The sequence below is a fragment of the Mesoplodon mirus genome, assembly GCF_964341445.2.
Source record: "Mesoplodon mirus genome assembly, chromosome: 4".
Lineage (NCBI taxonomy): Eukaryota > Metazoa > Chordata > Mammalia > Artiodactyla > Ziphiidae > Mesoplodon > Mesoplodon mirus.
In genome coordinates this window covers 128695186-128839364 of record NC_138979.1, presented here as the reverse complement: position 1 = coordinate 128839364, position 144179 = coordinate 128695186, and the positions used below count along the sequence as shown (strand labels likewise).

General features: G+C 37.3%; 2 protein-coding genes across 3 annotated transcripts; one reads left to right on the top strand and one right to left on the bottom strand.

Annotated features, from left to right (window-relative positions):
- Nucleotides 1-4815: 4815 nt before the first annotated feature.
- On the bottom strand, nt 4816-24992 carry GEMIN2 (gem nuclear organelle associated protein 2). 2 transcript variants are annotated; one of them, XM_082620175.1, is made up of 10 exons: nt 24809-24992; nt 24310-24394; nt 22604-22693; nt 22275-22334; nt 19744-19857; nt 17801-17845; nt 16590-16658; nt 13189-13299; nt 11394-11452; nt 4816-5441 (listed from the first exon to the last, which is right to left on the bottom strand). In XM_082620175.1, the coding sequence occupies exons 1-10, from the start codon at nt 24967-24969 to the stop codon at nt 5402-5404; spliced, it is 834 nt and encodes a 277-aa protein (XP_082476301.1). In that variant the 5' UTR covers nt 24970-24992; the 3' UTR covers nt 4816-5401. The 2 variants fall into 2 exon arrangements, with proteins under 2 accessions (XP_082476301.1, XP_082476300.1); XM_082620174.1 differs by having other exon boundaries at nt 24800-24987.
- Nucleotides 24993-35977: 10985 nt separating this feature from the next.
- On the top strand, nt 35978-98878 carry SEC23A (SEC23 homolog A, COPII coat complex component). Its single transcript, XM_082617169.1, has 20 exons — nt 35978-36152; nt 41273-41514; nt 43289-43346; nt 43557-43643; nt 44891-45127; nt 48472-48551; nt 49328-49472; nt 55915-56073; nt 57175-57290; nt 61494-61617; nt 66201-66281; nt 67536-67625; nt 69280-69386; nt 73408-73561; nt 79822-79899; nt 82601-82762; nt 85450-85536; nt 87160-87315; nt 88994-89059; nt 97648-98878. Exons 2-20 carry the CDS (start codon nt 41294-41296, stop codon nt 97735-97737), a joined length of 2298 nt encoding a protein of 765 aa, XP_082473295.1. The 5' UTR covers nt 35978-36152; nt 41273-41293; the 3' UTR covers nt 97738-98878.
- Nucleotides 98879-144179: the final 45301 nt, after the last annotated feature.

Here is a 144179-nt window from a genome sequence, read left to right as displayed (position 1 = left end):
ACCCTTGTGCATTCTCAGTGGGAATGTAAAATGATATAGCCACTAGGGAAAAGAGTATAAAGATTCCACAAAAAATTAAAACTAGAACTATATGATCCAGCAATCCCACTTGAGAGTATACAAAAGAATTGAAATCAGGATCTTGAAGGGTTATTTGCACTCCCATGTCCACTGCAGCATTATTAACAACAGCCAAGAAGTGTAAACAACCTAACTGTCCATTGTATAAGGATTTGCACTATTTGGTTGTGCTCACTGATGGCACTTGATTTGTACTGGCATGCAAGGAAATACTGTGCAGCCAGTAAAAAGGATGAAATAGATCTACATGTATTTGCTTACATGGAATGATATTAACTGGTATTAAGAGAAAACAGTTTGTTACAGGATACTGCACATGCAATATATAAAGTATACATTATGGGGACTTCCCTGGTGGTTCAGTGGTTAAGACTCCGTGCTCCCAATGCAGGGGGCACGGGCTTGATCCCAGATCGGGGAACTAAGGTCCCACATGCTGCAGTGAGGCCAAAAAAATATATATATATAAAATATATATATAAGTATATATTATATATAAATACATATATAAATATATAAAATATATATTTATATACATTATGAATATAAATACGATTGTGAGCATATCAAAAAGACTTGAAAGTTACAAGTAAATTGTGCATTAGATTATTTTAAAGTAATCCCATAATAAAGATATTTTTATTTGGGTATCCTTTTGTACAACTTTCTATCTTAATTATAGTCATCAACAGCCCTAAGTGAATAATAAACTTGTGTTGAAGAGCAGATGTATGTTTCAAAAGTAAAAACTACACTGTACGAATGACAAACTATGAGGACAGCATTTATAAACTATTTAGTCAGTGGCCTATGCTAACCATAATGACATAGTTGAATCCCTTGTGTCTACCAGTCAAACCTCATTAAGGGAATTTAAGCCTGGAGATGTCATCAGAACCTGCCTTGGTCCATCTGGGCTGCTATAACAGAATACCACAGATTGGTCAGTTTATGAAACACAGAAATGTATTTCTCACAGTTCTGGAGGCTGGGAAGTCCAAGATCAAGGCGCCTGTAGATTTGTTGTCTGGTGAGGGCCTGCTTCTTGGTTCACAGACAGATGTCTTTTGACTGTGTCCTCACTTCGCAGAACGGAACTAGTTAACTCTCTGAGGTCTCTTCTACAAAGGCAGGAGGGCTCTGCCCTCATGACTGAATAATCACTTCCCAAAGGCTCTGCCTCCTAATACTATCACCTTGAGGTTTAGGACATGAACATATGCATTTTGGGGGGACACAAATATTCAGTCCACAGCAGAACCCAACATACAGTGCCTAAGGGAAACAAAATCCTAGAGCCAAGGTTACATGGTGAAGTGTTTTCCGAGTCCTACTAGAATATAGCTGTAGGATGGGAGTTCAACTCAGGCCTGGGTAAGCACCAAACTGATTACAGAAACTGGGATTGGCACAAATTTTGGGGTCAGCAAAGTTAAGAAAGAAACTGGATAGAACCTACTAAAGTTTTTCAAAGCGCTCTTTGAAAAATGAGTACTGTGATCAGATACATTTTATTCATCCTCTTTTGTCAACTTTATTTAATGCACATGAATGGCATGTTACAAGTTCTGAAAAATCAATAATCAGCTTAATTTTGTTTAATCTAGTATTTGATTAGAGTACCATTTTTTTCAAGAAACACTAAAGTTCACATAAATCAATATTCTAAGGCATATTATTTAGGAAACATTATTTTTAAAAATCTGGTGGGAATTTGGTAATATGTATAAGAAAATATAATCTTAAAATGGACACAGGTCAACTTGATCTTTCTCAATAATTTCTAACATGTTTTTATATCTTTGTCCCCAGGTGGCAAAACCGATAACCGGAACCACTTTTCATCTAATTTGGCCTCTAACTGGCTTATTCTGCTAAGAGACACAGATGAAATAATCTTATTTCATTTTAAAAAGGAGAAATGAATATAACTTTAATAAAAGTATTACTGCAGGTTAATAAATGCATAATGTCCTCCTGCCCAAAAGAAGTAATGAATCCTTTACGTGAAAACAAATACAGGTGCAATCTAATTTACTTGGTCCATGCTCGCGTGGACCTGATTAAACTACCATTTGGTAGCTATTATTTTCAAAATAACTACCTCTAAATTCTGTATTTAAAATGTGTAATTTCTCAATGAACTTAAAGATTTCTACCTGTGATAAGAGTTGGAAAAGATTTTCCTCTTCTATTTCTCATTAAAATCAGAAGATACTTTTAATTGTGAAAGGCTCGATAAACCCTAAAGCTACTGATATATTGGTAGTCTGCATATTTACGATTACATTAGTGGTTTATAATATCTTTTATTTGTTTCTACATTCCTGAAAAATATCCTTATGCCAAGTTGAGTTACTAGAAAAATAAGTTCTCAGTTAAATATTAGAGATCCTACAGCTTGCTGGAAAATACAGATGTAACTGCATTCAAATAATTTCTTATACCACTGGTCTTCTGTACATGCAAAATTGCCTTCTTTTTTATGTTTCTAGTCCCCAGGAATGTTAATTCTTCTGTGTGAGTAGTGAACATGCTCAGCCACTAGCTATGGAAGAGTTATACATAAGTTAAAACAATAAATTGACACTTTACCTTTATTAAATCAGTCCCTAGCCCCACACCCTAAAGATCAAATCGGCAAAGAATACGAGGCTACAACAAGGCTACTTGTGGTACTGGTTGGAAATCTAAACTCTTTATGGTAGACGCTGGCTGCCTACCCAATAGCCCCTCTCCCGTTTTCTAACAGAACCATCTTTGGTAGGAGTGCTCACCTAAAAAATTACATTTTCCAGCTTTCTTTATAAGAAGAAAATGTCGTAACTCTGGTAAATGAAATATAAGTTGAGGGTTTCTTGTAACACTTTTCTCCCCTGTTAGGACAACAAGAAGTGGTGGTACCTTTTTATCCTCCCTGGAATGTAGGTTCGAAGTAAGAGATAAAGCAACCAGATCATGACTAAAAAGATGAAAGCTATACACTAACATTGATGAAGGAGAAATCTGGATGCAGCCTAGGATATTTAAGGTATTGGACAGCTGCTGCACCAGCCCTGAATTTCTCAAACCAGAATCAGTTTATGAGAAACAAAAATAAATCCCTAATTTTTAATACCTCACTTAAGTCAAGTTTCAAATGCAATATTAACTGATAGACTCATGACTTGCAACCCAACTCCTGGGAACTTACGGTCAAAGTAAGGAAAGAGTTATGTACGTACAGGTATTCACGGTAGCATTTTCTATATTGAATTAACACTGAAAACAGATTAGATATCCAACAATGAGAGAATGTTTAAATTATGGTAAAATACAACTTAGACTACTAGGCTACCATTTAAAAATCAGCTTTTTGAGGACATAATAGTAGAAAAGATTCAAATATAAAATTACATCTGTTCCTTTCATAAATAGTGGAAAAACTATTGGTTGCCTGATCAACAGTTATTCCCAATCCCCTTTTCCTTTTCCATCTCCCATTAGAAAGACTGGAAAAGCTTACAGTTTCATTTCCCCACTTTTCTTGGGGCTAGAGGTAATAATTTTATACACTCATGGCCAACAGGTGAACATATCCACAGTGGATATGTACGAATGACTGTGGATATCTGGAGAAGGTTTTGCTTTTATGAGAACAGGAACAGATGTGGAAGGCTCTGCCTCCTTCCCCCCTTTTCCTGTCTTGAATACAGACACATTGCTCTGCACTGCAGTGGCCATCTTACCATGAGGGAAAAGCTAAAAGACTCTTAGAGAACTTAGTATCGTGGAGTCACTGAACCAACGCCAACTCCCCTAGACTTCTTGTTATGAGAGAAAAATAAATTCCTATTTGAAAAATCATTGCTACTTGGATCTTCTGTTGCTTAAAGTAGGAAACATTCCTACCTGATATAGAAATAGGTAAACTGGGACTCCCCTGGTGGTGCAGTGATTAGGAATCCACTTGTCAATGTAGGGGACACGGGTTCAATCCCTGAACCGGAAAGATCTCACATGCCACGGAGCAACTAAGCGCATGTGCCACAACTACTGAGCCTGTGCTCTAGAGCCTGCGGTCCACAACTACTGAAGCACGCGCACCCTACAGCCTGTGCGCTGCAACTACTGAGCCCACATGCTGCAACTACTAAGCCTGTGTACTGCAACTACTGAAGCCGTGCATCTAGAGCCCATGCTCCGCAACAAGAGAAGCCATTGCAACGAGAAGCCTGAGCACCGCAGCAAAGAGTAGCCCCCGCTCGCCGCAACTAGAGAAAGCCTGTGCACAACAATGGAAACCCAACACAGCCAAAAAAAAAAAAGAAAGGAATAGATAAATTGTAAGTGATATGAATAAAAGATGTGACAGGAAAATTAAAACAGTCGACCTTTTAGGGTACTACTGAAAATTACTTGTAAAGAAAAAGTTTTGTTTATACAAGAAAACATTTAGGGGCTTCCCTGGTGGTGCAGTGGTTAAGAATCCACCTGCCTATGCAGGGGACATAGGTTCAAGCCCTGGTCCAGGAAGATCCCACATACAGCGGAGCAACTAAGCCCATGCACCGCAACTACTTAGCCTGCACTCTAGAGCCCGCGAGCCACAACTACTGAAGCCTGCGCACCTAGAGCCTGTGCTCCACAACAAAAGAAGCCACTGCAATGAGAAGCCTGCGCACCGCAATGAAGAGTAGCCCCTGCGCGCCGCAACTAGAGAAAGCCCACGTGCAGCAATGAAGACCCAACGCAGCCAAAAAGAAACAAAAAATTTATTAAAAAAAAGCATTTAAAAATAAAAGTATAGAGCTTAAAGGGAAAATGTTAAGACTAATTTGTTGCTGACTATGAATATACATGCCATATAATCTAGATTACCTTAATTCTAATACTAAGGACATTTATCCATTGTCTTTTGTTATGTTAAATAGTCAAACAAAATTTAGTAACCAAAACACATTTTCAATAAAATTTTATATGTGTATATGTGAATAAACAATGAAACAGCACCAACGACCTCTGTACAATTTCGTCATACAGTTTCTGTGCAGGATGCTTCACCAATAAATCATTCAATTTGTTTTAAAAGCATGTGATTACAGAAAACTATTTAAACTGTTCAGCAAAAACTGGGTAACATCTTTCAAAGAAACCTCAGATACTCATACCAACACAATCTATCTTCTGAATATCAACTTGAGTTGCACAGGTTAAGATGAAGACGCTTCACATAGTGCTGAAGATGTGATGCAATCTGTACTTGAACTGGCATTGCACTTCCTCAGACTTAGGCTGTCTTCATTACAAATATCTTCTATCCCTGAGAAATCAGCTATTATCAGGATGGCTCATCAGCTAAGTCACGTTGGTCAAAATACCTGGTGAAAAAAAGAATTTACACAACAAAGGAAACAATAAGCAAAACAAAAAACCTATGGACTGGGAGAAAATATTTGCAAATGATACGACCAACAAGGGTTTAATTTCCAAAACATACAAACAGCTCATACAAGTCAATAACAAAAAAAAAACAACCCAATCAAAAAATGAGTAGAAAACCTATATAGACATTTCTCCAAAGAAGACATACAGATGGCCAAAAGACACATGAAAAGATGCTCAACATTGTTAATTATTAGAGAAATGCAAATCAAAACTAAATGTGGTATCACCTCACACCGATCAGAATAACCATCATCAAAAAGTCTACAAATAACAAATGCTGGAGAGGGTGTGGAGAAAAGGGAACCCTCCTTCATTGTTGGTGGGAATGTAAATTGGTGCAGCCACTATGGAAAACAGTATGGAGGTTTCTTAAAAAACTAAAAATAGAATTACCATATGATCTAGCAATCCTGCTCCTGGGCACATATCCAGAGAAAACTCTAATTTGAAAAGATACACATACCCCAGTGTTCATAGCAGCACTATTTACAATAACCAAGACATGGAAGCAACCTAAATGTCCATCAACAGATGAATGGATAAAGAAGATGTCGTGTACACACACACACACACACACACACAAATGGAATATTAGCCATAAAAAAGAATGAAATATTGCCATTTGCAGCAACATGGATGTACCTAGAGATCATCATACTAGGTGAAGTCAGACAGAGAAAGACAAATACCATATGATATCACATATATGTAGAATCTAAAAAATGATACAGGGCTTCCCTGGTGGCGAAGTGGTTAAGAATCCACCTGCCAATTCAGGGGACACGGGTTTGAGCTCTGGTCCGGGAAGACCCCACAAGCTGCAGAGCAACTAAGCCCATGCGCCACAGCTACTGAGCCTGTGCTCTAGAGCCCGTGAGCCACAACTACTGAAGCCCGCGCACCTAGAACCCATGCTCTGCAACAAGAGAAGCCACTGCAATGAGAAGCCTGCGCACTGCAACGAAGAGTAGTCCCCGCTCGCCACAACTAGAGAAAAGCCCGTGCACAGCAACAAAGACCCAACGCAGCCAAAAATAATAAATAAATAAATTAATTAATTAATTATAAAAATTTAAAAATGATACAAATGAACTTATTTACGAAACAGAAACAGACTCACAAATATAGAAAACAAACATAGCTACCAAAGGGGAAAGGCGGGGGAGAATAAACTAGTAGGAGTTTGGGATTAGCAGATACCAACTACTATATACAAAATAGATAAACAAGGTCCTACTGTATAGCACTGTGAATTATATTCAATATCCTGTAATAAACTATAGGGGAAAAAATCTGTAAAAGAATATATATATGGATAACTGAATCATGCTGTTGTACACCAGAAACTAACACAACATTGTAAATCAACTATACTCCAATTTAAAAAAATTTAATGTATACTTAAAAATATTAACTGCAGCACTACTTGTAATAGCAAAAGACCACAAACAACCCAAATATCCATCAATAAATGGACTGACTGAATGAACTATGATACATCTACACAGTGGAAGACTATGAGGCTTTTTATTAAAAAAAAAAAAATGAGGAAAATATCTGCACTGCTACCATGTGATTTCCAGGATCTATTAAGTGAAGAAACAAGGTACAGAATGGAATGCTTAGTATGTTATGTTTTGTAAGCATGTGCAGAAATGCAGATATATTTATATATATTTGCTTATATTTTTTAAAAGAACAGTGAATGGAAGGATAAATCAAAAATTAACAATAAAATGGATAACTACAAAAGGGAGAAAAGACGCTACAGAGGATAAAGGTGGATGCTAAAATGCTCCAAAATGTACCTTGAATTATAATTTTAACTTTGGAACAATGTAAATATTTTATGAAATTATAAAACAAGATTAAATAAAAACAGAAAATCACCAAATGAACCTTCTCCTATACTAGGTTGGTGGCATAACCACACAGAGGAGGATAATTTCAAGTGATCTTAAACATGATGTTCTGATATCCCTAGTGAGATATAGCAGTGACATAGAGAACTGCAAAGAATTTTTTAAATGTACAGAGTGAAGTCAGAAAAACAAATATCATATATTGATGCATATATGTGGAATCTGAAAAAACTGGTATAGATGATCTTATTTACAAAGCAGAAATAGAGACAGATGTAGAGAACAAATGTATGGATACCAAGGTGGGTAGTATGAATTGGGAGGTTGGGATTCATATATATACACTATTGATACTATGTATAAAATAGATAACTAATGAGAACCTACTGTATAGCACAGGGAACTCTACTCAGTGCTCTGTGGTGACCTAAATGGAAAGGAAATCCAAAAAAAGAGGGGATATGTATATATATATACATATAGCTGATTCACTTTGCTGTACAATAGAAACTAACACAACATTGTAAAGCAACCAAGAAAAAAAAGAATTCTTAAACTGATTTCAATAGTTTTATTATCAGTAATATTGTTAGTATTATTCTGAAACTATTATGTGAATATTACAGGATAAAGCCAAAAATTATGTTAATATTATTAGAAACCAGAATTTTGAGCACAGAAGAACAGAAATAAAACATTAAATAAAAATCAAGTAGTCTTAACTTAGAACTGAAATATTAATTTGAACTCATGATTTTATTTTTCTCTTTCTAAAAACTACATAACTTCCTAGCTCTGTTCAGTGAAAAGGTCTAAATGCAATGACCAAATGAATAACAACTAGCTTCCCTAATGTCCAAATTGTGGACTCTAGACACCATCTTCTACTTTAAAACAGGAACCAGCACTCCCAGGAGAAAAGAAAAGACTGATTCCAGATCTGGAGCCAAGTGTCCAAGATACACCTGAGTCATTCTGGCATACTAGAAAGGAAGAAAGCCGTAAAATAAAAAAGACCACTAAGGTTATATAACAAAAAGCATAGAAATTGATCTGAGGGGCTCCCACTGTCCAAAGATGGAACAATTTGAGCATCAAAAAGAATAATGACTGCAATATTCCTTTACCTGAATGCAATGGTCAACTTTATCACCACTAAAAGTGGGACAATTAGACATTATATGCTTCCTGATGTGACACAATAGCACACAGAGAGTCTTGTCAAACAAACAAACATACACATTACATATAATCAAGCCTCGAGACCTACCTACCAGTTTACAGAAAATATAGAGGATAGATGAACCATTAAATACCATCATGAAGTTAGCTGTCAAAACCAAAATGTGGGAAATTTTATAAGTCAAAGGACCCGGCTTCTTTAACAAGAAAATGGCAAGAAAAACCCAAGAGGTTGATGGGGATACTTAAGAGACATATTAGACAAATGTAATGAGTGCATTGCACTTGGATCCTGATTTGAACAATTAAAATGTAAAAAGACATTCTTGGGACAATTAGGGAACATGAAACATGGACTGGACATCAGACGATACTATGGAGTTATTCTTAAATTTATTAGTTATTCAATAAATTTGTGATACAAATACTACAGTCATGTGTTTTAAAAGCCCTTATCGGGCTTCCCTGGTGGCGCAGGGGTTGAGAGTACACCTGCCGATGCAGGGGACACGGGTTCGTGCCCCGGTCCGGGAGGATCTCACGTGCCGTGGAGCGGCTGGGCCCGTGAGCCATGGCCGCTGGGCCTGCGCATCCGGAGCCTGTGCTCCGCAACGGGAGAGGCCACAGCAGTGAATGGCCCGCGTACCGCAAGAAAAAAAAAAAAAAGCTCTTATCAGTTAGATACACTAAAACAGGAGAAATGACATGTCCAAGATTTGTTTAAAATACAATAACGAAACAGTTGAGGCTGGGTTATGGATTTATCTTGGGGGTTTATTCTACATTTTTATGGTTTAAACAACTCCATAATAAGAAGCTTAAAAAAATAATTACCATTGGTAAAACAATTAAGGCAGCTAACAGTTACTGGATCCTTTCTGAATGGGATCCCACTCATCTAACGAGGTATTTCTATGAATTAGCAGTTCTTGCCTTAAAGATACACAAACAAACAAAACCAACAATAAAAAACCCTCTTGGGTTTTCTGTCATAACAATGACAGATACTTACGTTGAAGCTGTTACTGCAAAGAGTCAAGGCCTACGTTATCTTTTTTCCAAGCTTGCTATAACCTTCTATAAGTTTTCCTAAGTGAAGTCTATAGAACTGTCCTAGAACTTTTCTGTCCTAGAACTTTTTTCCATTTTTACCTGACTTTCTGAGGAAAAAAAAAAAAAAAAAATCATGACCCAATACACTTGGACATTTCTTCTCTCATAATTGTATAATATTATAAAATATCAGTCAGATGATATATTTAAGTTTCTGGTTCCATTAAGTACTAGCTTACTGAACCATCAATTATCGATACTTAATCTTTATGAACTGGTGTCCACATCTGTAAAGGAAAAAAAACCTTGAGTTGTTTTAAGAATTAGAGATACAGTATATTTGCGCCTAGGGCAACACTGTATCCTCTCATTTAATCCTTACTACCAACAGATGAGGTAGGTATTAATTTTGTTTGTGATCAGCATAGTTAAGGGCTTAGTTCTGGAGTCTGGATCTTAGCTCTGCCATTTACTAGTTCTGTGATGGTAAGAAAGTAGTTTAACCTCCCTCTGCCATGGTTTCCTCATCTGTAAACTGATAATAGTACCTACCTTCTAAGGATTAAATGAGTTCCTATTTTGATGCACTAAGAAAAATGCCTGGCACAAATTGCCAAGTAAGTGTTATTTATCATCATTAGCATAATTACTGTAGATAAAGAAATTACATGCTGAATGTGTGTACACTCTAAAAAAGTGTCTTGTCTGGGGGAGGGAAAAATGAACACAGGATTACTTACCCTCCCAATATTAAAAATACTATAAAGCTTTGAAAAGTTATTGGCATTGGAATAAAAACACTGACAAATGAACAAAAATATCAAGTCCAGAAAGAGACCTAAAATAAATATGTGTGTGTGTATATATACACACACACAAGAATTTAGAATATGAAGACATTTTCAAATAAATTCCACGTGAAATTTTAATGTAAGAAATAAAATCAAATGTATACTAAATAAAAACATGCCCTGACTGAAAATGAACAAAGGACAGTAGCAATTAAAAAAAACTGCAATAAAACATATTCTACCCTTACTGATAATCATACAAAAGCAAATAAAAATAATTTGTATCTTTTTATTATCAGAATGGAAATATTTATATCAACTGAAAACGCCCAGTGCTGAATAGGAGATGGGCACTCTCATTGACACTTTAGTGGGAACACAGAGTGGTATGATCTTTCTGGAAGGCAAACTGGCAATAAATATATCGGTTTTAGAAGTACACGCAAGCCCTTGGGACTTCCCTGGTGGCAGAGTGGTTAAGAATCTGCCTGCCAATGCAGGGCACACGGGTTCGAGCTCTGGTCTTGGAGGATCCCACACGTGGTGGAGCAACTAGGCCCGTGTGCCACAATGACTGAGCCTGCGCTCTAGAGCCCGCAAGCGACAACTGAGCCTGTGTGCCACAACTACTGAAGCCCGTGCGCCTAGAGCCCATGCTCCACAACAAAGAGTAGCCCCCGCTTGCCGCAACTAGAGAAAGCCCTCGCGCAGCAATGAAGACCCAACACAGCCAAAAATAAATAAATAAATATAAATTTAAAAAAAAAATAGAAGAAGTACATGCAAGCCCTTTAACTTATTTCTAGGAATTTATCCTTTGGAAAATATAGAGCTGTATGTACAAGGATCTTCAATGCAGCATTATTTATAGAAAAAAACTAGAAATAAAGGGAATTGTGATAACACAATACTGTTTCCTTATACCTCAACTTCCTCATTGTAAAATGGAAACAATACTCTCTACCTATCATAAAGCAAGAAGCCAAGGATTACTTACCTGCTAACCAAGCAGATTAACAAATTCAAAGCAGGAACCCTCTCATCATCTTTGCTGTCCTAAAAAAAAAAAAAAAAAAAAAAGAAAAAAGAAAAAGTTTAAAATGTAGTCTGTTATCCCTTAATATTTTTGAAACAAGTTTCAAGATGGAAAACATGAGCATTTTATTAGATAGTAATAATCACAAGGAATAGAAAATGTCAAAGAAAAAGGAGAAACTGTAGAGTTAATGATTCCTTGGGAAACATCTAAGATCATCTTTTAAAGAAAGGTCCTGAATAGGTCCTGAAAAGAAATAAGAGTTGAGGGCTCTAAGGAGGATAACTTGGGAGAGATCTTCTTCCTGGTTCCAAGTAAAGGAGCAAAAAAACCCTGTGTCCTAACTGGGCACGAAGGGAAAAAAATTATATAAAAATACTTTAAAGAAAATATCCCAGATGAGAGTTCTCAATTACGATGGAAGTAGTTCCTGAACTATACATTTTATAAAGTTCACTTTAAATATCTGTTAAAATGACAGACCTAAGACACATGGAAGGTAGTCTTACAGAGTATGAAATTTATTTTTATACATTTCAAGGAATAGTCACAATAACTCACTGAGTAATGTTATAACAGACATGTCATACATTATTCAAACTTGGGATACACTTCAATGATGTCAGCATATTCAATTCCTTTATGTGCCAAGAACTTAACAATATAAATAAAACATATTTCCTGCTGATAGCACAGAAGAGGAAATATCCATATCAGCTTTAATTAAAGGAAAAATATGTTAAGTGTCATAAAAAAGATACAAAGCATACTGGAAAAACAGAGGATTGAAGAGATTCTTTTTAATTGTGAGGATTAGGGAAAGTATCACAGAAAGTGATAGGATATGAGCCAGACTGTGAAAAGTAAATGGTATATAGATGCAGATTAGAAGAGAGTGAAAAGGCACTTCTGGAGAGGGAATAAAGTCTAGGAACATAGCTTAGGGAATATTTAATGAGTAACAAGTACATTTTGCTCAGAGTACAGGCCATATAAGTTAGTTTGTGCCATATCATGGATATTTAATGAAAATATTTTGGAGTAGTCAATGAAGAACAAGTATACATTTTTGTGGAGGAGTAAAGAGGAATACAAAAAAATCAGAAGTGGACTTAGTCTGGCATCAAATTAATTTATATTGTAATGCTGCAGGTATGAGTTAGAGGAAGGGTCTGACTGGAGAAATTCAAAACAATTATTATGCCAGACTGTTAGCTGACCACTTTGGCTTCTTGACTCCCCTTATTATTTAGCAAATGAATCTCATTTTTAGCTGTGCACACTGCCACCCAACTAAAGTAAACATTTCCCATAGTTCTTTATGGCCATGTGACTAAATTCTGGCCAATGAGCTATTTTGGCCAGATGTGTTTGTAGAACCTCTAGGAAGGCTCTTTGGAGGGGATGACCTTCTTCTCTTCTTTCCAGCTTCCTATAGTGAAATAAAATGGCTGAAGCTCCAGCAGCCATCCTGGATTATGAGGTGAGCTTGAGGATGGAAGCCACATGTGGCAGAACTCAAAGGCCTGGGTCGCTGCCACCTTAGATCTAATCTGCCTACCTTCAGACTCCCTTTGTCTGAGAAAAGCACTTACATTTTATTTAAGCTACTGCTATTTTGGACTCTTCTATTATGTAACTAAATCTAATCCTGACTAATCAAATATTCCATGTTTTCCTGTTTCATTGAAATCATTCTTTACCATTACATAAATTGGTGAGCGCTTCTGATTTGAAATATTAAGTTTGAACTTACCACTGAAAGCCTCACTTCAGAGCACCTTCTTGCAAGCTGCCGAATCAGTGAATGAGCCTCCGGTAATAAAGGTTTTTCAAGACAAGCCAATAAAGCATAAAGCCATCTTCCCTATATAGAATTTAAAAAGTAATAAGTAAGCAAACTGCATCATAAGTTTAACTTATAATCACTGAACTGTACCTCAGAAAGGTCATATCAAATTATGTTTCCACCAGCAGTATATATGACTGAGTTTATTCTGAGCAACACATCACTTTAGGGGAAACCTGAAGAATATTAGAACAAAGTTTAAATAGCAATTTGTGTAACACACTAAGTTAGCTCCTCAAGCAACCCCAAATCAACAAGACTTTTTCTTAAACAAAAAGATTCACATCTGGGGGTGGGTGGGATAAATTGGAAGATTAGGATTGATATATATATATATATACTATTGATACTATGTATAAAACAGATAATGAGAACCTACTGTATAGCACAGGGAACTCTACTCAATGCTCTGTGGTGAAGTAATGGGAAGGAAATCCAAAAAACTAACACAATATTGTAAAGCAACTATACTCCAATAAAAATTAATAAAAAAAATAAAATAACATTAAAAAAAAGATTCACATCCAGGTTTCTTTTATAAAGAGTGAGCGGGACTCTCTCCTACATGAAAAAAGCTGGTATACATTTAAACTTGACTCAAACTTTCTGGGATAAATTTACAATATAAAGCTGGCATTCAGGTATTCAAATGGCCTCTACACTTAGAAGGTGCTTAAATCTCTACTGATTGTCTAAGATGTATCTATACTGAAAGATTCCTTTTCTCAAAGTCAGTGAGCACACTGTGACAATACTAAAAAATAAACTAAACAGCTGAAAACCTTCTTCAATAACATCACACTTAGTTGGCAAAATAAGGTGGTATTTCTCAAAAAATATTAGACAAGTAATCCCAAGAAATAATTAAAAGGTCCCTTTTTCTTTTTGCTAGTTTATGATAAGCAAACTTCCTGTGACACAAGTTTTTTTTTAAACATTGGTATTCTCAGTACTAGAGTTCTAATGGTATGGTTACTTAGAGGAATTGAACACTGGTTGATTTAAAAGACAGATTACTCAAAATAAAACTCAAAGGATTAATCACGTTAAAATTTAGTAAATCAGTTATCACTGGTTCAGAAACACTTTAATGGTTCCTCTGGCAAATATAGCCACACTTTTCGGCAATACATTTTCATTAAATTAACATGGAAAGCCAAAAATATCACCCTCTTGAGTGGGTAACCTTTAAAAGCTAAAAAAAAAAAAAAGTCCCAAAAATCTTACAATAGAGTTAAAAAAATAAAGACTAAAGGAAGAGAAGGAAAATACGTCAGATAAATAATACTGCTAAAAGGTCGCCGCTATCAGACAGGAAGAACTGATATAGAATTTAAAACTCAATATCTAGATTCCAATGAAAAAGTAGCCTAAGAATATGAACCAAGTTATCTAATGAAGATGTAGCTAATATATCAACCCATGGAAAAAGTTTTGCTTCACTGATAACGAAAGAAACATAAATTATATTTACTTTGAAGTACTACTATATATTTACTAAATTTGAAAAACCAAAACAAATTATAAAGTGATAGCTTGAACCATATGGAATTGTTGAAAATCAAAAGTTTCTAACCTACAAAAAGGGCAATTTCATATGGTTCAACTTAAAGTAGGGTTGTAGGGAAGAGAAATTTAAGAATCCATTGCTGATGTCATTATATACAGGTTCAATTCTTCTGTAAAGCAAGCAGGATGTAACAAAAGCTTACAAAACCTTGATCCAATAATTCTATTCTAGAAATATCCTGAGAAGTAATAAAAAAGAAAATCAGTATAAATGTTTATAATTTAGTCATGACTGTAAAATATAAGGAAGAATCCAAATGGTCAATAATGAGAATCAAAGTAAACCACAGACATTTAGACAACGGCAATTATGTGAATTACATTATCATATAGAAATATATATGTGAAATGTGAGCTAACAAACCAGAATATAAGGGCTTCCCTGGTGGCGCAGTGGTTGAGAGCCCGCCTGCCGATGCAGGGGACATGGGTTCGTGCCCCGGTCTGGGAGGATCCCGTGTGCCGCAGAGCGGCTGAGCCCGTGGGCCATGGCCGCTGGGCCTGCGCGTCCGGAGCCTGTGCTCCGCAACGGGAGAGGCCACAGCAGTGAGAGGCCCATGTACCGCAAAAAAAAACCCCAAAAAACCCCCCCAGAATATATACATTAATAACAACTATGTAAAAGATATTTCTGACCACTCAATCGAAAACAGTGATTTAAGCACGGATTTTTTTCCCCTTCAAAATTACATGTTATATGGTAGAGACTTAAAAGAATGAAAATATAAAAATAAAAAATGAAAATCCAGTGATAAAGAATATAATCATTACACTTATGGAAGAGACTTATCTAAGCCACCTGGCTGAATGGCAGGCTGGAAAACTTATACACTGTACTGTAATGTTGCTTTATCTGTCTCTCCCAGCAGACTATAAGCTTCCGGAGGGCAAAGATTTTATCACCTATTTTGACAGGAAGTTTTGGAGCCTCAGATACACTCTTTTGCAAATATCCTCAATTGTGAAAAATATTTTTTAAATTAAATCTAACTCCAAAGGATTATAAAATTTCTTATTAGGGGATTAAGTGGGTAATTCATTTATATAATGTCTACCAAATTTACCCAATTTTGAAGGTGAAAAGTAAGCTGTGAGTGTAAAGCAATAAAATAGAGGGGTAATACAGCACAGTTGTTGAGAGTATAGCCTGACTGCCAGGGCATGAGTCTCAGTTCTGCCAGTTATAATCTGTGTAACCTCAAGCAAGTTACTGAATTCCCATGTGCTCCAGTTTCCTCATCTGTAAAATGGAAATAACAGCTCATAGGTTATCAAAGGATTCAAGGAGTTATTATACATAAAATCCTTAGAACAATGCCTGGCACATATATTTGCCATTATTGGTATTTCTGATATTCTTTTGTGAACTGGATTTCAAAGCCATTTTAGAAAATGCATTTCAAAGTTCTTTAGGTCAGTGCTATTTGAAATGGGGTCTGCAGACTGGCCAGTCTGTTTGTTACTGATCTGTGACAAGATAAGCAGCTTCTCCCAGGATATAAATCAACATTTAGTTGACTTTTTTTCCCCAATGCAAGACTATCTCAATGAAGGAAGTAGTATGTTGATTTACATTCTAGTGTAATTTCCTTATTTTACTGCAAATAACCATTGCTTGCGTTACACATATAGTTGTATGTATATGTATAATACATATATATAAATAATGTAGAGCCATATCTTATATATAAGTATATAAATTTTGTCTGCATTATGAAAAGAAAAAGATACAGTACTACCAATTCTGGAGTAAAGTCTCTTTCTCCAAACCAATTTATCAGATATTCCAAGACACTAGTTACTGTTGCCTAAAAAAGGGGGGAAGAGATGAAAGAACAGTATTAGTAACACAACACTGACAAGTTCAACCTGAGTTTCATTAAGTTCAGTTAGAAAGCAACTCTTATGTTTAAAATGGCCTCTTCTTTAGGCTTCCAGAGAAACCTGTGACTCTAGTAATTTGATTAGATGGCACACTCAGTGAGAAGAGGCTTTGTAGACAAATATTCTTATATACTTTCAATTATCAATACCTTGGTTTAAATCCTAGGATTTAGTTTGTAACTACTAATTTAGTTCGGAACTACTTAAAAAAAATTCCACATACTCTTAAAAAAAACCTTTGCATAAATACCTTCAGCTTGTTTTCATTAAATCAGAGTACAAATCTAAAGATAAAGTTAGCTAGAGAAAGATCAGTTTTAAGCTATATAGATAGAATTATCAAACTGTTGAAAATATTCGTGGGCTTATTCAAATATAAATGGACACTTACAAAAATCACTCTCATCCAATTTAGTATAACTACTACAGCACCTTAATGTAAATGATCAAGTAAGTAAAACTGTCAGCCAGTATATGATTTACAACAGAGTATGACTGTTATCTTCCAAGAGTACCCAATGCTATGTGAATGCAAAACAATCAAAGTTTTTATTTGCTCCTTAAATGGATAACAGAGTTCCTAGTTCTGAAAGACTGAAGAACCAAAATCCATATTTCTCCCCTTTTGATCCAAGAAATTCAAATTTCATTCTTAATGAAGTGTGTAGGACATCTGGAACTAAAAATAGCAATCTAACCTTAGTATTTATTTCAAATCCCAGAATCTAAGACTTATAACTGAAATGTATACATGTGAATAGTTTAGCACCATGATCAAGAGCATGAGTTCTGAAATTAGATCAACCTGGGATTGAATTCTAGTGTTGCCATTAAAACTTGCTGAAAAACCACCTGCAAGTAACTTAATCTCCAATTTTGTTTCCTCCTCTAGTAAAAAATGGATATTAATAATAATTTCCCATATAGGGTTGTAGTGAGGATTAAATAAGAAATGTTAAAGAGTTTAGGACAGAGTCTTGCATACTGTAAATATTCAGTAAATGTATTCAAATACCTTAACAAACATTGCAAACAAAAGAATGCATAAATTCTTATTAGATTTTACCTGATTCATTCTGCTAACAATACTAAGCAAGGGAGGAAAACCAATCTGAAAGAAAAATGAGACTGAAATTTACTAAATGGTATTATGGAGGCAGGGGGTGCATTTTTTTCAAACTGGTGAATTTCTCAACACACTGTTTTTTAAAAACAAAAAACAGATAAAAGTAAATTCTTTCATTATCCATTACAATAAAACATTCCATGAACTATTATGTTGGTAATGCCCAAGAAAATAATGTCTTGAAATTTGAATATGTAAATTTAAAAATAATTATTTTAGTAATTAGGATGTTAAAGCATGAAATTGAAAAAAATGATACTAGGATATTAATATGTTGTACACACTTTTAAAATCTTTAGCTAAAGCTAACATTTTTAGGAATTAAGGGCACTTGAATGAGTTCTTTCAAACCTAATCTGCTTCAATTAAAAAGTCCTTTGGAGTTTAATGTTGGGAGCCTCGATTATGAAAACAGTACTGACTTGTGAGAAACTTAAGAGGACATGCATTAAACTCTTGTGTCCTTAAATGGTTCTTTCATGTGGTATATATTTCACTTGTATGTATTTTGAAATAACAAACTAAATAAATATATATTCATTCTTTGTCAAATTAAAACATTTTGAAATGTAACATACGTTAGGGATATTATACAAAAGAACGTATGTTGTATAAGAAATAGTGTTAAACTAGGCTCCCTCAGAGATCTGAATCTGTCTACACTCCCACCACCATGTGTAGGAGGGCCCGTTTTCCCAGCCCTTGTTAACACAGTGTGTCAAACTTTCTTTACCAGTATGTTATCTGAAAAATGCCAGCTCAGTGGAGTTACAAGCAATATTTTTATTATAAGTGAGTTTGGGCATCTTCTCATATAAGAATAATTTGTATTTCCTTCTTGTGAGATGTCTCTTTATATCCATTGCCTTTTTTTTTTTTAACTGGGGTCTTGGTCTTTTTTAGTGATTTTTGGAGGTTTTACATTTGCAGGATAAACTAATTTTAAATGGGAAAAACACAATGTAGCACCACGTAGAAAACAATAAATACTTATTCAACAGAACAACATAGTATGGGGAGTTACCAGTAATGCAGATGTGTGCAGTGGGTTCCATAAGAACATCTGCAAACTTGAGGGCAGGTGAATCCTGAAGGACAAGAAGCAGCTGGCCACATAATTTATGATTAAAATAAAGCCATGTGAAATTTAAATATACCCTCAGCATTTTACCTCCAGAATATGCAATTTACTAAGCATTTTTAAATACCTAGTTGTGTCATATGTTTTCCTTTGTTTCTCTGACTACTCATAACTCATTGTTTGACCCACATCTAATCATTAAAAAAAAAGAATCCTGGGCCTCCCTGGTGGCGCAGTGGTTGGGAGTCCGCCTGCCGATGCAGGGGATACGGGTTCGTGCCCCGGTCTGGGAGGATCCCATATGCCGCGGAGCGGCTGGGCCCATGAGCCGTGGCCGCTGGGCCTGCGCATCCGGGGCCTGTGCTCCGCAACGGGAGAGGCCACAACAGTGGGAGGCCCGCATACCGCAAAAAGAAAAAAAAAAAAAAAAAAGAATCCTAACTCACAAAATTATTAAACAGCTAAAACATACACTGTTTTAGAAACTAGGCTGCCAATTTTTAAGTCAAAAAGACAATAAACTAAGAGAAAATATTGGCAAATATTTTCTGTAGAGAGCCAGAAAGTAAGTATTTTAGGCTTTGTAGGGTACACACTCTCAGTCACATATTATTTATTTATTTATTTTTAACAACCTTTTAAAAACATAAAAACAATTATGTTTTTATGTTTAGCTCATGACTATACAAAAAAAAATCTGCAGACTGGATTTGCCCCAGGTTGTAGTTTGCTGAGTCTTTATACTAAATCATGAACCAAAATTATGATCTTTGTTTGTTTGTTTAGCCACATTATCACCTACTTGTACATAATCGATTCCAGGACTTTCACTTGCAGCTGGTCCAACAGCCCCTTCAGCACATAACCTCTCACCCAGACAAAATTTTTTCCAGCCTTCTTCATCTTCAGATTTTGGCTAAAAGAAAAAAAAAAAGAACTTATTTACTCCTATGTATTTTTTTTTTATACTGAGCAGTGAAAAAAGAAGTGAGGATTCCTCCATATTCTCACCACCTCAACACAAAGATATAGTGCCTGTTATGGAGTGAACTGTGTGCCCCCCAAATCTGTATGTTGAAGCCCTAACCTCCAGAATGGGATTATTAGGAGACTGAGCCTTTATAGCAGAGACTAAGTTAAAATGAGGTGGTTAGGGTGGGTCCGAAGCCAATCTGACCAGCGTCCCTGTAAGAAGAGGAAGTCTGGACACAGAGACATCAGGGATGGGCGTGCACACAGAAGACCACGTGAGGGCACAGCAAGGAGACGGCCATCTGCAAGCCAAAGAGAGAGGCCTTGAGAGAGACCCACTGACACCTTGATCTTAGACTTCTAGCCCACAAAGCAGTGAGAAAATAAATTACTGTTTGTTAAGCCACCCAGTCTGTGGTGTTTTGTTATGGCAGCCCTAGGAAACCAATACAGCACCCAAGTGGTCACACCATAGATGGGACATGTTTAGTTTGGATCATACTTTAATGTACACTGACAAGCAAGAATGTGTTCAAAGGAGGGTGATAAAGATGGAAATTGGTATGGAAAAAAAAATACACTAAGAATGCTTACAAGAATGAAGGATGTTCATGCCCTGGAAGGAGACATGATTACATACCCCACATACTGAAAGGGCTGTCCAATTAAAGGAGTAGATTTATTCTACATTGTCAGATGAAAAAAAGTAGGACCATTCAGTTCAATATGGCTACCTTAACAGAACAATTAAAAATTCTTTTTCTGAAAAAATTAATTAATTAATTTATTTAAGTACAGTTAATTTACAATATTGTATTAGTGTCAGGTGTACAGCAAAGTGATTCAGTTAACAGAACAACGGGTTTATTTGGGCACATCACCTTGCAAATTATTTTACATATATGTGCAGTTTTTCCCCCACCCCGAGGATAAACAGCTTTCATTAGATTCTCAGAATGAATATGAGACCCCTAAAACATAAAAACCCATTGTCCTGGAACAATTCATCTTTTCCCATTACTCCACTGGTCAGAGACTGTTTCTGCTTCAGGTAGCATTGAAAACCCTAATTATTAAATATAGTGGGTGCTTAATAAATGATTGGATCAATTGATCAATCAATGTTCATATTTACATAGTTGCTATCACCGCATGCTTTAAAAATTCATTTTATTATTTACATAATGTTTACATCTGCCATGATGAACATATGTTATTGCTATGTAATAGTCTACTGTTTTGATGGATGATCTTCATTTATTGAATCAATTATGTTCAGTCATTTCTTTCTTGACAAAATTATATTGTCATAATGTTACTAATGAGCTTCGTTTTGAATTAGTAAGTATGTACCCAAAAGTCCTTAGACTGAGCAAGAAAAAATATATCTACCTACCTACTGCCCTCTCTCTCTTCTTACTAGGAGGCCTCACAGCACAGTGAAAGGCTTTAGAGTCAGACAAAGTTCAGTCTGAATCTCAGTTATACCTTTTATGAGTTAAATGATCTTGGGCAAGTGATGTTAGTGCCTACCACACTTTTCCTAGAGCAGAGCTTCCAACTGGTATACAGAAGCATATAGAGAGGTTACACTGAATCTCTTAGCTTTCAGCTGGTAGTTTAGGCTATGGGAGCAGCCTCCTCCATTTATCCCAATGTGTCATCGCGTAAAAGATGTCAGGAAGCACTGCCTAGAAGAAGCTTCTAAAATCTGAAATCTATGAACCACCTGAAACTGTGAGCAAAATTGTATGCGTAGGTACATTTTTTCCCTCTGAAAATAAATACCTTTCATTTGATTCTCAGAAAAACTATAAGACTCCCTAAAAGGTTAAAAGGACTGTCCTGGAACAATGTGTCCACCTCTTTCCCAACACCCTTTTTTACCCAGTAGTCCACACATAGCATATTTACTAAAAAGATTAAAATTATATCTAGGATGATAAAGTAAGAAATACTACTTTCCAGTAAGCATGGCCAGCTTTACTGAAATGTCACTCACGGATACTGGCACCATTACCTCATGAGGCAAATCCAATAAGCCTTTATTCAATCTTTTTGTAAATACTGAAAATGTATTTAATTTCCTAAAAAGCAAATGTCTAGAAGAACCTTTAAAAACTTGTTAAGACCGATCCAAAGTGTCTCAAGATGTAGATTAAAACTGTCATAAAAATAACTTGCATTACTGACTCTATCCTTTTCAGGCTACTAAGATAATGGAACTGTTACTATTAATGATACATGGGAGAGAATGAAAATAATATGGATTAAACAAGTGAACCTTTAAGAACTGGAAGTAAATATGGACTATATTAAATAGTTATATACTGTACAATCTAAACAGAGAAACTTACATACCATGGTCACATTACTATCCAACTGCTGTGATTTCCAGTGACTTCTATGTCTGTTCACACTCTAAAGGAAGATAAGGTAGACAAATGATCTTCAGAGAATGGATAACTCAAAAGAAAGCAATTTCTGCACAACATTCTAACAATTCTAAAACTTGGAAAATATGTTCAACTGTATTATGTCTAATGATTATAATAATTTGGTAATTGATTCATGAATATTCTTATCTTTATACACTAGAAACCCCAGTTTTTCCAACTACAGTCTAAGAACAGAAATAAGTCTGAGGGAGGGAGGGGTTTAATTTGATTAAATGATTAAAGTACACCTACCTGCCGAACAGTTGAAAACTGTGCCACTTGCTGCTGTTGCCACTGAAGAGTGGGGGAATACCCTTCAGGAGCAGGCTGGCATCCTGAAAGCTAGAGATCAGTTCATAAATGTTAGAATCAATGTTAGTGTTATAACTAGAATCTCATACCTCTGCAAAGTAAAAGCAGAATCAAGATGAAAAGCGGATAATAAAGCAAATAAGACGATACAAGAAAGAGTATTTTTTGCAGATGTAAAAAAGGAGGCAACTCACTTTACTATTTACGTCTGAGTTTAAAACATTAGGAAGGGCCTCCCTGGTGGCGCAGTGGTTGAGAGTCCGCCTGCCGATGCAGGGGATACGGGTTCGTGCCCCAGTCTGGGAGGATCCCATATGCCGCGGAGCGGCTGGGCCCGTGAGCCATGGCCGCTGGGCCTGCGCATCCGGAGCCTGTGCTCCGCAACGGGGGAGGCCACAACAGTGAGAAGCCCGCATACCGCAAAAAAAAAAAAAAAAAAAAAAACATTAGGAAAAGACTCTTATATAGTCACTTTAGTAAGAGCAATCTGGAATGGTTTAGAGTTGGAGTTTCTAAGAAATCCACATGACGTGAGACTCGAAGATATAATCTAGTCCTACCTTTCTACTGAATATAATAGCAAAACAGTTTGAAACAAAGAGAGATATAAACCAAATAAAGAATTTTGGTATAAGCAGAATGTACTCAAATAACTTCAGATGCTTGACTTTATAAGGGCTACTTCTACTTTCCAAAACAGCACAAGAGGTCACAACTGATCACATAATGCCTTGAAATAAAACTTAATGTGGTCACTTTTTAAAAGCCAGGTATACAAGATATCATCTTCCATCAACTAAAAACTTCTGAAAAGGAATTATATGAAACATTATAGTGTCTGAATTTAAATCTCCTGATGATAAACATCAGATAAAGGAATTACTTAGAACATAAAAGAAAAAGGAATTATCACAATTTAAAAACTGCTGCTCTCCTTCCACCTTTGGTTAAATAGCACCTCCTAAAACAGACCTTCTGTGGCTACTCTATCTAAAGTAGTTCTCCCAGTTACTTATTGGTCATTATATGTTACTTTTTTTCACAACAATGGTCGCAGTATGTAATTAATTTGTTTTTTTTTTTACTGTCTTCCTCAGGAGAATGTAAACTCTACAAGGGTAGGGACATTTTCTGTCTCATCCTCTGTTGTATTCCTAGTGCCTGGCACAATATAGTTGTTTAGTAAAATATGTGTTGGATAAATAAATGAATGAAAAGGTTCACAGTGGGCAAGTAGGTAGAAAAGTGTGATATTTGGGTTTCTATTTTTAAAAAACAAAACTCAGTCAAATTCAAAACATGCAAACTACACTAAGATTAAACATCAGCCTGATAATAATTATGAACTGGAAAAAGGTACCTTAAAAATAAAGGATAGCATAAGTAACCTATTGAAAGGCTCCTTTAGGATTGGATCATGTTCCTGAAGTATTATGAGCAAATCTCCACGAATGCCAGGGTTACTGAAAGCCTCTCTGGAGGCAGTAAATGCCAGCTGTCCGTTTGGGGGGAAAAGTACAACTTAGGACGGAGTAGTCAAATCTTACCTACATCGTAACTGATACTGTCTGACACTATAGGAGAGCCTTGGTCTTTTAATTTGTGGGAGGGAAAAAAAAAATCCCCTGACGGGTAATAAAACTCACAGAAACATTCACACTTTGCTTCCTTTTCAACTTCTTTGGGTCAATTTGAGCTACCACAACATCTGGACATTGAGCTGCTTCGATCCTACAAATAAGAAATAAGTACAAAAAACGTGATTACTATTGTTCATGTGTAGTAAAACAAGCAATCCACTTCTACGGTTCATTATAAAATCAGAAAAAAAGTTCAGAATTGCAATCGAGGTACTAAACAATGTATTTCTGAAATTATGTTGACTGAAAGCAAGATTTCTTATGTGGAAGAAATCTAAGAGCACCTATATTGTCACAAGTAATCAGATTTAACAAAATTAAGTTCATAGAAACTCGCTCACGCAAAGATGTAATCAAGGAATTTTGTTCCGACAGTGGATGGGGGACGGGAACAGAGGTGGGGCTTTATCACACTTAAGGGTCGAGCGGGGCACTGGGCGCTATGCCCAGGGGCGGAAGGACAACCAGCCCACCCGCACAAGGTCAAATCACTCACTGGACCCGCCTTAGGTATTCTTGGGGAGTCCTCGGAGGTACGTTGGGATCAAAACTGTCTGTCAAGTCGCAGGGCTCCACTGGCAACAGCCGGGGCATCAACTCTTCCACTGCAGACTCCGCAGGTACCCACGCCATAGTTTTCAATCCGACCTGTCCCACCCAGCGCATGCGCCAGGTCTGGGTCACAGCGCAGGCGCACATGTTGTCACCTTTGGCGCTGAGTTGAGCAAGAGGCTGGGCTTAGGGAGCGTAACTGCGCATGAGCGAACCTGCTGATTGTCGTAAGGTTAAGGCTCCGGTGGGGTAATGAAGACTGCGAGGCTGGTTCCTAGTAAAAGTAGTTCGGAAGTTTTTCTGGGTATTACGCTCTATACTCTTCTAAGACTGAGGGTTATTAACTTTTATGCATCCCTAGTAGTGAGGGAACTTCAACTGTTTTTTAAATTAATGACCAGGTTACTGTGATTATCATTTATTCAGCTCTAAATTCTTAAACCGCTGATAGACGCATCACATGCATTTCCTCATTTAAGTTTTACAACCTTTTGACGTAAGTTGTATTATCCAGGTTTTGTAGGGAAGGAAATCGACCGAAAGAGGGGTTAAGTACTACAATCGTAACTTTCTCCGAAAAAGGAAAACCAATTCAAACCCAGATTTATCTGACGCCAAATGAATGTAAAATTAATTTCCCAGAGTAATTTCTTGTGCTTGGCTGAGCCAAAGATCACTTTATTTTTATCTGAAGTGAATATTACTACTAGAGTAGCCATCACTTTTTCAGAAATATCTCTTTCCTTAGTGCAAAGAATGAGGTTAATGCCAACACCTAGAAGTTATCATTATTTATCTTAGGGCCAATCTTGTGAGGGGGTACTTTATTTCCATTTTGCAGGTGAGGAAACAAGGCAGAAACGGATTAAGTTAACTTGTGCTGGGTCACAAATTGCACGAAACAGTCACAGTACTATATCTCAGTTTTTCTAAACAAGCTGTGAGTGAATACAATTGACTTGTTTTCTAAGGTTTGTTTGTTTTTAAGGCTTTTTTTTTTCTTTTCCTTAAAGCACTGTCTTTAGCTTGCAAGCAATCGATTTCAAAACCAGAATGTAACTTTCTAAATTGGAGACAAACTAAGGACAGTCCTTAGGTTAAGAGCGAAAGAACTAGAGCTTATGAACGGTAACTAAACAATTGGGAGACCTGGAAAGAAACTGCTTGGCTTCAAACTAGAAAATTATTTGATTAAAAATTTTACTGATTTTGGAAGAAACAAACGTATAAGAAATATGGAGAAATGCTCCTGTCACCAAACGTTTGGGAAATGATCAAGAACAAATTAGAAAAAAACAGTGTGTCATTTCTGGACTTTCCTACAAATATATATACAAATATATATATATATATATTTGAAACTATCTTTTTAGCAAGAAATATGGAGAAATACTGTCACCAAACGTTTTGGTAATGATTAAGAACAAATGGAACAAATTAGAAAAACTAAACTGTCATTTCTGGATTTTCGTACAAATACTCTTTTTTTTTTGAAACTAGCTTATTAGCAATTTATCCCCATTTTTCTGGAGAAAAGGACCTAGTAGACCAGCCACAAAGGAACAATTCTTAATACTGGACTCCATGTATAAGTGCGTGGCAGAACTACACAGGGATGAAGGGAACAAGGAGAGGAATAGCAGAATGGAACAAAGGTTGTCCTGGGAAATATTAAGAAATATTTTTCAAAAGAAAATGTGAGTTATAAAGTACATCAGTGATTCTGAAATGGTGCTAAAAATTTAAATACACAGGAATAAATTCATTCAAGAGAGAGGAAAGTAAAAATTTATAAGGGTTACTTTCTACTCATTAAAACTAATCTGACTTAAAAGAATTAAGGAATGAACATTGGGACACATTTTAAATATGCTTATAATTTGGAAATTGCACTGAGTATTTTTGAATGTTTCAGTGAGATATGGGACAGTTGAGAAGAAACTATATTTGGTTGATGAAGTTATTCTGAAAAAAACTTAATTTTTAGAAAGCTGAACTTCTAAAACTATAATAACCATTTCATTTAGCCTCTTTCTAGGAAGAACTATTCCTAAGATACCAAACTGCTTCTGGTGCCCCATTTTCAAAGATTTCCAGTCACTTCTTAGTTTACAGTGGAAAGACTTTTCTGTTTCAGTGTTTCTCACATTGGTGGTTGGCTGTAGGAGTAGTATGAAGGTTGTGAGAATAGAGCTCAATGGCTATTTATTGACGATGATGGCATCTGCTAAGTCAAAATTACAGAGCTCTATGCAAAATTTGTCCCTGTATTTTATATCCCTTTAAGCAGCTCAGTTATTTTCAAATGTTAGTGTATATAAGAATTATCTGGAAGAAATTATTTAAAATACAGACTCCTGTGTCCTATAACTCTCTTCCTCCAGTTTCTGAGTCTGCTTATTGGTTGTAGGACTCTGAAATTGAGATTTTTAAGAAGCATTCCAAGTGAGAAACATAGCTTAGCCTATCTGTTTAATCTTTTCCCTCCCTATTCTTTAAGATTTACTACCCTAGAAGTTCTCCTACGTTACCATACTTTGTCAGTTCTTTTCTCCTTGGCTACAGTCTAAAATTTCACTTGCCTCTTTATGCCGTTGAACTTTAATAAATTCAGTCATTCAATTAATGTTTATCAGTTTTCTATTATGTGTCAGGCACTGTGGTAAGCATTGGGCTTTATTAGGTGATCTGGGGACAGTGGAGCTTTGCTGTCAGGAAATGGGGATAATTCTGAGGAGTCCAGCTCCTGGTTAAAAACCTATGTGTGGGGGCTTCCCTGGTGGCGCAGTGGTTGAGAATCTGCCTGCCAATGCAGGGGACACGGGTTTGAGCCCTGGTCTGGGAGGATCCCACATGCCGCAGAGCAACTAGGCCCGTGAGCCACAACTACTGAGCCTGCACGTCTGGAGCCTGTGCTCCGCAGCAAGAGAGGCCGCGATAGTGAGAGGTCCGCGCACCGCGATGAAGAGTGGCCCCTGCTTGCCACAACTAGAGAAAGCCCTCGCACAGAAACGAAGACCCAACACAGCAAAAATAAATAAATAAGTTAATAAACTCCTACCCCCAACATCTTCTTAAAAAAAAAAAACCTATGTGTGTTTTTTTTTTAGGCCTGACTATACGCAATTACAAAGGCTTTACCTGGCAGGATTCACAGGGAAACCTGCCCTCTCCACACCAGACTTGAGGCTCCCATTCAATACATTGCAGTCTCTGAAGGGAATTGCAGTCAACAACCCAGCCCTCCCTAGCCAGCCATGCTCTAATGCACTGCTGCATTCCTAGCTCAGGTGTTTCCACTTGGAGGTCTGCTTCTTGGGAAACTTCACCTCTCTGGGTCAGTACCCAGTACTTTTCCACTCCTAGGGCTGCCCCCATCCCCACCCCCAGTTCCATAAATCTGCAGGAGTCTTTTGCTTGGGACCCCCTCAACAGTGAGATGACCCTGAACCAGTCATGCCATTCCATGGGGGTAACGGAACAGGGGGAGTCTGTGCTTTCACCAGGTTTAGACTCTTGCTTATACAATCACAGTAAGTGATTACAGGCTTCACTTTTGCATTGATTTTGGCTCATTGTTGCTTTGATTGGCTTCTCTGACACCTGGGAGCTCAGTTCTCTCTTCAGCTCGTTTGAACACTTGACAAATTCTGTGATTAGGTATTTTAATCACTCTTATCTAGAAAATAGAAGAAAGAAGGGAAGCTAATGGTGTAATTGGTAAAGAAGCAGCAGTCACTCATATTAGCCAGATTAGGGAGGTATTCGGTCATTTTGTGGTTTTGACAATCTTCTTGATTTTGTCAGACTTCAGAGACACGATTACAGAGTGGTCTTGTTTTTGTCATGATCCTTCAGGGTCCCTGAGTATTCTTGTCTGATGTTGGTGTGCTGTGATATGGTTTAGGTTCAACAAAAGAATAATGTGGCCTGGCTGTGAGTGCCTGGGCAGCTCCTAACAACAGCTGGGGCCCACTGATAGAGCCAGGCCAATTTCAGGCTCTCAGAGGCTGCTTTTTTCTTTCTTAGGGCTATATGGGGCCAAATGTTTTATATAGATTATCACATTCAATCCTCACAATGTATTGTTATTCTAAGTGGTAAGTATGATTGTTATCTTTATTTTCAGATGAAGAAACTGGCTCAGAAAATGTTACATACCATGCCCAGGTCATACAAGTAGGAAGTAAATGGAGCTGAGATTCTATCTTGGGTGGTCAGACTTATGAACCATTGCTCTAAAAATTACTATGCTCCACAAGATACAGCTCAGCACAAATGAGAGGCTTTATGGCCCACTGGTTGTAGATTAGAGAGAGGCAATTAAGTTAGACGCAAGGGGATCCTAGTCACACCCTCTGGGCATGAGCAGAGTCAGTCTCTTTATCTCTGTCTGAGAATGCTGTTCTTAGGCTTTGGAGTCCAGATCCAACAAAGCTCACTGATGCCAGAAAATTAAGGGGAAGTCTAGTTTAATTATGGAACACAAAACCCAAAACTTTACTCCTCTTTTAAAGTAAAAATACAAATCTAGCTCCTTCCTTTTAAAGTAGGAGTTCCGTTTTTTGCTACATGGTTTTAATAATTCTTATGTTCTTTACAAATCAAATAAACATTAGATAAAAAGAAAAGGAAAAAACCGTCTGTAGATAACCATGTTTTGTTTCTTTAGCTATAAATGGTTTAAGAGCAGATCATAGGATTTCATTTGTTTAGTTCAATTAAATGAACTCAGTAATAATTCTGGAGTTGGTCAGAGTGGCAGAATGAAATGGTATTGGAGTATAATACTGGTGGGGCACTCTGTGGAATAGAAGCAATTGCTGTTTGAACAAGAGCTAGAAATTTTTAAAAATTTATTTATTTTATTTATTTATTTTTGGCTGTGTTGGGTCTTCGTTGCTGCGTGCGGGCTTTCTCTAGTTGCCGCGAGTGGGGGCTACTCTTCATTGCAGTGCGCAGGCTTCTCACTGCGTTGGCTTCTCTTGTTGCGGAGCACGGGCTCTAGGCATGCAGACTTCAGTAGTTGTGGCGTGCAGGCACAGTAGTTATGGCTTGCGGGCTCTAGAGCACAGGCTCAGTAGTTGTGGCGCACGGGCTTCGTTGCTCTGCAGCATGTGGGATCTTCCCGGACCAGGGCTCGAACCTGTGTCCCCTGCATTGGCAAGTGGATTCTTAACCTCTGAGCCACCAGGAAAGTCCCTACATTATTTATTTTTGGCTGCGTTGGGTCTTCGTTGCTGCACGTGGGCTTTCTTTTGTTGCGGCTAGTGGGGACTGCTCTTCATTGTGGTTCATGGGCTTCTCATTGCGATGGCTTCTCTTGTTGTGGAGCACAGACTCTAGGCGCATGGGATTGGTAGTTGTGGCACATGGGATTGGTAGTTGTGGCACATGGGATTAGTTGCTCCACAGCATGTGGGATCTTCCCAGAGCAGGGCTTGAACCAGTGTCCCCTGCATTGGCAGGCGGATTCTTAACCACTACACCACCAGGGAAGTCCCTTCTGCCCATTTTTTGATTGGGTTTTTTTTTGTTTTGTTTTGTTTTGTTTGTTGTTGTTGAACTTATGTGTAATTTATTAGTCTTATTTACTATTATTATACCTGATATGATTGTAGTCATTGTGTGTGCAGACTACAACACCAGACAGATATCATATATATGGACTTGACACTTTGTCGATGCTGAGTATTACTCTTTGTAGTGAGTAGTCCAAAAATAGTTGGCTAGTGCCTTACAATGTCACTATCTGAACAAATGGAAGAGAATCCATCTTAGAAAAAACTGCAAATGCTTTATTTATTCCCTGGTGGTCTAGTGGTTAGGATTTGGCGCTTTCACTGTCATGGCGGGGGGGGGGTCAGTCCCTGGGTGGGGACAAAAACAAAAGCGAACAAAAAAACCCAAAACCAGAAACTGGATTAAGCCAAAAAGTAGAGGCAAAAGCTCCATCTGGTGTTGACCATATAAAATTCTAAGGAATTTGCATTATCATACTTCACCTGACTGTGTAATACTAGAATCTCCAGTTTAGAAACATCTGTGGATTGAAAAGTAGGAAGGAAAATACTGGCTGTTACACATTAACTAGTGATTAAGATGATTAATAACTGAAGAAAAAGTCATAGGTTGTTCAGAATACTTGCCCCCAGATAGTCCCTGAAAAAAGTCCCAAGGTCAAATATCTTTGGGAAATGTATGCAAATGCCACTCTTAAATATTCACAGTGAATATTAGCATATTAAAACTCTTGACAAGTCAAGAGTCCTATTTTACATAATTTAACTGGTATTTGACCACAGGACCTCTCCCTCTCTCTCTCTTTTTAATATTCTCTGGCATTTTCAAGAATACCAGTTTGAAGAAGTAATTATCTTAGGAGTATTTGCTTTAAAAAAAAAAGACTTTTTCGGCGGGGGGGAACTTACGTCAGATTTTATAGTTTTACCATCCAAATACATAAAAATGATGATGATAAAAACAATGTTCTGGCTTCCCTGGTGGCGCAGTGGTTGAGAGTCCGCCTGCCGATGCAGGGGACGTGGGTTCGTGCCCCAGTCCGGGAAGATCCCACATGCCGCGGAGCGGCTGGGCCCATGAGCCATGGCCACTGAGCCTGCGCATCCAGAGCCTGTGCTCCGCAACGGGAGAGGCCACAACAGTGAGAGGCCCGCGTACTGCAAAAAAAAAAAACCCAAAAACAAACCAATGTTTTATAATTGTTTAGGTTTTCATGCTCAATTCAAGAATACTTAGGGAACAATCATTTTGTGCCAGGACCTGCACAAGGTGGTGTAACTGAAAGCAAACAATTATAATCAGTTGCATGTTGGCAAATGTTTAACAATAATCCTTCAGGTTCACAGATTGATCTAAAATGCCTTGGTCCAGGGATGTCTATAATTAAGTTAGAAAGCCAGTAAAGGGACTTCCCTGGTGGTCCAACGGTTAAGACTCTGCGCTCCCAATGCAGGGGGCCCGGGTTCGATCCCTGGTCAAGGAACTAGATCCCACATGCTGCAACTAAAGATCCCACACAAGGCAACTAAGATCCCGTGTGCCTCAACTAAGATTGGGCACAGCCAAATAAATAAATAAGTAAATTAAAAAAAAGAAAGCCAATAAATACTGTTTTTGGAGGTTCTCCTTTTTTCCAATTCATAGTCTGACTCCTTTCTCAGGAGCTCAAGAAATTTTCCATTCTCTAAAATGGCCATACTACCTAAAGCAATCTACAGATTTAATGCAATACCTATCAAATTACCAATTACATTTTCCACAGAACTACAACAAATAATTCTAAAATTTATATGGAACTGTAAAAGACCAGCAATCCTGGTAAAAGAACAAAGCTTCAGGCATAACCCTCTCAGACTTCAGACAATACTACAAAGCTATAGTAATCAAAACAGTGTGGTATTAGCACAAAAACAAGACATGTGGATCAATGGAACAGAATAGAGAACCCAGAAATAAACCCACACATCTATGGTTAATTGATCTTTGACAAAGGAGGCAAGACTATACAATGGGGAAAAGACAGTCTCTTAAGCAAGTGGTGTTGGGAAGGCTGGACAGCAGCATGTAAATCAATGAAGTTAGAACACACCCTCACACCATACACAAAAATAAACTCAAAATGGCTTCAAGACTTAAATATAAGACAAGACACCATTAAAATCCTAGAAGAGAACATAGGCAAAACATTCTCTGACATAAATCTTACCATTTTTTTCTTAGGTCAGACTGACCTAATCAAAAGAATACATATACATATACATATATATGGTATATATTGTATATATTATATATATATGTGAATCACTTTGCTTGACAATAAACCAGAAACTAACATAACATTGTAAATCAACTATACTTCAATTTAAAAAAAAAAGAAAATTTCCATTCTCTCTCTATTCTTCCTCAGATGAAAACCTCTTAACTTTCAGTATACTTGAAAAACTAGTCTTCACCATTTACCATCTGGGTCCAATGGATCCTTTCTAATTTTTATATCTTTAAGTCATTTCATGGATAATTTATATACATTAGAGTAAAGGGATATTCAATAAAGCTGTTATAAAAAAAGAGTAAAGGGATAATGAAAAACAACTTTATTGGACATTTAAGTATCTAAACATAGAAAACCCTAGTTTTTATTCCACATTTTCCTGGTTTTGAAGATATATCCAAAATGGGCAATGTCCTCTAAATGCAACTACCTACACATTAGCCATGATGCTGAGTCTGGAGCATATTCATCTTGTAAATAGTGACTGCAGATGCCAAATACATCACTACTACATACTAGCTTATTGTTGCTTCTGGTTCATTTTGCAGTTGCATTATCAAAACACAAGACTTGAAGAATTTTTTGAAACCTTTAAAGGCTCATCATTTTGTTGAAGAGAGGACAGCCATCTTCTTTGCTACTTAGTTGCAAAACATTTGTATTTTTAGTTTTATAAAAGAGCAACTCAAAGAATTTTTAATTTCTAGATTATCTATTTCCTTCTTATTATCTTTGTATACACAACTGCCACTAGCATTTGTGCACTTAAAAATCATATCAAGTAAATGTATCCGTATAAACATCATAAAAGGTGAAAGAATACTATCATATGTGCTCTTAGAAAAATGAGATTATCCAGATGTTTGCTGCAAAATCTTGTGGAATGGAGTTATTCCTTTTGAATGAGAAAGTAGATGAGAATACCACATTTTCTTTTTGTCCTTAGAAATATATTGTTAACTAATTAATTCTTGAGTTTGAAAAATTCATTTAGGAGGTGGTCATCTAAAGATTCTTAGTTTAAGGTTATTAGGGTCTAGAGTGCTGTTCTCTATCTCTGCATTAATCTTCTGAATTCTGAATTCTCAACTATATTCAATGAGAGCTAAAGCATAGTACAAAGATCTAGAAAGATGATGCAGTACTTTGAGCATTGCAAAAAGAAAACTGAAGGATATTGCAGTAGTGATGACTTACTTCACTTTTCTATCATCTTAGGTAATTCTATCATTTTCCATTTTCTTATTATTTTAGTATATTTTGAAGCATGGTTTGGAACAATTAATGAGTAATGATGAAATAATTCCATGGATGATGAAGTAGGTGAATGTTGCAAGACATAGGAAAAATAAGATCAGTAAGATTCCATGATGTATCCTAGATTTACAAGAGTCCAAAGGACCCATATGACCACTGCAAATAGAGAAACTTTTATCCTATTTTTTTAAAATAAGTTTTCTCTTTGTTTTTTGGAAGACCTTTAAGAAAGAATAAAAGTCATGAAAAAAATCAATCCTTACAAATAGCACTCCCAAAAGAGGAAATCTCAGAAAACTAAAGTTTGGGTCTAATAGATCCTGATGATATGTACAAGGGTTAAATTCTTAAACTCATTCACCTTTAAGCACATAAAGACAGATATGAATGAATTTGTTACCCATCATAACATTTATTTCATTGTAACAGGAAACAAAAGCCTTTTGTTCAGCTGAAAACATAGGCATTATGACTTCTTAGACTTCATTGAGCTGGATGGCAAAGATCCCTTTCTGCGGACCATAAAATAATGAAATTACCGAAGGTGCTATACTTTGGTGTATTCCTCACTGAATTCCAGGATCCTGGTGGATCCTCGCATCTATGTCTATTTACCCTACTCATTCCTAGATCTTGTTTCTTTTTGCGAATGTCCTTATTCCACCTTTATATCATTGTCTACAGCTATTTACTTGCTGTACTTTCAGCCAAGAAACATTGTTAAGGTAGTATCCTGAGCCCACTTTATTTGCAGGCCTATACAGAATTTTGGCTTTTGATTCCCATTTCCTCTTCAGGATTGTATTAAAATTTGATAAGCAAACTAATACTCTTTTACCTTACAAAACAAGCTTAGAGGAAGTAAAATGTATGTTTGTTGCATATCTTATTTCTTGTGAATATAAGCTTGAAAGAACAAAAAATTGATCTTTTTCTCTATTCCATAAAATGCTTATAGGGCTAAGCTTTGCAGGATTTTAGGTGTTGTCCTATCTGGAAATAATTCCGTGAGCAACCCCTCACTGAAGGGTGGGGTTGCCTGAGACCACCAAGCTCGAATGCCTTTCCAGCCAGTTTCTGTCTGTCCCATTTTGCTCAGTTTTTTTCTTGGAAAGAGAAGCAGAAAACACATCAAGATTAATCAGCCAAAGATTGTAGTGTGTATGTATGTGTGTGTGCGCGCGTGTGTGTGTGTAGGGGGAGAGGTGGCAGAGGCAGTGTAGGAGGAAAGAGGTAAACTGACTAGGAATACATGAATAGTGTATAAATAGTATATAAATTCTTCCAGACCAGACGTTTGGCTGTTTTGCCTACATCGTATCACAGCATCGCTACTGTGCCTGGCACAAAGTAGATAGATGTTCAGTAAATGTTTGTTGCACTAAGTGAAAGAACGAACTTCTCACTTTGCTTTTTCAGGGGCGATGCAGCCTGTGTTTCTTGGAATCAACCCGGGCCCTAGAGGAGAGGATGTCCTAGAGCAGGGGTCCCCAAGCCCCCACCCTCACCTGTCTGCGGCCCGTTAGGAACCCGGCTGCACAGCAGGAGGTGAGCAGCGCGGAGTAATGGACGCTTAATCTGCCGCTCCCCATCGCTCACATTACCGCCTGAACCATTCCCCCTCCACCCCTTATCTTCCACAAAACCGGTCCCTGGTGCCAGAAAGTTTGGGGACCAATCTCCTAGAGGACACCTCCATTTCTCTCAGCAAGCTGAGGAGTCTGGCGACAGAAGGTCACACATCATGAGACCCACGGGGAGTGGGAGCCGCCATGGCTCCGGGGAGAGGGAACCGGAGCGCCATGGCGCACCCCACCCTCGCGCTCCAGTTCCACCAGGTCCCGCGCCCCTCCCCGCCCCTCCTGAGTACCCCTGTTAGGTTTGTCATTGTCACCCCGCCCCTCCAGCTCTGGTCCCCGCCTCTTCCCCTCCCTTTTCTCCTCCCTATCCCCTCCCCCCGCCCCGCCCTGGTCCCGCACCCTCCCCTTCAGTTCCCTGGCCCGGTCGCCACGCCCCCAGAACCGTCCCCTCCCCCTCACGCCCCCTCACGCCCCGCCCCTCCCCCCCTTGACGTGGCAGAAGCGGCACCAGCCATGTTAGTCCCGCAGAGTTCTGCGCCGAGGCCGGGGGCGGGGCGGCGCCGGCCCTGATTGCGGTGCCACGGCTGCTCTGGCTCGGCGGAGAGGGCGGATTTTGTAAGGCCGAGGCTGCGACAGTCGCGGATCTCGTACGTGGTGGCACTGTGGTAAGGATCCACTTCAGGGCTGCCTCCTCTCAGCTACCTTGGGGGTCCGCGGGCGCTCAGTGGGAAGCGGGGGAGGGGAGGCTGTGTGGCGGCGGGTCCGTGGGCAGGGGTCTCAAGGGTGGTGCCTGCTCTGCCGTCTTGGTGCCCCGGGGCAGGCGGGGTGCGCCGGGGCTGCGAGCCGGCCCGGCGGGGCTGCCTGGAACCCTGAACTTGTCACCCTCTCACCCACCACCCTCTGCTTAGTTCTCTCTGGGCCTGGGAACCTGGCCCCCTCACCCACCTGCCCTGTATCAGGTGCGAAAGATGGGAGTCGGGTGAAAAACAGCAGTTTGGGCATCTCCCCCAGCACCCCACCCTCCGCTCCCGGCCAATCTGCCTTCCCCACCCCACCCCATCACCACTTCTGGGTACTTTGACTTCTTGGTTCATTCCCTCCCTGAGCTGAAGAGCCCTAGACTTTGAACCGAGGTGACTTCGTCACCCGTAGTTCGGCCTTGGGAGTTAAAGGGGATAAGGAGAAAAGTGCCAGGTATAGCTAACACCTTGGGCCTTGATTACAAATAGACTTCAGTTATCAGATTAGACCAATTGTACCTACTTCATTCAGCCCTAAGTGTTTTCCCGTTTTGGTGGGAAGGGAAAAGTCATAGTTAAATCTGCATGTAATCACTGGATTGAGTAAGTTGAATTCGTGTTTTCACGTGAACTTCCTCAAGTTACACCTCTCAAAGTCGTGGATAACTAGCCAAGTTAACTTGGTTAGAAGAAGTTTTAGATTTAAATGTAGATTTAAATATAAATGCGTGTTAAGTCTTCCTTCTCTCCCTTCTCCAGTAGTCTAATGGACATCATTTTGGAAGTTCAGTCATTTTTAATAGGCTCAGAATTTTAGATTTAGAAGGGGTCTTGTAGTTTTCTAACCCAAACCCCTGATCTTACAGATGAGAAATTGAGGATCAGAGGGGTTAAACTATTTTTCCAATATAATAAATCTAGTCATGGGAAGTAGTTGAAGACACTTCATTGAAGATTTTAGGACAGAAAAGTGGGAGAGGCACATATAATTGTTAACAAATATATCTGATTGGAAGGAACTCAAATTTTACTTGCAATTTACAATGTTTTGCACTTAGTTATCTATAAATGGGCTAAAATCGGAATATTTAAAAACTTTTAATTATTATTGAATAGGTAAAGCCTTTTAAAATACTGTGGGCACATATCTGATGTTCTAGGTTAAAGTGACTTAATGCTTCTTTGCTTTTAGTTATACCATGAGAAAGTATTTAACTAAAGTAACTCCCAATGATTATAAGTTGTGCTGAAAAATGAGACATTTCTTTAGAATGGTCTTTTGTGTTTGTGCCACTTAAAAAAAATATAACGACTAGTATATTAAGTCTGCATCCTAATATAGTGTTTGAATCGTATTTATTTAGTTTTATGATTTTAGACAAACATAATTATCAGGGGAGAGAATGCTTATCAAATAATGTCATTTTATAAAAAGCTGGTTTATAAAAGGACTTTATTTCAAATATGCTATTGTTGAATCTGGGACCAAACCTGGCAAAATTTGTACTAGAATGAGTGATTTTAAGATTGAGTAATTTCTCCCTTGGAAAGGTGAGGGAAGTTGGGGGGGTGTTTTGCATGCCTATGTAATTGGACCAGTTAAGAAGCAGCAGGTGGGACTTTTGCAAACCACTGCTGGAAAGTGAGAAGGTAAGAAATAATTGTGATTTAGTGAACAAATATGATCTTAGAGCAGAGAGACTGAGAAGAAAAAGAGTGAGGAAGAGGAGGGGAATTGTACTCAAATATCACTCAGGTGATATTTAGTATGTCTCAATAAAAAGTAAGGATGTGGAGTTACAATCCAGGTTTGTTACCTGTTGTAGAAATTTAAATCTGGCTATTGCCTGTGTGTAGATGTCTCCATGCTAAGTTTCATAGAGCCTTTCTCTACTAGGCTCCCAGATTTTGAATTAAGCCCTAGAGTCCTAAGGAAGTGATTCTCAAGACCTCATTATACTCTTTTTGTTTTTTTTTAAAGAATGGATGCACTTATAAATTTATTTATTTTATTTATTTATTTTTGGCTGTGTTGGGTCTTCGTTGCTGCGTGGGCTTTCTCTAGTTGTGGCGAGCAGGGGCTGCTCTTCGTTGCGGTGCACAGGCTTCTTATTGCAGTGGCTTCGCTTGTTGCGGAGCACGGGCTCTAAGTGCATGGGCTTCAGTAGTTGCAGCACGCGGGCTCAGTCGTTGTGGCTCACGGGCACGGCCTGTGGGATCTTCCTGGACCAGGTCTTGAACCCATGTCCCCTGCATTGGCAGGAGGATTCTTAACCACTGCACCACCAGGGAAGTGCCAAGACCTCTTTATACTCTTAAGCATTATAAAGCGTATAATACTTAAGAGTATTATAGGATCCAGAAAAAAAAGAAAAACCTGGCTTAATAGAAGACAGGTAGATTTTTATATCTACTGCTTTGCAGTCTATTGTAATATGTTGTTTTGGTTGAATTGTGTGAAGGAAGTCTGGCTTCACATAGGTACGTAGTTGGAAAAAGGAGAGATACTATTAATAGCTTTTTTGTATTAGAAAATGTGCATATTCTTGGATACTATACCCAAACTCGACAGTTTTAATTAAGAAATCAAGGGTTAATTGCAGCGTGGAGTCTGAAACCTTAAAAATGAACTTTTTGTACTTATTGCGTTATAACCCATTGGTCTGTCCTACACTTTGAATAGATTATTTACCCATGCATGATTTTGTAACATCATGAAAAGATCATTTGGGAGCTCTTGCTTCACTGAATAATGTGTATCTTCCAAATGTTGGCATGTTTCATTATACAATATATAAAAAATCATATTATTATCACTACTGGTCTCATCAGCAAAATCTTTACATATTAGGAAATTGTGAAGCCCATGGTATTAGATACAAGTTTTAAAATTTTTTAATTTTTTAATTTAAATTTGAGAAAGCTCAGATTTTATCATTGGCAACAAATACTGTGAATGGTTTTGCAGGTGACAGGCTCACTTCATCCATTTTTAAGAAAATATATAACAAATACCTAAGTACTATATACTGTTCTTGGAGAATTGAGAAAATAGTCACTCAAAACATTTTTTGTGTTTTGTCGTTCAAATGAACAACCCTGATTGGTTGAGTATATTTTAATAGTCTTTTGATGCTTTTTGGTGATGCATTTTAGATGTATCTCAGATTATAGATGCAATTAAGTAATAAACAGAAAACTTCATTTGCTTTATGTTCTGTAGAAATAATGGGAGGGATTGCATACTCCTAGAATTTATACTCACATCTGTAGCATGGAAGCTGTTGCTAAAAACCATTTCTCTGCCAGAGGAGGTTGTTTCTCCTCTTACTGTTGCCTGTGTTAAAACTGAGGTTGGCATCTTCTAACTCCTCTCTGATTATCCCAGACCTTTATTTTATCATTATCTTTCAACAGCCACTTTTTCTTGAAAGCTCATATTATCTTTCTCAAAGCTGTCTTCTGTATTTAGCTTTAAGATAATCTTTTCTAGGGCCTCCCTGGTGGCGCAGTGGTTGAGAGTCCGCCTGCCGATGCAGGGGATACGGGTTCGTGCCCCGGTCTGGGAGGATCCCATATGCCGCGGAGCGGCTGGGCCCGTGAGCCATGGCCGCTGAGCCTGTGCGTCCGGAGCCTGTGCTCCGCAACGGGAGAGGCCACAGCAGTGAGAGGCCCGCGTACAGCAAAAAAAAAAAAAAAAAAAAAAAAAAAAAGATACTCTTTTCTAAACAAATCTAGATATCTTAGGATTTCTCTCTACCCTTTATCAATCTTTGAAAAATACATGATCGCTTTTGAATAGCATAAAATTCCTTAGCTGTCTCTGAAATTCTGATGGGAGGAAATACAGTGTTTAATTTTTATTTTATTATTTTTTAATTGAGATATAATTGACATATAACATTTCTTTTAGAGAAGGGAAATGTCTTAGCTGCTTAAGATACTTCAGATTTGTTAAGCTTCACTTTCTGTAATTTGTATTACTAAAATATATTTGGACATTTTTCTAAAATTAAAATTGTTATTATATCTAATAATACCTTTTCTTCCCTTACTTACATTTTAGAATCAGTTCCTCATCCCATTGTTGTTCTTAGCTACTTCAGCATCCATGTTGCCTCTGTTGGCACCCTACCTTCATAATTCTTCGGTTCTTGATGCCATTCATCTCTCCCACAAGTCTTTTAGCCAGCCACATGGTACTTGAAATTCTATCTTCTCAGACCTTTAAATTTTACAGTTTCCTTCCATCACTAACCACCGTTGCATTTTGAGAGCATTAGATAGATAGAACTGCTTCCCAGGTAGGAAAGCTGGCATTCTAGTCTGGAAGCTAAAGAATAACAAGATGGAGATGTCTCTTGATACTGGGCACTAACCAGAGTGGCATCTCCCTCTTCCAGTGGTAAAGTTAAATGATTATATTGAAATTATATATCTCAAATTAGAGTTGAAATGCTCTCAAGTTGGAATGTTAAAAGTATTCTGAATTAAGTTTCTGCAAGAGAAGTTAAATGATGCATGATAAAAAATTACCTGTCTAAAATAGAAGTACCTAGTTTTAGAAAAATATTTTTGTTTTGCACCTTTAAATATTCTCTTCTAGCAAGTTTAGTGGAAACTTACTACTTTCTGGGTAGAAAAGCATGTGAGTTTTAGAATTTAATGTTTTTGACAATCTACTTATTAGAATAATGTAACTCACAAGGCTGATACGGAAAACTTAGGATCTAGATTTTCCCCCATTTTTGCCTTAAATCAATAGGACATCTATTTTATTATTTATTATTTTTTGCCATAGTTTTTTTGGGAGTGAATAAAAAACGATAAAATACCTCTCATTGGGCCTAATAGGCATTGGGTTCTGTAGAGCCGTTCACTATTTTGTTATAATTGTGGTCATTGTTGTCTGCTAATTTTTTTTGAAATAAATATTTTCATTTGGTTATGATTTCTAATGGATTAATATTGCTGGAAGTGGTAAAAACATACTTATTTTGAATTTTCTTAAGAGGATTTAAAAATATCCTTTAATTTTGTTGCAGAAATAAGAATCAAGCTCTACAATGACAACCTATTTGGAGTTCATCCAACAAAATGAAGAACGAGATGGAGTCCGATTTAGTTGGAATGTTTGGCCATCAAGTCGACTGGAAGCTACAAGAATGGTCGTTCCAGTAGCAGCCTTATTTACACCACTGAAGGAGAGACCAGATTTGCCACCCATTCAATATGAACCTGTTCTGTGTAGTAGGACCACTTGCCGTGCAGTTTTGAATCCTTTATGGTAATTAAAGTATACGGAAAAAACTAATGTGTCACTATGATTAAAAAAAATGTAGTTTCTTTCTTGCTCATTTATATAAGAATATCTTTGTTTTTGTTTATAGTTATTTTTTCAAATTAAGGTAGTCAGATCCAAAGAGCTATAAAATTTTAGGATCATTCTAGTTATAGAGAGTTGATAAGAAACCAAATGCAAAGTTGTGACTGTGTAAACTGTTAGATTCTATCAGTATTCTCTAGATACTGATGTTGGCAATCAACCCATCTTGTGTCATTTGAAAAGTCATAATTGAGTGGTATGGTGTTTGAAAAATGTTATGATTTCTTGTTACATTAGCCAGACTCTCAAGAATTAACTTTTATTCCTCTTTCTGCTCCCTCTCTCTCCACTCAGTCCACTAGCAAATCTGGTCGATTCCATCTCCAGAACAATCAGGATTCTGTCTCTTACTCCCTCCTAGAACATGGTACTTCAAAATATACCATCTTTTTTCCTGGATGGTTTCATTATCCTCCTAACTGGTCTTCCTGTTTCTGTTCTTGCTTTTCAGCAGTCTCTTCTCCACTCAGAAGCTAGAGTTTTATAAATGGATATCAGATTATTAAAATTGTTCAATAGCTACTTATTACACTTGGAATGAAAAATCCATAGCCCTTATCAAAACCTATAAAGCCCTATATGATCTATCCTCTGTGTATTTCTGCCTTCATCTTGTATCATCCATTTTCTTTATTTTCATTTGCATTATACCTTACCCTCTCTCTTATCCTTGGATATACCTAACTTACTTCTACCACAGACTTTGTGCAATAGCTATATGTGCTGTCTGGATTGCTTTGCCCCCAGATTTTCCTGGGACTGGTTTCTTTTCATTCTGATTACATGTCAGTTTATTTTTTTATTTTTATTTTTTTTGGTTGCGTTTGGGTCTTCCTTGCTGTGCGCAGGCTTTCTCTAGTTGCGGCGAAAGGGCTTTTTGCTGTGGTGCGCAGGCTTCTCATTACTGTGGCTTCTCTTGTTGTGGCACGCGGGCCCTGGGGTGTGTGGGCTTTAGTAGTTGTGGTTCACGGGCTCTAGAGCACAGGCTTAGTAGCTGTGGTGCACGGGCTTAGTTGCTCCACAGCATGTGGGATCTTCCCGGACCAGGGATCAAACCTGTGACCTCTGCATTGGCAGGCGGGTTCTTAACCACTGCACCACCAGGGAAGTCCCTCATTTGTTTATTAATGAAGGCTTTCCTTTAAAGTAACCCTCCCAAATACATTCTCATGTCCTGCTTTGTTAGCTTTAATCTTTATTATCACTATCTAAAAGTATCTTCTGTGTTTATGCATTTACTTGTTTATTTACTTGTTTATTGTCTTTCTCTTCTACAATATAAACTCTAATAGCAGGGACCTTTGATCTTGTTTACTTCTTTATCATCAGCACCTAGAATAATGGCATTCAATAAATATATTTTTATTGAATAAATGCTTTCTAGGTCTGAGTTTAGAAGTTACTGAGCCATTTGGAGAAAAAAAATAGGATTATCTTACTTTTATTGTTGACATTTGCTATATATTAGAAGTTACAATATATTCATTTTGGTGAACTTGGATGTGTTAAAAGTATGAATTAAGTATTGGCAACACCTAAAAATACATGGCTTTTAAAGATTGCTTTGATATCAATTTGAATGTATTCATTTTCAGAAAGAAATTAATTTTATTGAAATTAGGATTATTGTACAATTTAACTGAACCATGCGCTATTGTATCTTTTCTTAAAACAGTCAAGTGGATTATCGAGCAAAACTCTGGGCTTGCAACTTTTGTTATCAAAGGAATCAGGTAAGAAAACCCCTGTTACAGATGTTAATGCTATAATACTGCTCTAAATATGCAGAAAGATGCATACTTAAAAATAATGATGAAATAACTTTATATATGATGAAACTATCTTTTTAAATAATTAAATGATCAGGAAATAATTATTTTCAGTTTAAAATTTCATTACTCACAAATAATTTGTTAAAAAAAATTTTGTTTTTCTACCTGCAGTTTCCACCTACTTACGCTGGTATATCTGAACTGAATCAACCTGCTGAACTTTTACCTCAGTTTTCTAGCATTGAATATGTAGTTCTGGTAAGAACATAAGAGTAACTCTTTAAGAAATTTAAAATATCTAGTAATTTATACCAAAATAACTGTTAAATTGAGCTGACTTAAAAGGCATCATTCTTCTTTTTTTTTTTTTTTAGAAGATGTTGCGGGTAGGAGTTTATTAATTAATTTATTTTTGCTGTGTTGGGTCTTCGTTTCTGTGCGAGGGCTTTCTCTAGTTGTGGCAAGCGGGGGCCACTCTTCGTCGCAGTGCGTGGGCCTCTCACTATCGCGGCCACTCTTGCGGAGCACAGGCTCCAGACGCGCAGGCTCAGTAGTTGTGGCTCACGGGCCTAGTTGCTTTGCGGCATGTGGGATCCTCCCAGACCAGGGCTCGAACCCGTGTCCCCTGCATTAGCAGGCAGATTCTCAATGACTGCGCCACCAGGGAAGCCCAAAAGGCATCATTCTTGATTCTCACATTGAATTGATTGAGAATTTCAAAGGTAACAACTGTCAAGGTCAGTTTGAGTAAGGTAATTTCTGTTGTAGTTATTTGAAAGGTGGCCAAGGTATTGGGTGGGGTGGGGTGGTTTGCTATACCGAATAGATCAATAAACAGTAAAGTATCAATTTTGCTTTGTTGTTGGAAGATCAATTACAAATACTTGGTCAGTATGATGCTAGAGGCTAATGATATATTCCCAAGTCTAATAATGAAATTACTCTTGCATTGGCCCTTGTTAGGAAAATCATTTTTCTTCCCTTTCTGAACAGCTTTACATAGTTATTTACATATTTAAGTATTAAGGTAATATTTTTTATGAATGTTGTAGAGAAACCAGATATGGTTCACTGAGCCAGTCAGTAATTTGTCCACTCTGGCTAGTTTCCAGTTCTCTTATAATCCAATTCAGGGTTAGATAATTATTTTATAAAAATCACCTAATTTTGCTTTTAAGCTTTATAGTTTCTATTTTCTTATTTTAAAAGAAATAAGTGCTTATTATAAGAAATGAAACCTCATGCAGTTAAGTAAAATTGAAAGTGAAAATCTCCTTCATGTAACTATAAATAATGTTTTTAAACTGAATTTTTCACTTGATGATGTCTTGTATATCTCTCTATGCATATATAACCTGTTTCATTTCTGAAATGGCTTTATTAGGATTCCATTACGTAAATGTATTGTAAATTATTTAATTAGTCCTCTATTAATTATCCTGTGTATTGTGCTGAAGTGTTAATACTTTTAAAACATTTTTTTTTATTGCAACATTTTTTAAAAGCGTGGTCCTCAGATGCCTTTGATATTCCTCTATGTGGTTGATACTTGCATGGAAGATGAAGACTTACAAGCCCTGAAAGAATCTATGCAGATGTCATTAAGTCTTTTACCACCTACGGCTTTGGTTGGCCTAATTACTTTTGGGAGAATGGTGCAGGTTCATGAACTTGGATGTGAGGGCATTTCAAAAAGCTATGTCTTCAGAGGAACAAAAGATCTGTCTGCCAAACAACTGCAGGTAAACAACAAGAATGGTAGTTTTAGCCTGTTTGTGCACATCACTCTATGTATGTCTATAAATGCCTTCTAGATACAAGTTTCTAGAAAATATTATGAATGACTAATATAATTGTATTATAACAAAGCCTTTAAATTTAGCGTTGGCCTCAGCGTTCTTTAATTTGCCTTAAATTGTTATTGTAGAGATTGAAGACCCTTCACTTTTGAAGTATCTTTAAAATTTAGAGTGAAACTGAAGCTATTTTACTAGAGATTTGAAGGGCTTATAGAAGAGTCATGCTGAAGACTGAGAGAAGGCAACCACAGAATTTTAGCTTTTGTTTCTTTACATCTCACTTAGGAACTAAACACTGTGTTTGGCAAGGGGACATATTTTAAGGCTTGAGAGTTAATAGGTGAACCATGAGTATATATATTTTTTCACACACTAGGATATTTTTATCTTTGGGGCAAATTGAAGCTTTGTCTTCCAAGGCAGGGAGTTATGTGTAACATACTAGGATCATCTTGGTGTATTTTTCAAAATCTTTTTCTGTCCAGAGATTTTGATAGATCATAAGAGAGTGAGTGAATATGTGCTTCAACTGGAAGATAGTTGAGAGGGTAGAGATTGTTCATGTAAGAGTTTTGAAAAACTTTCTAAGTGATTCTTTTTTAAAAATTAATTAATTAATTTTTGGCTGCATTGGGTCTTCGTTGCTGCGCGTGGACTTTCTCGAGTTGCGGCGAGTGGGGGCTACTCTTCCCTGCGGTGCGTGGGCTTCTCATTCAGTGGCTTCTCTTGTTGCCGAGCATGGCCTCTAGGTGCATGGGCTTCAGTAGTTGTGGCACGTGGGCTCAGTAGTTGTGGCTCACGGGCTCTAGAGTGCAGGCTCAGTAGTTGTGGCGCACGGGCTTAGCTGTTCCGAGGCATGTGGGATCATCCCGGACCAGGGATCGAACCCATGTTCCCTGCATTGGCAGGCGGATTCTTTTTTAATAAATTTATTTATTTATTTATGGCTGCGTTGGGTCTTCATTGCAGTGCACAGGCTTCTCATTGCGTTGGCTTCTCTTGTTGTGGAGCACGGGCTCTAGGCCTGCGGGCTCAGCAGTTGTGGCTCGTGGCTCTACAGCGCAGACTCAGTAGTTGTGGCGCACGGGTTTAGTTGCTCCATGGCATGTGGGATCTTCCCGGACCAGGACTCAAACCTGTGTCCCCTGCATTTCCAGGCGGATTCTTAACCACTGTGCCACCAGGGAAGTCCCTCTAAGTGATTCTTGTACAACCCCCAGTTGAGAAATTACCCTGATTGATAAGCCTGGTATAAAGTAGACAGATATGAAATCAGACTTTGGAGGCATCCAGGTAGCCCAAAATGAAAAAAAAAAAAAAGATTTTGAGGATGACTAATTTGAAGCTTAGTAGACTAGGATAGTGGTGCTGCAGTTAACCGAGACAGAAAATACTGGAGGAATATGCAGGTTTGGAGGGGGAGGATATATGAACAGTGAATATGATAGTGAATCATAGTAGTGATTAAGATTTGAGGAAGTGGGGAGAATTAGAGTCTGTGTTCTTTCAAGAGGTTTGTTGTTGAAGGTAGGGAAGGAGATAGTGTGAAAGTTTGAGAGAGAGAGGACAGAGTTAAAGAGGTTTACTTTAGGAGGGACACTTCAATGTGTTTATACACAAAAAGAAAGAGACCAAAGGCGGTGAGTGAAAGCAAGAGTGAGATAAGGAGAGTGAGGTTTCACAAAACATGACAGGGATTCCTTCAGGAGCATAAGAAGCAGAGTACCTTGAAGGGGAGGATCACTTGTTTCCATGAGACAAGAGAGAGTGAGCAAGTTTTAACCTCTGTGTACCTTAGTTTTTTCATGTGTAAAGGGAGATAATAATAGTATGTATCTTACAGGGCAGTCATGAAAATTAAATGGATTGTGCTTTTAGATGTTTGCTATTACTGTTATTTTTAAACTGTAAATTTATTTAAAGTAGTTTATTTCTAGTTCTGATTGTAGAATACATTTTACTTAAATTATGTAATATATATGTGATACATAAAACATCTGCCTTTTTGAAAGAATGAATGCATGCAAACTAAATTTTTTTCTTCATCATAATGTTTTTATCTTCCTTCTCTACCCATCTTGTTGAAGAGAGCCTGGTCTTTGTTCCCCAAATAGTTCTGGATTCAAATCTTAAACTCTTATAGTTGTGTGATCTTGGGCTGATCTCTTTGCTTGTTTTCTCCTCTTCTATGGAAAGGAGTAAACAATACCTATTTTACCAGATTATTTTATTTTAATACTAAATGAAATAATGTAAGTGAGGACACTCAGTGTAGTGTAAACTCTTTCAGGACTTTATAGCAAAATCTGGATTAATATCTTGCTTTGCTACTTACTAGTTTTGTAACCTTAGGCAAGTTACTTAGCCCTTCCGAGTGTCAGTTTTCATTTGCAAAGCAGGAATTTAAAAATCTACTTCATTATATTTTGTGAGGAAATAGTATATACAAAAAGTTTAGCACAGAATCTGGCACGTAAGTCCTCAGTAAAAAGTTGCTGTTCCTTCTAGCAGTGTAGGAAATACTGCAGGATTGGTTCAATATTTTTTTTTTTTTTTTGCAAATCTTTAGACTTTCTGATTTTCTGTTATATACTTTTATTCTATTACTTTATGACTAAGCATTTCTAGATTCAAGAAAATTTTAGTAAAATAACATTATTTTTATGTGTCTAGAGAGGAATTCTGCACACATCTAAAATTCAGAACAAAACTGGCAGTTTGGTTAGGCATTAAGTCAGAAAATTAAGAATAGATGTATAAGGTATGTGTACCTTATAAACCCCATTAATACAATTCCTTGTATCTCTCCTTTATATTTATTACAGTTGCAATTTTACACTTATTTAGCTAATGATTTAACTCTTGTCTGTTTCATCAGATATAAATTTCCATACGGTCAGGGACTATATATTTTTTTCAACATTAGATGCCTGGCACATTGAGATATAGTTGCTGAAAGGAATGAATGAAGACAAGTTAAGAAATATAGACATTCAAGTTACACAGTAACTTATTTTTACTTAATTAGAAATAAAGTATTTCTGAGCTAGTATCCCTCTTTTTTGCTCACATAACACCTTGTACTTTGCTGTCTTATGATGATCATTTCATTGTATTACTGTTTACCTGACAGTCTCCCCAACTAGAACTTTTGCTTTCTGAGGGAAGAGACTGTGTTCTTTATTTCTGTGTTCCTAATGCCTACAGAAGCACCTTGCATGTCATAAATATTTGATACATCTTTGTAGGAGTAATTAAATGGATATCACAAAAATAATCTCTTTTAGGAAATGCTGGGGCTCTCTAAAGTACCAGTTACTCAAGCAACACGTGGTCCTCAGGTACAGCAGCCACCTCCTTCCAACAGGTAATAAATACGGCAAAGAGAATTTTACAATTCATGTGGCTATTTTAAGCATCCTATATCATTAACTTGAATGTAGGGATTCAGTGATACTATATTGTTAAACATTTTTAGGAATATAAATATTGCTTTAGTATACTTTTTAAAGAGTTGAGGTAGAATCACATCGCTGAAAAGGTTGGTTTTTCATTATTACAATGTAAGGAGTTTCTTTAGTTTTGATATATTCTTGATTTTCTAAGTTCAGAAAAACTTAATTTTTGTGGTTGAGGGCAGCCAAGCAAAAATAGTGCCCGCACAAGCTTTTCATTTTGCCTCCTTAGCCTTGTAGTAGCTTTTTCCACTAAACTTACTAATCAGAGGTGGTCTTACTAAAACTGAGTTGATGTATCTTCTCATAATTAATTCAGTAACCTTAAAACTTACTAGATTGGTAAATGGAAGATGCAGTCTCAAAGTAATACTTGGTTTGAGTGTTTTATTTATAGTAGTTGTACTCAGTGTGGTTCCTCACCAGTGGGCAGCATCACCTGGGAACTTATTTGAAATGCAAATTTTTGGTCACCACCCCAGACTTACTGAAACAAAACTCTGGAACCAGCAATCTATGTTAAAACAAGCCCTCCCACCAATTTTGATGTACACAAAAGTTTGCGAACCATTCGTCTACCGTGTATTCAAATTATTTTTCTCTATTTTTAAGAAAGTGGACAATTTGTTTCTTAAACCCTCACCCACAAACATTTATAAATGGCTTTTTCTTTAATTTTGTTTTACAGGTTCTTACAGCCAGTACAGAAAATAGACATGAATCTCACAGATCTTCTGGGAGAACTGCAGCGAGACCCGTGGCCTGTACCACAGGGAAAGAGACCTTTGCGTTCCTCTGGGGTGGCACTTTCCATAGCTGTAGGACTACTTGAGGTAATGACAATAGCTTTCTTTTGGAATGTAAATGTGTATGTGTGTGTGTATGGAATGATATGTACAAGATAATGTTGGGTGGAAAAATCAGGTCATAGGACAGCACATATGTGATTATATTTAAAGTTTGAGCTGTGGTATATCCTTTTGTGTATAGAGAGGCTTCTGGAAGGATATTTACCCAATTGTTAATGGTGGGTTAAGGAGAGTTTTACTTTTAAGTAGAATTTGAAAATTTTACACTTGACGTATCTTAGCTTTGTAATTAGAAGAGTTTTTTTTTTAATGTTTTTTAAAATTTGAAATGTTATTAAATTTATAGAAAAGCTGCAAAGGACTTTTTTTCTTAACTATTTGAGATTAAGTTGCTGAAGTGATGTTACCAACCCCTTGAATACTTTAGTTGTATTTCCTATAAACCAGGATATTCTCCTACATAACCATAATACAACTTTCAAAGTCAGGTTTTGAAATATATGATACATACACTGATGTACTATACAATACATAACACTGATACATTACTACCATCTAATTCTCAAAACTCATTCAATTTTCGCTGGTTATCTCAATAATTTCTTTTACTGAAAGGATTTAATTCAGAGGCATGTATGTAGTGGTCATGTCCGTTTAGTCTCCTTTAGTCTGGTATAGGTCCTCAGCCTTTCCTTACTTTCATGACCTTGGCACTAGGCCAGTATATAGAATGTCTCTCAAATTAGGTTTGCCTTGATGTAGCCTCACAATTAGATTGAGGTCTTGCATCATTGGCAGGAATATCACAGAAGTAATGGTCTGTTCTTATTGTATCCCCTCAGGTGGCACATGATTTTCATTTGCCCATTATTGATGATTATGACTTTGATCACTCATTTGATCACTCAGGGTGTGTCTGCCAGGTTTCTCCACTGTAAAATTACTCTTATTTCCCCTCCTTTTGTAATTAATAAACATTAGATGATGAGGATCTTTGAAACCATGCAAATATCCTATTCCTCATCAAACTTTCAATTTATTCATTTATTAATATCACTGTGGATTCATGGTTTCCTATTTTTTACAGTGAGTTATCTGTTACTATCATTTTTTATTCTTTTTTTTTTTTTTTTTTGCGGTACGCGGGCCTCTCACTGTTGTGGCCTCTCCCGCTGCGGAGCACAGGCTCCAGATGCGCAGGCTCAGCGGCCATGGCTCATGGGCCCAGCCGCTCCGCGGCATGTGGGATCTTCCCGGACCAGGGCATGAACCCGTGTCCCCGGCATCAGCAGGTGGACTCCCAACCACTGCACCACCAGGGAAGGTTCATTTTTTATTCTTCTAACTTTCTACTTTGACATAATTCCAAACACATGGAAAAGTTACAAGAATGGTTCAAAGAATTCCTTTAAACCTTTCACCCAGATTCCTCAAATGTTAACATTTTATTACATTTGCTTTATCCTTCTCTCTCCAGATATTTATATAGATAGTGTGCTCTCTCTATAAATATAGATGTAGCTATATATAGCTATCTATTTATATGTTACACACATATAAATTTTAAAAAAACATTTGAAAGTCGTTACAAACATGATGTCCCTTTACTTCTGAGTTCTTTAGTGCACATTTCTTAATTATATAAGAACATTCCTTTGTATAACCGCAGTTCATTTAACAATCATGAAACTAACATTGATATAACACTGTTTTCTAATCTTTAAACTTTATTCAGATTTCACCAGTTATCCTAATAATACTGTGTATTGTATTCAGTTGTCATGTCTCTCTGGTGTCCTTTATTCTGGAACAGTTCCACAGTTTTTGTTTGTGTTTCATGACAATACTTTTTAGGAGTATAGGCTAGTTATTTTGTAGAAGGACTCTCAATTTGGGTTTATCTGATCTTTAATCATGAGTAGATTGAGCTTATGCACTTTTGGCAGGAATATTGCAAAACTGATTTGTGTTCTGCTTAGTGCAACATATCAGGAAGTTTTATTACTACTGTTGTTACTTAGCTTTGATCACTTGGATAAGGTGGTTTCTGCCAGGTTTCTTCACTGTACAGTTACATTTTTTTCACTGTAGAGTTAAGTATCTAATGGGGAGATACCTTGTATATTCATCAAACTTTTACCCAATAGTTTTAGCATCCATTCCTGATTCTTGCCTGGTCAATTATTATTGTGATGGGTGCTAAATAGTGACTTTCTAATTCCATAACTTCTACATTTATTAGTTGGCTTTCTACTTGAGGAAGAGCATTCTGTTCTTCCCCATTTATATATTTATATTGGTGTGGATTCTTATTTCATCCAATGGATTATATTCCTTTACTATCATTATTTATTTTGATACTCAAATTGTCCCAGATTTGCCCAGTGGGAGCCCCTTCAAGCTGGCTCCTGGGTCCTTATTATATGTCCTTATTATATGTCATCATTGTTTGAACATTTGCTTGCTTTCTAGTACAATAAGATGTTCAAGGCTCATCTTACACCTGCCCTGGACCTGATATGAGCCATTTTGAAGCCCTGGTTTCTTTTAGCTTTGGTTCTACCAGGCTGATCTAGATGCTTCATGTGCTCACTGTTACTGGAATGTCATTGTTTGTATGTCCTAGTGGATGGAGCTAAGAAATATATGTATGTGCATATGTATATGCATGTATATATGTTTCTATAAATGTATATATACACACATACCTATATAATTATGTATGTGTGCATATATACACATATATCTAAGTACCCCTGCATACATCTATGTCTGTCTCTATTAAAACCACAAACACTATATATTAAAAACCAAGAGTTCTTTCAGATATATCTAATTCCAATTCAGTACCACAGGGTTTATTCTATCCTTCCCATATTTGTAACTCCCTTCTCTGACCACAGGAAGCTGGTTCAGACTATTCAAAATATGTTTACTTATTTGCTCAATCCTAGAATACACATAGAATAGTTTTAGAATTTCTAGCTCGGACCTCTGAAAAAGAAGCCTAGGAGTTAGAGCTCAGTATTTTTTAACATTCTGAGGATATACAGGACAAAATATACTGTACTCAAAAGTGAATGGAGTTAGTTATCCACAACCTCCCTCCTGTTAGTGTGGTTATGTTTTTCATTTGCTGTACATTCTGTGCATTTCTTTTTTTAAAATCCCATTCTTGTTTTGCATGTGTATATATGTGTAGGGAAACATTAACATGATTCCAAATCAGAGTTGTACAAAAAGATATACTCAGAGTAGTCTCAGTCCCTTTGTTGGGTGAAACTTGTCTTCTAATAAGTTTCTTAAGAAGACTTAAGGGTACAGAATTTCCTAACCTGTCGAATGTTTAAACTGTTTTTCTGTGGCCTTTTTATACTTGAAGGATAGCTTGGTTGGATATAAAAAGCCTTGGTTCTCACTTTCTTTCCTATAGTTTTTGAAAATGATGCTTCGTTGTTTTCTTGCTTTGATGTTGTTTTCGAGAAGACTGATGCCAGCCTAATTCTCTTGCCCTTGTAAATTATTTGATCATTTGCTTGGAGTATTACTAGTATGTCTTGTGGGTTAATTTTCTCTAGTGCCTGGTGATCCTTTTCTATATGTGTATTCAAGTATTTTGTTTCTATAAAGTTTTCTTGTATTACAGTTTTAAGTGTTAGTTTTTTCATTGTTTTGTTTATCTTCTTTAAGAACTCCAATTATACATAAATTGGATCTTTGCTTGTTTTCTATTTCAACCACTTTATCTCTGATCTTTTATTCTTATTTATTTCGTTTTCATGCTCTTGATTATTTTCTAGCTGTTCTTTAGTGCCCCTTAATAAGTTTTCATTTGAATCTGGCAGTTGTTCTGTGCTGGCTGCTAGCTTCCTTCTTTCTTCCATGTACTTTTCCCCAAACTGCCCTTGCTTGTGTGAAGGCTTGCATGGGAGATAGCTCACTGGGACTTAGTGTTTTTTTTTTTTTTACTTATAAGTAACTTGAAGTTTGAATGCTTTTTGAGTTCTAGGTATGAAGGTGTGTGGTTTGTGTACTTTAATTTGTTCTTGTTCTTTACTGATGTTTCAGCTTTACATGACTGCTGTTACCTCAGCAGTATGATACCCAGTATGAAAACAGTATTTTTATTTGTTTATTAATCTAGTTTAAGAATGTTATAGAAGTAATAAGTATACCTGATAAAAACGTTCAAACAGGGCTTCCCTGGTGGCACAGTGGTTGAGAGTCTGCCTGCCGATGCAGGGGACACGGGTTCGTGCCCTGGTCTGGGAGGATCCCACATGCTGCGGAGCGGCTGGGCCCGTGAGCCACGGCCGCTGAGCCTGCGCATCCAGAGCCTGTGCTCCGCAGCGGGAGAGGCCAGAACAGTGAGAGGCCCGTGTACCACACAAAAAAAACAAAAAACAAAACAAAACAAAAAAACCATTCAAACAATATGCAAGGATGTATAAAAATGAAAAGTAAAAGGCAGTTTTCCTTGCTCTTGCCTAGATTTGTTAATCACAAATTTTTTAAATTAGCCTCAAAGTATATATCATTGACATTCTTTTCTGAAGCTATAATGTAGCTTGAAAATGCACTGTGTATTTTTGTTCAATAACTGCTTATAGAAATTAGAAATAAAAGCATTTCAAATATGATATATAAATATTGTTAATTGTGGAATAGAGTGGTTATACACATAGAGAAGGAGATGTAATTCTTTGTCATTGCAGTTTTGCTGCTTGCTGGGGAATCTTTCATGTATTAAAGTCATAGGATACCTTTAATTTTTTTTTCTAGATTCCCTGTTTCTTTTGGATTGTACTCAGTTCTTTTGTTTATTATAAATCTTCTGAGTTCTTGCATGTCTAAAAATGTTTTTTAATTTTTCCCTCTCACTTCATTTGTACTTTGGGTCCCTGTCTTCAATAGGATCTTTTTTTTTTTTTGCGGTACATGGGCCTCTCACTGTTGTGGCCTCTCCCATAGGGGAGCACAGGTTCCGGACGCGCAGGCTCAGCAGCCATGGCTCACGGGCCTGGCCGCTCCACGGCATGTGGGATCTTCCCAGACCGGGGCACGAACCCGTGTCCCCTGCATCGGCAGGCGGACTCTCAACCACTGCGCCACCAGGGAAGCCCTTCAATAGGATCTTTGAGCCATTCCTCGCTAGTATTCTAACAGATAGTTTATTGGATAATTTGATGTAGTCTCATTCTTAGTCCTTTTCAGGAAACTTATTTTTCCCACTGAACATTTTTAGAATGTTCTCTTTAATTTTAGAGTTCTGAAATTTCATTAGGCTGTGTTTAGGTTTGATTATTTTTCATTAATTACGTTTGGTTTTTGGTAGGTCCTTTCATTAAGACTCCTGTCATTCTTCAGCTTACTTTATTTTTTTCTTTTTTATTCTATATTCATTAGATTGATGTTGGACTTCTGTATTTCTTCATATCTTTATTTTTTTTCTCATATTTTCCTTCTTTGCTCCTATTTCTTAGAGGTTTCTTCAAGTTTATTTTCCATATCTCTAACTTGGTCTTCAGACATGCTTTTTAGCCCATTCCTTGAGGTATTTTTACTTTTGCCATGATTTTCATTCTAGAAACTCTTGAGAGTTGTCATATTTATTTTGATATTCATTGTAACATGTGTTCTGTTCTGTATCTTTCAGCCCCCAATTTCTATGCTAAGAACCTTCTCTGGGAAGATTGCCTCCTTTTCTCAGAGAGCTGTTCTTAGGAATTGCTAAAATCTGTTGTCATTAGCTGCTGTTTCTGGATCTGACTGCACTTCTTTGGCCCATTGCTGCTTTTTGTGTTTTTTCGACTCTAAATGTAGAGTTTTTAAGATATTCCCTTGGGAAGATCTGGCTTACTTTTGGTATATATATGTGTACATATATATTTTAAATTATACATAATATATATAGTTAAAATTCTTTTGTCAATTCAGTACAATCTGTTGTTAGGATTCCTCAAAATTTCTAGTCTGCTGATAGTACTCTTTCTTGTTTATTTTTTAAACAGTACCATTTATATCATTTCACTGGCATCTTGGGAAGAAGGGGGAGGTAGATTGAAGTACTCAATCCATCAGTTTGAATTAGAAATATAAGTTGTACATGTATTTTAAGCATAGAAAACAAAAATAACAACCAAACAGAAAAAGATACCCTCTTTTCTTCTTCTTTTCCTACTCTTCCCTATCTAGTACTAGTTAAGCAGGAGGAACATCCTTGCTTATAGGGATCAGGTTTATAGATTATTTTAAAATTAGGAAGGCATTGCTATTAGAATAGGATTTCAAAAGAAAGATATTCACACAAACATCTTGTTTTAAATTTTGTTTTAAACAGTTGATTATTCTTGGAAAATGTATGCTTCCCTGTTTTCTAGAAAGAATATATCAAAATTCACTATCATAAATGTATATCAATATGTTTTCCTTTAAACTCTTCTCATGAGTTACTTTTTCCTGATAGTGTACTTTTCCCAACACTGGTGCTCGTATCATGATGTTCATTGGTGGTCCAGCCACTCAGGGGCCTGGAATGGTGGTTGGAGACGAATTGAAGACACCCATAAGATCATGGCATGACATTGAAAAAGACAATGCCAAATATGTTAAAAAGGGAACTAAGGTAATTTTGGTTTTTAAGTCTTTTTGCCTTACTAAAAAAATTCATTTGATGGAAGAGGAAGAATATAATTACTTTATGATAAATCTGATATTGTGATGATCCTGCAACTGCTCCTCAGAATTAGAGAAATAGTCTTTTTCTTCCTTGATAATTTGTTATATTTTTTCTGGTTTTAAATATTTAAAAACTTAATAGGGGGCACCAATAGGTGTCTCTTTAAAAACTACTCCTGAGAGAAAACCTGTGTGTCTTTTTTAATATTCATGTTAAAGAATGTCTTTCCCATCAGGAAGAATTTCTTGAATTTTCCAATTTCTCATTTCCAGGAGGCTGCCCTTTAGATATGTATATTGTTCATAGCTTGAATAGTCCGTCATTTTCTCATAAGTTGTTCTCTGTTCATGTAACTTCAATTTTATCTGGGTTTGTGTCAGTACATTTTCACTACTGTTGACTCTTGATACCCTTGTATTGGTTCTGCTTGTTAATGTCCCATCCCTCTCCCCCTTTTTAAAAAAATTGTCTAGAGTTTACAATTTTAGTTTAGTTGTCCTGTATTATCTCATATTTCTTTTTGGTAGTCATTATTATATTTTTAGGGTGTAATTAATAACAGATAATTTTTGTCACTATTAATGGATGCTTTTTTCCTGTCACCTAACTTCCCTTTTGAATTTGGAGTATTTCTTAGAGCTTCAAAAAAAGTTTTATATTTGTTTATCTTAATGCTTTTGCTATTGTCTATTTTTCATGTTACTTGAGTATAGATTTATCCAGGAAAAAGAGTTCTGTGTTGTTCTTCCATCATGTGTATGTATGAAGAGCAACATGCCTTTCTTCAAGGTTAGCTCGAAATTTAGGAGTTCATTTAGAATGAATGGCGTTTAAAGAAAAGAATGTGAAAGTGTCAGACTCATTAGAAGTTATCGTATCATTTTATGAGACGTTATAGAAAATTAAATTAGAACAAATCACATTTAAATTATTATGGATTATTCTTTTAGTATTTCTTAGATCATTTTGATTTATTAATGGCAAAAGATTTATAGGATGATTAAGTTTGTACATTACTTTGATTTGATCTTAAAAAATCTGTTGTAGCATTTTGAAGCATTGGCTAATCGCGCTGCTACGACTGGTCATGTTATTGATATCTATGCATGTGCATTAGATCAGACAGGTCTCCTGGAGATGAAATGCTGTCCTAACCTTACTGGGTATGTATATACATTTTTACAAGTATGGCAGTTATAAACTAATAACGACACTTTACAAATATAAACCGATAATGGAAAAAAAAATAGTCATGATCCTGCCACTCCAGGGCAACAGCTATTAACAGTTTTTGATACTCCTTTCAGTAAAGCTTACTTTAAATTTTTTCTAAAATACAGTTAAAAAGGCACAAGTTCTGTTGGAAAAGATCATCTTCATACCCTTCAGTCATTGTTTTATATTATTATTTTGGTAGCTTTTTTGAGATATAACTCACATACTATAAAATTTACTCATTTAAAGCATGTAATTCAATGTTTTTTCTTTTTTTTTTTTTTAGTATATTCTACCCATCACCATAATTTTACTTTAGGACATTTACATTATCCCAGCAAGAAACTCTGTACCTATTAGCAGTCACTTCCCATTTCTCCTTCCTCCCCCTCCCCCTTTCAGCCTAGACAACCACTAAACTACTTTCTGTCCCTATATATTTGCCTGTTCTTGATATTAGGGGGAAACCATTTTATCCTTCACCATTAAGTATAATGTTAGCTGTGGATTTTTGTAGATGCCTTTATCAGGTTGAGTATCTTCCTATTCCTAGTTTGTTGGATTTTTCTTTTTTCTTTTCTTTTTTTTTTTTTTTTTTGCTGTACGCGGGCCTCTCACTGTTGTGGCCTCTCCCGTTGTGGAGCACAGGCTCCGGACACGCAGGCTCAGCGGCCATGGCTCACGGGCCCAGCTGCTCTGCGGCATGTGGGATCTTCCCAGACCGGGGCACGAACCCGTGTCCCCTGCATTGGCAGGCGGACTCAACCGCTGCGCCACCAGGGAAGCCCTGGATTTTTCTTTGAGTGAGATGGGAAGTCATTAGAGAGTTTTCAGGAGAGGGGTGATATGATCTGACTTAATGCTTTAAAAGGATCATTTGACTTTAGTTGTCTTTAGTACGTAGAGGGACACAGGAATATCAAGTGGTGGCATCACAGCTGGTGAGAAGTAGTTGGATTTGGGGTATATTTAGAAGACAGAGAATTTGCTAGGAGGTTGGATCTGGTGTTTGAGAAAACCAAATGAGTCTAGAAGGATTGAGTTGTCCTTTATTGAAATGGGTAAGACTGGGAGGAAGAACATTTGGGGAGAAGATTAGGAGTTCAGTTTTGAACATGTTTGGTTTAAGATAACAGTAGACATCCATGGGGAGAGGTTGAGTAGGCAGTTGGATATTAGAACCTACAATGCAGAAGATAGGTCTGAATTTATATCTAGAGATATAAATGGGGGAGTTGTCAGAATATTGCTGTGTTTTTTGTTTTTTGTTTTTTGGTTTTTTTTTGCTGTGTTGGGTTGCTGTGCACAGGCTTTCTCTAGTTGCAGCAAGTGGGGGCTACTCTTCATTGTGGTGCGCAGGCTTCTCTTTGCAGTGGCTTCTCTTGTTACAGAGCATGGGCCCTAGAGTACATGGGCTTCAGTAGTTGTGGCACACGGGCTTAGTTGCTCTGCGACATGTGGGATCTTCCCAGACCAGGGATTGAACCCGTGTCCCCTGCATTGGCAGGCGGATTCTTAAGCACTGCGCCTCCAGGGAAGTCCCTATTGTTGGTTTTTTAAAGCAATAAAAATGGATGAGATTGTAAGATTGTGTAATTTAACACTACGAAGGTCATTGGTGACTTTCCTAAGAGCACTGAAAGTTGACTTAGAGTGAATAAGAAAAGGAACAGGAAGAGGGGATCGGAAGCAGCTAACATAGACCAGAGCTCCTCAGACTTTCATTTCACATGTACAAGTCAGTTGGATATCTTGTTAAAATATAGATTCTGGATTTAGTATGCATAGGATGGGACTTGAAATTCTGCTTTTCAAACAAGACGCTTGGTGATGCTAATGTTGTGGGACCAAAGGCAACACTGAGTAGTAAAGGTATAGACAGCTATTTCATAGAGGTTTGCTGTAAAAGGGAGTGGATAAGTAGGGTATGGTATACGTTGCCATTAATTTAGGATGTTTTACTAGGTTTAGTGATAACATAGATCATTCTAGATGACATGTTTGCAAAAGTAGAAAATCTGAAAAAATCTACATGCAAACTATTAGAATTAGTATGTTAAGTTCTCAAGACTTCTAAATCAAGGTCAGTGTACAAAATTCAACTATATTTTTGTATAACAGTAACAAATACAGTAGACCCTGGAACACCATGGGTTTGAACTGCACAGGTCCACTTATATGTGGATTTTTATCAATATATACATACTATAGTACTACATGATCCTTGGTTGGTTGAATCCAAGGAAGTGGAACCATGGATACAGAGGGCTGACTATAAAGTTTTACACAGGGCTTCCCTGGTGGCGCAGTGGTTGAGAGTCTGCCTGCCAATGCAGGGGACACGGGTTCGTGCCCCGGTCCGGGAGGATCCCACATGCCGCGGAGCGGCTAGGCCCATGAGCCATGGCCGCTGGGCCTGCGCGTCTGGAGCCTGTGCTCCGCAATGGGAGAGGCCACAACAGTGAGAGGCCCGCGTACCGCAAAAAACAAACAAACAAAAAAAGTTTTACACAGATTTTTGACTGCACATAAGGGTCTGTGCCCTAAACTCCACATTGTTCAAGGGTCAACTATAAAGAGCAAACAAAATTTAACAGCATACTATCTATTATAACATCAGAGATAACATAAATTAGGACTTTAGCAGTATCAAAAATAAAATTTCCATTGATTAATTATACCACATCAGTTTTTTTCTTTTGCCTAATGTAATTTTTGATTGTTTTATTGTTGTTTTAAAAACTATTTAAAATATTTTTAAAATATGATGAGGAAATACATGTAAATGTTTGTACTCAGGTTGTATATGGATATATGTATCCGCCTTTTAATTTAAACAGTAGAAAGTTTTACATAGCTTCCCCTACTTTGCATTTTTTACTGATATCTTGGAAATGGGTTTATAGTAGTACAGTTGACCCTTGAACAATTTGAGGATTGGGGGAACTGACCCTTTGCATAGTGGAAAGTCTGAATATAATTTTTAGTTGGCCCTCCATATCTGTGGTTCCTCTATATTTGCAGTTCTGCATCCTCAGATTCAACCATCAGTGGATAGTGTAGTTCTGTAATATTTACTACTGAAAAAAATCCGCTCATAAGTGGACGCACGCAGTTCGAAACCTGTGGTTTTCAAGGATCAACTGTATATTACTCCATTGTGTGGTTGTGCCGTATTTTATTCAGCTAGTCTAATAGATGGTCATCTGGATTGTTTCCAATCTTTTATTATTATAAATAGTACTTCAGTGAATAGACTTGTGCCTATATTTTGCTTTTTGGTTTTTGTTTGCCCGATTATCTTTGGGATAGATTCCTAATAGTGGTGTGGCTGGATTACAGAGAAAATACATATGTAATTTTGTTAGATACTGTCAAGTTTCCTTGCATTGGATTTGCACCATTTTCCATTCCCATAAGCAATTATGATCATGCCCGTTTTTCCACAGCCTCATCAACAGAATATGTTGTCAGACTGATTTGCTGATTTATTAGGGTGGAAATGGCATCTCAGAATAGTTTTTGACAGTTAGTGTTTTTTAAAACTTAAAAAAATTTATAAAGGTACATGGTTACTGAAAAAAATTTATAAAAGTACATGGTTACTGAAAAAAATTTAACAGTACTTAAGTGCATAAAGTGAAAATACTCCCAAAATATGCCTGTATTCTCATTCACTGGGTATAACACTGTTAAGTTCAGTGTGACACACAGAGACAATATATGCATATACACGCACTACACATGGAGATATTTATTTTTAAGAATGAGAATGAATGCTGTGAACTGTCAGATGTCTTCACCAGTAGGGAGAACTGGGTAACTGGGATGGGAGAGACACATATATTACTATGTACCCTTTTGTACGTTTTGAATTTTGTAATGTATAGATGTATTACCTATTTAAAAAAGAATTTTTAAAAATTACTGAGGACAGATACAAGTGTTAGGGGCACTCAGGTACCCTCAGAATTGAGATTATCTGTGGCGTGGGGATATTTTCATATAATTGAGTTTTTAAAATTAATGTTACTATCACACATTTTGGGAAATATCTTTAAAATTTTGTTGGTAGTGTTGAAAAATAATTTACTTTTCTGGTTTTACACATGGACCCTTGTGTCACATTGTTTTTTGCTCTTTCCATGCAGAGGATACATGGTAATGGGTGACTCTTTCAACACTTCCTTATTCAAGCAAACTTTTCAAAGAGTTTTTACCAAAGATATGCATGGACAGTTTAAAATGGGCTTTGGTGGTACATTAGAAATAAAGGTAAGAACCAAAACTTGACATGTATGGTATGTTACCAAGAGAGAAATTTGTAGGCTTGATCATAATTTTAAAACATCATCAATCAAATTCAAGATATGCTTTAAAAATAGTGGTTATTTTGTATTGAAACCTGGAGTTAGAGATTTGTTACCAGAAAAATGTTCATCGTTAAATGTACAATGAAATTTTACTTGAGCATCCCTAAATAATTGTTAAAACAAGAGGAAATTATATAAGTAAAATTTCCTTTAACTCTATTTTTTGTTTATATAAGGTTTAACTTTTTAAGTATAGGCATACCTCATTTTATTGTGCTTCGCAGATACTGCATTTTTTTACAAATTGAAGGTTGTGGCAACCCTGTGTGGAGCAAGTCTGCTGGCACCATTTTTTCAACAGCATTTGCTCACTTCATGTCTCTGTGTCACATTTTGGTAATTCTCACAATATTTCTAACTTTTTCATTATTATTATATTTGTTATGGTGATCTGTGGTCCGTGATCTTTGATGTTACTATTGTAATTGTTTTGGGGCACCATGAACCGTGCCCATTTAAGACAGTGAACTTAATCAGTAAATGTGTGTGTTCTGATTGCTCCACCTGCTGGCCGTTTCCTGGTCTCTCTCTCTCCCTTTTCTCAGGCCCCTCTATTCCCTGAGACACAGCAATATTGAAATTAGGCCAATTAATAACCCTACAATGGTCTCTAAGTGTTCAAGTGAAAGGAAGAGTCCCACATCTCTGACTTTAAATCAAAAGCTTTGTGAGGAAGACATGTCAAAAACCAAGACAGGCCAAAGCTAAGTCTCTTGGTGCCAAACAGTTGGTCAAGTTGTGAATACAAAGGAGGAGATCTTAAAAGAAATTAAAAGTGCTACTCCAGTGAACACACAAAGGATAAGGAAAAAAAAACAGCCTGACTGCTGATATGGAGAAAGTTTTAGTGGTCTGGATAGAGGATCAAACCTGCTACGATGTTCCCTTAAGCCAAAGCCTAATCCAGAGCAAGGCCTCTGCTCCCTTCAATTCTAAGAAGGCTGAGAGAGGTGAGGAAGCTGCAGAAGAAAAGTTTGAAGCTAGCAGAGTTGGTTCATGTGGTTTGAGGAGAGAAGCCAGCTTTGTAACATAAAAGTACAAGGGGAAGCATCGAGTGCTGATGTAGTAGCTGCAGCAAGTTATGCAGAAGATCTAGCTAAGATAATGAAAGAAGGTGGTGGCTACATAAAACAACAGATTTTCAATGTAGATGAAACAACCTTCTACTGGAAGAAGATGCCATTGAGAACTTTCATAGCTAGAGAGAAGTCAGTGGTGGGCTTCAAAGGACAGTCTGACTCTCTCATGAGGGACTAATGCAGTCGGTGAGTTTAAGTTGACCTAATACTCATTTACCATTTCTCGAGATCCTTGGGCCATTAAGAATCTACTCTGCCTATGTTCTATAAATGGAACAACATAGCCTGGACGACAACATATCTGTTTACCACATGGTTTACTGAATATTTTAAACCCACTGTTGAGACCTACCACTCAAAAAAAAATAAGATTCTTTTCTAAATATTACTGCTCATTGACAATGCACCTGGTCACCTAAGAGCTCTGTTGGAGAGGGACAATGAGATTCAAGTTGTTTCTATGCCTGCTAACACAACATCCATTATGCAGTCCATGGATCAAGGAGTAATTTCAACTTTCAAGTCTTATTTTTTAAGAAATACATTTCATAAGGCTATAGCTACCATAGATAGTGATTCCTCTGATGAATCTTGGCAAAGTAGATTGAAAACCTTCTGGAAAGAATTCACCATTCAGATGCCATTAAGGACATTTGTGATTCATGGGAAGAGGTCAAAATATCAGTCTTAACAAGAGCTTGAAAGAAGTTGATTCCAACCCTCATGGATGAATGTGAGGGGTTCAAGACTTCAGTGGAAGAAGTAACTGCAGATGTAGTGGAAACAGCTAGAGAACTAGAATTGGAAGTAGAGCCTGAAGATGTGATTGAATTGCTGCAGTCTCATGATAAAACTTGAATGGAGAGGAGTTGCTTCTTATGGATGAGCAAAGAAAGTGGTTTCTTGAAATGGAATCTATTGATGAAGATGCTGTACAGATTGTTGAAATGACAACAAAGGATTTAAAATATTACATAAACTTAGTTGATAAAGCAGTGACAGGGTTTGAGAGGACTGACTCCAATTTTGAAAGAAGTTCAACTGTGGGTATATCAAACAGCATTGCATGCTACAGAGAAACTGTGAAAGGAAGAGTCATTTGGTGCAGCAAACTTCATTGTTGTCTTATTTTAAGAAATTGCCACATATATCCAGACAAAACTCTAATTCAAAAAGATACATGCACCCCTATGTTCATAGCAGTACTATTCATGATAGCCAAGACATGGAAACAATCCAAATGTCCATCGACAGATGAATGGATAAAGAAGATGTGGTACATATACACAATGGAATACTACTCAACTATAAGAAAGAAAGAAAGAATGCCCTTTGCAGCAACATGGATGCAACTAGAGATTATCATACTAAGTGAAGTAAGTAAGAAAGAGAAAGACAAATACCGTGTGATATCACTTATATGTGGAATCTAAAATATGACACAAAGGAACCTATCTACAAAACAGAAACAGACTCACTGACATAGAGAACAGACCTGTGGTTGCCAAGGGGCAGGGGGGCTGGGGGAGGAATGGAGTGGGAAGTTGGGGTTAGCAGATGTAAGCTATTATATATGGAATGGGTAAACAACAAGGTCCTACTGTATAGCACAGAGAGCTGTATTCAATATCCTATGATAAACCATAATGGAAAAGAATATGTAAAAAAGAATGTGTATATTTGTGTAACTGAATCACTTTGCTGTACAGAGAAATTAACACAACATTGTAAATCAACTATACTTCAAAAAACAGAAACAGAAAAAAGAAATTGCCACAGTCACCCCAACCTTCAGCAACCACCATCACCCTGATCAGTCAGCAGCCATCAACATCGAGGCGAGACCCTTCACCAGCAAAAAGATTATGACTCACTGAAGGCTCAGATGATAGTTAGCATTTCTTAGCAATAAAGCATTTTAAAATTAAGCTATGTATATTGTTTTTTAAGACATAATGCTATTGCACACTTAATAGACTACAGTGTAGTATAAACATAACTTTATGTAACGTAAAGTTATATAGCATAACTTTGTGGGAAATAAAAAATTGGTTTGATTCTCTTTATTCTCAATATTTGCTTTATTGTGGTGGTCTGGAACCAAAACCACAATATCTCCAAGGTATGCCTGTATGTTTTTTTTAGTGCTAAATTTGCTTATGTTAGTGCTAGATTCTTTAATTGCAGGAGTTGGTATCTAACTTAAGAGAAACATTTTCTGTTCTATTTGGATAATCAGTAATTGTTTTTGGTAAGTTGTTGATATTATTCAATTCTATCATTCATTTCAAATTTGGGATTCAAGAAACCCAAAGGCTTAGTGTTATTTATAAGTGTCTTACAAGCACATTGATTTTGAATTATTAAATATTTCTTGTTAATCTTATTTCATCGAATGCTTGCTATATGTCCAGCATTAAGCTAGGAAATTGTAGAGATCTCAGGGAATATCTAAGGCACAGGTATTCTTATAAAGAACTTATTCTTGATAGAAAGACAAGATTAACACATGTGATTGAATGAAACAATAGTAGATTATAAAAGAGCTGTAAAGGTTTAGGGAAGAAAAATGAATGTATGCAGGATACAATTTATCCTAGATGGTTTTACAGTGACTTAGAGTGGTTTTTGAAACATGGCAGAGTTTAACTTGGTTGAGGAGAATGATTTTAGTTGGGAGCCCAGTGTGAAGAGAGGCACAGAGGTGAGAATCAGCATGGTATGTTTGGGAAAACTGCCCAGTGAGAGTGGATGTTTTGTATTGGAATGTAAGTGAAATAGTTTTAATTGTGTGGTTTGGTTGTAGTTTGAAGATGCATGTGTAGGCAGAAGAAGCCCTTATAGGTTAATGAAGACCAGTGCTTGGGGTAAAATTTGTCTTGATAGTGGTATTCAGGATTTGTCAGGAAAAAGAATCTCATGTTAAGAAAACTTGAGTTGGGCTTCCAAATTTTTAGATAGAAGATAACATTAGCTTAAATTTTGGGGTTAGTGGAGATTGGAAAGAAACCAGTCTTGGTGACAGATTTTCAATGGGAGTTAAAATAGAAGATGGTACACCAAAGTGTACTAGAGTCATTCCTTGGTATTTGTAGGGGGACTGGTTCCAGGACACCTCCCCCACACCACCACTGCAGATGCTCAAGTCCTCTATAAAATGGTGTAATATTCTTATGTAACCTATACACATCCTCCCACATACTTTAAATCATCTCTAGATTACTTATAATACCTAATAAAATGTAAATGCTATGTAAATAGTTGCCTGTGCACGGCAAATTCTAGTTTTGCTTTTTGGAACTTTCTGAAAAACTTTTTTTCAAGTATTTTCAATCCGAGGTTGGTCGAACCTGCAGCTGTGGAACCTGCTGATATGGAGGGCTGACAGTATATTCTTATTTTGCAGACCTCAAGGGAAATAAAGATTTCAGGAGCTATTGGGCCCTGTGTGTCTCTCAATTCTAAAGGACCCTGTGTGTCTGAAAATGTAAGTCATCTTTATTCTAGAAAGAAAATACAGTTAATTCTCAGGACAGATCCAAGAGAGATCTGGGGTGGCAGTCTATAGCATTCCTTTCACAATTATTGTGTGGGCTGTTTTTCAGTAGAATGTGGCTCAGCTTCCATTGGTATACCTCTATTTGTTGTTGTTCTTTCCACATACCCCTTTTCCCATCCACCCCTAAATTAAAACTTTTGTACCGTCACCAGTCTTCTATTTTTTTTTTTTTTTTTTTTTTTCTTTTTGCGGTATGCGGGCCTCTCACTGTTGTGGCCTCCCCCGTTGCGGAGCACAGGCTCCGGATGCGCAGGCCCAGCGGCCATGGCTCACGGGCCCAGCCGCTCCGCGGCATATGGGATCCTCCCAGACCGGGGCACGAACCCGTATCCCCTGCATCGGCAGGCGGACTCTCAACCACTTGCGCCACCAGGGAGGCCCACCAGTCTTCTATTTTTATGCCTAAGTTATTCCTTGCCCAGCGTGCCTGAAAAAACAACAACAACTATGATTTGGAAATTTGGAGACTCATGAAAGTCAAAATTAATTCTGAAATCTTTTTCGTTAGTAGAATTTCCGTCAAAGTAGCCAGCAGATTTAAGCTTTTAAGCTTCAATTCCTTTCTTTTCTTTTATCACATCTAGTGGACATATAAGGCACTTTGAAATGGTAGAATCATGTAGCTGTGGAGAGGATGATGGGACAAATAACAAAGTGTGCAATCATCTTTACAATGACAGAGTTTAAAAATTAATTTTAAGCAGTTTGCATGGAAAAATTTATATCTAAGAAGTTTTCTTGGGAATTAGACTGCTTAAATTACACAGTTCTGATCCAGAGAACCTATATTCATATATGCGTATGTTATATGTTAAATCACTATCTCTTTACACAGATTAAATAGTTGGATAGAAGGATAATGTTAGTTGTAATTACTTCATTAAGTGGTCTATATTTTTAAAGTCTACAATATGAAGAACTTGTATCAATATTTTTGTAATTTACTTAGCAAGAATTTGAATTAATTATAATTTTATTTGTGTAAAAATTGCTTAAGTTTATTTCATGGTATATTTATATGAGCTTAAAAAAATCTTAAACCTCTGACATTTATTGAATTAGAAACCTGAAATAGATTTTTTCTTACTGGTATTTTTTTCCACTTTTTCACTTTAATATATATATATATAGTAATAAACTATATTCTCTGGTTTTCAAACATACTATGTTTTATTTTTACAGGAGATAGGAACAGGTGGCACTTGTCAATGGAAGATATGTGGACTCAGTCCCACTACAACCTTAGCCATATATTTTGAAGTTGTCAATCAGGTATGACTTTTTATATTTGAATATTGAAATGTATATTTGAAAAAATACTTAGTTTAGGCCATGAATATTTCCAGAGCTTATGACCCAAAGCTTATTCTGTTTTGGAGTTTTTGTTTGTCATTTTCAGTTTCTCAAGGCTACACTCCTTGGTGAGAGCACACACTATAATAGAGATGTCAGGGAAACCTGCAAATGCCCAACCTTGGGCAACCCAACTTTTAGTCTTAGTTTTCTTTTGTTTTTAATAAACAATTGAAGCATAAATAAAATCTTAAATTCTGTTCTAGTTATGCATTTTTGTAATTAGGTATCTAGTTCCTCATAGGTGTCTCAAGGTATATAATATTTGAGTACTCCTACGAGAAAGTTTAGTATATCAAAACTTATAGAAAAAGATTGGAAGGTAAAGATGCCAGTATTTGGAAAGATTTTTTTCTGCTGCTGCAGGAAAAAGTTATCATATTAAAGAATGATATAATGGATAAATTATTGACTTATATACCAATAGTTATTAGGCATAAAATGAACCACAAAGTATTAGTAGTCAGCCTTCCTAAGACAGGTGCAGGAATTTGTTTTTACAATTAAAATTTGTGAAAAAGATAGTGGCTCTTATTGACAAACAGTTACAACAACAAAGCAAGAATGCTGTCAAAGGGCATGAAGAAAGTTTCCCTATTGACCACCTCACTATTTCTTTCTGAGGATCATTATCATATATTACTATTGGTCTCTTCTCATTAATGGTTTTCTGTTAGTCATCTGTTCATCATGTGATTATCTTCCTCAAAGCTCTGTTTTCATCTTATATACCTAGGGGAGGAGAACTTAGCTCAATTTCTTTTTTTTTTTTAAATTGAATTGTAGTTTATTTACAATGTTGTGTTAGTTTCAGGTGTACAGCAAAGTGATTCAGTTATACATGTATATTTTTCTATTCTTTTTTCAGATTCTCTTCCCTTATAGGTTATTATAAAATATTGAGTATAGTTCCCTGTGCTATACAGTAGGTCCTTGTTGGTTATCTGTTTTATATATAGTAGTGTGTGCATGTTAATCCCAAAGTCCTAATTTTTCCCCTGCCCTTTCCCCTTTGGTAACCATAAGTTTGTTTTCTATGTCTGTGGGTCTATTTCCATTTTGTATATAAGTTCATTTGTATCATTGTTTTTTTAGATTCCACATATAAACCATATCATATGATATATGTCTTTTTCTGTCTGGCTTACTTCACTTAGTGTGATTATCTCTAGGTCCATCCATTGTTGCTGCAGAAGACATTATTTCATTATTTTTTATGTTAGCTCAATGTCTTTTTATCCAGTTACTATTAGGCAAAATTGCCTCACTTATGCCTTTTCATATCTGTTAATTTCTTTACACTTCTCCCTTCATTTTGTTTTTTCATGTTTCTCTGAATTGTATATTACTTGAAATTGATTTCCTAGCTTGACTCACTCCATAGTTTTTCTCCTCTCCCAAATCCATTTCTTCTTCACGTGGCAAATCACCACTGTTTTGTATGCACTGGAAATAAGCATCCTTCTGATAGATTTTAGAATGAATTTTGTTAGTGCTAGGATATGCAGTCCATGACTATATGACAACAATGTAATAGATCTTGCTTAGATTCTACTCTTTTATATTTATACAGCATAATGCTCCAATTCCTCAAGGAGGACGTGGTGCAATCCAGTTTGTGACTCAGTATCAGCATTCAAGTGGGCAGAGACGTATCCGAGTGACCACCATTGCTAGGAAGTAAGTTGTATTTGTTAGAGATTTGATTTACATATCAAAACTATTCTGGGTCGTGTTCCCAAACTGGCTTCCTATTTTGAGTGATGTTTTGGAATGAAGTTAGTCTGGAAAGGATTCTTAGATAAGGTGAGTCTAGAAGTGAGCAGGCTTTTGGTCTTTTTCTGTTTGTTTTGGACTTGATTGTCTGGGTAGGAAAAGTGCTGGTCAGTATAAACTTAACCTGATTTAGGCATAGCCTAGAAAATGGACACTGAAGGCATTGTAACTCTCATTTTATTGAACTGTATTTAAACTCTAGCTTCATTTCTGAAAACCATGAGACTATTCTGGTGAGTGACGGACATGGCCTAATGAAACAGTGTTGTGTTGGATGGTCTGTTACTTAGCAGAGGGTAGTATGTAGAGAGATTTATTGTCCTGCTGTAACTTTGCTTTGACTTAAAATCCTAGATGAATGTTAAGGGAATACATTATTCCTTTGAAGAAAAAGTGCCCCCTGAGCTTTCCTTTAGATCTGTTCATTTGCACATCTTGAACTTGGAAGTATTGATTCTTGGCGAACATGTCAATTTATTTATGGCCCCTCAGGACACACCCCCAACCCCATATGCACGTATAACTTAACTTGGAATTCAAAACATTTACTTAAGGAAACAACTGGACATACCAATTTGAGGGATATTTTATAAAGCCACTGGCTTAGACTCTTCAAAAATGTCTTAGAAGGCAAAGAAAGTGTTAGTAACCAGTTCAGATTAAAGGAGACTAAAGAGAATTACAACTAAAGCCAATATATGATCCTGGATAAAATCCTGTCAGGAAAATTTTTGCTATAGAGGACCTTATTGAGACAACTGGGGAAATTTGAATATGGTCTACATATAGGATAATAGTATTTTATCAATGTTTAATTTCATTAATTTAGTAATTAATTGGGTCTATATAAGAGATTTTTTTTGTTCTTAGGATACACACTGAAGAATTTAGGGGAAAGGGTGATGTATCTGTAACTTACTCTCAAAAAGTTTGGCAAAAGAAAAAGTGTGTGTGTGTGTGAAGGAAAAAAGAACGATAAAGCAGAATGTTACAGTGCTAAAAATTGATAAATCTAGGTGATGGATTTATAGGAGATTATTCTACTTATAGCTTTATGTTTGAAATATTCTTAAAATGAAAAGTTCTAAAAAGAGTTAAGTTAATCATTCAAGAGAAAGGGAACTTTTGTCATGAGAAATTTTTCATGGGTTTATATATTTTCAGTTTTTTACACAGAATTTATGAGGCTATTTGTAGAGAGATACTATGTGTGTTATGGTGCCATTTATATCATTTTGTCTCACCAAAGCACCCACTCTTTCAAATTAACTTATCCTGACCATTTTCAATAATCAAGGCTTATTTTTTTTCTTTATTTATTAGAAATATGACTTTAGGGGCCTAGGCAAGTGCATTTGTTAAGTGAATAAGCCATATGAAAATAAAGGACTCAAGTTCCTGAGATACAGTCAAAAGTTATCCTATATTTATAGAGAAAATAACTTCGATCTGGAAAGTTTGGTTTGAAACTAGTTGTAAGAATCACAGTGAAGGGGTACTGAAAATACAAAAGACAGATTTTACAATGTGAACAAACCCTTTAAACTTTAAGAGCAAAATTTTAAATTTATGGCTAAAGAACTTTTAAGTAGTAAATTTTTATGTGCTTACTTCCTAATTTATTTTCACTACTGAACCATTATATTGATATTTTCAGAAGAAAAATGTCACCTTTATGTTTCAGTTTGAAGCAAGCGAATACCATGGTCATACAAGTTGGGAAAATACCAATTTAAAACAATTTTGTTTTTGGGAATTCACTGGTGGTCCAGTGGTTAGGCCTCGGCACTTTCACTGCCATGGGCCCGGGTTCAATCCCTGGTCGGGGAACTAAGATCCCACAAGCCGTGCAGCGTGACCAAAGCAAACAAACAAAACCCAGCTTTGTTTTTAGCTCTATGATATTTTTTAATTAAAAAATTAAAAAATAGGGACTTCCCTGGTGGTCCAGTGATAAAGAATCTGCCTTCCAATGCAGGGGATGCAGGTTCGATCCCTGGTTAGGGAACTAAGGTTCCACATGCCACTGGGCAACTAAGCCCGCGTACCACAACTACTGAGCTCGTGCGCCTCAACTAGAGAGCCCGTGGGCTGCAAGCTGCAGAGCCCACGCACTCTGAAGCCTGCACGCCACACTAGAGAGAGAAAACCCACACGCCACAACTAGAGAGAAGCTCATGCACCGCAATGAACAGCCTGTGTGCGACAACAGAAGATGCTGCATGCCTCAACGAAGATTCCACGTGCTGCGTCTAAGACCCGATGCAGCCAAAAAAATTTTTAAAAAATAAAAAAATAACTAAACTAAACTATTAGTATAATCACTAAGTGTTCAAATTGCACTAAAAATAACTTTTGAAATTACCAGCTCTTGGGTCTTCCATGGTGGTCCAGTGGTTAAGAATCCACCTTCCAATGCAGGGGATGCGAGTTCAACCCCTGGTCGGGGAACCAAGATCCCACGTGCTGTGGGGCAACTAAGCCCATGCACCACGACTACTGAGCTCGCACACCTCAACTAGAGAGCCCGCATGTGCAAACTACAGAGTCTATGTGTTCTGGATCCTGTGTGCCACAACTAGAGAAGCCTGCATGCCGCAACGCAGACCCAGTGCAACCAAAAATATATATGTATATATATTGTGCTTTTCATGGTGTATCTTTTTAAAAAATAATTACCAGCTCTTATTCCTTTATTTATTCTCATTCTTTTATGCCTCTTGGTATTTCGTTAGACTGAGATAATTCATGGGTTTCAGTCATCTGGAAAATATTTTAAAATTTTTCGTCTATTTGAAAAAAATTAAAAATAGAGGAAGAAAGGAGAAGAATTTTGAACGTTGCTGCCGGGATTTTCTTGGGATCACGTCTTACATCTTTTTTTTTGTTTGCGGTACGCGGGCCTTTCACTGTTGTGGCCTCTCCCGTTGCGGGCACAGGCTCCGGATGCACAGGCTCAGCGGCCATGGCTCACGGGCCTAGCCGCTCTGCGGCATGTGGGACCTTCCTGGACCGGGGCATGAACCTGTGTCCCCTGCATCGGCAGGCAGACTCTCAACCACTGCGCCACCAGGGAAGCCCAATGTCTTTCATCTTTGAGTCATGTAAAAGGGGTTCAACTTTTCACGAAGTCTGTAACTATTGCCAGAATTGCTTAAAGTGAGGTACTTTAGAACTAAGATCAGCTGAAGTATTACAAAACTCTGTGAAATGTTAAACAAACAAACAAAAGTTATTGCTGGGTCTACCCAGGATCAGTTTGGATTAGATTTATAGAACATGTGAATTTAATAAATTACTGCTATTTTGTATGTAATTTCAAATTTATCCCTTAGACTAAAATTTTTGCTTATTAATTTTTGATTGGCTTTAGTGTGTTAATGTGGAGAGAAAAGAATACATAATAATTTTAATTATGTAATATTTATCACTAATAATTGAATTAAAGACCAATGAGAAAATATTCTGATACTTTATTCATTTTCCAGTTTAGTAAATGACAATTACTTAGTCTGGGAGAAAACTTTTTTTTTCTCTTTCCATATTTTTGCTTTTATAAAATTGAAGAAGTGAATTTTTAAAGTATCTATGTGCATACTTTAAAAGTATCTATGTGCATATGCACACACATTTTTACATGTAAAAATCTTAATGTTTTAAGGAATATGTTTGGAAATCGACCTTTACAGTTATTTTAGAGAATTTTATTAGGTTTGGATATATTTTTCTGAAAAACAGTGAGTACTATACTGAAACTACTACTAGTGATTTTTTTTAAAGCTAATTTTTCTAGGTAATATTGGAATTTTGAAATATTGAAGTAATTTTCTGTATCTTTTAAATTTAAATCTGTGTGACAGCCAACTATGATATCATGAATATAATAATTTAGCAGCACTTCTTGTTTTCTTCTTCTTGACTTTAGCTGGGCAGATGCTCAAACTCAAATCCAAAACATTGCTGCATCTTTTGACCAGGAGGCAGCTGCCATTCTTATGGCTCGGCTGGCAATATATAGAGCAGAAACAGAAGAAGGTCCAGATGTGCTTAGATGGCTAGACAGACAGCTCATTCGACTGGTAAGAAGTAAACATCATACTTTTCTAAATCTGTATGCATTTATTCGTAGTCAATTATTTTCTGATCATCTCTTTCAAGGTACTTGACAGTGTAACTGAAAGTCCGTATGAGGGACTCCTAATAAAGTTGCTGAGAAAGGCATAGTAATGAATAGCAGAGTTAATTTATCTCTTCCAGTAAATGAAAATGCCTTTTTTCCTTAAAATAAAAGAGTGACAATTATATAACCTATTATTGTTATTATTTTGGGGGGCTGATATGAAATTAATTCCCAATTTAATCCTAAATTACTATATCTGTTTTTACTGCTTTTTTGCATATTTTCCTTCATTGCTGTGGTTTAAATTTTCTATTTTCATTTTAATGGAAATTTTAAGAGAAATTAATTAGGATATAAAAGTTATACACATTAACATATAAAAATATAGGCAAGTCTTTTTTATCTGGATCTAGATTACCAAAGTGTATGTTAGTAAAGTTATTGATAATGATGATTTACTTGAGCTTTTAACATGTCAGGAGCCCATTACTTTCATTATGACCTAGAATGCTTAGTTCTGTTCTTTTTTTTTTTTAATATTTATTTATTTATTTATTTATTTGGTTGCACCAGGTATTAGTTGCGGCACGTGGGCTTCTTAGTTGTGGCATGCGAACTCTTAGTTGTGGCATGCATGTGGGATCTCATTCCCTGACCAGGGATTGAACCCAGGCCCCCTGCGTAGGGAGCTCAGAGTCTTATGCACTGTGCCACCAGGGAAGTCCCAAGTTCTGTTCTTAATGCTTCATTTTCACTCAGCAAATTCTGGTCTATAATTTCCTTAAAAGTACTTCTTCAGTTCAACCTTCAGCTCAAACAGCCTGTTGAGAACTCTCTCTGCTAAGCTATCAAATTTCTGTTTGTAATGGGAGGTTTTTGCGCCCTTTGTCTAGATTTTCACACAGTTTTTAAAACATTATCGAGGGAACTAGTCTTTAATAAAGTTAGCCATTTTTTGTAGCATCATCCAGAGCTTTTATTCTTTCATTTCTGAGGGTGTTTTTACACTAGCACCTCTTTGTGAATAAAGCAGTCTTATGACGACATCAGCCTGTCTTTTTTTAACAATAGTCATAAAACCTCTCTTGGAGTCAACCACTGATTGGACACCATCAGTACGAATGTCAACATAATTCCTCCAAGGTGGATTTTTGTTTCCATATAAGAAGATGAAAACATTAAATATATTTTGACCTTTGCTTGTTTAGGGCAGCAGAAGAGTTCTCTTGAATTTCACTATTATTTAGCAACTTGACATGACATTGGTGAAATCCGTTGACTCATCAACCTGAATAGAGAAGCTGTTATTTTTCAGCTAATTACACAAAACTCTTCAGCATCATGTAACATGTCACGAATGCATCCACTTGTTATATTGTTTTAAGATGGAACCTTTTCAATTTCTCAGACTTCATCTTGTCCTAGCATTTTACTTACTGTAATTTTACATGTCATTGTTAGCACTCATCAACTATATGACTTTTCCTTTTCTAGATAATAAATTTTGCTCTGAAGTATCTTGCTTCCTGAGCCTTTTCACTGATTGTGACTTTGTTTTAACAAACGCTTTATTGTTTTGAGAGTATAAAAGCTGTTTGAAGTAATCAGTACCTTTATTTGTCAAATGGTTGTGATTTGTAGTAAAGTACTTTTTCCATTTTGCTGGAGCTATTACTACATTTGTAGGTTATGACATGACACAAAATTGGATAGTACAACTTGGCTTATCAGCCCCACATAAAACCCACTGATAAGTAGCTTTCAGTGTGAAGATGGACTTTTTCTGTGTTCTGTTTTATGGGTTTAGTGAAATGACTCAGAAGATTGTAATTCTTCAGAATTCTCTGTAGGCTTCTGTCTAGAATCTTTCTCTTCTCACACCTCAGCTTCAAAAATTGCCATGTTGTTTGACATGCCTGTAAACAAATGCTAATAAAATATAACATAGACTGGTCTTGTAAATAACTGAATGAGACAGTTGCAAAAAGTACAAAATGATAAAAATCTCACAATATAATTCAATTCTAAGCTACATATCCTGCAGTTTGCACCATTTACAACAGCAGCAAGTTGAGGATAGAGGACAGGCAAGTCATGACATAATGAAAATTATACTCTGATCGTCTGTCACAGCAGTATAGCTTGTCTGTTCCCATGAGTCAGTTGGCAACTGTGTGTAAGAGGGGATTGGTGGAGGTAGTTTCCGAGGGAAAGGCTGACATCATCAGACTATTGCCATGCTTTCTTTGCAAAACAGCTTTCATCAATTATCCATGACCCGCCCTTGTCTTGTGTCAAAAACTGAGAATGGAGTTATCCAAATGAATATAGTCCTACTGCCACGTGAGACTAAAAGATCTGCAGTGCAACTGCTAACAGGATAACTTGGAAACTGCATCACTGTGGCTGGCATCATATGGTGTGCAAAGTTCAAATTTTAAAAAAATTACAGTTTCTTATAGAAACCCTAGTGGCTAATATATGGTAAAAGTGGTGGGAATATGGTTTTTACATTCTTTTCTTTAATTGGTTGAATCAAATTAGTGTACAATTGAAGTAAAGTTTCAGGTGATGACAGATGAACCTTAGTTATAGAAGCTATTCTAAGTAGCTAACATAGTGTAGCCTCATTTTTTAATTTTTTAAAATTTTATTTATTTTTGGCTGTGTTGGGTCTTCGTTGCTGTGCGCGGGCTTTCTCTAGTCGCGGAGAGCGGGGGCTACTCTTCATTGTGGGGTGCGATCTTCTCATTGTGGTGGCTTCTCTCATTGCGTAGCATGGGCTCTAGAGTGCGTGGGCTTCAGTAGTTGCAGCTCGTGGGCTCAGTAGTTGTGGCCTCGCGGGCTCTAGAGTGCAGGCTCAGTAGTTGTGGTGCACAGGCTTAGTTGTTCCATGGCATGTGGGAACTTCCCGGACCAGAGATCGACCCCATGTCCCCTGCATTGGCAGCCGGATTCCCAACCACTGCGCCACCAGGGAAGTCCCTAGCCTCATATTTTGTACTGATTCCCTATTGCTGAATTTTCAGCTATAACAATGATAGCAACACAAACAGAGAAAGGATTAATACCTCTTAGGTACTACACTTTTCTAATTTTTTTCCTAATGAAAAACCTGTGAAATTATGCTAACAAACTTCTTTGCCTCAATTTGGTATAGTGAATATAACTGTTTTCTTTTTTTCTTGATGACTAAGAGTCATTTTAATTAAAAATAAGCTAGTGGGAACCTGCAGTATAGCGCAGGGAGCTCAGCTCGATGCTCTGTGGTGACCTAGATGGGTGGGATGGCGGCAGCGTGGGCGGGAGATCTAAGAGGGAGGGGATATATGTATACATATAGCTGATTCACTTTGTTGTACAGCAGAAACTAACACAACATTGTAAAGCCACTATATCCCAATTAAAATAGATAAAATAGAAGAAAAAAACAAATAAACATCTTTTTAAAAACCATTTTGTAGCTAATGGGCATCATATGGCCAGATTGGTGCTGGTACCACATTTGCTTCTGACAGCTTTAATACAAGCTTTCATTCTCCTTGGTCAGAATCACTTAAGATATCGGTATCAACACATGATATATGCTGCTCCCATTCTCAGACTCTTGTTTGGGTCCATCTTGTGTCTGGCTTCATGGATCTGTTCCTTACCTTTTTGGCTCCTGACCTTTTCTACTGAATGACATCTTTGTATAACTTAAAATTACTATTTGATTTTTTTCATCTTTGACCTTTGGTTTACCCACTAACTACTCCCTTCAGCTGTGCTGCTAGCTACGATGGATAAACAATTCATCTCTCAGGAAATCATTTCTCAGGAAATTTCATTCCCAGGAAATCTCTCTTGTTTAAGACTCTTGGGGCTTTCCTTGCAAATTTTATCACAGCTAGGTTTTCTTCTTGCTATACCAGTGGGACCAGGCACTTCAGTTGTGCTGTTTTTAAGGAGGACCACTTTTGTCATTACCATTTTCTTATAGAGGTTATGCTTTGACCCTTAGGGCCCATTTATGTGGATGGCTTTATGCATAACTAATTGCTGAATTGAAGACATGACTAAACTTCTTGCAAGTGTTGTTATTTTCCTCAAGAAAATGGTATTACTGATGCTTTATCTGCCCAATCTTATTACTTCTAAATAACTCGAACCATGGATCTTTGATATACCTCCTTTATGCTTCAATCTTTTTTCTCATTTGTATTAGTGTTTTGGTTGGGTTGTAAGTAAGGACTACTCATGATTCCAGTAATTAATGCTGGGGCATTTGATAAGGGTTCAAAAAATTTTTAAGAAGTAACCCAAAGATTAGGAATTTATGTATGTTTATATTATACAAAATTTATATTGTTATCTTTGGTAGAGTATAGATGATATTTATCAAAAAATAGGTTAATATGTGTTTAACCTCTGGATGCAGAGGGTTTTAAACATGAAAGGTAAAATCAGGAGCCATTAAATAAAAATATTAAAAGATTTTATTGCATTAAAATGAGACAAAAGTCTGTGTGGTAAAAACACTATTAGCAGAATTTCATACCAACATTTGTTATATGTATGACAGAATGTGAAAATTTTCATATACAAGAGCTGTTACAAATCAGTAGTATTTGGGCAAAAGATGAGCAAAGGTGATGAGCAAGGAATTAGCAAAAGAAGGAATGCAAGTGACCAATAAACATATGAAAAAGTTACCAATCTTATTTATAATCAAATCAGATAATCCACAAAATCTTTTCAATGTGTTTGATATTCTAGATCTCAAGTGTATTTTATATTCTAGATCAGCACTGTCCAAGAGAACTTTCTACAGTGGTGGAAATGTTCTGTGTTCAGCACTGTCCGTTATGGAACTACTACTCACATGTGGCTCTTGAGCACTTGAAATATGGCTAGTGCAACTGAGGAACTGGATTTTAGTACAATTTAATTAATTTAAATTGCATCATGGCTTTCATACTGGTCAGTGAAGATTATTATCCAAATCTATAAGTTTCGTCAGTGAAGTGTTATTAGGGGGCTTTGAAGACAGAAACATTCTTATTCCCACATACCAAGATCTATTTTCTGAGGATTAGTGCTACTACTATAGCTTTTCTATCCTTTGGATAACTGTGGTTCTGAAATGATTTTTCCTGGAAGCCAAAAAATGTGATCAAACCAATTAGGCCTTTGTATGTGCTCTTTAAGGCACAGATAACTACATAAATTATTTAGTTGAACATTTTAGGCTGTAAAAGTCCTGTACTACTTGCAGCAGTGAATCTTTTGTTATTTTTTGCTTATTATTTTTGCCCTTGATCATATTCAAGTACCGATAAATGTTGCCAGGAAGTAGACCAGTTACATAAGTACTATAAAAACTTTTCAGGTCAGAGACTTTGCTCAAGAACGAGAGGAAGCTAACATTTATTGAGTGCTTAGTGTCAGTCATTGTGCTAAGCACTTTCTCATGTGGATTATCTCAGTTATTTAGGTGCCTTTTGTCACATTATCATTGAGGGTTTACTTCTCTGTTGCTAGAGTATGTGTCTCCTTGATTTCCTTCCCCTTTCTGCCTTTGCATTTCTTCTTTACCGGTTTACCTGTTGATCTTGATTTTCTTCAACAGTTCTTTCTTTTTGGTCTTGTTCCTAGTGTACCCAATTTTATACCATCAATTTGCCTTTGGAGCCACTATGGTATTTTGATAGTGCATCTTTCTGTCAGTAGACTATTGTCTTTTTTAAGTAGAGTCTTAGGGGGTCCCTGTTGAGCTCTTCTGGCCATCATCCAAGAGCTCTTTATTTGCTATCAGAGACACTTAGTTTAAAAAAATTCAAACATTTTAAGATGAGTTGTTTTGCATTGGAGCAATGTATTCTTTGTTTCCAAAATTCAAGTTTATGTCTTTGGTTGTAATCATTCTCTTGGTAAGTCTATAAGTAATATTCCAGTTTTATCCTATATCAAGTATATTACCTCCTAAAGAGTAATAACTTTAAAAATAGAGTATGCAGCTGATGGGACATATTTGCTCTGTTTAATTTGTGTCCCAAGCAATTTTGTGTGTTATCATACAGAACAGATTTAGAAATTCTTTTTTTAAACAGAATTGTTTATGATTGTTCATAGTTGCTGAATTAAAAATGACAAACATTCAAAAAAATAGAGTATGCATAGACAAAGTTTTAGCTCTGTGCCACGGAATATATTACTAACATGTTTTATTTTATTCAGTGTCAGAAATTTGGAGAGTATCACAAAGATGATCCAAGTTCCTTCAGATTTTCAGAAACTTTCTCCCTTTATCCACAGGTAAGTAGATAAAAGGTCCGTGTTCTTAGTGTTGACAGTAGCATTGGGTTTCACTTTTCCTGTTGTCTTTTATTACTCATTTTATAGGGTCATTCTTTTGGTTAGGTTTTAAGTTTTGAGATAGTTAAGAAATTAGTATTATGCTTGAATAGCTAGTGAAAAGTCTGTAGTATTTTTATGATGGCCTTGCAGATAGCATTTATTTGTGTTGAGTAGAAATTTACACTGGAACCCTACTGTGGAGTAGAATTAGGTATGAAGCAGATTAGCTTTCCATCTGATACAAGGAATCTAACTAATTACAGTAGTACCAAAAGGAAGTAATTTTACAAATCAGCTAGTCTTATAGCATGGTCTCATTGCCTGAGAACAACTTTATGGGGACATCCCAGATAAATAGAAAAGAAGCTAATTTGATTTATCTTACCGAACCTTTTCCACTTGGGTAGTGTAGTCTATCTGTTGTTTTGATAAATATTTTTAAAAGTCTAGGTTGTTTATATGATGAGTAATAGAGATAATATTTATTCAACTGAGTATATACTATGTGCAAGGAATTTAGGAGAATAAAGATGGCTGACATGGATCCCACTTTCAAGGAGCTTTCATTCTGAAGGGTGAGATATGAAATATACATAAACAACACAGAAAAGAAAGTGAGAAATACTATGAGAGATATATAATATTTAAAGGAAACTTTAAAGAATCCTTCCAAATGGATGATTTGATACATCTTTATAGAAGAGGTAGTGTTTTGTTTTAGCTCAGTCTGGAAGGATGATTAATATTGAGATGTGGAAATTCAAATTTTGGCTCATAAAAAATTTGTTTAAAGCTTCAACTTTATTAAGTTGAAGTATAAGAGCTATACTTATTTTTTGAAAATCTTTTAGTGATCTGTAACCTAGAAGCTCCATGTTTATAGGGGGAGACTTTCCTAAATCTCTGGTTGAGGTTTTGGGGAGCTAGGAACAGGCAGGGTCTATTTGTCTTAAGGGAGGCAACCCTTTGTGTTTTGGGAATTCTCAGGCCTCATCTTCATAGAGAAACTAATAGGAAAGGGAATTGAGGGCATTAGTCTAAGTATTTGACTAAATTCTCCACACTTTCCTTACTTTCTCTTCTCTCCCTCTCCAAGCCTTCTCTTTGGGCTTTTGGATCTTTCAAGAGATCTGGGCATCCCATCTTTTCCTCTCATTGAAAGTAGAGAGCTAGAGGACCCAGAAGTGCTTTTTTCTTTGGGTTTTCAAAGCCTTATGATCTTCTAAAAGGTGACATAAACTAAATCTAAGGGAGGTCTTCATTTATAAAATATTTACCCCCAGATTTACCAATTATACATTTTTGTAAGTAAACAAGAATGATTGAAGTGGTAGGGGATGAGAGAGCCTCTCAATGAATTATGGATCACCGAAAAAAGGAACAGGAGGGCTTCCCTGGTGGCGCAGTGGTTGAGAGTCTGCCTGCCTATGCAGGGGACACGGGTTTGTGCCCCAGTCCGAGAGGATCCCGCATGCCACGGAGCGGCTGGGCCCGTGAGCCATGGCCGCTGGGCCTGCGCATCTGGAGCCTGTGCTCCGCAATGGGAGAGGCCACAACAGTGAGAGGCCCCTGTACCGCAAAAAAAAAAAAAAAAAAAAAAAAAAAAAGTACAGGAATAAGAATTTCAATGAGTGACATGTGTTGGGAGAGAGCTGTGGAATGAGTCCCAGGCAGGGCAGCATGTAGGCACTTGAGACCTGAGGGCTGAAGGAAGTTGAGAGAAGTAACTAAAAGACAAATGGGAGTATTTTGGAGCTGATCCTATTGATTATATCAAAGACCCCTGGTGTCAAAGGACAGTGTAGCTGTCCTTCATTCAGGCCTAATTCACCCCCTTTTTGATCTCTTTCACATGAGGATACGTAGAAGGGGAGAAAATGAAAGAAGAAAGAAATTATGAAACAAAGTCTAGAGAATGTTTCTTAAGGATAAAGGAGACCTTAAACATTAAGAAATAAGTGGGGGGCTTCCCTGGTGGCGCAGTGGTTGAGAGTTCACCTGCCGATGCAGGGGACGCGGGTTCATGCCCCGCTCCAGGAAGATCCCATATGCTGTGGAGCGGCTAGGCCCATGAGCCATGGCCGCTGAGCCTACGCGTCTGGAGACTGTGCTCCGCAACGGGAGAGGCCACAACAGTGAGAGGCCCGCGTACCACAAAAAAAAAAAAAAAAAAAAAAAAAGAAAGAAGTGGATATATATAAGTCCTTTTTTTTTTTAAACCAGTGCAGTTTTGGGAATCTATCTGTTAATCTATTTTTATGTTTTCTTAGAGTCTTTTGGTGGTGGTAATGAATAGAAATAAAAAAGCTCAGGGATGTGGACAGAGAGATGAAGAATAAAAACAAAGGTTGCTGCTAATGCATCACCTAGCATCAGTCTCTAATAACTTAGATCTGAGCAAGGGGTTTTTGTCCCTATTCTTATTTTCCTTTTGAGTCACCTTTTTTGCTTTAATTTTTAAGTTGTTGTTGAATTATATTTTTAAGTAACTGATAAATATCATGAGTAAGATTCTTTCTGAGAAATACAATTTAGAATGTTCTTATTGTAAGGTGCTGTTTTATTGTGTTAATGGTTGTAATCAGATGCTTTTGTAGTTGTAAACTTCTGTTGTAATATTAAAATCAGTAAAAGCTATCTCACATGTTTTATCTTGTAGTTTATGTTTCATTTAAGAAGATCTCCTTTCTTGCAAGTTTTTAACAATAGTCCTGATGAGAGTTCATATTATCGTCACCATTTTATGCGTCAAGATTTGACCCAGTCTCTAATCATGATTCAGCCTATTCTGTATGCATATTCTTTTAGTGGACCACCAGAGGTAAGAGGGGCAGAAAAAGAAATTGGTTTTGTTACTGTGATGTGTGCTATTAAAAAAATAAAACAACTAGGTTTTTCTTGAAATATAGTTATTAAATATAAGAATTTAATTCACGTGTAGTTATCTTAAGTTATTCATATATTCACTTAAAAATATTTATGAGTGCTTACTATATGCTATATACAATGCTAGCCTGTATTAGGAAATCATTAAAAAATAAAACAACAATGAGGTAGAAGAGACTTTTTAAAGATCATTTTGTCTAGTCATTTAGTTGATTAAGTCCTATAGGGCTCATGATTATTCTTATGTCTTTAACAATGTCTAGAGGTAGTGATGATTCTAGAAACTGTATTCCAGAGTTTACTGTCTGACAATTAGGGCATTCTGTCTAAATAGAACTTCTTGTTTTAATACAGTCTCATTCTCCTATAGTCTTTTTGGAACATAAGATACAGTTGATTATAAAGATATACTTAAAAAGTGATAAAATCATCCATTTTGCCTTCTTAGCAAACTGTCACACTTATTTTAACCTATTATTAAAGAGTTTTTCCGTTCTAAGGTTCAGATTATCTATTTCACTACTTAAAAGTATGTAGTGACTATATTTGAAAATAATACTTTAGGAAGGGTTATCATAAAGAGAATATTTATAATATCTACTGATTAATGATCTCTAATGAGGCCTTTATTCACTGTTTTATAAAAAATAGTGGGTAAAATGTTGTATTTTTAAAAATTTTATTTATTTATTTTTTATTTATTTGTTTTTGGCTGCGTTGGGTCTTTGTTGCTGCACCCAGGCTTTCTCTAGTTGTGGCGAGCGGGGGCTACTCTTCATTGTGGTGCGCAGGCTTCTCATTGCCGTGGCTTCTCTTGTTGCGGAGCACGGGCTCTAGGCACCTGGGCTTCAATAGTTGTGGCACTCAGACTTAGTAGTTGTGGCTCAAGGGCTCTAGAGCACAGGCTCAGTAGTTGTGGCACATGGGTTTAGTTGTTCCCGTGGCATGTGGGATCTTCCCAGACCAGGGCTCGAGCCTGTGTCCCCTGCATTGGCAGGTGGATTCTTAACCACTGCGCCACCAAGGAAGTCTCCTAAAATGTTGTATTTTGTTACTATAATTTTTTTTTTTTTTTTTTTTTTTTTTTTTTTTTTTTTTTTTTTTTTTTTTTTTGCTGTACGCGGGCCTCCCACTGCTGTGGCCTCTCCCGCTGTGGAGCACAGGCTCCGGACACACAGGCTCCGCGGCCATGGCTCGCGGGCCCAGCCGCTCCGCGGCATGTGGGATCTTCCGGGATCGGGGCACGAACCCGTGTCCCCTGCATCGGCAGGCGGACTCTCAACCACTGCGCCACCAGGGAAGCCCATATTTTGTTAATATAATTTTTTAAGTAATTTGTCATAGTTTTTACTTTTCTAGAAAATGCATTTTTAATATGTTGGTCTATATTTGGTCTTGTAGTTCTTTGAATCAGGAAAAAAGTTTTAGAAGTAACTTTTTTTCTTATTATCATAGTAATGTATGTAAGTTGTAGACATCCGGAAAATATAGAAAACTGTTTAGAAGAAAATTGGAATCCCACTGCCTACTCCTATCAAATTTCAAACTCTCTGTTTAATCCATGAATCCCATTAGCTTCCTTTGTTAAGACTTTGCTTTTGAAGTTATCCTCCTTCTCTTCTGCATCATCCCTTTCTCTCATCAGGATCATTCTCATTAACATAGAAACCTTAATATTGCTCATTTTAAACAAAAAGCCCCTGGACTTCACATTTTCTCTAATTGCCACCACATTTCTCTGGTCCCCATCACAGCTAAATGCAGAAAGTTACTTGTCTATATGTTCCCACGTCACATTCTCTTCTCAACCTATATTAGTCAAAGTCTTGTCCCTAATTTTTTTATTTTTTATTTTTTTTATTTGGCCGCGCCGTGCAGCTTGTGGGATCTCAGTTTCCTGGCCAGGGATTGAACCCAGGCCACAGCAGTGAAAGTTCAGGATGCTAACCACTAGGCCACCAGGGAACTCCTCTTGTCCCCAAATTATACTGAAACAACTCTTATCAAGGTCACCAAAGCCTTCATCTTGCCGGAACTCTCAACAATATTTACCTTGAGGATTCTCCTTGAATACCTTTTACTCTAGGCTTCTCTGACACCTACAACACCTACTGGTTTTCCTCCTCCTCACTGCCTGTTCCTTCTCAGTCTCTCCCTGCTGGCTTCCCCCTTTCCGACCTCTAAGTGTTGGCCTGCTCCGGGCTCAATCTCTGACTTCTTCTCTAGCTTCCCTTTCTCTAAGTGGTGCAGTCTCACCATATAGCTTTAATTACCATCTTTATGCATGTGATACCCAAGTTGAGGCCACTTCCTTCTATTTCATATTCAGTACTATTTTTCCATCTCCAAATTTGTTCTTTCCCAAGCCTTTCCCCTCTCACTCAGTGGTGCCACCATCAGTTAGGACTCTTTCCTCTTGACTGGACTCTATTTTTCAATTGTTACTTCAGTTTAGAGATTCCTCAGAAAGTAAAATTGAAATATACTTTGAGAATTCATAATACCAAGACGTTTTATGTAATAAGGTAATAAATTAAAAAATTTAAAATATCCTAGAAAGATTGATTTTATGTTTTTAATTATTTTTTCCTGCTTCCTCTTTCATTGTTTTCTTCGTGTCAGCCGGTTCTTCTTGATAGCAGCAGCATTCTTGCAGATCGTATTCTCCTCATGGACACATTTTTCCAGATTTTGATTTATCATGGTGAGGTAAGAGTCCATAGCATTTAAAGCTAAGCACGTAGGTTCAGTAAAGTCTTTTCATTCATAGAAGCTTTCCCCCCTTTACTATATGACTAGTGTTTCCTCTATGATAAGCTTTATTTCCACTTTTATAAGATACGTGTAAAATGTGATTCTTCCTTCTACAAGTTTTTAGACTTAATTTGCAATTGACCCATCTGTGGTTATTTTGTCTGTTTGTCCACACATAATTGGAGAAATGGATTTTATACAAAGCATAGTTGTGAAAGTAAGAGTGTTAGTTAGCATATCATACTTTTGGGTTTTACCTGAAGACATTGAGAGGGGAAAAGTCAGCCTTTGTCAGTAGGAAGGCTTTCCTTTTCATTATTTCATGTAACCATTTAAAAAGTATTCCACATGAAGTATTTAAAAAAATATTTCACTTGATCTTAAAAACTCATTTAAAGCACAAATTAATTAAAATTTATAACTTCACTTAATTGGAATGGTAAATGAAAAGAGCAGAATATCTGAGTATCAGTTAAACTTTAATCTAGGTATTTAGCATAACTCTGTTCATTCCTGTATTTATTCATTCAGCCAGTATTTAAGTGCTTCCTCTGTATAAGAAAGCACTGAAATCTAGATTCTTTGAGAAATACAGATCTCTTTTTCTCACAAACCTACACTCAAGCTTATAGTCTAGTATTCTAGTAACTTCAGCAGATATATTTTTCTAGTGTTTTAATTGTAAATGATTTTAGATTTGTACTGTAATGGTGAAGACCTTATTCAAAATATTACTTTAAGTGATATTATCCAGGACTTTTAAAGACCTATTGATTATTATTTTTAATTGATACCAGTTACTAGTGCTGTTTACCTTTTAAGAATAATGCCTATGATATGACAGAGCTAGGTTTTTTGCTTATATCTTTTGTCTTTTTGTACTTTTGTTTCTTCAAATAGCTCATTAATGTGCTTAAATGAGAAATCAGAAATGCAGATGACTGTTCCTCTGTTAAATACGGAGATATAAAGCAATATAGAGTATACATTGATTGATTCAGTTAACTTAGAAATCAAGCCAGGTTTAAATTTGTGGATGATTTAATTACATGGTTTTTGGAGTCATTTTCCTTAATAAAAGAATTGATTCAATGTTCTTTTACAGGTATATTATTTTTATAATATTATTGCTATTATTATTAAAGTTTTTATGTTTATGTATTTTGGGAGAATGTAACTCCATTGGTACAGACTTCATAATAGTAGGTCATTAATTTTGAAGTCTCTAGGAAATCTTCTGTAGTAAAAATCCCTCTTATTTATCATAAACTTAGGTAGATAGCTTTTAGCTAACATTAATATGATAAGTATAGTGTTTTACAATTTTTCTGGCTGAATTATTATTTCTTTCTACTTTTAAAGGAGAAGAAATATCCTAATTTTGCATCTGTTTACTCAAGAATACTGAAATTAGTATTTGTAACTTAAAAAAATTTGTAACTTAAAAAAATAAATAGGATAATGTTCTATAATTTTCTTATTTTCTGAAGATTGCTTCATTTGAAAAAAAATCTTCTCTTAAAAGTTTTTGGTTAGGCAAGAAAAAAAGTCATAATTTTTTAACTGTTGTAAAATTAGACTATAGCTCAGTGGCGTAAGTCGGGATACCAGGACATGCCAGAATATGAAAATTTCCGCCACCTTCTGCAAGCCCCAGTGGATGATGCACAGGAGATCCTTCACTCCAGATTTCCAATGCCGAGATACATTGACACTGAACATGGGGGCAGTCAGGTAAGTACTGTTAATTTGTTTGCGTGTTTGTTTGTTGCTGGTTTTACGAGTTGATCCTACTTGCCTTCTGACGTTAATTTGAATAGACTGCTTCACCAGGCACATGAAAAAGGAAGGAGATGGGCAGATGGTTTCCAGGGAAAGGTATGCTTGCTTTTTGCTTTAGCTTTGAGAGCAGAGCAGTAAGATTATTGACTAGCTGTCTAAAGCTGGTGGTTTATCCCATCTTCTTCCTCCAGCCCAGCTCTAGTAAAGAGCCAGGATGGCATTATGGTGGTATGCAAGCTTTAGTTGAGCAAGAAGATAAGAACAACTTGGGAAATAATTTAGTGTACTTTTCTTAAATCTGTTTACTTACTGGTAAAGTCTATGAATATGAAGTTTGTGGCAACATAATGTTTTTCTGTTTTCCTCATTCTATAATTTCAATTTTCTAGGAAATATAATAGGAAAGCATTATGGCATTGTAAAAAGGTGTGTAATTTTTAGAATTATGAGGATTAAGTAAGATACATGTACACATAGCCCTTTTGGACCTTACAGAAGACTCAGTTAGGACCCCTTAACATACACTCTTAAAACACTTTTACTGCTCCCTTGTAATTCTTATTAGAGTTATATAAATTAATTATAGATTATTATAAGTTTGTTTCACTTGTTCCTTAAAAGCACAGATGTTGCTTTGTTTATTAATGTATCCCTAGTGCCTAGCACAGTATTACATAGTAGGTAATAAATATCAGTAACTATTATTCAGAAATGATAGCAATTATTATTAGGGTTTTACTATAATAGAAGCTACCCTGTATTGAGAATTTGCAAAGCTGATAGTTAGCACTTTACATACCTTCTCTCATTTGATTCTCATAGCAGTCCTATTGTTACCTCCATTTTACAGATAATAAAACTGAGACTTAGGATACTTGTGACCAAGGAAACATAGTAAATGGAGGAACTGGGATTTGAATCCAGATGTTCTGACTCTTGAGCCAGTGCTCTTGTGTTTCTACTTTTAGAGTAGAAAAAGATTTTATATGGTACTAAATTTCAAAAGACAGGACTGTCCTTCTTCTTCCAACATGTAATAATAATTTATGACTGGTTCTCTCATTGATGTTTCACCGCATGTAGTGCTGTCTTCCTCTTTTATTCTGGTTATTATTTAATGATGATAAGGCATAGTGGATAGATGGGTAAAATGTTGGGTAAGTGCTCTCATGGAATAGCCTACAGTTTTAAAAAGTTTGAGAGTCATTGTTTAAAGTAAAAGAACATGTATAGGTTTTCATGGTTTTTATTTTTATCATTTTTGGGGACTTCCAACCTCTGATGACGTTTCAGACCAGGTATTTGGTAAATGTCACAGTAACCTTGTCATAATTGTTGCAGACATAATCTTTATATGCTGAGTTTTGGACTCAACAATTTGTATTTGTTACTATGAATGTTATTATGTATGTATGATTTGGTGAGAAGAGGTTACATTTATTATTTATGTGTAACATATAGTGGCCTATTTCAAAATTTAGTTCATTTTTTTAAAGTTGCATTTTAATAAAGTTAATTTGACCAAAACATATTAAATAAAATTTAGTTTAGATGGTATAATACATTTGTTTAACCTATATTGACCAGATCTATTTTTGATGGATAATGTTATTTCTTCTTTGCTTTTAAGGCACGTTTCCTGCTTTCGAAAGTCAACCCTTCACAGACTCATAATAATATGTATGCCTGGGGACAGGTAAGTGTAAATAGCAGATGTTGGAAATTATTTCTTTGTGTTATTATAGTTTGTTATTTTAGTGAAAGCTACATTTTTTCCTATGTATTTGGTAATTTCTGTTGGAAAAGTAATAAAAAAATAGGAGTCAAAAATAGAATTAGCATTTGGTGGCACCACAGAAAATAAAAAAGTGATTATATCAAATAGATAGAACCCCTTCATATTTCAAGCTTAACACTTTACCCTTGAGACAAAAAGCAATAAAATGTATAATATGAGATAGGAGGTGATGATTCAAGGTTAATGCTAGGCTATGCACCATAAAAGGCCACAGTAAGCTGGGAGTGGTCAGGGATTGTGGTTGAGCGGGAGAGGCTGGAAACCTGGAAATCATTATTAATATATTTTAATTTGGTGGAAGTCCTACCTCTTGATACAATATATCAACATTTATCAAGTGTTCCAATCTTCATGACTCTATATTGGTACTTTAAGATCCACAGTGATCATCCCTGCCTTTGAAGAGCTTGTAGTCTAGTATTAGAAATAAAATACATACCTAAGTAGTTAAAGTACAAGGCAGAGTGGGCTATGTGCTTTTAGGAAGATTTATAGTATTACAGGGGGATAGATGAGGAGGAGTGGAAGAGGTCACATGGTGGCAGCAGGAGAGGGTGTCAGAATAGAGCTCAGAAAAAGAGACATTTCCTTTTAGAGTGGTTATTAATCCAGTAAGTAGAAATTGTATGAGGAAGGGAATCCTAGGTAGAAGACAGTATGGAGTAAGGTAAAGGGTACACGTAGGGATGAATAGTAGAACTATAAAGTGGCAATATATTGTGCAGCCAAATTGTGGAGGCTCTTGAATGCCAGGCTGAGGACTGAGGAGCTGAGTCTTTATTTGGTAAGTAATGGAATGTTATTGAAGATTTTTGGACAGAGGGGCAAATTTGAGTCTTAGATAATACAGTCAAATCTTAAGATTAATTGGGAGCAGTGTGTAGGTTGAAACTGTATCTATCGAAGTAATCCAAGTGAGAGAGAAAGAAGACGAGATGGTGAAAAAGAGTAGATTTGAGCGATATTTCAAAAGTAGACTCAGTGAGACTTGATTAGAAGTTGCAGGAAAGGAAAACTTACTCTAGGACAAGACAGCTGTATGCAAAATGTGAATTCTGACTGAATTCTGGATTAGAGAGAGTGAACAGCTTATAAAGAACATAATCGGGATGATTTGTGATATTTGAATGTGGACTATATGTCAGATACTAGTATAATATTATTAAATTTCTTGAGTGTGATAATGGTGTTGTGGTTATGTAGGAGATTGTCCTTGATCTTGAGAGATATATCCTGAAGTGTTTGGGGGTAAAATATCATGATGTCTTCAACTTGCAGAAATTATTTAACAAGAAGAAAAAGAAAAGGAAAAATACATATAAACATAAAGAAAATGTGGCAAATGTTAATCGGTGATTTTACGTTTAGAGTATGTGGGTGTTTGTTCATTGTACTTTTCTCTAGGTTTGAATTTCTGAAAAATAAATAGTTGAGGGAGAACAAGGTAATATGGGGTTTTGAGCCTGGGTAACTGAGGAGAACATGTGCCAGTAAGTGGGAGGGTGGAAAGAAAATGTTTGATTTTATTTATTTTTTATTTTTTGTTTTATTTTATTTTTTTGCCACATTGTTTGTGGGATCTTAGTTCCCTGACCAGGGATTGAATCCTGTCCCTTGGCAGTGAGAGCGCAGAGTCCTAACCACTGGACCACCAGGGAATTCCTGAAAATGTTTGGGTTTAGACTTTGAGTTTGAGATACCATCTAGATGCCCAAATTGAGCAGATTGTTGAGAATTTGGGTTTGGTGATCAGGGCAAGGATTCATAGACAAGTGATACTTAAAGTCATCACAGTGGATTCTTGTCCAAGGAAAGAATAGAGAGGCAAAGCAAGGATGAGATAAAACCTTGAGAAAGTACAAGTGGTAGGAATATTTTATAAATAATCAGAGAAGTGAAAGGAAAATTAGAAGAATACTACATCCTAAATGATGAGGGAGGACGTTATAGAAGGAAGAAGAAGGGAGTAGCAAATATTGAGGTGCTGCAGACACTTGATTTGATGACTAGGAGGTTATTTTTGGCCCTTGGTAAGCAGTTTTAATATAGTGGTTGAGTAGCAGATAGATTGTAAGGAATTAGTAGGTGGTAAAGAAGTGGAGGTCATAAGTGTAAATGATTCTTTGTGTATGTGTGTGTGTGTGTGTGTGTGTGTGTAAATGATTCTTTTGCAAATTTAGCCTGAGTGAAGAGTAGGATGATTGTATTAGAGTAAGGGCACAGAATTTATTTGTGGACCAAGTGTAAGGAGCTAATGTAGGGGAGACACAAAAGAACAGTGTATAGATGTTTAAGATGCTCAAAAGGAGACAGTGTGATCACACGCATTGTATGTTGGTTAAGCATTGGTAAGGAGGCAGGACATTTCTTTCTGCAAAAGCAAAGCATGAGAAGAAGGGTGAAGACAGAGAAAGATTTTGAGGTGGAGAGAAAACACACTGGATAAGCCTGTTTCTTTTCAGTAAAAGATTATTTGCTAAGAGAGAGAAATGCTGGGGTTAAGGACTAGAAAATAGAAAAGATTAAAAACAGATATAGGGAATATAAGAAAGCAACAGAAGATGAATAAAAGACTTTTACAGCATGGTGAGGGTCCATTTTATTTACTAACAGTTTCTTGAGCATGCTTCTGTAATGTTCTCTAGCCGTGCTTTGTAATTCAGACATTGCATTGGGGCTAATTTAGGACTGGAGATAAGAAAGGTGGACACAGCAAAGGGAGTAGAATAATTGAGAGTGATGTTAGATAAATGACTATGGGGTCCAGGCTGGTTAGAAGAGAAACGAAGCAGTAATTGGGATTAAGGCCCTTTTCCTTTGAATATAGAGGTGCCTCAAAAGTTTGCCTTGAATTCTGTATATTCACTGTTTCTCTGGGTGATTGTATCCACTCCTATGGCTTCATCTTTCATCTGAGGCTAACTTGTAAATCTCCATCTTTGGTTTGGCTTCACAGTGACCTATAGACTGGAATTTCTATAACTGCCTGCTGCACAGCACTAGAGTTTTCTGTAGACATTTCATAAGTAGCATGCCCCAACTTGAACTCTTTCACACTATCTTGTACTGACTGACTTTCCTATTTTTATAGAGGGCCCCACTGTTATCTCAATTCCCAAGGCTTGGAACTTTAGTCATTTACATCTTCTCTCTTCTGCCCCTAATTACTGACTTATTTTCCCTGTCCATTCCCTCCTTTCCTTGTCACTAATCGAAGTCAAGCCCTTGTTACTATTCACATAGACTGTTGGAATTACCTGCTCTTGGTGCTTCAACCTTTTCCTCCATTTTGGCACTGGCCAGAGTGGTCTCCCTAAAGCCATTCTAAGTCAAAGCACTGCCTAGATATCTTTAATAACCCCCTACTAAGTTACATAGAAGTTCTATATTGCTATTCAGGGTCCTTTATGGTATGCTTCAAATAGCTTTGTCCACTTGTAGCTACTCTTTAGTCTTTTTAGCCAAACTGGACTTCTTACTCCACTCTGAATACACTGAGCATGTGACTTGTCCCTATCACCACTTGTAACACATCATAGCCATTCCTCAAGGCTCAGTGCAAAGTTTACTGACTCCATGAAACCTTTTCTGTGATTGCATGACTGGATATTGTGTAATCCCCGCCCCCTTTTTTTCCATCTATTTCTGATGGCACTTATTTCTCCTGTTAGATTATAAATGACTTAAGGGTGATAACTGTGTCATTTTCATCTTTGACTTTCCACAGTACCTTAAACATAGCATATATTGACTATAATAGATCTGGACAGGAGAACAGAGAGATGCTTTAGGAGTTAAGAAGCTTTCGTGATATAGATAAATAAATTGAATTCACAGTCTAAAAGTCCTGAAAAGTGAGGAGTTTTTTATAGCAAAGAAAGGAACTTACTCTTGGAAGGCGTTCAAAGGTTACACATAGCACATGTGAGAAAAATTTGTGCCCATATAATACATATACGTATAGACTCTCAATATCACCCCTCACCCTCTTCCAGTTGCTGGGGGAACAAAAAGCCAAATAGTACTGTGATGTGGAAGTTTGGAGTACAGGATGTACCATGAATCAGCCTTTCCATTATACTTAACTCTAGTTAACTGAGTATTGGTTTTGGTTCTGGATCCCACAACTTAAGAAGAACTTACTTAAGAAAAGAAAATTACAAGAATATAGAAAAGTAGCACCATAAATAGAGTTAATGGAAATGGTGAATAATCAATATGAAGGGGAGGTTAAAGGATTGAAGAATACTTTAAAATAGTACTTGTCAGGGGTCACATATCACATGCCCCTAGGGACCAGGTGAACAAATGAGTGAAGCTGGCTGCATATAAGAAAACTTGACTCTCAGTGTCAAAAAGCAATACCTGGGGGCAGCGGGCTATGGCAGACTAGGGTTTGTGGGGAGGGTACACAAATCCTTTTCTAAAGAGGGTAGTGTTCCTCCCCTCCAGATGATTGTTGCCATACACATAATTCAATTAACAAAATGTTGTGAGCTCACATTATGAAGACCAAATAAAACCTATCTCTTTGTGGCTGAATTTCTGCATTAAAAAAGCATGGTTTAGTTCATGGAAATAATGGCTTGTTCCTTGTTTTGGGAGGTTTAAATTACAACATGGAGAGGTAGATGGAAGACATATAAAGTAAAGAACTTGTTGAGCTGTTAAACATGGAGAGGCATCATTCTGGGCTGGTAATTGAAAACTCTGCAGGTTACTAAACTTCCTATGCCTTCCCTTCCTTGTCTGTTATAGAGTTTGATGACACATACTTGATATGCCCAGTAATACTCAGTAAATATTTGTTATTAGTTTTCCTTGTTATCACTGGAAAAAAAGTCTCTCTAAAGATATTTAAGATAGGAAAGAAAACCTATTTTAAACTGAAGTTTAATTATTACTGCCTGGAAGTAGGGGCATTAGAGACATAAACAAGAGCTCTGACACTTAAGCCAGACCCTGAAAGACGGAGATTATTTCATTGGGTGAATATGATGGAGAAGGAAATCCCAGGCAAAGGAATAAACATGCATATTGTTTATCTGATTCACTCATTTGTTTATCCATCCACCCATTCATCTATTCAGCACTCAATTTTGAAAGCCATCACCTTTGGAGAAACTTAAGTGTACTTACTTGTTATTAAGTGAATTCTTTTTATTGATTTGATAAATAGTTGTTTAAATATTTACAGTCATTAAGTTAAATTATGTCCTTATACTATATGGTGGTTTTAATTACATTGTTGTCAGGTCTGTCTCTCCTTAGATTTTTTGTAAAGTGTTTTCCTCAAAGAGGCAGTTGAAGACAGTTTGGGTTTCTTCTCATTATTGCATTTTAGAAAATATAATCATCTTTTCCAGGAGTGCACTTTAAAAATTTTTGTAATTTTTTGGCCACTCCGCACCACACGTCATGTGGGGTCTTAGTTCCCCAAGCAGGGATCGAACCTGCTCCCCCTGCATTGGAAGTGCGAAGTCTTAACCATTGGACTGCCAGGGAAGGCCCCCAGAAATGCATTTGATTTAGCAAAATTTAGGAATTAGTTACAGCTACACCTTTGGGGGAAGCTGACATTTGGTACTATCTTTTATGAATAGATTCTTACAAAAACAAAACAAAAAAATTTCTATAGGATTTTACTTAGACCATTTCTTTTTTTCAGATTGGTTCCAAACTATTTGAAAAATCTTTCATTTGTATTAAACTTGTTCATGTGTCTAAAAACAATGAAATTTTGGTCTGACATATTTAAATCAGTGTTTCTCAGTCTTCATATTTTGTTAAATTTGAAAACATCCCTTTCCTGTAATGCTGTTTGAAATGTCAAAATTAAATAAATATGTTAATTAGAAGTAAGAAAGAAACCAAGAGCCCTAAGGTCTTTTTTGACCTATGATTTTTGTAAGATAAATTATGTTAATGTTTTTATAGATAATAATAGCTAATAAGCTGAATCTGTACTGTGTTTTAGTCATTATGCTAAGATTTTCATACACTTCTATTTGTTAAAACACTCCTGTGAGGTGAGTACTATTAATCCTATTTTTCAGAAGAGGAAATTGAGGCTTATATAGGTTAAGTTAACTTACCTCAAATCACACAGCTAAATTGTGACAGGGTCTGGATTTGAACCTAGGTCATTCTAACCCCAGAATCAGAATTTTTAACCATTAAGCTAAATTGATGATTGAAATTTAGGGAGTTAACATGGTAGCCAAGCATTTTACTAAAAATTATGGAATTTAATACCTTAGTTTTCTTTTTGTCAGAAATCAAGTACCCAGTGTAAGTATTATCCACGAATGGCCTGAAGAGGGCACCACTGCAACACTGCTTCTGTGACAGGGTGCTGGAGGTCTCTGTTGCTATAGTGCTTCATATACTAAATGATACAAACCTTGGAACTTTTTGCTTAATCCTGGATATATTTTATTTTATTTTATTTTATTTTATTTATTTTTTTTTTTTGCGGTATGCGGGCCTCTCACTGTTGTGGCCTCCCCCGTTGCGGAGCACAGGCTCCGGATGCGCAGGCCCAGCGGCCATGGCTCACGGGCCCAGCCGCTCCGCGGCATATGGGATCCTCCCAGACCGGGGCACGAACCCGTATCCCCTGCATCGGCAGGCGGACTCTCAACCACTGCGCCACCAGGGAGGCCCCTGGATATATTTTAAAGAGAAAAAGAGTGCAGTTGTAAAATTGAGGTCAATCAACTGCAAATTTTTGATAAGATTGAGTTGAGCATTAGTATTAATCACTTCAAATAAGATCACAGTATATGAATTAGAAAATGCATATATATTTTGTCTTGACCAGGAGAAATAGATCTGGGATTGGGTGAATTGAGGTGGAAAATGTGTAAAATGGAAAAAATTCAGGTATAATAATAATAATGTTATATGCCTACTGTGTGTGTCAGGTATTGTTCTATTTGCTTTACAAAGTTTAACTCATTTAATCATTACAACAACCATGTGAAATAGATTCTGTTATTATCTGTATTTTACAAATGAGGAAACTAAGACTCAGAGAGGTTAAGTAAGTGGCAGAGCCAGGATGTGAGCTCGGCAGTCAGGCTCCAAACTCTGAGCTCTTAATTCCTGTGCTGTTGTCTCCCTTCATTATCAAGTTTTTCAAGTTCTTATAAATTCACATATGAAAACACATAATAAAATTGATTTTCCATTATTCAGGAGAGGTTATGGCATATCTGTGGCTATGCCAGCCTAGAACCACAAGAGCTATAAAGTCAGAGCTCATATTTGCCACTAACTTGCTGATATCCTCTGAAAATTACTTAATTTCCTTGTTTTAGATATTTTATATATACTGGTAAATAAGAAACTGGATATCAGGTGAAAACTTTAAAAATCCAGATATAAAATATTCTAGAAAAAGTTTCTTGCTACAATAAAATTTCGTTATTAGTGGATTGGATTACTAAGGTAATCAACACAGTTTTTATTAAAATAGAAGTTAGGAATTTTCCCTAACCCTTGTTAATTACTTGGAACCCACAGAAATCAATTAAAATTAATTGAATGAAAATATATAAGTATAGTTTATTTAAAAATGATATAAATTCTCTTCCTTCCATCTGGTGGTTCTGCTAAAATGTGTGAGTGGAATTTTATTTTAGTAAACAGGCAGCAATAAGGGAGACATTTCTTAGTAATGATAAAAACACCAATACATTCAAGACAAATGAACACTTTACTACTTTAAAGATTAAGTTGGGTATGGAGCTATTGTAAGGCCAATTGGTAAACTGCGGTACAAATCTGACTCTGACCACATGGGGTTAGTGCAGACTCCAGAAGTTAAAGGACATGGTCCACGAGACTGCCCCCACTTCAGATGCCAGCCGAAAGTCGAATCCCAGGTTACCCACACTTCTGACCAACTGGCTACAAATCCGTGTGTGTGGGGTGGTGGTGAGAAAGGGAGGGTGCTGGGGTGGGCAGTGGGTGGGTAGAGTGGGTGGGGGGTGGGTTCCCATAACCCCTGTTTGATGTATTCCTCAAACAGGAAGCTCCGCTGGGCTTTGGTATCCAGTGGTTTTATTGTTTTTGCTTTTGTTTCTCTTAGGCATGATTGATTGAATATCTAGCCCTGCATCTCTTCCTCCCTGGAGGTCAGGCTCTCTTAAAGCCCAGGCATCTAATTACATGGTTGATCTTTCTGGTGACTGGTCCCTATCCTGAGTCATCTCATCTCATAGCATAAACTCAGGTGTGATCTGAGAGGCTCATGAATAACAGATACTACTATCAGGAAATCCTAAGGATGTAGTTTCCCTCTCAGGAGTCTGGGACAGGAATCTGGGACAAAGGCCAGCAGATTCTTTATTATACAACAGGGAGCATAGACATTATTCTGCTTAAAATGATTTCCTTGTCTATATTTTTACACATTTGCTTATACACTTTAAGGTATCTCCTATGTTTTAATCATAGAAAATATCTTTCTTTTCCTCTAGGAGTCTGGAGCACCTATTCTCACAGATGATGTTAGTTTACAAGTGTTTATGGATCACTTAAAGAAACTTGCTGTGTCAAGTGCTGCTTGATGTGCTAAACATATTAAGAACACTTAAGAAGATGAAATAATATTTCAATTTCTTTTTTTCCCCTTTTTTTCAGTTAATCTATGGAAACCAAGAGAGAGATCTCTCTAGACTCTTTTTGTATTAGTATGGTTTGAGACAACAAATGGAAAAATGTTCATGTTTGTAGATTAAGCTAGAATATAAGAGCAATAAGAACAAATTTGTTTTGCTTGCCACAGTATTATAACTGGTTTTAGAAATTTGAGGTCTTTATAACTTATGTTAAAAAGTAAAAATAGAGTCTGCCTTGTACTATAGAGATATAACTCATTTGTATGTTGCAGACAAATTCAAAGTGGCACTGAATATTCTTGACCTTTTGAAAACTTGTTTTTTAATTTTAACCAAAAAGTAAACAAAATCATCAACAGTAATGATAAATGTGAGAATTTTTGCCTATTCATTGAATATTTTTCTGTGATTTTCAGCACTTACGTATACACTATTTCTGTATTTACTCTGTTAATATTTTTATGATGATTTGTTTAGGAATTATTTGAACTTATATATGGTAATTTTCATGAAGATAATTTAATGTTTTTGGTCATTTGAAAAAATAGTTTAGAGATGAAAGTTTTTTTGGGTAACAATTCCACAGTTGACAACATATGTGAAATTCCCACAAAGTACTCAACTATGTGATTAAAAGTGATAATTTTTTTTATAAAGGGAGATAGAAAATAAACAGTTTGGCACAGTACATTTTAGAAAGGCTTTGCAGTAAAAGGACTTCTGTAACTTCTAAACCAAATTTGGTATTCACTGCATGGTTTTGTTGTTTCCCTTTGTTTTTCTGAGGTAAATTTTACATTATATCCTTCAGTATTTTAAACTATTTTGGGAGTTTACACACTACTTTTGGTTTTTGCTTCCATTTTGTGAACTTTATTAAGTTGTAGTTCTTATTGAAACAGTATTATCTAATATTCTGTTGAATTTTATCATGTGATGCTCAGTTCTATTTTGATTTATTCATTAGTATCATTCACTTTTACCTTTTAAAGTTTACTTGTAGCAAATGTTTACATTGCTAAAGCCAGATATGTTTGTCAATGAAATTTACATCAAGTACTGCAAATAAAAGGTGGTGCTATGACATGGGCCCAGAAGGACAGTGTCATGATTGTACTTGCATGAACACTATCATTTGATGGTAAAATAGAAATTAAAAAAAATTTGTTTATATGTTATATTCAGTTAGAGTAAATAAGTTGCTCTGTTCCATTTTATTTGAATTGAACTGTGCTAGGTCTAAATACCAATAAAATATACTTTTTCTCTGTTTTCCTGCTTATTTTGAAACCTAGTAAGCCTGAAAAGCCTAATGTAAAATTAAAGCATTTATAAAACCTGATATTAGTGGATTAAAAAGTTACTCATTTTAAAAAATAGAAGCTTTATTGAGGTTTAATTCACATATTACACAATTCACCCATTTGAAGTGTAAAGCTCAGTGGTTTTTAGAATATTCATGGAGTTGTGTAGCCATAACCATAATCAATTTTAGAGCATTTTCATCTCCCAAATAGTTATTTGTTTTTGCTATAAGGAACTGAGGAAAATCCCTGTGATGATGATACATGTTTAGCTTGCCTGGCCCCTTAACTTATATCCTTTAAGAATGCATTGTTTTTTCTTCTCTTGAGTGATGAGCTGCTACTTACTCCTAAACTCTCCTCTACTTCTAAATCAGTTACAGCCGAAGGTACTAAAGTATCTCTGTATTTAAGGGTTAAGGATGAACAAATATATCATCATACCCTTTTAGCTTACCATTTGAAAGAAGTCACCCTGGATAATTTTTGTGTATAATTTAGCTATTCCTAAATTGCTAGCTATTTAAATAGACTTGAAGGAAGAAAGTTTAACCCTTTTAACGAACTTAGAGTGGATAACGAATATTTGCTAAATCACTAGCAGCACTGAGAAGCTTTGGTGTGTCCAGAACTATTAGGGAATTCATTCTTCAACCTACTTACCCCTAGTGGCTTTATCTCTAAAAATGACTTTAGATCTCATCTATGCACACTTATATTTTGTTGTAACAGAATAAATTTATGCTTTTATTGGCTGATTCCAAAAATGATCTGATACTTTCTCTATCCAGTTCTCCACTTGATAAACTTCCCTCTCATATTCCCTAGCCCAGACTGCATCTAAGGAATGTGCTTGTTTTCCAGTCCAGACCAGAAACTAAGGAATCATTTTCAACTCTTACTCTCCTCAACATCTTTAGTAACCAAATTATACCAATTCTATCTCTGTAATATCTCCCTAATCTGTTTACTGTTCTCCATCTTACTGCTATTCTACCTTCATCATATCTCACCTGGTTTGTTGAAATAGCCTTCTAACCAGTCTGCTTTCCCCAGTCTCTTTTTCTCCATCTTTCTCTTCAATTCACTGAAACGTGGATATGATTATGTCATCCCCTCTGCCCTCATAATGAAATCCAAACACTTTGACCTGGTAACATTGTATACTACACATCAAATCCATAGCTCTCTCCTAGAAACAGTACAAAGGATGCAATTGGAAAGATAGTGCTGGAGAGTGGTCTCTAGTTCTACCTAAGCATTAGTCTTAGGTGTGATGTTTGGGGTCAATATAGTGACAAGAGCAAATGCATTCTTCATTGGCTGTTACAAACTAAATGCTGTGGCTTATTGCACTTGGCTTTTAAAAAGATGAACATATTTTTTCAGTTATTTTTCAAACAATACTGACAAATTAGGATTATTTGTTTTCTAATGTCTAGCTTTACATTTTATATCTTTCCTGTTTCCGATGTACATGCATACATCTTGTACTCTTTTTTTTTTTTTTTTTGCGGTACGCGGGCCTCTCACTGCCATGGCCTCTCCCGTTGCGGAGCACAGGCTCCGGACGTGCAGGCTCAGCGGCCATGGCTCACGGGCCCAGCCGCTCCCCGGCATGTGGGATCTTCCCGAACCGGGGCACGAACCCGTGTCCCCTGCATCGGCAGGCAGACTCTCAACCACTGCGCCACCAGGGAAGCCCCCACCTTGTACTCTTATGTGCTCAATTTGTATTCATCTTGAGCATTTTATCAAGTAATTCTAGAGATATTTCTGTTTCTTGTTTGCTTTTTAGTAGTTTACTTTATGAAATTAATAGTCTCCTTATGTTCATTCTATCTTCTTTGTTTAATATATTGAAACAAAAGCTGGTCTAAGTTTAATGTATTATCTGGTGACTATAATAATAGGTATGTAATACCAAGTATGTAATAGTGAAGTTACATTACTAAATCAGATTTTTTTCTCTCCCATCCCTATCTATGGCTTATACTGAAATAAAGCCCAATTATTTGATTGAAGATGTGATCCTGGAATATTAAGGATTTTTTTAGCTTAAGTAAACATAGAAAAAATATATAGTAATGCATCTAAAGCATTTGGAAGGTGGATAGAAATATTAACTTTAGGCTTTGTTAGATCAACATAAAATTAGCTATGTATTTTTAAAAGTTAAGGGTAACAAAGATAAAACCAGGATACATACTTTTTAAACCAGAATGTGTAACTTCCAAACAGTAGGGGAAAAGAAGGAATAAAAGTAATTTGATCAGTCAAGAGAAGGCAAGAAAGATTAAGAAGGCAGCATGACAGGGAGATCAGCTTGGTGCTTTGTGACCACCTAGAGGGGTGGGATAGGGAGAGTGGGAGGGAGGGAGATGCAAGAGAGAAGAGATATGGGGATATATGTATATGTATATGTATAGCTGATTCACTTTGTTACAAAGCAGAAACTAACACACCATTGTAAAGCAGTTATACTCTAATAAAGATGTTTTAAAAAAAAAGGCAGCATGGCAAATGGGAAAGCATGGTAAATAAGAAACACAAAAAGGAAGAAATAATGGATTAATATTTTTTAGTGAATTTTGTGAAAATGGAAAAATATACTTATTGGTCTTTTACTATAATAAACAATATTACATGTACTATTTTTGAACCTTCTGCAAATGTGTCTTAAAACTTTATAAAAATTGGTCTTTTCATGTACCCATGCTCTACAGAGTATAGCCAGGTTGGTCATTCTTTGTTCATAGTTGATTGAAGAACACTTTTTATTAATTTCAAAAGTTTTTTTTTTCATTTAAAGCAACAGATACACGAATAGGAAAACAAAGATAAGTTTGATAGAGATTCATAAAAATTCCATTTCACAATAAATTCCTAAATTCTTAAAACTTTTTTTAGGATTTATTTTAGTGGCTTTCAAAAAGCTTCTTGGTCTAAAAAAATTCCACTAAAATATATAAACCAGAAAATTCAAGATAAATTCCTATTACATTTGGTAAAACCCTCCAAAATTTTTCTTTTGCAAAAAGGAGAGCAAATGGCTCAGTGCTGGTGAACATTGACATTATTTGATCCATTGATTTAGAACAAATGTCCATTTATGGTGAAGATGATCAAGGCATTTGAACATTGCTCTTTTAGTTTCTTCTGACCATTTAAGACCAACATCTTTTTGTTGCTTTCCTGGCATTCTTTGAATTTGATTCTTCAGTGTAAATGCCTATCTTACATTTTGTCATTGCATAGCTAATAGTCTTCTCTACAATTGCTGTGTGCTGCTCTTCGAGGAATAACTTAAAAACTTTTAATGTTTTACTGTACATTGTTCAATTCTGTTTAGGCTGCAACCGTTTTGATTTCTGATCAACCTCATCTAAAACTTCACACCAAGAAAAATTTCTAAATTGTGCCACTAATGTACTGATTAATTTTCTTGGTTAGTACTTTAGTCACTGTTGTGGCCTCTCCCATTGCGGAGCACAGGCTCCGAATTCACAGGCTCAGCAGCCATGGCTCACGGGCCTAGCCGCTCCGCGGCATGTGGGATCTTCCCGGACCGGGGCACGAACCCACGTCCCCTGCATCGGCAGGCAGACTCTCAACCACTGTGCCGCCAGGGAAGCCCAGAACTTTAGTTTTAAAGCAATAATTTAAAAAGACAGTTTTAATTGTAAAGATACTAAAATTCAGTAAAAGTTTCCATATATACACTAAAATTTGCACTTACAAAAAAAATTACACCTCAGAGTTCACAGTGTTTCACTGTTTCAAAATTTAATCATAAAGAAAAGCTCCAAGTGGTCATATAGATTGGGAGAATTGTTTTTTCATCTTTGTAATTACTGTGCTGGTATTATTTGAACTTACTGTTTAAACACCAGGATATTTAGAAACATGGGTATTGAAGACAAAATCTTCCCAAGGGAGCTGTAATGATTTAAAAAATGATACTAACTTAACCTTCCAAATACAAGGGTGTCTGTGTATGTTGGGACTGGATTGTATGGGAGTTCTCTGAATCAAGTTCCATGTAGAACACAATGTTTATGAAAGGATAAGTAGTAACAATGTACTAATCAGAAGGTTACACACATATTATTAAAACTCAGCAGTAGCCATAGCAATTGTATAGATTGTAGGCCAATAACAATTGTTTCACATTGGAGTATTTTATCACTGACATTATTTGGAATTGCTGGCATATGGTGATAAAACTCAAACCTAGTGTTCTGTCCTTGTTACACTATTGTCCTCGGACACTAAACAATCAGGTTTGATTTACTCATAATTATATAAGAAATTTCAATGAAAATTACAACATATTTAGAATTGAACTATAAAAGTACTCTCTATCAAAACCTGTGGTATGGGAAGAAGGATTATATATCGAGGGATATATATTGTTTTAAATGCAACTGGAGAAGAAGGATTGAAAATAAATGAACTTTGTATTCAACTCAAGAAAATGAAAAGCAACAACAAATCTAAGGAAAGAAGGGCAAAGGAAATAATAATGATAAAATAAGAGTTTTAACGAGATAGAAAACAAACAAAATAAATGGAGGAGATGTTTCATAAAACCAAAAAGATAATAGCTTTTAAAGTCTTAAACCCATTTCTAAAGCTAAGAAGGAAATTGGGTATCAGTTTATCTTCTGAATAATCTTTTACTGGAAATCTTAAATGAATAATTATTCTTTTTTTTTGTCCAGGCCAATTAAGAAGCATCATTGTTTAGTTGTTTAATTATTTAGTTGTTTAATTAAAATTTATACTTTAATGAATTTCAGGGAAAACTTGATGTTAAAATCATACGTACTACTTATGAATGTAGAAGTAGTTATGAAGTTGAGAAATTATGGAATTTTGTATTTAAAAGAGTCCATTGAGGTCATTAAGTCCTATCTCCTTATCCAGTTCAAGAATTCCCTCACAGTATCCCTGATGGTTGATCATCTGACCTCTGTAGGACACTTGCAGTGACAAGTAAGACAAGAGAGCTGTAAATTGCTGAGTGCTACAAGTGACTTACACTTTTAGAGAAAAGATAGTGAATTGGGAGGGATTAATATGTGACATACCAAAATAAGCCTTGACCAGAATTTGATGGTGAACATTTAAATCTGTTTTACACAACACATTCTGAGGACTATAACCATTGACCCACAAAGCCATCTGCCACTCTGATACTGTTATTAAAAGACAGCGGGGCAGCCCATAATGCAGGAAGTGTGTGCCAGTTTAGAAATATGCTTTCCAAGCAGGACATCATGCACCCACTTTCCAACAGAGCACTACGTGTTTCCCAATTTCAGTAACCGGAGTACATATTTAGGTGAGAAAAGGGCATTAAGAGGCTGGTGGTGCGAATCTGTTTCCTAGGGGAAATGTGGCCTGATCTGCTGGGGAAAATTCTATTTTCTGATCTGTGTCAAGATCTTGCTTAGCTGCCTTAACAGGGTGAAGCAGCCACAGAATGATCCTATGTATACATTTAACCTGTTCTAAGGACTGCACCGTTTGTTTAAAAATAACTTAATCCTCAGAGGTTTAAAAATTAATCTTCATAAAATCCTTGTGAGATGCTGATAGGTCAAGTATTTTGCATGTTTGAAAACATTTGTGAAGAAAAATTTAACAGAGATGAGAGAATCATAGCGCAGTGCTTCTCAAACTTGACCAGGTATAGGAATCACCTGGTAATGATAAAAATGCAGATTCTGAAGTAGGTTTGAAATTGAGTCTGAGATTTTTGCATTTCTAACAAGCTCCCAGGTGACAGACACCATTGCTGCTTTCTGGACCACAATTTAAATAGCAAGTTCAGCTGGAAGCAACATTTTCACCATGGTTTGGAACTTCCATAAGAAGAAGTCCAGCAGTCAGTTGGAGATGTGCATTCTGGAATCGGGAGACTCAGGTTTGGGAACTGTAAGCATAAAACTGATAACTGAAGCTACGGGTTAGATGAGGTTGCTCTTATTTAATTTTTGATTAAGTGCTAACAAGGTAGGTAGAGAGCACAGAGTCAGACACAGTCCTCCTCCGTTGAGCACAGATTATTCCATCATGTATGGTCTCTTGAAATGTTTAATTCTAAAATTCTATTTTTAATGAGAACATTAAGCCAACTGATTTATCAAATGCATCTTTTTCAGCAAGGAAGTATTTCTATTAAAAAGGCTATCGGCACTTCCCTGGTGGCGCAGTGGTTAAGCATCCGCCTGCCAATGCAGGGGACACGGGTTTGAGCCCTGGTCCGGGAAGATCCCACATGCCGTGGAGCAATTAAGCCCGTGTGCCACAACTACCGAGCCCGTGCTCTAGAGCCCGCGAGCCACAACTCCTGAGCCCACGTGCCACAACTCCTGAAGCTCGCACTCCTACAGCCCATGCTCTGCAACAAGAGAAGCCACCGCAATGAGAAGCCCGCGCACTGCAACGAAGACAAAACACAGCCAAAAATAAATTACAAATAAATAAATTTATTAAAAAAGCTATCAAGTTACTGAAATATTAATGGGAGTACAATATCATATAACTGAAGAGAATGTTTTCATTGAATCCTGGGTTTTGATAATACCCAGAATGAGCTTCTGTGTTTTGATAGGGGTGTTGAGAAAATGAGATTCTGAGTAATAAACTGTGGAATGGCTTAGTTAATAATTGCCTTTAAGTATTTTAGGGAAGATGCGTCCCATTTTTTAGGACTGTGAAAGCCAAGGCATGTTATGAAATGTTCTTAATTAGGTATGTTTATTCGTTACTTAGATAACCATTATGGGTTAGATAGACATGGATATTCCTGAAGTTAGAAAAATAAATTTGACAGTCTGAGCAGTCTTTAGACCAACAGACTACTGTTCTGTGTTTGTTGTGTCTTCTCATCTTCTTATATATTTATTTACAGTAGGCCTTTTCAATTATGTTCACTTATTGAGTATCATACACATTTTGACATGGCTTGTTGTAAATGACTCTAATGATTAGTTTCCATTTGGAGTCTAAAGTCCAGCAGGGTTTCAGGGAGCTAACGTTTTATTATTATAGGTTCTCTGGCAAGAACATTCATGGGCCTGTTGTGCTTGCTCAGCCTTATGGGCGACAGCTGCATCTGCTTCTCCATCTGCACCTTTCAGTTTTAAGTCGATATCTTTAGCTGTCTGACTATCTAATGAAGGAAACTAACTGGATTGAAAAAAACTCCACCTTTCTGCAAGACCTTCCACAAAAAAATAGTTATGTGAAATGATGTGAGGATTTCTCATGATTCAATAGATCATGAAACTGTGATGGTTGAAAAGATATGATTAAACATGACCAGAGCTTACTTTTATTATTAAAAATATGAACACAAAATGTGTTTAATAATGATGTAGCTATGCTATATATTATATATAGCTCTGTTCCTGTCATAGATAAAACCCACTCATAAATGAAATCTAAAGTTGCCACTACAGGGCAAGAAAACCAAATCTTTAACATAGTATACTAGAGATGTCAATCATCGCGCCTGTTACACTCAGCAAGTCTCTGCTTGCAGCTCCTCTGCTGAGCTAAACAGCCAGCACCAGTCTCTTCCTTAAACAAAGGCATGGGATCAAGTTTCCTAAAGGCACCTAATCCGCAGACTGGCTGCTGAAATGACTTGGCATGAAAAAGTTTTCCCAGTAAGGATACTGGTAATTAATTAGACTATTTATATTTCCCTCCTCTAAAAGTTGAATAGGAAAACCCAGAGAGCAGCAGCCATTCTGTAATGAGAGAAAAAAATGCGAAGAAACAAGGAGTGGAAGAGGCATGTTGATGGTGGAACAAGAGGGTTAAGGTTCATGAGCTCCAGCTGGAGGAGGGTTCCTAGATGGCTTGGAATCTTGAAGCATGGCTATTTATGGAATCCTTTCACCCTTACTGCCAAATGTGCCCTTACATCAAATCCCCATTATTGAAGAAGAGTTAAACTTATTGGTGAAACAAAGATCACAGTGACCATGATGATATTACCTTTTCACCAGGCTATTGCTAAGAATAGGGATTCAGTATTCAGAAGACTAATCAGAGAAAGTGAGATACGTGACACATTTGGAGAGTCCTAGAAGATACACTGTTTTGTCTTACCTGTTCACTTGAAACAGATAAGTTTCACCTGGACTGGGTGTCTTTCTAACACTATCCAGGAGAATTCCTAACTTTCAGCTTTCTGAAGACAACAAAAAGCCTTAATATCAATGAGTAATGCGAGTTATACATAATTCACTTTACATCTTTGTAATTAGTGCATTGAATGAGTAGGGATCATGAGCCGTAATTATGTATTTTTATCTCTGTCCCTTTAAACGTGTTCAATGTGTGTAGTTTTCCACCTGTCAACTACTTGAGGAAGACCCTAGCAGGCTGATAATTTTTGGGTCACCTTTACCAAATAGATCCCTCTAAGTCATAGACATAGCCCCACTTAACAATAGCCATGTCCTGTGCTAGGTGGGATACATGCATCATCTCATTTAAATTTCTGAATGGTGGTCTGTCTTATGGCTCACGTTGTAATTTGCTGTGTTATCTTAGTCCAAGTCACTTGTTTCACATTCATCCACAAGAATAGTATAAATTATACATACATGGAGAATCGCATTGTCAGTCTCTGGCTCTTCTCTCAGAGATACTTCTTAATCAGCATGTCTTGGGAATAGTGCTGTTCTCCATATATGCTTTTCCCAGGACCTGGAGATTTTCTCCTGGGTCCCACCCATTCACCTCTTCCTCCACAGTATTTGCTCTGTGATATATAGTTCTTACTTTAGGACCTTTATTCTGAGTCACAGGATTTGCTTATAAACAGCTCAAAGTAAACCTGAAGAGACAAATCTTCATCAACGAATTCTAATGAAAGGCTACGTGTGCCTCTCAAATGCTAGACAAGGCCATCTCTGCTTTTCTTGTTAATGAAAATGGTGATCGGATGCAGCAGCTTTGTGCAGAATGTTGTGGTTGTGTTCTTCTCTGCCTGCTGGGTCCGTTCTGCTGGTGGGGATTCTTTGTGGGCTGTAGCCATGGGAAGGGTGTTTTGGTGATAAGAGTCCCTCCCTGCTAGGAGTCTGGGCTGAAAATGGACACTACTTTGCATAAATCTACGATGCCTGTGTAACATCGGTGTTTCTTGGCAGTTGTTGATAAAAAATATCTCAGAGATATTATAATTCAATCACTTCATATGCAATAGTATGTAGGTTACATAAGTGCTGATACACTAGAGAGACAAATGATTTATAGGGCAGTGCCTTGTGCTAAAAATATCAGTTGCTGATGATTCTAGAAAGTTAGAAATAGAACTAACCTACCAGTCAGATATCTGCAGGGAGGGAGGCATGAGGTATTTAATCCTTTACCCTCCCTGGAAAGAAAATTATAATTTCATTTCAAATAATCAATGAAAGATTCTCTATGGGTTAGGTGACTCATACATTAGAGTATATTTGTCCTTTATTTCTGACTCTGTGATTTAACAAAATTAATATTACAATACTATTTCTAGCCAAGTCTTCTTTACTATTATATTTTAGAAGAATGGAAAAACAAAACTTGTCAAGAGACGAAAATTATTCTGTGCTCTTTTTTTCTGTTTATAGATGTGTCATTACATTTCTCTGTATTATTTTCACTTTCGGCTTTTTTTAAGAATTGCTGAACTAGCTCTTGAATTGAGTGAATATTTTAATTCACTCTTTTTTTATATTATTAAGCCATAAATAAACAAAAGAGAGAGTGACTAAAGGAAGAAAATAACGATATAATAAAAATAACAAGGAAAGCATTTCAGAGAAACATGTTAGAAAATGTTGAAGAAATTTCATTCGAGGTGAAAATAGCTTGAAGGCACTAACACCTTTTCACCTCAGGGGGGCAGCAGCTATTACAAAACTGGAAAGAAGTCATTTTGGTATCTTTCTCCTCCACTTTAAATTCTGAATTTTTCTATTTTCTTGTGTGATTCTTTTATACCAATGCCCATGCCTTAGTGTTTGATTTTTGAAAGCTAATCCTTACTACTGTCTAAAATAGTTGGACCCCCAAAGTGAAAAAATAGTTTGTTGAAAGTGTACAAAATTGGAAAGTATGACTTTAGCTCCACATCATGCATGGAAAGCTTTCAAAATCTGAGTTCCCAGTAGAAAATTACAAATACATGAAATTTAAAATTTTCTCTGTAAATCAATTCTTTTAAAAGTAGCAATTGTGGACTCTATAGCACAATTAAGAGAGGCTGGGTAGGGATTTTGAGGTCACGTTTCATCCTAGAACCTCCAGATGTGACCACGTTTTTGACCTATAATTTCTTGCAGAATATTTAATATTTTAGTCATATTTCCTTTTGGTTACAATCTAAATATAGATTTAAAGTATGATGTTCTTTTTTTTTACATCTTTATTGGAGTATAATTGCTTTACAATGGTGTGTTAGTTTCTGCTTTATAACAAAGTGAATCAGTTATACATATACATATGTTCCCATACCTCCTCCCTCTTGCTGATGTTCTTTTTTTAAGCAAAAGCACAATAACCATAACCAGGGGAATTACACAAAGTTATATTTAGTGGTAGATTCTAAAATGTTAAAAATTCTCTCACTCTTCAGTTTCCTTGCTTGAGTGAATTACTTATCATATGAGTGGATATCTTCTGTGAAGATAAACAGCTTTGGTAAATGTGAGATATAGCAGGTGTTTCAGCTATTTTTAAGCATCAAGGTTTGAGTATTTGCTATTTCCAGTAGGGGTAATCCAACAGTGTTTAGATTCAGAGGTGTTTTCTTTTCTTTTCTTTTTTTTAGTATAATCAGATGTATTTTAATCTAGTAAATAGAGGAAAACAGATATAGTCCATATCTTTTAAGAAGAAGGATCCACCAGTGTTGGTATTAAGAACAAATGCAGAGGCCAGAGGGTGGCAGAGTGAGGTGTTTAGGGGCACGACTGCATGGGTTCAAGTCCCAGCTTTGCCGCTCCCCAGCTGAATCACTTTGGGCACGTTTTCTAACCTCTCTGGACCTGCTTCCTCAGCTGTAAGATGGGGACAATCATGGTACCTACCTTATAGGGTTGTGTGAGGATTAAATGATTAAGTGCCTGTAGTATGCTTAGAACATTGCCTGGAGCTAACTAAATGCCCCGTAAGTGTTGGCTGTCATCATTGTCATGGGAGGCCTTACTTCCTTCTCTCTAATTCTTCCTTGTCTATTAGGCACCCCACATTATTATCTGCCTTTTACAGATGAAGAAGTTAAGACTTAAAGACCTTATAAAAGCTTGTACAGCCGGTAAGTAGTAAAGTCCATGGATTATACTGTACCGATTGTATACAAATGCATCATAAACTGCAAATGAATAATATACTTAGTAGTAATTAATAACATGAATTGAGCACTCATTTTGTGCCAGGCACTGTTATATGTGCTAAGGATAACCTCTGAGATAAGCACTATTATTATTCCCATTTTGCCAATGAGGAAACCAAGGTGCAGAGTGGTCAAGTAACTCACTCAAGATCACATAGCTACTTAGTGGTAGACTTGAGATATAAGTCCAGGTAGTTTGATCCAGCCTACATGACCTATTTTTATTCTTTTCCCTGAGGGTGATTTAAATTCCTGTGGAGATTGTATGGGGTCCTGAGATCAGGGAAGGATGTTGGAGGAGGTCACTGAACGGCTGTGCCCACTGGTTGAGTGGAGAACTGGACCCGGGCAATTGGATGCTCCTCACCCCCACCCCCATCCTCAGAATGATGTTCTGCTTTCAAAGACACAGCCTTAAGAGGATAGTTATTGAGGGACTTCCCTGGTGGCGCAGTGGTTAAGAATCCACCTGCCAATGAAGGGGACAGGGGGTCGAGCCCTGGTCTGGGAAGATCCCACATGCCACAGAGCAACTAAGCCCATGTGCCACAACTACTGAGCCTGCGCTCTAGAGCCTGCAAGCCACAACTACTGAGCCTGCGTGCCACAACTACTGAAGCCTGTGTGCCACAACTACTGAAGCCCACGTGCCTAGAGCCCATGCTCTGCAACAAAAGAAGCCACTGCAATGAGAAGCCCGCACACCACAATGAAGAATAGTCCCCGCTTGCTGCAACTAGAGAAAGCCCGCGCGCAGCAACGAAGACCCAATGCTGTCAAAAATAAAATAAAATAAATAAAATAAATAAATTAAAAGAAAAGAGAATAGGTATTGATGAGACCATCTGAACTGAAAATGTGACAGAACAGAATTAAGGCCTCTATATAAACTTTTAAAGTTCTGGCAGGTGAGTGCAGAGATCTACTTATCTAATGGCCACCCAAGACGAGCCTTGTGTGTAAGTTCCCTTGATTATTAAAATTGTCACCCAGTAATTTGGAGTGGTCTGCCTCTTTCCTCAGTTTTTGCTCTCAGTGTATGGGGGTCAGTTGAACCAACATGGGCTCATTTGGTCATTAGTGGCTTCTGGCTGGAATGCTATTCTATTTGGTCTTCAATCATCAGCCTTTCCCTCACTGCCTGTTGCTCCTATAACTTGTGGGCTTTTTCTCTTGGTGATGCTTCAGGAGAGCCCAGCCACGAGCCCCTGCTGACAAACTCCCACAGTTGCTCACGTGGGTCCTGCTGACATTCCCAAACTCAGCCTGTCCACACTTTGGCCACTGGCTGTGGGCTTTCATCACTGCCCCATGCTGGGGTGACCTCTTGCTGGGTGTACTGATTTGTGATTTTCAAGTAACTTCTGCATCCTTTGTTAAAGGTTTTGAAAACTTTTGTTGCTCTCTCTAACTCCCTGCCTGTAGGTATACCTGAGTAGGGGTAAGGCACTGTTCTCATAAGCCTTCTCCACACTGACATCTACTTTATTATAATTGCCTGTTAGAACAGAACTCCAGGCAGGAACAAAGACTCATACTCCTATTGATTGGGGATTTACACTTACCTAAAATCTCTACTACTTATCTCCTCCACCACGCATTTTGATGTTGAGTTGAGGTAGACGGCCTTACACTCGTGTCCTAAATATCCCCCCTTTACTACTACCCACTTCCTACTTTCCTCTCCCTCTCTACCCAGACTCCTGATTTCTTTAGTTTTAATGGAGGTATAATCTATTTCCAGCACTATCATTACCACCAGCATTGTCACCATCACTGAGAATATATACCATATTCCCAGGCCCTGGTATTATATTAGGCATGTGTTGCAAAGAGACTGTTGGTACCTGCAAGAAAATCTAACTTTACAAGAGTTTAGGGGGGTCATTTCAATTGGGTAATATCTGCTTCTCCCAATTAATACACTGGGAAAATACAGTAGACGAAACTGGTGAGATAAACAAGGGTCATATCTTGAGGGGCCATGTAAGCCAGGTTAAAGAGTTTAGATTTTATCTTGAAGGCACTGAGGATCCCATGGCAGATTTTAAGCAGGACAATGTATGATCAGAGTGGAAAACAGGAAGGTTGGTAAGGCTGGATGGAATCAATAAATAGGGCAGCTGGGAAGTACCTGTGGACATCTAGGCAAGAGGGATGATGCTGGGAGGAGGGTAGTGGAAGTGACAGGACCTGGAGATTGGTTGCAGGAGGGAGAAGAGACAGGCTGTCTCTGCTTGGAGTTATCTCATTTTAGCTAGAAAATTCATACTTATTCTTTATTTTTTAACAACTTTATTGAGATATCTGTGACATATACAAATTGTATATATTTAAACTGTGCAACTTGATGTTTCGATATATGTATATATTGTGAAAATATCACCACAATCAAGCTAAGTAACTTACCCATCATCCCTACATAGTTATGATTTTGTGTGTGTATGTGTAGAGTAGTTTTAAATTAAGATATATCTTCTTAGCAACTTGCAGGTATACAATATAGTATTGTTGAAAATGTGAAATATACATGTATATGTGTACACACACTCACAGAGGAATATTATTCAGCCTTAAAAAGAAAGAAAATCCTGCCATTTGAAACCACATGGATGAACCTTGAGGGCATTATGCTAAGTGAAATATGCCAGAGAAAGACAAATACTGCATATGTGCTCTTTTAAAAAAATATAATTAATTAATTAATTATCTTTCTTTCTTTTATTTTTTGGCTGTGTTGGGTCTTAGTTGTGGCACACAGCATCTTTTGCTGCGGTGTATGGGCTTCTCTCTAATTGTGGTGTGCAGGTTTTCTCTCTCTAGTTGTGGCACGTAGGTTTCAGGGCACATGGGCTCTGTAGTTTGTGGCACTCGGGCTCTCTCGTTGTGGCGCATGAGCTCAGTAGCTGTGGTGCGTGGGCTTAGATGCCCCGCGGCATGTGGGATCTTAGTTCCCCGGCCAGGGATTGAACCAATGTCCCCTGCATTGGAAGGCGCATTCTTTACCACTGGACCACTGGAAATCCCTGCATGTTTGTTATTAAAGAGCTTACCAGTGAAGCCTTCCCTGACTTCCCATGGCTTGCTTCCATAGCTACCTGTACACATTTGATATGATAAATGTTTTTACTCTTTCTCACTAGAATGTGCTGACCCTAATGAGGGCAGTTATTTTTCCCCAAAGTTTTTGTATCCTCAGGGTTTATTCCATTGCTTGGTACATAAAAGTCTGTTAAATATTTGTTTAATGAATGAATGGATGAATAAACAAATGAATAGACCTATCAGAGTAGTAGGTGTTACTCTGTGGAAAGTTATGGCCAAGCCTTGGCACACAAATCCCCTGACTGGACATCAGTGGGAAACACCTGGATCCTGCAGAGCAGACAAGGGTATTGGCCCAGAACCGGCAGAGCAGGAATGTCAAGGCGTGCAATCTGAACATTAGGCACAGGCGGGGCAACCTGACTTCTTATGCAGCAAAACTCATGTCTGGATTTTAATGTATCTGGGTATAAAAAAATCAGGGATCCCTCCATTCTATACTTCTCTGAGCTGGTGGACTGAAATTCTAGTGTGCCACCATGAAAAGCAAGGGTAGTAAAAGGGAGCCACATCCACCTATCTGCATCTCAGATAGATATCCTTTGCACTATTTGCTGTGCAAAGCAGATCAAAGAGAAAGCAACTTGAACTACTTTGTCTCCAGTGTTGCCTGTCCTCCAAACCAAAGCAGCTCTCGGTGCATCTACCACACACGTGCAACACTTGTTATTGTTAGATTTTTATGATTTTTGCTAGACAAACTGGTGTGAAGCTGTATTCCATTGTTTGTTCCAGATTTTCCAAACTTTTAATCTTTTATTTAAAAAAAGTTATCATATCTGGATTCCTGATCCTCTACAAGTACTTTCTGTCTTTGCTTCCTGAGATTCAACAGAAATTTGTCCATTTTATTGGTTCTTTCAAAGAACCATCTTAGGGGTTATCATTCTAATAGTTTTCTGTTTTCCTATTCATTATTTTCTTCTTATTAATTCCTTTGTGCTTACCCTTGACTTGCTTTATTGCTTTTTTATAAGTGCTCAGCTCATTAAAAATCCTTTTTTTTATTTTAAAAAATATTTATTTATTTATTCGTTCATTTATTTTGGCTGTGCTGGGTCTCAGCCGCAGCATGCAGGATATTCAGTTCCGGCATATGGGATCTAGTTCCCCAACCAGGGATCGAACCCAGGCCCCCGCACTAGGAGCATGGAGTCTTACCCACTGGACCCAGGGAAGTCTCTCAGCTCACTTACTATGATGCTTTCTTACTTAATATTTAAAGTGTTTATGAATATTTTCCTCTGAGTACCTTGTTGGTGATACTATATTCTTTTATATGTAGTGTTCTCATTTTGGTTATTTCTAAATTGATCCTAATGATGGCTTTGATTTTTTTCTTTTACTTAGGAGGTTTTTAGGAGGTGGTGTTTGGTTTGTGGTATACATAATTTGATCTACATATCCAGTAAGTTGATCTTATTATGTATTTCTTGAAACATCATCCTTTTTTTTTTTTGGCCTACTTGATTTGCCAAGATGCAGATGGTGTCAAAGTTCCCTACTAGTATTGTGTTGCTGAAAATGTATCCTTGTATTTCTAAGGACATATTTCCTGTGTGTGTTTTCAATACAATCCTAGTTGGCATATAAAGATTTGACTGTTATACTAAGGACTGTATCACTTATTAATATAAAATGATCCTATTTGCTCTATGTGATGCTTTTGGCCTTAATAGTCCTCTTAATTTATTAGTATTTTCATCACTGCTTCTTTTTTGTTTGCCTGTTTTTCATACATTTTCCTTTCCTTTAACTTTTTTCTTTTTATGTCACTTGATGTTAGATGGGGCTCTTAAACACAGCAGTTTGGGACTCAGTCTGCAACCCTTTGGCTTCAATATGTTTGGTGTTACTTGTCATCTTGCTTCATGTTTTGTTTTCCCATTTTTGTGCGTTTCCATTGTTTTGAAATATGGATCTAATTTTCTTTGCTTTTATCTTCCTTTGGAGATAGTCACACACATATTTAAATTCTGCTAGTGGTACTTAGCTTTCAAAGTTTTTCAAAAGCATTCTTAAACTTACATTCCTCTAACCCCCAAAGAGTAAAACCATATTTTTGATTACCATTCAGAGCAGTTTAACCTACCCTCCGCCTTCTCATTGCTCATTGCCCCTTAACCACCAAGTTCTTCTTAATGAAATCTTGGTTTTATTTTTATTTATTTTAAAAAATATTTATTTATTTACTTGGCTGCACCAGGTCTTAGTTGCAGCACGCGGGATCTTCGCTGCGGCATGCAGGCTCTTAGTTGGGGCATGCTGGATCTAGCTCCCTGACCAGGGATCCAACCTGGGCCCCCTGCATTGGGAGTGCAGAGTCTTTAAGGGAAGACTTAAAGACTTCCCGTAAAGGGAAGTCCTGAAGTCTGGGTTTTAAAATTTAGATTATAAAAATTAAAAAAATACTGCATCTTTCAAGAATGTTTTGCTATTGCTTTAGTTTTTATTTTTAAACTGTTCCTAGATGATTAAACCTATCTTGGTTTCAGTCATTTTTGGAGCTCTGGAACATACCTATGTTATACTCCCTAATTTTTACCTCCTTCTAGGCTGCTTCTTTGGTCAATTGAAATTTGTTTTCAAATGTATATTTTTTAAAGGGTTTTAAAAATATGAGTGGGTATACTTTCTAAAATACCTGAATTTTATTGCTTTCACAAGTGTGAGACAAGTTGGCTGTATGATTGAGAAATGTTGCCTGCCATATCAGTAAACAAAGGATGCTGTGGCCATCAAGCCAGAGGCCACTGCAGCCACACCCAACTGTGCACCCCGAAGGGATTCAGGATGGAGAAAAGCAGGATACTGGCCCTAGACAGCTAAGGTGCCTATCAAAGGAATAATTTCAATGAGCCCAGACTCTTGCATCTTCCCATACAGAGAAAAGCACTAAATTAATTAACTTGAGAGGTCTGGTTTTCTTTAACTAACAGCAATCTTTCGATGTACCAACTACCTGGTTTCTGTTGCAAAGCTTGTATATACCCTGGCTCCTCTCTTACCTCTTCTAGAGCAGCCCCTCAGAGCTGAGATCCTGACTTCCAGGCTTAAGTACTCAGCAAGTCCACCGAATAAAACATAATTCTCAACTTTCAGGTTGTACTTTTTTTTTTTTCAGTCAACAGCTGTGTATAAAATTCTTGGGTCAAAGTAAGTTTCCCCTCAGCTGTAGCAGAGTGGGGACAGGTGCTGCTAAGAGCAGGCCCCAGATACCTCCACAGACTTGCACACTTGACGGTTGCTCCTCAGCGTGGCCTGGTCCTTGGACAGGCCTCACAGGTGGCCAGGAGGCTGGTGGCCACCTTTTTTTGCCTTTTCCCCGGCAAACACCTCCCCACTGGGCCTTGTCCTTGAAGCTCAGGCACTGAAGGTGAGGAGTGAGCAGAGAGGGTTTGCGGAGGGCTGGGCCCCTGATTAAGGGTCATCTGGCATGGGGGAGGGGCGACTGGAGACAGCGCGGCCCTGGTAGAGTCCCTGTGGCCGGGTAGGCAGCCGACTCCTTAATGTCCTCCGTGTGCTTCACAAAGATGCCGTGGACGACCTGTGTGTTGGTGACGGCCTGCAGCAGCGTCCTCTGCGGAAACTTGAGGCCGTACACCCAGCCGGGATCCGCCACTGGGCGTCCCCAGCGCCCCAGGCCGCAGCGCTGACCCCGGAACTCCTGCGGGCGGAAGCGGCCCTACGTGCGGAAGCGGCACTGCGTGCTGCGGCTACGCAGGTTATCCTGCCGCTGGCGCTTTGCGATGTAGTCCAGGCGCAGCTCCGTGTCGGCCTCAGTGCTGCGTCTCCGGGCCTGGCCTCCTGAGCCGCCCACAGGAAGTCCCCAAGTGCCACTGGTGCAGCAGGTGGGCCACGTGCGGCCCCTGTGGCTCGCGAGCCCCTCGGGCCTGTGCCTGGCCGGCGTGACGAAAACACGCAGCAGCGCCGGGGGCTCCAGGCCCGGCCCAAGTGGTGAGCATTTTGTACTAAATACGGGATGGTTTTGGTTGTGCATTATTTCATAACCTAGTTATATCACACAGAGATAAATGATATGCTTTGAAAGGTGTTTCACAAATGAGGGTTTAAAAAAATATATGGTTTAAAAAAACGTAAAGGGGTCATACGTTCTGAGCAAAATAACTAAAATAGCATAATATTTAAGGGTCATTGTCATTGGTTATTTTGTAATTTATTCTGTAGAAAGAGGGCAGAAAACCTAGGAATTACTAGTGTTTCTCAGCAGAGCATATGATTGCTACTCCCAGTTAGTACTGAGGTAAACTTGGCGTTCTTTTCTAGAGAACATTAAGTGTTTTTTTACCCCATCAAGTATGACTTTTATTTAAAGTTTTTATCAATTTTGGACTCTGTAGTAAATATTGAATACATCTGGTTTTGTAGTAGATGACTCATAGTTGTTTCAGGAAAATCTGTATTTTTAATTCTATTTGGTCTGAATAAATGAGTTTTTAATAAGTGCTTATGGTTAGAAATGGATTAAATGAACTCTGGAAAAAAGCAAACAAAGAAACCAACCCAAAAAACCCCTCAAAACAAACAAAAAATTAGTTTCCCCTTAAACCTTTTAAAAGATTTTTTTCCTGTCCTTTGGCCTTGAATGTTGCAGTACATTTTATTTTAATCCAGGGCAGGAAAAAATAGGGGGCATTATGGTATAGTGGTTCAGAGGACTCACTTTAGTACCTCACAGACAGGGGTTTCAGGCTTCTATTTGCCACTTACCTGCTTACCACTAACCAGTCATAAGATTTTGGGAAGGTTAAGCCTCAGTTTTCCCACCAGCATGAGGAAGGAACCCAATGATGGTATTTAACCTCACAGAGTCATTGTAAACATTCAGAGTTAATTTGTATACAGTATTTAGCCCAGTATCTGTTATGTTACTCAATTATTATTTATTTGATTTCCCCTTCTGTCTGTTGGGACTTTTTTCTGGAGATGTCAGTTGTCTGAATTTCAGTCTTTCCTTTTCTTTTTCCTTTGTGGTCATCATCTTACCTCTTATGTTTTCTTACAAGTTTATTCTCATTTTTTCTTTTATCAAACCTCCCTTTTCTCTCAGCCTAGATTTTAATTCTGCTAATGTGTTTCCAAAACGTTTTAAAGTCATGAAATATAATATACATACAGTAAAATGTATATATCCTAAATGTACACGTTGAGGAATTCTAAGAGAATAAACCATGTGTACCGATTAAGGTTAAGAAACAGAACATGGCAGCATCCCATAGGCTCCCCACATGCCTCATCCCACGGACAAACTCTTTGTTCCTTTTAAAGGTAACAGCCTTCTGACTTTGATGGTAATCACTGCCTCGTTTTTTTCTTTTTTAATCACTTGACAGCCTGAGTATGCATCCCTAAATATTGCAGTTTAGCTTTTAAACTTTATGTATAAGAAAACAGCCAACATGAATTTTTTTCTGGCTTCTCCACAAGTCACTGTATTTATGGCTCTTTTTTGTGTTGTGCTGAGTAGCTGTATGCTGCTCATTTTCATTTCTGTATGGTATCTCGTTGTGTACATCACCATACTACCCATCTAGAGGTGGACAGTTGGGTTGTCTATGGTTTTTGGCTACTAAAAAATGCTGCTATAAACATTCTTTAAAAAATTTTAAAAATACAAATTATACGTATTTAAGATATACAACATGATGATTTGATGTACATATACATAGTGAACTGATTACCACAGTCAAGCTAATTAACATATCTTCTCATATAATTTAATTTTTTTGTGATTAGAGCACCTGAAATCTATTCTTAGCAAATTTCCAGTATCCAATACAGTATTACTAATTGGAAATTTGTATGCTGGTGGACCCTGTGATATTTCTTAGGGTAAATATCCACTGGAGGGTTTGTTGGCTAATAGAGCATACATATAATCAAGTCTACTACATATTGTCAGAACATTCACCAAACAAGGCTGTGTGCTATAGTGCTTTTAATTTCTTTAAAAACATTCATTTTACCCTCTCATTTCACCCTGCTCCTTCCTTGTCCAGCTTCTCTTTGTTAGATCCTGTGTCTTTTTTAAAATATTTATTTATTTATTTATTTATGGCTGTGTTGGGTCTTTGTTGCTATGCGCGGGCTTTCTCTAGTTGTGGCGAGCGGGGGCTACTCTTCATTGCCGTGCGCGGGCTTCTCATTGCATTGGCTTCTCTTGTTGTGGAGCACAGGCTCTAGGCGTGCAGGCTTCAGTAGTTGTGGCTTGCCGGCTCGAGCAGGCTCAGTAGTTGTGGCACATGGGCTTAGTTACTCCGTCGCATGTGGGATCTTCCCGGACCAGGGCTAGAACCCATGTCCCCTGCATTGGCAGGCGGATTCTTAACCACTGCACCACCAGGGAAGTCCCCTGTGTCTTTTTATATTGTTTTTGAAGACTAATCAGAGTTTGGAAATTTTCTTCTGGAATATAAAAAGAGTTATTTTCAGATGTTAACTCTTTTTTTCTGGTCTCTGATTTGTTGTTTTCTTTTTCTCTATCCTGTATTTTTTCCCCGTAGACTCGTGTTGGTTTTTTCTTCTTTTGTTTCCTTGAACAAGGTGAGATGAATCCAGACTCCATATTTGTCATCAGACAGGGTGAGTAGACTTTTTCTTACCCGCCTCACCCATAACTTCCACAAACTGTATTGATGTGGTTCAAAGATGTTTTGGTATGATCTATTTTTCACAGGACATGTGAAGGGCGGGTTGATGCTTTGCACTTTCAGCCCAGTTTCCCATTTCTAAGTAGGCATTTGTTCAGCTGACATACTGTCTATCTCTGATGCTTGATTCTGTGATACGTGAACCAATATAATGCACAAAGGCTACAATCCCTAGTATTTAGTGTTCATAGCAAGGACACAGGTGTCACCAGTCCCTCCCTGCATCCCCTGCCACCTCTGTACACATACTTATTATGTGTGGATACTTTCCAGTATTTGTAGTCTCTGCCTGGATATAGAGATTTGGAGAAGTGAGGTAGGGAAGGGGAGTCTTGTGTGGTATTGTGTTTGACCCGTAGAAAAGCACCCAAGGAGCACAGAGAACAGCTGCCTTTGTCTCTGGTTGCTCAATTCTTTTGGATTCTGAGTCAGGGGACTGAAAGTGGGGGAATAGAAATATCTTTTATGAATTTTAAACCAAGGTAGAAACCCTGGTCTGGGGGTTAGTGGTTAGCAGGAGCCTGAGGGCACCCTCTGGGCAGCTGGTAATAATCTGTTGATCTGGGTGCTGATTACACAGATGAGTTTGGTTTGTGAAAATTCAATGAGCTACACACCTATGATGCATGAACTTTTCTATATCTATATTTTACTTAAATAAAAAGTTTTTTTTTAAAGGTTAAAAATAATTTTTGTTTGTGTATTTTTTTCCCTAAGTGGCTTCCTTTTCATGAGGCAAACCAGAGTATGTGGTGTGATGAACAACAAATAGATTTTTTGCAGTGTATTTTCAAATGCCTTGGGCTTTGTGTTGATTCCACTAAGATTGTGGCATGAGGTTATTGATCACTTAGTTGTGTGTGTGGTGGGTTTAGTCTTATATTTTCATGGATTATTTAGTGTGAACATAGGAGCATCTTTATGGGAGGATGTTAACCACATTCCACTTTGACCTGGAAATTATAACACATTACATTTAATTATCAAAGTAGAGAAACATGAGGGCAAGGTGTGTGTATATATATATATATACATATATACATTTTTTTTGTGTGTGTGGTATGCGGGCCTCTCACTGTTGTGGCCTCTCCCGTTGCGGAGCACAGGCTCCGGACGCGCAGGTTCAGCGGCCATGGCGCACGGGCCCAGCTGCTCTGCGGCATGTGGGATCTTCCTGGACCGGGGCACGAACCCGTGTCCCCTGCATTGGCAGGCGGACTCTCATCCACTGAGCCACCAGGGAAGCCCCTCTTTATTCATTTTTAATGTCACATTTGTTGCCATGGCAATTTTGTAGCAAAAGCAATAAAAAAATCAAGAATTTCACTCATTCATTAATTTATTCAGTCAACATATTTTTTCCAAGTACCTTTCCCCAGTTATCTGTTATTGTATAATAAGTCCCAGAACTTAGTGGCTTAAAACAATAAAACTTTATTTTCTAATAGTTCTGCAATATGGGCTCAGCTGGAGAGTTCTTCTGCTGATCTTGCTGATGGTCAGTCTGGTGGCTCATTCAACTTGTGGGTCAGGTCGTGGCTGGATTAAACTGGGACACTAGGTTGACGGGGCCTCTCTCCAGCAGAGTTGCCCAATTTCCCACGGGCTCCCATGGGCTCAAAAGCAGAAGTTCCAGGTCTTTTCAAGGCTTAGGCTGGGAACTGGCACAGTGTTATTGCCACTGCATTCTATGATTAAAGCTAGTCACACGGTGTACCCTAATTATGTGGAGGGAAGCACATGAGTGTGTTTATATCGGGAGTTTTGGGTCACTAGGAGCCTCTGATATAATAGACTATATGACAGTGACTACTGCTGTGGTAGATATTAACAAAGGGGTGGGGATATAAGGAAATGAAACTGATGTTGAAAGGTTACATTCTAGTTGGAGATATGGTGAATATACAGGTATTGTTAAATAACACTGAATTAAAGCTGTGATGCCTTATACATAGCATCTGGTGTCAGAATCCCTCTTTTCTTTTTGGAATCCTCCCTTCCCCCTTCTCAGTGCATGAATTTTGGGTAGAACTGATCTTAATCCGTGTTCCAGAGGTGAGCATGTAACTCAGAGCTGGGCCTCCTACTAACAGCCCTAGGACTTCTGCTATGACTTTGGGAAAGAGGGTCCTTTTCTTCTGGGATTTCCAACTGTTAGGATTATATAAGCCACCTTGTAGGGAGAGCTTGCTTTAGAGAGAAAATGCACGGAGGGAAAGCAGAGCCAAAGACTTGGAGAAAGAGGCAGAGAGTCCAAAGACACTGATTGAACTTCTGGACACAGCTAGCTGGGCCTTAATTCCTTTTATTTTCTGCCATGGGAACCAATGCAGTTAATTTATTAGATTTCTTGCCAATGAAAGAGAAGACAATGTGGGCTTGAGTGCCAAGATGAGTTTTATAAACAGAAAGAGGCAGGAAATCAGAGATCAAGATCAGAGGGACCTGATGCAACCGGGGAAGTTGCTCTTGAAGAGGTGGACTTCACTGGGCTGGGAAGAGGGGGGAAATAAGGGCAGAGGAGAAGTGTGTGGAAAGAAAAATTTCTGTTATTGAAATGCAAACAATAAAATGTGATAAAGAGTAGGTTAAAGCAAACTCACCAAGTCAAGTCTGGCAAAAGTGGAAGTTAAGTAGACTTCTTATCCCAAATCTTCATGCCTTCAAACAGTTCTTTTTCTTAGTAAAGGCAGAGCAAGTTTCTCTTAGAACAGTATTTGGAAAGAAAAATGAAATGCAAAGGGAGAGAGACAGTAGTTATTAACTGATTCTTCCAAACAGTAGTTTGGATGATAACAACAACAAAAATGCTTTGCATTCATTTGCATTGAACAGGGCACCTCTTCCATTTTTAGTCCAGTGAGTCTCACAGAGACAATAACATCAGATAAAATAAGGTCAGATCTGGCCTTTAGCATTTGAAAGCGGAATTTGACCTTTAAGTTTTAAAGGAAATGAGAAAGGGATTACATAATTAAAAATCTGTTTCTGTCTCTTAAAAGCAATTCAATTTAGGTCAGGAGCCAACAGTCTCCCTTTCCTTCTAATTGTTTTGTCTTGGCTCCTGATATCCTGTTCTTGTTTCTCCTGTGAATAGTTTGTTAGTGTTGGGCAGATGTCCCCACTGGGTGTACCATGTTAGTGGGGGAACAATAGAAGAAGTATTGTCATCCAAGAGAAGTTAATACTGGATCCAAAATAGAATGATAAACGAGAATATGTGCCTCTTACACACCTTTTAGTAGCAAATCCTCAGCTGATGTTTGTTTTCTATTTGACCTTTTTGATAAACCTGCTATTAGGGGGCATGGACGAAAATATTCAGTCCTGTTCAATTGCTAAGGTGCTGAGGCTGTCCCCTTCTATCCAGGCCATCTTACGTTTAACATTTAAAAAGAGATCAAGAGGGTGGGAGGGAGGGAGACGCAAGAGGGAAGGGATGTGGGAACAGATGTATATGTATGACTGATTCACTTTGTTATAAAGCAGAAACTAATAAAAAAAATAAAAATAAAAAGAGATCAAGTAGAAATATTTTTAAAAATCATGCAGATGTATATTTGAATATAATTAATATTAAAATCAAGACTAAACCACTAAACCAATCACTTAGTTATAATTCTGAGGATGCATGATAAAAAGATACGTCATTGAAAAGTACAAAAGACTAATTAAAATTTTAATTTTAGACTAGGTAATGAATTCACAAGTTTCAAACATCAAAAAATATAAAGAGGTTTATCTCTGTCCCCCTTCTACTCAGTGGCTATTCCTCACAGGTAAACGCTGTTAAAGGTTTCTTTTTTTTTTTTTTTTTTTTTTTGCTGTACGCGGGCCTCTCACTGTTGTGGCCTCTCCCGTTGCGGAGCACAGGCTCCGGACGCGCAGGCTCAGCGGCCACGGCTCACGGGCCCAGCCGCTCCGCGGCATATGGGATCCTCCCAGACCGGGGCACGAACCCGTATCCCCTGCATCGGCAGGCGGACTCTCAACCACTGCGCCACCAGGGAGGCCCAAAGGTTTCTTATTTAACCCTTCCAGATAATTTTTATGCACACAGAAGCCAATCTGATATATTTTCTTTATTTTCCTTTCTTTTGTGAACAATTGGCTGCATACTTTAATCATTTCCTGCATCTTCATTTTGCTTTTTCACTTTTTTTTTTTTTTTTTGCATTATGTGGGCTTCTCACTGCTGTGGCCTCTCCCGTTGCGGAGCACAGGCTCCGGACATGCAGGCCCAGCAGCCATGGCTCACGGGCCCAGCCGCTCCGCGGCATGTGGGATCTTCCCAGACCAGGGCACGAACCCGTGTCCCCTGCATCGGCAGGCGGACTCTCAACCACTGCGCCACCAGGGAAGCCCCTGCTTTTTCACTTAATAATACATGTTGGAGATGAGAAGACTGATGATTGTAAAAGAGCACTAGATGTGGACTCTGGAGATTTGTGTACCAAAGCCTATCACTATATCTGTAGCATAATGTTGCCTCCTTTTAGAAAGAGACATAGTAGAAAAAAGCAAATGCTGGGTAAATACTTGGATGATAATCTTCAGCCACAGCTACTCAGTTTTCTTTATGGCAGCCTTCTTTACTTTTTACACATGTAAGTCATATTTCTTGTAGAAAATAGGAAATAGAAATAAGCAAATGAAAGAAATCATTCATAATTTTTGCCTCTCAAAAATATCCATTTTCATCTTGGTGTTTATTGAGAATCTTTCCTTCTTCCCTCTGTCTCCTTGTAGTTTTCTCCCTCTTTCTCTGTGTACACATACACACTTATTCACAGATACATGCAAACATACATATTTTAAAAAGATCCCATTATACATATAGTTCTGCAACATGATTTTCTCACTTAATGAAAATAGGTGTATACAATAGCTTTATTATTGTTTTAATTCACTCTTTTTAAAAAAATGTTTTATTTTTGGCTGCGTTGGGTCTATTTTTGGTTGCAATGCACAGGCTTCTTATTGCAGTGGCTTCTCTTTTGGAGCATGGGCTCTAGGCACGTGGGCTTCAGTAGTTGTGGCACACAGGCTCAGTAGTTGTGACTTGTGGGCTCTAGAGTGCAGGCTCAGTGGTTGTGGCCCACGGGCTCCACGGCATGTGGGATCTTCCCGGACCAGGGCTCAAACCCATGTCCCCTGCATTGGCAGGCTGATTCTTAACCACTGCGCCACCAGGGAAGCCCTATACAATAGCTTTAAATCACAGCCAATTATTCTGCTGCATGGATAATCCATAAATTATTTTACCAATCTCCTGTGGTTGAACATTTCAGCAACTTCAAGTATTTACTGTCATAAACAACTTCACATTCTGCAACATTCTTAAGTGCTTAATGTCTTATTGACAGGAGATTTTCAGATACTTTGCCAAAAGACATTTATTTCCCCTTTATTCTGTTTTTTTCTCCCCTCTCCTCCCCTCCCTAGCTCCCCTGTGTCTTTCTTTTTTTAGAAACACTTTCATTAGTAATGTATTTCATTCTTTCCTGGTAAGATAAGGAGCCTGAATCAGGGTGGGCACCTGGCAGGGAGGCTAAGGGGAGGCTTAACAGCTGGTGGTGAAGAGGAAGAGAGGTTTCTGCCTCTGTAAACTCCCCATGGTCATTAAGGCAGCATACAGCCCTGCCTTTACACATGCCTCCCAAGCTGATGTATGTCATCCTTCTCTGATGATGCCTCTTTTCTCTTTCAGAGTTTGTCTTGACATAGTATTTTAATGAGAGCTCATTGTATAAAAATGCAGCCCATGTGGCCTAAATGTTTAGTGTCCCAAGTTGGTTATTTAGAAAGACAAGACTTATTTGGAGACATAAGTTCTGATATGTTTATTCGAAACAAGAAGCCTCACTATCTTATGGTACTGTTAGGCATTTCACCGGAGTAGAGTTTGTAGGCTGCAAGAGTTGGGAGTTAAGAGTAGCATGCTGGAAATTAAAATAAGGGCCACTTACCTGAGCCTGTTGGAGAAGAAAAATACATTTGAATAGGGTGAGAGCATCCATAATTGTATTATGTCTTAATTTGCATCTCATCTTCCAGGCAGGTCATGCTGGGTAGCAGAAACAATTAGCATTTCATAATGTAGTAATCCTGTATTCTAGAAAAGCAACCCATATGTGAAAGCCAAATTAATTCACAGAATGATGACACTGAACTCACCGGTGCCATCTTTGGTTCAGTCCATGCATGGCTTGTACTTTCTGAGGCAGAGGAAGCAGAGGAAATTTTGGAGATAAGGGCTTCTCTCCTTTGAGGAAGATACACGCTGTTGTAGTAATTTTCCTTCTGCTCTTTCAGTGTGGTGTTGTGTATTTGTGTGTGTTCTCATCTGAGCTTCTGGGCTCAATTCTCCATTCTTTCTCAATTAATTCACAGTTTCTGTGAGCACTACATCATAGAGGCATGAGCCTTTGTTACTGACAATGAGAGACTAGGGTGTGTTTATTTATCCCTTTGTGATAACTGACACATCTTCATCTGCCATATCACCTGGCCTTAAGGTTTGAAAATTGGGATGTTATTTTCAAGCTGTAGGTTGTTAAAGTAAATAACCTTTCTCCCTTCAAATGCAACTAATTCATGTCTTTCTTGGTAAGTGTTTCAAATTCCTCCATATTTCTTTTAAAAAAAAAGTACTAGGTATATGAGTAAGAATCATTGATACTCAAGACCCCATCTTTCTAACCATTTTAATGTAGCATAACATTTCCTAAACTGCATCTGAGCACAAGAATTTTCTGGAGTCTAATTTTAAAGGTTTTCAGGTCTTCTGGCTAGATAGCCTGTGTTTGCCCCTCTGGACCTGCTTTCAACTCTTCTCCGTTCTGCTCCACGTCCCAGCAATGTGACCTCTAGGAGCACTTCAGTGTGCTCCTCTGACTTTTGACTTCTGGTTTGTTTCAGCCTTGGCAGGAGGTTGGAGGGAAAGAAGTTGGGGTGTTCACCTCCCCAGCTCTTTCCCTGCAGGCCACAGTGTTATAAATCATGATGAAACAACCAAATGCCTACTTTAGATTAGGACCTACTCACCCCTAGTTCCCAAAGATAAAGAAAAATCAGAGCCTTTTTGTTGTTTCTTTTAATGTTTTTGTTGTTAATTACTATGGAGAGTGACAAAAGTAAATGACATTATGAAAGTTTAAGAAATCTTGTCCAGGTCTTATAATTATTGTCTCTGATCTATAGTTCCTGACTCCTTTTTTAAGTCATAACAAAGTCTTTGTGTTTACTTCATATTGAAAAAAATTATGAAGAATAATAATTCATTTCAAAGATGGCTTCTATATATTTAACCCCAGTAATGGTACCACTCAGAATGTATAGCCCTTGGCCCAGCCAACATGGAAAATATGAATGGACATACATGGCATGGTTGGAATATTCAGTCTGGTCTTTTAACCACTAGTTTGAGGCTCCATAAAATCGATTCAGTGGAGACAGATATTGATCATGAAGACAGCTAATGCAAAGAGATCAACTCTGCCCATTTTTCCTCATTTTCCCAGCAGCTGCTCAAGGTCAGGGAACATGTCTACTTCATTCTGTAGATCTTCATTAGGCCTAGGACAGGGCTGTCCACAAAGGGAGCCCTTCCAGGTACCCTTGAAAGAAGAGAAGATATTAAAGGATTCAGTGAGTTATTTTGACTAAAAGTAAACATGGCATCTTGAAATAGTGAATAGATAAACCTGACTGAGAAAAACATGCATGTGAGAAAGTGGGAGAGATGAGATTGCAGTTGTGGGTTGGGAACAGCCTGAGGAAGGTCTGGAAAACCAGGTCAGAGAGCTGGAACTCTGTAGAAAATGAAAAGGCATTAAAGGGAATTTCAGATGCATTTCTCTTCCTTATGCGGGAAGGAAGCTACAGGGAGCTTGAGAGGGAAGAGAGACAATATAGGAAAACTATCTTTTCTCAATTCTCATCTTTCTCATGTAAATTCTATAAGGGCAGGGAACATATGTTTTGTTCCCTGCTGCATCCCCAGAGCCCATTGCAGTGCCTGCATAATGTGGGTCTTCTGGAAATGCCTGTCTTCCCTTCTTTTCAGTTGTTTTTAGAAAACTATAGTAGGAAGAGCTAAACTATGAATGTATTTTTGATTTTATCCGAAATCAGGTGGCATTCTTTACTTTTCCACCGGGATGCTCATAATCTTGATAGCACCTTCATCTGGTTATTATATTTTTCTTTTTTATTTACTCTTAAGGGAATGCATTTGAGGTAGTTTTGAATTTAATTTTTATATTTAAGTTTGATATTAAATATTGTACTCATAATGCTATTTTGTGGCATAATGTAAAAGCTCATTTTAAAAAAGGAAATAAATTTACTTTGTTTAAAGCTTAAGATATCACATTTTTGTATGAATACATTTTGTGTATATAGATATATTAATGTCTTGAGGTAGACTCCCAGGGGATTATTTCTGAAGTAAAACCCTTAGGGACATTTTGTGTGTTAAAAAATGTAATTATAGTGCTAAACTATAAGCAAAATGTTTTCTTTTCCAGTCTAACCAAGTATGGACCTCAGCTTATATATATATGTATATATATATACATATATATATATATACGTATGTATATATACGTGTATATATATACATATACGTGTATATATATATATATATTTTTTTTTTTTTTCCGGTACGCGGGCCTCTCCCGTTGCGGAGCACAGGCTCTGGATGCGCAGGCTCAGCGGCCATGGCTCACGGGCCTAGCCGCTCCGTGGCATGTGGGATCTTCCCGTACCGGGGCACGAACCCGTGTCCCCTGCATCGGCAGGCGGACTCTCAACCACTGCACCACCAGGGAAGCCCTATATTTTTCATTTTGTTTCAAGATGTATTAGTTCAGTAAAAAACTCAAGGAATTAAGATACACAAAAACAGATTTTTCTTTTGTTACTAAAGCATTGTTAAGGCCAAAAATGACATGTATCTTAGTGATGATAATTTATCTATTCAAGCATTTTAGTCAGAGAGTATTAGTTTCTGAAGAACTTCAAAATTATATAAAGTATAATTCATCTTAAAAACCATATTGAGAGCACTGTTTTTACCTGTCATTTGCACTTTACTTGCCTGTCACTCACACTATTAACCCCGCTGAGGCATATATGCAAAAATGCATTTTCCGTATGACCATCTGGTACTATCACACTGACAATCTCTTACCTGGTTACTACCATACTATGTGGTTGTCCCTTTTTTTCTTGAAAATTAGCTTGATGGGTTAATTTTCAAGGGTTAGCAATACCTTGGGCTGAATTACAAGTTACCACTAAAATAATAAGTCCTTATATGATGGAATCTCTTTTTCTTGCTGCAGAGTCTCTCTTTAATGGGTATCTTCTGCCTAGAATGCCTGTTCCCTTCTTTGTCTAGTTCAGTCCTGCTTTTCTATGTTGCCTGACACCCAGCAGGCATCAAAATATTTGTTCATCGAATGAGTACATTCAATAATTAGTGAGAGAGGAGGTTTTTAAGCCTGAGGACAGCAACAAAAAATAAGTTGGTATAAGTGTGTCCACTAATATTACACACCAGTTACATTTAGATAGGATAAAGTTGTTTGCAGGCTAAAGGGAGCTGGCATTGTTTATTTTCTCCAGGCTAAGGAAGATAGAATCCAGTAACTGCCAGGGACATGGTGGGGGAAAAAAAAAAAACATAGCAGAGTAGAAGAGATATTGTGAAAGGATCAGAAGGATGTTTCTTTTACCTCTTCTTCCTGCTCCTGCTTATTGTGCTGACCACTGAAACTGGGCCCATGCATGGGATCTTGATCAAGGTGTCTGAGATGTTGTCTCATAGCCTGGTGGGAGTTTGTTATTGATTTTGTGAATTTGCCTGATCAGATATCATTTATTCTGTAGTATATTTGCATAGGTGGTTGTTGAGAAATAATAAATGATTTATCTTTTGTTTAAAAATGATTTGGATTCAGTATCTTATTTATATATGAATTCTGATCGTATATTGTGGAGGTCATCAGGCTTGTCACTGCAAATAACAGCAGTAATCTGGGACTGCAGAAAATATTCTTAGTGAGGATCTTAATATTAAACCCAAAAATCTTAAAAAGAAGATAAATGACCCCTAGGATATTAGAAGAGACCCTCAGGTCCCCAGTGGGTGAGACATAACATGGCATCTGCTGTTTGGCTCTACACATAGTAGTTGCTTAAGAAATGGCACTGTTTTTGTATTTCCAAGGGCTGAATTTTGGGCTATATAATTTCAGCCTCAAAAATAATGTGGTGAATATTTGTAGATTTTTAAAAGAATGTTAACATTTCTATTTTTTATTTAAGGGAAGGAACTAAAAACAAACCCTATTACTTATGTTTATTCTCCCCCAAAGCTAGGTTACTCTTTGGTTACACTGGACACTTTGGGGCTCTTTGTTAAATTACTGCTTGGGCTCTTGGTTGGCAGAACGACAGAGGGCTGTAGTGCATCATTTTGAAAGAAACCAGAGCAACTCTTGACCTTGGGTTGTCAACAATTGTTTACTCTGTTTTTACTTGGCTACTGATGTCATTAGAAGCACATACTATCTTTTGAGTAAAAAGACAGTAATACTCATCTTGTTATATATTAATTTGTCCAGAAGATGTTAATTTATATTATAACCCAGATATTGAGAGAAGAGGATGAATCCGTGGAAATAAAAGTAGTATTTGAAATAAAATTTCTTAAATTCACTGATCCAGTTTGTCATTCTTATTTGAAATGATAAAAAGGTACCTTAGGGAAGAATGCAGATTCTGACTAATGATTAAATCTGAAGGCATCATGGGACAAGGGAGTTTGAAACTCATATCATTTTATTATTGTCAATAGCAGTCACACAGACCGATAGGAACACCTAATAGATACCTCCTTCAATAAATTTATGAGCTAATCTGAATTAATCTTTATAAAATCCTGTGAGCCATCTATACCTGGACACTACACCAAGCAATCCATGAGAGGCCACATGGCTTTATCATAATTAGAAAAGAGAGTTGGAACCTGATGTATTCTATGCAGTCATAAAAAAAACCTCAATTCACTCTGCTGTGATTAAAACTCCAAGATATACAGAGAAAGAACAAAAAGCTCTATATTAGAATTCTCTGGCATGTTTAAGAATGAATTGAGTAGCTCAGACCTAAAGCTATCATACAGAACAGTGATTAGTCAAAACACAAATGTGAACAGGCCCCAGGCTGTTGTTAAAAAGAATAGGATAGTACCAACCCTGTGCTGAGGGGGTATGGGCACCTTGACTAAATTATGAGGCAGGCAAAATGTGAGACTCAGTTTCCTTGTCTCCAGAATAAGGCTTTTGGATTTAGATGATCTGATAAGTATCTTTTAGGTTTAAAATGTCATGAGGCTATAATTCTGAAATTTAGGGCTTCTCCGTTTTCTTGGGCTCTAAGCTGTCTTTGGGGCCCCCCTTCATCTGTGAGAGGTCAGCCTTTTCTCCCCATCTCACACCTCACTAAGGGGCTTCACCCAGATCTGTCTCTCACCCAGTTCTGGATGTTTTTATCTCCTTTGTACTCTCTCCTCTCATGGATTCTTCTTTAGGACCTCTTAGGCCAGCAACCTGATTTGTTCAAATGATGATTTTAATATGTTATCTCTTCCATAAGATATCTGCACTTACAGAGGGATATATGCATAGTTCCCTTTCTTATTTCCTTTAGCCCTTTCAGCATGAAAATTAGACAGTGAGGTTGAATCCTATAGTCCCAGGGAAGGAAGGATACAAAAAAGCACAGAGAGAGAGAAAGACTTCATTGAGTTTCTGTCAATATTTTTTTTAACATCTTTATTGGAGTATAATTGCTTTACAATGGTGTGTTAGCTTCTGCTTTATAACAAAGTGAATCAGTTATACATATACATATGTTCCCATATCTCTTCCCTCTTGCGTCTCCCTCCCTCCGACCCTCCCTATCCCACCCCTCTAGGTGGTCACAAAGCACCGAGCTGATCTCCCCGTGCTGTGCGGCTGCTTCCCACTAAGCTATCTATTTTACGTTTAGTAGTGTATATATGTCCATGCCACTCTCTCACTTTGTCACAGCTTACCCTTCCCCCTCCCCATATCGTCAAGTCCATTCTCTAGTAGGTCTGTGTCTTTATTCCCATCTTGCCCCTAGGTTCTTCATGACTCTGTCAAGATTTAAAACAACAACAATAACACTAGGGGCAATAGATACAGAATTCCTGGATTTTAATAGTAGGTGCTAGTTTCTGCTTCTGGTAATGGCTTAGAAGCTCCTGTCAGAATAACCCTTCCACAAATAACTATAAACACTGCATAAAATGGAAAACACAACCATCCGAAGGCATTAGAGAGCAAACCAAAGTAGGCACATTTGTATGTATTTTGTATGGACATTTAGAGTAAGGGAGCAGCACTGGATGGGTTTCCAGTTTCTTATAGATTTTAGCCTGGAGGTAAGTCCCAACTGGCACACTAGGAAACCAAACCATAGAGAGTAAAACCATAGCCTTACTGAGTATAGGATTTGAGGTGACCATAGCAGCTGAAAAGTAAGGGAGGAATCCAGGAAAAGAGAGAGCCACAGAGAGGGAGCCCCAAATTCTTTGTACAATTGCCCAAATATCTAGATGGGTCCTGAATGACACATATGCAGGATGACTCTAAGCTTCCCAGCTAAGGCTAAATAAGAGAGCTGAGCTGAGATTTCAGTTTCGAGTTTGAGTTCAGCCTAGGTAACTTTTTGCCAAAACAAACAAAAATAAATCTCTCTGGAGAAACATAACAGAATCCAGAGTCTATAATTTATCATTTATCATGTCCAGGTGAATTCAAAATTATTAGACATGAAGAAACAAGAAAATGTGACCCATACAAAACTGACCCAAAGGTAGCTAGATGTTGGATTTAGCAAACAAAGATTTTAAAGTAGTGATTATAACCTTGTAAAGGATATAAAGGAAAATACTTCTATAATAAATAAAGATAGCTCAGCAAATAAATTGAAATTACAAAAAAGAACAAGATATAAATTTTAGAACTGACAAATATAATACCTGAAATAAAAATTCACTGAATGAGCTTAATAGTTGATTAAAAATGACAGAAGTAAAAGTCAATGAACTCTAGGATAGAGCAATAGAAATTATCTAATCTGAAGGACAGAGAGAAAAAGATTGAAAAAAAATGAGCAGAGACTCACAGATCTGTAGGGCAATATTAAATTAGGTTGAAAATAAATGGATGGAAAAAGATATACCATGTGAACTATAACCATAAGAAAGCTGAGTAAACTGTTTTAATATCAGATAAATTAGGCTTTGAGACAAAGGTTATTATAAGAGATAAAGGGGATTCCATAGTGTTAAAAAGGTTAATACATGAGAAAAATGTAACAGTCATAAATAAGTGTGTACCTAATAGCAGAGCTTCAAAGTACATGAAGCAAAACTGGACAGAATTAAAGGTAATAGGAAACACCAGGCACTTGAGAGTTTTCTAGATCCCCAAAGCTTTTCTTAGTTAGTAAAAGTCAGAGCCTGATGGACTAAGAGTACAAATGAAATGAACCTGAAAATAGAGGGGATGCAAGATGTGGATATTTATAGGGAGATGCCCAGAGCATGAAGATTTGTGCCTTATTTCCGAAAGCACGGTGCAGAAAGATGGAAAGCAAAGGATGAAGAAGTGGGTAAGCCTGGGGCAGCCTCACTTAGTCCTTACGTTCAGATTTTCTGAGCCTGCAGGGCCATGCAAAAGTGCTGAGAGGGCTGGTAGGCTAAAAGAGGGCCCGGGTCTGAATGAGGAAGATTCAGAATGTGCTGCCTTTGAGACTGGATTGGAGTTGAGGCAGGAATTGAACACATTATTTATCAGACGCCTGTGCGTGATGCCCTGTGACCAGGTGGGGTGAGCTACACCATAGATGCTAGTGGACCAGGTGTCTTTCTTCAGCTGCCAAGATTTCTTGTAACACCCTTGGGAAATTATGTTGTTGTCAGAGGAGAAGGAGGATGGAGAGGAGTGGGAGAATATTGAATTGGTGTAATATTTACCCAGTGAGACAGTTATAAATCAAAAGTGGCAAGACTAAGGGATTCAAAACATTTTTTAATGTTGAAATTTAACAGTTTATAAAAGTGCATAAAATATATATGTACAGATTACCAAATCATCCAGATTAAGAAATAGGACATTGCTGGTACTTGAGAATCTTTTAGTATGTTCATTCATGGTCACAGCCCCTTCCTTCTTAATGGTAACCGCTATGTTGATGATTGGTTGTTGTTTCTTTTTTTTTTTTTGAATAATTTTACTACCTACCATAAGAGCAATCATGCCATAATTATTCTTGTACAGGGGCCATGATTACATGTGCACACATTTCTATAGAACAGATAACTAGGAATGGCATTGCTGGATCACAGGCTATGAATATCTTTGCCTTTACTGAATATTATCACACTATTTTCCAAGTGGTTCTACCAGTTTTCACGCCCTGTAGTGTATGCAGGTTTCTGTTGTTTCACATCATTGACAACTCCTTTTTTTTGGTATGTCAGACTTTAGTGTTTTTTTTGCCAACAATGCTTACAGTATTTTGCAGTCTTCATTCTCAGATGGTGACTTTCCTTTCCATTTCTCCGAGAAAATAGAATAATCAGTATAGATATGCCACTTTCCCATCACTACTTCTACCTGCCTACCTGTGTCAGTGCCCTGTAGTCTGCTTTTCCTCCCATTATTATGGAGGAACTGTCTGTGCTTTTAGCTGTGGCAATCATCCCACTTGTGCCCTAGATCCCATCTTTTATATCTACTCAAGGACATTGCTCCACTATTTCTGTCCTCTTTCTTCTGCATCATCATTTCCCTTTCCGCTACTGGATTGTTTGCATTAGTGTACAGACCGGCAACTGTTTCTCCCAACTTAAAACAACAACAAAATAATGGTAGTTAATACCACTGCCAGCAACTGCTCCATTTTTTGTGCTTTCCTTTACAGAACTTCTAAAGAGTTGTTTCTTCTTTCTGTCTCCAATTCCTCACTTCCCATTCTCTCTTAAACTCAATCAGATCAAGCTTTCTCCCTTACTATTCCCCAGAACTGCTCTTGTCAGTCACCAGTGACTGCCATATTGCTAACTTCAATGGTCACTTCTCAGTCCTTATCTTACTTGATCAGTCAGCAGTATTTAACACCACTCTTTCTTTAATTTTCCAGGATACTTCATTATTCTTTCTTGGTCATCTTTGCTGGTTCCTCTTCATCATTCTGATCTCTTAACATTGGATACTCTATACCTCAGTCCTTAGATCTCTCCTTATGTTTTCCCTCTCCACTGATAAACTTATCCAGTCTCGTGGTTTTAAGTAGTATAATTAAGCTTGCAGCTCCTAAATTATATTTCCTTTCTGGACCTGTTCAGGGAACTCCAGATTTGTGTATTCAATTGCGTACTTGACAGATTTACTTGGATGTCTAATAAATACCTTAACATGCCTGAAACCAAACTCTTGATTTTTCCTAGGGCCGCTATACATTTGTTTTATGCAGATTAGAAAAAAGACTTATCTTTCTCTAGACAGAAGCTCCCTGTGTAGGGTGCACAGCTTTGGCTTCCCCCCCTTTTTTTTTTTTAACTTTCCTTAACTTCCTATAGTCTTCTTCTCAGTTAATAGCAGCTCCATCTTTCTTGTTGTTTTAGTCAAATATTTTTGAGTTATCCTTGACTTCGTTCTTCTTTCCAACCATGCCCAATTAACCAGTAAGCCCTGGTGGATATATTAAGTTGGATAAGAGGGAAGAGAATCCTAGCTAAGGAATAGCAGCAAGACAGGGAGGCCAAAGAGCTCGAAACACATTTGAGGTAGCTCTCCAGCCTTGCTAACAGTTCAGCTTTGCCACTGGAAATGTCTTCCTTTCTACTTTTCATAGCCCACCTCATCTTTTGCAGCTCAGTTCAAATAGGATCTACTTTTCTGAAATTTCTTTAACACTGTTTTTAGCACCAAACTATTCTTTTTACTGCTTAGCATTGTTTGTGTCTGTTTTGTTTTGCCTTGTTTTCCTTATCTGTGTGTAGAATGCAGATATTAATATTACCCAACTCATAGAGTTTTATGAGATTAAATTAATACTTGTAAGGTGCATTGAACAGTGCCTGGCACACAGTTAATACCAAAAAAAGTTAGCTCTTTTGATAAGGCAGATGATGTCACTGTCTTCCTAGTAGATTGTGTATCTCTGAGGGGTCAGTGGTGTTATCTGAGTCATATTTTTTTTTAACATCTTTATTGGAGTATAATTACTTTACAATGGTGTGTTACTTTTTACTTTATAACAAAGTAAATCAGTTATACATATACATATATCCCCATATCTCTTCCCTCTTGCATCTCCCTCCCTCCCACCCTCCTTATTCCACCCCTCTAGGTGGTCCAAAACACCTAGCTGATCTCCCTGTGCTATGCGGCTGCTTCCCACTAGCTATCTGTTTTACATTTGGTAGTGTATATATGTCCATGCCATTCTCTCACTTTGTCCCAGCTTACCTGTCCCCCTCCCCGTATCCTCAAGTCTATTCTCTAGTAGGTCTGCATCCTTATTCCCATCTTGCCCTTAGGTTCTTCACGACCATTTCTTTTTTTGTTTTTTAGATTCCATATATATGTGTTACCATACGGTATTTGTTTTTCTCTTTCTGACTTACTTCACTCTCTATGACAGAATCTAGGTCCATCCAGCTCACTACAAGTAACTCAATTTCATTTCTTTTTATGGCTGAGTAATATCCCATTGTATACAGGTGCCACATCTTCTTTATCCATTCATCTGTTGATGGACACTTAGGTTGCTTCCATGTCCTGCCTATTGTAAATAGAGCTGCAGTGAACATTTTGGTACACGACTCTTTTTGAATTATGGTTTTCTCAGGGTATATGCCCAGTAGTGGGATTGCTGGGTCGTATGGGAGTTTATTTTTAGTTTTTTAAGGAACCTCCATACTTTTCTCCATAATGGCTCTATCAAATTACATTCCCACCAACAGTGCAAGAGGGTTCCCTTTTCTCCACACCCTCTCCAGCATTTGTTTTTTGTAGATTTTCTGATGATGGCCATTTTGACTGGTGTGAGATAATATTGTAGTTCTGATTTGCATTTCTCTAATGATTAATGATGTTGAGCATTCTTTCATGTGTTTGTTGGCAATCTGTATATCTTCTTTGGAGAAATGTCTGTTTTGGTCTTCTGCCCATTTTTGGATTGGGTTGTTTGTTTTTTTGATACTGAGCTACATAAGCTGCTTATATATTCTGGAGATTAATCCATTGTCAGTTGTTTTATTTGCAAATATTTTCTCCCATTCTGAGGGTTGTCTTTTAGTCTTGTTTATGGTTTCCTTTGCTGTGCAAAAGTGTTTAAGTTTCATCAGGTCCCGTTTGTTTAGTTTTGTTTTGTTTTGTTTTTTTTTTTTAATTTAATTTAATTTTATTTTTTTTGCTTTATAACAAATTTAATCAGTTATACATATACATATGTTTCCATATCCCCTCCCTTTTGCGTCTCCCTCCCACCCTCCCTATCCCACCCCTCCAGGCAGTCACAAAGTATCGAGCTGATCTCCCTGTGCTATGTATGCGGCTGCTTCCCACTAGCTATCTACCTCACGTTTGGTAGTGTATATATGTCCATGCCGCTCTTTCACTTTGTCACAGCTTACCCTTCCCCCTCCCCATATCCTCAAGTCCATTCTCTAGTAGGTCTGTGTCTTTATTCCTGTCTTACCCCTATGTTCTTCATGACATTTTTTTTTCTTAAATTCCATATATATGTGTTAGCATACAGTATTTGTCTTTCTCTTTCTGACTTACTTCACTCTGTATGACAGACTCTAGGTCTATCCACCTCATTACAAATAGCTCAATTTCATTTCTTTTTATGGCTGAGTAATATTCCATTGTATATATGTGCCACATCTTCTTTATCCATTCATCCGATGATGGACACTTAGGTTGTTTCCATCTCCGGGCTATTGTAAATAGGGCTGCTATGAACATTTTGGTACATGTCTCTTTTTGAATTATGGTTTCCTCAGGGTATATGCCCAGTAGTGGGATTGCTGGGTCATATGGTAGTTCTATTTGTAGTTTTTTAAGGAACCTCCATACCGTTCTCCATAGCGGCTGTACCAATTCACATTCCCACCAGCAGTGCAAGAGTGTTCCCTTTTTTCCACACCCTCTCCAGCATTTATTGTTTCTAGATTTTTTGATGATGGCCATTCTGACTGGTGTGAGATGATATCTCATGGTAGTTTTGATTTGCATTTCTCTAATGAGTAAAGATGTTGAGCATCCTTTCATGTGTTTGTTGGCAGTCTGTATATCTTCTGTGGAGAAATGTCTATTTAGGTCTTCTGCCCATTTTTGGATTGGGTTGTTTGTTTTTTTGTTATTGAGCTGCATGAGCTGCTTATAAATTTTGGAGATTAATCCTTTGTCAGTTGCTTCATTTGCAAATATTTTCTCCCATTCTGAGGGTTGTCTTTTGGTCTTGTTTATGGTTTCCTTTGCTGTGCAAAAGCTTTGAAGTTTCATTAGGTCCCACGTGTTTATTTTTGTCTTTATTTCCATTTCTCTAGGAGGTGGGTCAAAAAGGATCTTGCTGTGATTTATGTCATAGAGTGTTCTGCCTATGTTTTCCTCTAAGAGTTTGATAGTGTCTGGCCTTACATTTAGGTCTTTAATCCATTTTGAGCTTATTTTTGTGTATGGTGTTAGGGAGTGATCTAATCTCATACTTTTACATGTCCCTATCCAGTTTTCCCAGCACCACTTATTGAAGAGACTGTCCTTTCTCCACTGTACATTCCTGCCTCCTTTATCAAAGATAAGGTGACCATATGTCCGTGGGTTTAACTCTGGGCTTTCTATCCTGTTCCATTGATCTATCTTTCTGTTTTTGTGCCAGTACCATACTGTCTTGATTACTGTAGCTTTGTAGTATAGTCTGAAGTCAGGGAGCCTGATTCCTCCAGCTCCATTTTTCGTTCTCAAGATTGCTTTGGCTATTCGGGGTCTTTTGTGTTTCCATACAAATTGTGAAAGTTTTTGTTCCAGTTCTGTGAAAAATGCCAGTGGTAGTTTGATAGGGATTGCATTGAACCTGTAGATTGCTTTGGGTAGTAGAGTCATTTTCACAATGTTGATTCTTCCAATCCAAGAACATGGTACATCTCTCCATCTATTTGTATCATCTTTAATTTCTTTCATCAGTGTCTTATAATTTTCTGCATACAGGTCTTTTGTCTCCTTAGGTAGGTTTATTCCTAGATATTTTATTCTTTTTGTTGCAATGGTAAATGGGAGTGTTTCCTTGATTTCACTTTCAGATTTTTCATCATCAGTATATAGGAATGCCAGAGATTTCTGTGCATTAATTTTGTACCCTGCAACTTTACCAAATTCATTGATTAACTCTAGTAGTTTTCTGGTAGCATCTTTAGGATTCTCTATGTATAGTATCATGTCATCTGCAAATAGTGACAGCTTTACTTCTTCTTTTCCAATTTGGATTCCTTTTATTTCCTTTTCTTCTCTGATTGCTGTGGCTAAAACTTCCAAAACTAGGTTGAATAAGAGTGGTGAGAGTGGGCAACCTTGTCTTGTTCCTGATCTTAGTGGAAATGGTTTCAGTTTTTCACCATTGAGGACGATGCTGGCTGTGGGTTTGTCATATATGGCCTTTATTATGTTGAGGAAAGTTCCCTCTATGCCTACTTTCTGCAGGGTTTTTATCATAAATGGGTGTTGAATTTTGTCGAAAGCTTTCTCTGCATCTATTGAGATGATCATATGGTTTTTCTCCTTCAATTTGTTAATATGGTGTATCACGTTGATTGATTTGCGTATATTGAAGAATCCTTGCATTCCTGGAATAAACCCCACTTGATCATGGTGTATGATCCTTTTAATGTGCTGTTGGATTCTGTTTGCTAGTATTTTGTTGAGGATTTTTGCATCTATGTTCATCAGTGATATTGGCCTGTAGTTTTCTTTCTTTGTGACATCCTTGTCTGGTTTTGGTATCAAGGTGATGGTGGCCTCGTAGAATGAATTTGGGAGTGTTCCTCCCTCTGCTATATTTTGGAAGAGTTTCAGAAGGATGGGTGTTAGCTCTTCTCTAAATGCTTGATAGAATTCGCCTGTGAAGCCATCTGGTCCTGGGCTTTTGTTTGTTGGAAGATTTTTTATCACAGTTTCAATTTCAGTGCTTGTGATTGGTCTGTTCATATTTTCTATTTCTTCCTGATTCAGTCTTGGCAGGTTGTGCATTTCTAAGAATTTGTCCATCTCTTCCAGGTTGTCCATTTTATTGGCATAGAGTTGCTTATAGTAATCTCTTATGATCTTTTGTATTTCTGCAGTGTCAGTTGTTACTTCTCCTTTTTCATTTCTAATTCTATTGATTTGAGTCTTCTCCCTTTTTTTCTTGATGAGTCTGGCTAATGGTTTATCAATTTTGTTTATCTTCTCAAAGAACTAGCTTTTAGTTTTATTGATCTTTGCTATCATTTCCTTCATTTCTTTTTCATTTATTTCTGATCTGATTTTTATGATTTCTTTCCTTCTGCTAACTTTGGGATGTTTTTGTTCTTCTTTCTCTAATTGCTTTAGGTGCAAGGTTAGGTTGTTTATTCGAGATGTTTCCTGTTTCTTAAGGTGGGATTGTATTGCTATAAACTTCCCTCTTAGAACTGCTTTTGCTGCATCCCATAGGTTTTGGGTCGTCGTGTCTCCATTGTCATTCGTTTCTAGGTATTTTTTAATTTCCTCTTTGATTTCTTCGGTGATCACTTCGTTATTAAGTAGTGTATTGTTTAGCCTCCATGTGTTTGTATTTTTTACAGCTCTTTTCCTGTAATTGATATCTAGTCTCATAGCATTGTGGTCGGAAAAGATACTTGATACAATTTCAATTTTCTTAAATTTACCAAGGCTTGATTTGTGACCCAAGATATGATCTATCCTGGAGAATGTTCCATGAGCACTTGAGAAAAATGTGTATTCTGTTGTTTTTGGATGGAATGTCCTATAAATATCAATTAAGTCCATCTTGTTTAATGTATCATTTAAAGCTTGTGTTTCCTTATTTATTTTCATTTTGGATGATCTGTCCATTGGTGAAAGTGGGGTGTTAAAGTCCCCTACTATGAGTGTGTTACTGTCGATTTCTCCTTTTATGGCTGTTAGTATTTTCCTTATGTATTGAGGTGCTCCTATGTTGGGTGCATAAATATTTACAATTGTTATATCTTCTTCTTGGATCGATCCCTTGATCATTATATAGTGTCCTTCTTTATCTCTTCTAGTAGTCTTTATTTTAAAGTCTATTTTGTCTGATATGAGAATTGCTACTCCAGCTTTCTTTTGGTTTCCATTTGCATGGAATATCTTTTTCCATCCCCTTACTTTCAGTCTGTATGTGTCTCTAGGTCTGAAGTGGGTCTCTTGTAGACAGCATATAGATGGGTCTTGTTTTTGTATCCATTCAGCCACTCTGTGTCTTTTGGTGGGAGCATTTAGTCCATTTACATTTAAGGTAATTATCGATATGTATGTTCCTATTCCCATTTTCTTAATTGTTTTGGGTTCGTTATTGTAGGTCTTTTCCTTCTGTTGTGTTTCTTGCCTAGAGAAGTTCCTTTAGCATTTGTTGTAAAGCTGGTTTGGTGGTGCTGAACTCTCTCAGCTTTTGCTTGTCTGTAAAGGTTTTAATTTCTCCATCAAATCTGAATGAGATCCTTGCTGGGTAGAGTAATCTTGGTTGCAGGTTTTTCTCCTTCATCACTTTAATTATGTCCTGCCACTCCCTTCTGGCTTGCAGAGTTTCTGCTGAAAAATCAGCTGTTAACCTTATGTTGGTTCCCTTGTGTGTTATTTGTTGTTTTTCCCTTGCTGCGTTTAATATTTTTTCTTTGTATTTAATTTTTGATAGTTTGATTAATATGTGTCTTGGTGTGTTTCTCCTTGGATTTATCCTGTATGGGACTCTCTGTGCTTCCTGGACTTGATTAACTATTACCTTTCCCATATTAGGGAAGTTTTCAACTATAATCTCTTCAAATATTTTCTCAGTCCCTTTCTTTTTCTCTTCTTCTGGGACCCCTGTAATTCGAATGTTGGTGCGTTTTATGTTGTCCCAGAGGGCTCTGAGACTGTTCTCAATTATTTTCATTCTTTTGTCTTTATTCTGCTCTGCAGTAGTTATTTCCACTATTTTATATTCCAGGTCACTTATCCCTTCTTCTGCTTCAGTTATTTTGCTATTGATCCCTTGTAGAGAATATTTAGTTTAATTTATTGTGTTGTCCATCACTGTTTTTTTTGGTGTTTAGTGCTTCTAGGTCCTTGTTAAGCATTTCTTGTGTTTTCTCCATTCTATTTCCAAGATTTTGGATCATCTTTACTATCATTATTCTGAATTCTTTTTTAGGTAGACTGCCTATTTTCTCTTCATTTGTTAGGTCTGGTGTGTTTTTACCTTGCTCCTTCATCTGCTGTGTGATTCTCTGTCTTCTCATTTTGCTTAACTTACCGTGTTTGGGGTCTCCTTTTCACAGGATGCAGGTTTATAATTCCCGTTGTTTTTGGTGTCTTCCCCCAGTGGCTAAGGTTGGTTCAGTGGGTTGTGTAGGCTTTCTGGTGGAGGGGACTAGTGCCTGTGTTCTGGTGGATGAGGCTAGATCTTGTCTTTCTGGTGGGCAGTTCCACGTCTGGTGGTGTGTTTTGGGGTGTCTGTGGCCTTATTATGATTTTAGGCAGCCTCTCTGCTAATGGGTGGGGTTGTGTTCCTGTCTTGCTAGTTGCTTGGCATAGGGTGTCCAGCACTGTAGCTTACTGGTCATTGAGTGGAGCTGGGTCTTGGCATTGAGATGGAGATCTGTGGGAGATTTTTGCCATTTGATATTACGTAGAGCTGGGAGGTCTCCTGTGAACCAATGCCCTGAACTTGTCTCTCCCGCCTCGGAGGCACAGCCCTGATGCCTGGCTGGAGCACCAAGAGCCTGTTATCCGCACGGCTTGGAATAAAAGGGAGAAAAAAAGTAAAAGAAAGAAAGAAGAAGATAAAATAAAATAAAATAAAGTTATAATAAAAATATAATTATTAAAAAATTTTTTTAAAAGTGATTTAAAAAAAGAAAGAAAGAAAGAAGAGAGCAACCAAACCAAAAAACAAATCCAGCAATGATAACAAGCACTAAAAACTGTACTAAAACAACAACAACAAAAAGAAAAACGAACAAAAAAAATGGACAGACAGAACCCTAGGACAAATGGTAAAAGCAAAGCTATACAGACAGAATCACACACAGAAGCATACACATAACACACTCACAAAAGGAGAAAAAGGGAAAAAGAAATATATATCATTGTTCCCAAAGTCCACCTCCTCACTTTGGGATGATTCGTTGTCTTTTCAGGTATTCCACAGATGCAGGGTACATCAAGTTGATTGTGCAGATTTAATCCACTGCTCCTGAGGCTGCTGGGAGAAATATCCCTTTCTCTTCTTTGTTTGCACAGCTCCCGGGGTTCAGCTTTGGATTTGGCCCCGCCTCTGCGTGTAGGTCGCCTGAGGGCGTCTGTTCCTTGCTCAGACAGGACGGGGTTAAAGGAGCTGCTGCTTTGGGGGCTGTGGCTCACTCAGGCCTGGGGGAGGGAGGGGTACGGGTGCGGGGCGAGCCTGTGGCGGCAGAGGCTGGTGTGACATTGCACCAGCCTGAGGTGTCGTGTGTTCTCCTGGGGAAGTTGTCCCTGGATCCCGGGACCCTGGCAGTGGCAGGCTGCACAGGCTCCCTGGAGGGGAGGTGTGGAT

What these genes read in the sequence shown, in the direction of transcription:
- GEMIN2 (XM_082620174.1), bottom strand. Translation starts at nt 24,969, where the DNA reads ATGCGCTGGGTGGGACAGGTCGGATTGAAAACTATGGCGTGGGTACCT. An exon ending in AGTTTTCAACTGTTCGGCAG is followed by an intron (nt 22,335 to 22,603) that starts GTAGGTGTACTT and finishes ATCTTCCTTTAG; the next exon opens with AGTGTGAACAGACATAGAAG. An exon ending in CTGGAATCGATTATGTACAA is followed by an intron (nt 17,846 to 19,743) that starts GTAGGTGATAAT and finishes TTTTTCTTTCAG; the next exon opens with ATTGGTTTTCCTCCCTTGCT.
- SEC23A (XM_082617169.1), top strand. Translation starts at nt 41,294, where the DNA reads ATGACAACCTATTTGGAGTTCATCCAACAAAATGAAGAACGAGATGGA. An exon ending in CTTTCTCCCTTTATCCACAG is followed by an intron (nt 79,900 to 82,600) that starts GTAAGTAGATAA and finishes TTTATCTTGTAG; the next exon opens with TTTATGTTTCATTTAAGAAG. An exon ending in CTGAACATGGGGGCAGTCAG is followed by an intron (nt 87,316 to 88,993) that starts GTAAGTACTGTT and finishes TTTGCTTTTAAG; the next exon opens with GCACGTTTCCTGCTTTCGAA.